Source organism: Schistocerca americana, chromosome 3, assembly GCF_021461395.2.
Source record: "Schistocerca americana isolate TAMUIC-IGC-003095 chromosome 3, iqSchAmer2.1, whole genome shotgun sequence".
NCBI lineage: Eukaryota > Metazoa > Arthropoda > Insecta > Orthoptera > Acrididae > Schistocerca > Schistocerca americana.
Genome location: NC_060121.1, coordinates 882491044 through 882635222, shown reverse-complemented (window position 1 = coordinate 882635222; position 144179 = coordinate 882491044). Strand labels below are relative to the sequence as shown.

General features: G+C 42.7%; 1 protein-coding gene and 1 non-coding gene across 2 annotated transcripts; both read left to right on the top strand.

The window, feature by feature from the left end:
• The first annotated feature begins 26023 nt into the window (after window positions 1-26023).
• Trnas-gcu lies at window positions 26024-26105 on the top strand. Its single transcript has one exon. It is a non-coding gene; the product is annotated as a tRNA-Ser (tRNA).
• Window positions 26106-53871: 27766 nt separating this feature from the next.
• Window positions 53872-131579, top strand: LOC124605615 (purine nucleoside phosphorylase-like). The gene is made up of 6 exons (XM_047137422.1): window positions 53872-54061; window positions 101670-101764; window positions 114643-114821; window positions 116839-117014; window positions 119667-119857; window positions 129271-131579. Exons 1-6 carry the CDS (start codon window positions 53919-53921, stop codon window positions 129486-129488), a joined length of 1002 nt encoding a protein of 333 aa, XP_046993378.1. The 5' UTR covers window positions 53872-53918; the 3' UTR covers window positions 129489-131579.
• Window positions 131580-144179: the final 12600 nt, after the last annotated feature.

Sequence of the window (144179 nt, the reverse complement as noted above, 5' to 3'; positions counted from 1 at the left end):
AATTTCTTTCATAATTTCCGAAGTGCCCTGAGTTATTATTTTGTGGCTGTTCCGTACTTCTATGTCCCTCTTCCCGTGTTGGAGCGCGAGTGTCCTCTGAAATATGAAATCTTTGTATTACTTGTGCCAACTGATCTTGTACTTCCCGGATTTCTCTTTTGTATTGCGTATTAATTTGATTCTGATTTTGTTTCAATTTCTTAATTTGTTCATACTCTTCTGTGTCAGTGATGGCTACAGGTCTTGTGTCATTCAGATCATCATCTACCTTTGTAGATAAGTTAGTGACCTGATCCGAAAGTTCGGCTACTTTCTCCGATAGTGAACACATTTCCTCAGTGTGTTTTTCTGAACCAAGTTTCAGAGTGCCCATTTGTGTTGAAATCGAATCTACTGTGTCCTTCAAGTTTTCCTGAGTTTTTGCAAGTTACGTAACCGAATCGGTAGATGCAACTGAGTCAAATTTAGCTTGCAAGGTCTCATGATTTTCATGAACAATAGTTTGCAGTTCTTTTATGGCTGCTTCGTGATTCTGTAATGCATTTTCATGCCGCGAAAAAATAGGTTGAAAATGCTCACAAATTTGTGTTTTTACGTCATTACAGACTTTTTGACATTTCGATTCGATTTTATGTAACTCAGTAGTTAAATCTTCACGTGTTTGTTCAAGTGTGGTGTCTAACTTTTGAAGCTTTTGCTGTGTTTGTCTCTGATTTTGTTCCATTGTGTCTAACTTTTGAAGCTTTTGCTGTGTTTGTCTCTGATTTTGTTCCATTGTGTCTAACTGTTGCTGGGTTTGTCTCTGGTGTTGTTCCATTGTGTCTAACTTTTCAAGCTTTTGGCCCATTTGTTGCATTAATTGTAATAACAATGCACTGGTGTCTGAAACATGTTCCTCAGTGCTTTTCGGCAGTGAATTTGCACCGGCAACATTCACATTTTGACAAGCGGAAAATGTGTCTTGACTCATTTGAGAAAACGGTGAGGACGCAAAACCTGAATCTACAGTATTTGCAAAATTGTGTCCTGTCATTTCGGATTCCTGAGGCGAACTGTTGCTGACCGATCGATCGATAATGCTTCCCTGCTCACTAATTGTTTCACTGTCTACACCATTATTTGCCGCCCGCTCCATTTCCCTATGCACAATTACCAAATTACTACTTTGAACATTAGTTAATTCATTACTCGGTGGCGCTAACACACTGCTTTCGTCTTCACTGTCATTTCTCAGTTTACTTTGGAGCCTAGTATTACGTTTTTCACACGCCATTATTGTCACAATATTTCACGCGATAACACAGAAAAACACAATTTGAAGAGCAACAATAAGAGAACACATTAACATAGCACTGAAAATAATATCTCGTTAATTGCAAGCGCAGCAGCGAAATACTTGGTGCACATTAACATGCATGCCACAACAACAATGAAAGACTGCAACTACAAAGGAGATCCTCTCTACAATTACGTGCTAGCAATAAACAAAAGCTACACTAATTACACAAACTACAAGAAAAAATCAGAAGATTCCAGTGAGGTATCCTCGGCTAAGGGTCGACATATGAAACGTCCCCTTTGAAAAATTGTACAAGACTGTGCTTAACCTGACACACAATATTTTTAGCGCAACGCAATCTGACTTTCAAAATCCCTACAAAAGAATGGCCCTGACTAACATTAAACTATACCTTTCAGAAATCACTTACCTCACAAAAATCTTCAGTACTCGAACTACTGCAATAAAGCGAGCGTCACTACTACCAGCTAAATAAAAGATTCAAACTACAGAAGGCACTAGCAACTGATAGAGATAGTTAGCAAATGAAAGATATTAATAGAGAACAAACAATGTATTTACCTTAATAGTCATAATATATATAGCAGTTCATGACAAATTACAAAACTCCGCCATCTCTCTCCCCACATCCACCACTTCTGGCGGCTCACCTCCAACTGCGCAACGCTACGCGCTGTTCACAGCCAGCCGCCTAACACTACAATGGCGAGTATTACAACAATGCAAAGCAGCCACAGACTGCACACAGCACAGCCAGTGATTTTCATACAGAGGTGGCGTTACCAATAAAAAAACCTAAACAGCCTACTTACAAGTACAAGGAGGTGGAAATCACTTCTGAGTAGCACGTTACAAGGCATCCCAGATATACTCAACAATGTTCATGTCTGAGGAGTCTGGTGGCCAGCGGAGATGTTTAAACTCAGAAGAGTGTTCCTGGAGCCACTGTGTAGCAATTCTGGACGTCTGGGGTGTCGCATTGTCCCGCTGGAATTGCCGCTTTCCTTCGGAGTGCACAATGGACATGAATAGATGCAGGTGATCAGACAGGATGCTTACGTACGTGTTACCCGTCAGAGTCGTATCTAAACGTATCAGGGGTCCCATGTCACTCCAACTGCACACGCATCACACCATTACATAGCCTCCACTAGCTTCAAAAGTCCCTTGCTGACATGCATGGTCCATGGAGTCATGAGGTTGTCTCCACATCCGTACACGTCCATCCGCTCGATAAAATTTGAAACGAGACCTGTCCTACCAGGCAACATGTTTCCAGTCATCAACAGTCCATTGTCGGTGTTGAGGGCCCAGGCGAGGCGTAGTTTTGTGTCGTGCAGTCATCAAGGGTACACGAGTGGGCCTGCGACTCCGAAAGCCCATATCGATGACGTTTCGTTGAATGGTTCGCATGCTGACACTTGTTGATGACCCAGCATTGAAATCTGCAGCAATGTGCTGAAGAGTTGCGCTTCTGTCACGTCGAACGATTCTCTTCAGTCGACGTTGGTCGCTTTCTTGCAGGACTTTTTCCGGCCGTAACGATGTCGAAGATTTGATATTTTACCGGATTCCTGATATTCACGGTATACTCATGAAATGGTCGTACGGGAAAATCCCCACTGCATTGCTACTTCGGAGACCCTGTGTCCCATGCTCGTGCGCCGAGTGTAACATCACGTTCAAACTCACTTAAATCATGATAACCTGCCATTGTAGCAGCAGTAACCGACCAAACAACTGCGCCAGACACTTGTTGTCTTGTATGGGCGTTGCCGACCACAGTGCCGTATTCTGCCTGTTTACATATCTCCGTACTGAATACGCATGCCTATGCCAGTTTTCTTGGACTGTTCAGTGTAGTTTCCACATGGCATACTGTGTTCCCTCTGCGCACCTCTCGCCTGTCGTGGAATCCCTCTGCCGATGGACAGCACACAACACGACAGTCGCGTGGGGTGGCTATGTGGAAACGAGGTACTTGACGGCTATGCAAACTGAATAGGACGAGTTCAGTCGCGATCTCATGCTGCATGATACAGGTGGAGCACAGTCCGAACGGGGCACCCTCTGTGGAAACTGTCCCTTGCTACACTGTGACAGCGAATTCTATTGTCCTGATCATTTCAGTTGACGTGACCGTGGTTCGAATAACCGGGGTGATACCTGTTGTCCATTCCCACGTCTCCTTTTATGATTCGGAGAGCTGCTGCCGGCTGGGCCAGGCACTGACGTCGACGCCGCCTGCTGTGTCAACAAAGGCGGGACGCGCATCAGATGCTCCCCCCCCCCCCGCCCCCCCTTGATTATTACCGCTATACTGCGGCCGGGTGGGTGTAACCTGTCCTCCGCCCCCACCATTACGATGCCCATTCTGGTTATTGTTGTTATTACTAACCTTCATCTCCTCATTTATAAAGTCAACAGAATCGGGGACCGACAAAAAGTGTTCTAGATTAGCTTCTGGGAACTGTGCCAGTTTTTCTCTAATGTGAAAACGAACAGTTCCTTTCAAAATGTATAGAACATTGCTAAGATCTACGGGTTCACCCCACAAAGGGACTTATTTACGTACTTCTCGAAATATTTTCTTAACGTTCCCTGCCTGATGTTGTATGACTCTGGACTAAATACTTCCTTTCTTAATCTTTCCTACACACCGCGCCACCAATATCTCGCAAGAAATGCATTTTCAAATTGTGCTAATCTACATCTACATCCATACTCCGCAAGCCATCCGACGTTGTGTGGCGGAGGGTTCCTTCAGTACCTCTATCGGTTCTCCCTTCTATTCCAGTCTCGTATTGTTCGTGGAAAGAAGGATTGTCGGTATGCCTCTGTGTGGGCTCTAATCTCTCTGATTTTATCCTCATGGTCTCTTCACAAGATATACGTAGGAGTGAGCAATATACTGCTTGACTCCTCGGTGAAGGTATGTTCTCGAAACTTCAACAAAAGCCCGTACCGAGCTACTGAGCGTCTCTCCTGCAGAGTCTTCCACTGGAGTTTATCTATCATCACCGTTACGCTTTCGCGATTACTAAATGATCCTGTAACGAAGCACGCTGCTCTCCGTTGGATCTCCTCTATCAACCCTATCTGGTACGGATCCCACACTGGTGAGCAGTATTCAAGCAGTGGGCGAAGAAGTGTACTGTAACCTACTTCCTTTGTTTTCGGATTGCATTTCCTTAGGATTCTTCCAGTGAATCTCAGTGTGGCATCTGCTTTACCGACGATCTACTTAATATGATCATTCCATTTTAAATCACTGCTAATGCCTACTCCCCTCTCCTGCAGAGTCTTCCACTGGAGTTTATCTATCATCACCGTAACGCTTTCGCGATTACTAAATGATCCTGTAACGAAGCACGCTGCTCTCCGTTGGATCTCCTCTATCAACCCTATCTGGTACGGATCCCACACTGGTGAGCAGTATTCAAGCAGTGGGCGAAGAAGTGTACTGTAACCTAGTTCCTTTGTTTTCGGATTGCATTTCCTTAGGATTCTTCCAGTGAATCTCAGTGTGGCATCTGCTTTACCGACGATCTACTTAATATGATCATTCCATTTTAAATCACTCCTAATGCCTACTCCCAGATAATTTATGGAATTAACTGCTTCCAGTTGCTGACCTGCTATACTGTAGCTAATGTGACAGCACACTGCCGTCTCGGATGCACAAAGCGCGGCCTCATATTGTATAAAACCTAATACATACTAAATCTCTTGTTTTTCGGATCAAGCTGAAGGCGACGCGCTTATAAAAGCTTTTAATAAAATAAGTGCATAAATAGATTTCATTCTTGGGATGAACACCTGGAATTGTCGATTTTTAGAAGACTTTCTTCTAGTGTAACTGATGATAGTGTGGTATTTGCCTCACGGTGCAACTGCGTTTTGTGGTACTGTGTTTCTGCTAGCTACTGTTCCTTATGCACATACATTTGCATGAAAACTGGACTGTAACATTCATCATTACTGTTATCTGTATAGATATTATCAATTCTTGCTTGCACCTTAATATTATTACATTATTCCTCTATTTTCTCCAGTTGTGATCCTCTTTGTGTTTGCGCATGATCTTTTCACTTAGGTAGATCTTGTGTAAGTGTTCTTTGTATCCGACGTAACTCAGTTTGTACCTTTAATATTGACGTATTCTGCTGTGGGTACATATCGGTAATCGTTTGCTCAACAACCTTCTCTAGCTCTGTCTCTAAGCTGCTAGCAGTTAAAATCTCTTTCTCTCGTAAAAAATAATCTTTTTTTTCTTTTGTTGATATGTCATCTACTTGTTTTTGGCTACCTGTTGAACTGTGGACTGTAGTGTTGTGTGTTTTAACCCCATTGTATCAAAAATCATGTCAGTTTTTTAAATCTGTTCTGGCATGTCTTTTAATGTAGTTTTCAATGTTGAAATGTCATTATTCCTTCTAAGTCACCACGTATCACTTCAATGACGTGGTTCGCAATGTCTGTTTTCAAAGTGTTCTGCATCTGATTTAGCTTACCAACAACGTTAGTCATAGCCTTTAATCTTGCTGAAGTAGTGTCAGATCTCAGATTGTTTTCGTCAAATCGTTTATCAAGCTTTTGATTGTTTTCATCAAGTTTTTGATTGAGTAAAGCTTCTATCCTTTAATATAGTTGTGCAAAAGGGTCAGATGTAGGGTTTGCTACTTCAGACCTAGTACTGCTCACCGGCTGCGACACTGCGTCACTTGGAAGCGCGACAACGCTAGCGTTATGTTGAACATTTTCAACATTGGTCTTGGGTATAGTATCCGAAGTTTTCTCTTCCTTTGAACGTTCCATGCTCGTTGTTTGAAACTTACTTTTAACCATTACTACTTTCGCCTCGGTAGCTGAGTGGTCAGAGTGATGGAATGCCATGCTAAGCGGCCCGAGTTCGATGCCCGGCTGGGTCGGAGATTTTCTCCGCTGAGAGACTGGGTGTTGTGTTGTCTTCCTCATCGTGGAGATGACTCCATTGACGCGCAAGGCGCCGAAGTGGTGTCAACTAAAAAGATTGGCACCAGGCGACCGGTGTACCCAACGGGAGGGCCTAGCCACACGACATTTCATTTACCATTACAACGTGGATGAATTTCCGAAATTAAGTAACCTTCCCTTACTTATTCGCCTACTACATAAACAGTTCATATATGGCATTTAGCTGTAACTTACCTCTTCTACTGAAAAATAGATCTCTGCTGAGCAATTGCGCCACGCTAAGCGTGTTTGCGCGCTGCGGCAAGAATATTTCCGCAATCTTCTGAAACATTTACGCAATGAAAAATTATTGCAAAAATAATAGATTTGGATACTACTAAAAAAGAAAGCAAATTCCATGCGCAGCACACAGTGGGTCTCGTAAAAAATCAATTCTACTCCCACATTTAACCTTAACAAGCGCTACGAATGAGAACTGATGTTTTTTACCTGACCAGCTGTTTTGCTGCCGCCGAGAAATTCTTTTAGAATAGGCTTTTTTTCAGATTTCTCTGTTCTGATTTTTAATGTCTCAGAATACTGGAAAACATTTCCTTATTACTGTAGTCTGCTAAGCGTCATGAACTCACTTGTATAGAGCATGAAAAGTAAAAGGTACCATAGGACAGTAGTAATTTTGTACAGCAGTTTCTTCACTTGAATGTTTATTATTAAATAATGAATGGACATGCTCCCATCTGCCCAAGCTCCATTCAACGCCAAAAAATTAAAGACACGAGCATGTGACAAAACAAGATCAACCTTAACATATCTACTGTTTTTCTACAGAGATCATAATATTCCATCTGACACCGAAATTATGTATTGTAACATTGTAACGTCCACACATTTTCCGTATTGTCTGCTAAATGTGTCCAATTTTGTTTCTGCTTCAGTTTGGCGGTTGCGAACACATTTTCTATTTGTTTTGTTTTGGAGGGGTGTGCTGAAAACGAACATGTTGCTCTTCTCGTGGTATGATATGCTACTGAAGCAGGACCCTCTCATTTATGGTATCCCAGTGAATCGGAGTTCTACAGTTTTTTGTACGACTTTCGCATTAAAGACTCCACTGTGGTACTTGTCATTTGTCAGCGTCTGTAGCTCCTCGTAAATGCCTTCTGCCTCGTCGTCACATAGCGAGCGAGGTGGAGCAGAGGTAATTCAGTGGAATCGTATTCGGGAGGCAGGATGCAACACTCGGATATATTGGAGAATTCGCTTACAACGCCGCTGTCGAGCTGACGGTGGAATATTTTTCGTCGACCTGGGGCTTATCAAGTAGCATTAACCCAGGAGATTGAAAAGATTCAAGCATCATCTGCACGATCCGAGTTGAGTTCGCTTATCAGCGTAAGAGTCTCACACAAACGCTGGACAGTGTGCAATGGAGAAGCTTTCAGGGAAGACGTTGTGTATCGCGGGAAGCCCGCCCTACAAACTTCCGAAGGCCCAGGTCTCAAAACGAGTCCAGGTACATACTGCTTTCTCCGACATTTCTCGCGTAATGACCACGACATTGGAATCACCGAAATTCGTGCTGAAACAAAGACACTGTGTCAGGACGAAATTAAGAACAGGATTTGACGACAGTCAACGATGAGCCCGCTAATGAAGGGGGACGAGCGCGGATTGAGAAAGTATGCGGAACGAAGTCGGTCGCGTCCCGTTCAAGGTAAATGTCCCAGCTTTCACCGTAAGCGGTAGCGGAAAACCAAGGAAGACCTAAACTTACATGCCCTGCAGGAGATTTGAAAACAGGTCCTCCCGAATGCGATTTCATCGCCTACAGCAGAACGCCACGTGACTCGGTGTGTTTGAAACAAATCGTTCGTGGTCAGTATAGGATATTACGATCAGCACAATTCTTTACCTGTTCAGTTCACGACCTGGCAATAGGAAAATACTTAATCAGTTCCTGTGTGTTTGGAGAGCGATCCTGTTCTGCATCTGTGTACTGAACTGATGAACAGCCATTCGAGTTGCTACAAAGTTCTTTATTTTAATTACAAATGAAATGGGCTATATTGTACTTGTTCTACAGTACTAATTTATTTTCTCGAGTGGTTTTCTGGTTACAAGACCATCGTCCGAGTTTAACTGCATATCCTTGCCAAAGAGCGTGAATAACATTGATACACATCGATAGTCAGGTAAGAACCACGGAGCCAAAAAATAAAAAAAAAGGGAGATGGCACTGTAGACTTACGCTGAACTTAGTTTTGAAGCCAGAGTGGGAGAGGTCTGTCGCCATTTTAAGTAGCCCAAAACATTAGCAGAATACGGTTTACGATTGCTTCTTGCTCATTATTTCTGTCGTGAGCTTGAAACAACTGTTTTAAATACTAAAAATTACAGTGCTTGCTTCAATAACATAGTGTCAGGAGGGCAATTTCGAACGTTTTTCTGCTCTTGAATGCTTATTTGCTCTAATAATACGACACATTCGACCTCGTTAATGTAACTTCGTTTTCTTGCTGCATTTAGAACAACGAAAAAGAGAAGAATGCCATGTGAAAAGGATGCTTTCGTAATGCATTTTCTTCCACTTTTACTATATTTGTATCGATACCAAATGAAGGTGGAACTCCGAAACTAATGCTTGTTTGCTTACTGGCACTGCTTCTTGTTAGTTACATTTTCAGCTTTCGACTCGTACGCACAACATTTTTAATATTCACGTTTGCAAAAAACATACCTACGTGTGCTTTGTTAGCCCATTAACGTGTCCAGTGACGAAAGAAGAAAGTCATGCTGTCGTATGTTGTGCGTGCTAACAAAGTGAACGATTACTGAAATGTCAAAGAAACAGAACTGCATAGAGGTATACCTCCATGCGTAATAGAGTTCTGGTTTCATTAGATTTCAGTGCATTAGTTTCAGTGTAGTTTCCGCATCTTCTCACTTTCAAACCTTACCTACACTACTGGCCATTAAAATTGCTACACCATGAAGATGACGTCGTACAGACGCGAAATTTAACCGACAGGAAGAAGATACTGTGATCTGCAAATGATTAGCTTTTCAGAGCATTCACACAAGGTTGGCGCCGGTGGCGACACCTGTAACGTGCTGACATGAGGAAAGTTTCCAACCGATTTCTCATACACAAACAGCAGTTGACCGGCGTTGCCTGGTGAAACGTTGTTGTGATGCCTCGTGTAAGGAGGAGAAATGCGTACCATCACGTTTCCAACTTTGATAAAGGTCGGATTGTAGCCTTTCGTGATTGCGGTTTATCGTATCGCGACATTGTTGCTCGCGTTGGTCGAGATCCAATGACTGTTGGCAGAATATGGAAGCGGTGGGTTCAGGAGGCTAACACGGAACGCCGTGCTGGATCCCAACGGCCTCGTATCACTAGTAGTCGAGATGACAGGCGTCTTATCCGCATGGCTGTAACGGATCGTGCAGCCACGTCTTGATCCCTGAGTCAACAGATGGGGACGTTTGCAAGACAACAACCATCTGCACGAACCGTTCGACGTCGCTTGCAGGAGCAGGGGCTATCGGCTCTGAGACCATGGCTGCGATTACCCTTGACGCTGCATCACAGACAGGAGCGCTTGCGATGGTGTAGTCAACGACGAACCTGGATGCACAAATGGCAAAACGTCATTTATTCGGATGAATCCAGGTTCAGTTTACAGAATCATGATGGTTGCATCCGTGTTTGGCGACATCGCGGTGAACGCACATGGGAAGCGTGTATTCGTCATCGCCATACTGGCGTATCACCCGTCGTGATGGTATGGGGTGCCATTGGTTACATGTCTCGGTCACCTCTTGTTCGCATTGACGGCACTTCGAACAGTGGACGTTACATTTCAGATGTGTTACAACCCATGGCTCTACCCTTCATTCGATCCCTGCGAAACCCTAAATTTCAGCAGGATAATGCACGACCGCATGTTGCAGGTCCTGTACTGGCCTTTCTCGATACAGAAAATGTTCGACTGCTGGCCTGGCCAAACATTCTCCAGATCTCTCACCAATTGAAAAAGTCTGGTCAATGGTGGCCGAGCAACTGGCTCGTCACAATACGCCAGCCACTACTCTTGAAGAGCTGTGGTATCGGGTTGAAGCTGCATGGGCAGCTGTACCTGTACACGCCATCCAATCTCTGTTTGACTCAATGCCCAGGCGTTATTACGGCCAGAGGTAGTTGTTCTGGGTAGTGATTTCTCAGGATCTATGCACCCAAATTGCGTGAAAATGTAATCACATGTCAGTTCTAGTATAATACATTCGTCCAATGAATACCCGTTTATGATCTGCATTTTTCTTGGTGTAGCAATTTTAATGGCCAGTAGTGTAGTTCTAAGTTCTAGGGGACTGATGACCTCAGATGTTAAGTCCCATAGTGCTCACAGGCATTTGAGCCGTTGATGGTAACTTCGTCGATGGTCATTTCCATTATTCTATCTCGCGTCCAGTACTCTTGCTCCAGCTGCTGCACATTCCATGCCTTGCCAGTCCTGTGCAGTACCTGAAAGGAAGGTAACATTAACAAGATTTTGCAATCTTTCCTTCGACATTTCACCAGCGACATTGTTGTCCCTGAAATTGTGTTTTATTTTGGCCTATGCCAATTCTATCGGATTTCAGTTGTAGGGCAGTAAACGCACTAGTTTGTAGCCTATGCTCTCAAGCGCTTTTATCCACAACGTACACATCCAAGGCTGGTTTGTTTTCCTTTATTGTAGATAGCAGTTGAGGTTTACTCATAGAGTCGTTGTAGTTTATTTGCCCATCTTGCAACCACTCTAACGTCGTAATTTTGAAATCATATTTATTAGGCGTTCTGGCGAACTTCCTGCTGTGCTATGGGGCATTATCTATACAACAGAAACGGGTGGAATATTAGGAACGACCATATCTGCAACTCCCCCCCCCCTCCTCCCCTCCCATCAATGTCCGCTAGTTTCGTCAGCTTCAAGAAGTTCGCAAGTCAGTAGAAAAGCGTAAGTTAGTGCCAACAGTTTCTCGCATGAAACTTACTGACAAATTAAAATCGTGTGCCAGTTCGGGTTTCGAGCTTCGAGTCTCAGCTCGGCACACAGTTTTAAGTTGTAAGGAAGTTCCAAATCAGCGTACATTCCGCTGCAGGAAGAATATTTGTTCTACTTTCTTGCATCTTGATGCAGGTACTTACCGAATTTATATTTTCCTGGAAGTTCTTCTCGAACTTACAGAAAGTGTGTGTGTTCATCACCGGTGCGAAAGTACCAGCGTCGTAAAGCAGAGTGGCACAAAGACAGATGGGCTGAAACAAATGTACCGGTGGAATCCCTACACACACACACACATAATTGGGACCATCAGTCAAGGAACTGCGAAATGAGTTAAGCAATCAATTTGTTTCACCAGAAGCCAAAGTAGCACGGCAGTACAGACGTCTTTAAAATTTAACTGATTTTTTAATGTTACCGTGAACACAAATGCGTTACATTTCTGACGAAAGTAATAAATACTGTTTGCAAAAATTGAAAAGTAGTTAAGAGGCAGTCTCTTGGTGAGATGCCGTGCTGCACTTCACTTAAATAGTGTTTCTTGGTAACATCAATATGTACTTACCTATTTTTTTTATTTTTGTGTTTTATCATGATTTTTATTCATTAATAATAATGCAATAACAGAGGCGAATGCTCTGGGTATTAAGAGTAACTGCACTTCTGTAACACGTTCTGCGGCGAGTTCTTGAAGTAAACTTGCCCCAGTGACTCGATGAAATAAACTTGAGTAAGTTTTTGTTCTAATGTAAACACAATTGCTTACAGAAGTTATTTGTGAATGGACGCAAGCCTTTTGAATACTTCTCATCTAAGACCAACTTAACGTTGGCAGCCCTGGGAGGCAAATGAATATCTGTCAAGTAGTGCCTATTTCCTCCACTTCTGGCAGCACTCGCGAAATCGTCAAGTTATCGTGACCATATAGCATACAAGCCTATACCATTCTTTGTTCAAATGGTTCAAATGGCTCTGAGCACTATGGGAATTAACATCTGAGGTCATCAGTCCCCTAGAACTTAGAACTACTTAATCCTAACTAAACTAAGGACATCACACACATCCATGCCTGAGGCAGGATTCGAACCAGCGACCGTAGCAGCTGCGTGGTTCCGGACTGACACGCCTAGAACCGCTCGGCCACCGCGGCCGGCTACCGTTCTTTGTGATATACCAAAAGTTAGTTAGTTAGTTTCATGCTCCATGATACTTCATTTGCAAGATACATCGTAATGATGTGGAACAATTCATTATATATTGACTTTTTTTGTAAATACGTCTCCATGTTGATCATTTATTAGTTTTTTAATTAAAGACAGAGGGACGTTAGTCAGTGATTCCTACCCATCGCCATTCACACATTACAGTAGTAGATAATCTTCTGTGGAACAGGAGGAGTTGTCAAAGATAAACATTTCCAGCTTAGCTTCAAATTTTACTTTGCTGTCTGTCAGGCATTTTATATCAATGGATAAGTGATCAAAACTTTTGGTTGCAGCTTTGTGAATCCCTGTTTGTGCTACGGATAACCTTAATGTGGCGTATTTTTTTCTTCTGGTGCTGCAATTGAGTACAACATTGTTCCTGTTGAAGTGCAATGGATTATTTACAACAAGCTTCATGAGGGAATAACTAGACTGTGAAACGAAGACTGCTACTCGCTTGCCTGTTACAGAAGTTTTCAGCCAAAGCCTTCTTCAGAAAGGAAGCACAGCACACACACACACGCACATTCACATAATCATACACACAAAAGCTCACGCATGCATGACGGCTGTCTGCGGCTGTTGTAGCCATAATCTTTTTTCATGGAGGAGGAAATGTGAATAATGAATAATTATCGGCGGGAGGAATTTAGGCCATGAGATGCTGCCTCAACAATCAGCGCGGTTCCGTAGCCGTGTGTCGTGCGGGGACGGGACTGTTGGTATTATACAGTGTGGTTCGTGCGTCGGAGCGTTTATGGTTTGGAAGGCAATGAAAAACACAGGAAAGAAGAGAAAGAGCGGACATTGAGTAAAGTAAGGTAACTCTAAAGTCAAATGACAGAAATAAAACCACTACGATAAAAGTAAACAGTGCATCCATAATTCATGTATTCGTACAAAAGAAAATATTTCTTGAACGGCTCCACTTACGAATGAAATGTGGTACCTTTAAACTTTTGGACTACGATCGGACTGAGAAGTGCATCTGTGAACAACGCAAGCTGGCATTTTTGCTGAAACAACTACGTCTCCGCAAAATCGAAGCACCAGACACAATCGAAACTGGGCACGAGCTCGTCAGTGACGACACAGGGAAGTGTTATCGCGGTGAACCGTGCAGGTATGAATGCGGTGAACCTAATGTTCTGGGCTACTTAAGATGACGGACATTGGCTTCAAGTTTGTGTTGTAATAACATCTCCCCTCTTTATTTACCTCAATGGTAGGAACAGATGGTAATAATTCATCTTTGACAGTGCAGTGGTAACGCAATTAAAAACGTTGAAGTGAAGCAGTAGATCAGTACAAGGGGAACAAAACAGTCAAAGATTGAAACTGAACTCCAAAAACCAAAGCCTGTTTAATAGAAATTAACAATCGTAGTAAATAAAATCAGTACTTGGCAAGAGAACTGAAGAGCAGATTTTTTTAATTTACTGCATGACTGGTCTCAGCTTTTATATTGGAGCCATTTTCTAATGGAATCTGCAACTGAACGTTGTACACGAAGATATAACTAATATTTAAATACTTCAAGTAAAAGGAATGTACGAGTTTCAATATGAAAAACTGTTAGATTACACTTGTACAGTATAAGCACATAAGAAGGAAAAATTTTTAAAAATAAAGCATATTCATATGATTGTAGTTGTTGTGGTCTTCGGTCCAGAGACTGGTTTGTTGCAGGTCTCCATGCCATTCTATTCTGTGCAAGCTTCATCTCTGAGTAACTACTGCAACCCACATCCTTCTGAATCTGCTTAGTGTCTTCATCTCTTGGTCTCCCTCTTGTAATAAAACTTGTTTTGTGGTGAAGTTTGGGATGAGTATCGTAGTTAAAGACAAGAAAAGCAATGTTTAGTATACCACGTTTTACCACACATTACCAACATAAAGGAAAATTCATCTTCCACAGCTTTTATACGTATCTTCTGTAATCCGGGGTGCTGCTTCTTGATGCGGCCGTAGCTTCATTTTGATGTTTCTGCACCGTCACATAGAAATTATGTAATGGTGTAAATAAGTTTTTGTGCTTCTAGTTTACATATGATTTTATTTCGCACGCTGGATGTTGTAGTGGGACGCGAAATTGAAGCGTCACCCATCCACCAGTGTCAGCCCAGTTTGCAGGTGAATATAAGTTTAATTTAGTTTTGTTTATGTAATTTTTGTAATATTTGTGAATTGTCTAAAGTTTTGTATTTATTTTTTATGTTTCATGTACGGAGAGGGCGGCGCAACGAACGGAGACAGCATCTTCGCTGCCGGGACCAGAGAGAAAATTGCTGGCCACTATACGTCGCGGGCCGACAGCCAAAGAGCGACAGAAGATTCTGAAACCGATTTGTTGCGTCGTGCTTCTAAAAATTGAAAATGAATAATTTGTAATGTTTTGTACAACAATGACGTCGTGGAGAGTTTAATCTTATTGATAATGTTAGTTTTGTCTTGTCAAGGCTCAGGTTCACGTCTGTATGTAGGAAGATAATAAATTAGTGGATGCTACTAAAGTTGAAATACGTGTTCCGAGGATTTATTTATGAAGAATTATGTAAATGGATGAATAGTATATTTGACAAGATAATTGAATTTTGACAGCGTTCATCGCGACTTTGAATCACAAAAGTTTATTCAATGTGGTCCTAATATCTATTAAATCAGATAACGTGTATCAATATAATTTCTGAGGAGAAACAAACGACATCTAAATTGAAAAAGTTTACGCAAACCAATTGGCTCGAGTGACGTAATTCTGTGCGTACGACTCAAATGATGTTTTACAGTTTCGTTCAAGAACCATTCTGAGACAATTTAAAAAGAATATAAATAATTTTGAAGTGGGTTGTAACTGACGTAGGTGACGAAGTCTACACACGGTCATATGTCAAATGAAAATCATTTAAACAAATCTATACGTTGTTACACTACACCGTGGCGACCTTATAAACAGGACTTGTGTGCAACTAAGGCATACAGGTACGAAACAAAACATCAAGAGTCCTTCGGAAGTCAACGCGAGTCTTCGTGGAGCCTTCACCAGCCAGCGGCGACTTCGTGGGTGTGGGCAGCTGACGGAGCGCAGCCAAGCAGTACGGTCACACAGTTATTCCACGAGAAGGCGCATCTGTTGGGCAGCAGCTGAACGCTGCAAACCCCGACAACCTTTTCCTCCCTAAACCAACAGGCCCAGCTGGGGGGCCTTCCTCCGGCTGGTATTAGAGGTGTTGCTGAGGGCTTCGCCTGTCGACGGTGGGGCCGGGCGTGGTTGCAGCCAGTGACGTCTCCGGTGTTCGACTCGGCGTCCTGCCGGTTGCGGAAGCGGGGTCGCAGCATCTCAGCGGCTTCATCGACGGCTGTTACTTCTGCAGCCCATAGCAACACACCGACCATCGAGAACTACAAACTAAAATATTAGTGTCCGGTGAGTCTGTTTTAAGTTGGAAGTGGAGTGTTGTACATACGGAGTGTGCTTTTAATAGGATTGTTGATTACAAGTCTGCGTGTGTAACTAGTTAATTTCTTACAATAATGTCGGGAAGTGAAATGTCAGACGAAGAGCACTCTATGTCCGATAGGAGCATGAGATCCCTTTTTAGGGCGATCGCTAAATTGAAACAATCTAACGAAGAATGTAATGCCAGATTAAAAGAGGAATTAAAACAGTCTAACGAAGAATCTACTGCTAGATTAAAACAGGAACTAAAACAGGAATTAAAACAGTCTAACGAAGAATCTACTGCTAGATTAAAACAGGAATTAAAACAGTCTAAGGCCGGCCGGTGTGGCCGTGCGGTTAAAGGCGCTTCAGTCTGGAACCGCGTGACCGCTACGGTCGCAGGTTCGAATCCTGCCTCGGGCATGGATGTGTGTGATGTCCTTAGGTTAGTTAGGTTTAATTAGTTCTAAGTTCTAGGCGACTGATGACCTCAGAAGTTAAGTCGCATAGTGCTCAGAGCCATTTGAAAACAGTCTAACGAAGAATCTACTGCTAGATTAAAAGAGGAACTAAAACAGGAATTAAAACAGTCTAACGAGGAATCTACTGCTAGATTAAAAGGGGAGCTAAAAAAATCTACAGACAGGTTACAGGAATATCTTAATGAAACCAGTCGAGAATTAAGTGATAAAATAGAGGCTTCTAAAGTTGAAATGCAGGAAAAACTAGTAGGACTTAGTAATAAGATTGCTGATAATTGTAAAAGGTTAGAAGAACATATCCAGGAATCGCGTGAGGAAAAAGCTCGCATGCGAAATGATATTACTGACTTAACCAAGAGACTAGATAATGTCAATGTCTTAGTTGTAAATGAAATAGAGAAAAATAACGATAAGTTACGAGATGAATTTTCTATGCAAACAGAAACTGTTCGTAGAGAATTATTAGAATCTATTAAAGAGGTTTCTACCAAACCTGTAGAGATTTCTTCAATAGATAATGTAGAATTAGAGATACTAACTCATCGAGTAGAAAAAGATCATACTGAAATAGAAAACATGAAATATTTAATTACAGAAATATGCAGTAACCTCGAGACTTCCAAAGATAATAACATTGATGAAGGTACAGAGCGTTCACATCGTGAACACAGTGAAGAATCGATATTAGCTAATCGTGTATCCAATACAGAAATGCGAATACAGGAAATTACTAAACGGTTATCGGAATTAGATAATAATGAAAACATTTCAAGTAGTAGAAGCAATAACGTAATCAGACACAACAGTCGCGTCGAGTTTGCTAGCTCGGACGACAACAATACGAATAAAGAAATCACGGCAAGCCAATCTGATGCAACTCCGTCTCTGCAATCTAAACAAAATCCAACAATGTCTCTCGCAGAATGTTGGGATGAAATAACGACAAATTCAAATGTAGCAAGTCGATTTCCTGTATTCAAACCAGGAGGCGAACTTCACCCTATAATCTTTATAAAAGCTTTTGAAACTTCATTGTCTCCTAAATGGAGTAATGAAAAACGGATTCAATTTGTAATAGGACATTTAGAAGCAGAAGCTGCGGAATGGGCAGTACTGCATAGAACTGAATTTAGGGACTGGGATGATTTTGTTAAGCAGTTTAAACAAAATTATTGGTCAAGAGGAAAACAACAACACTTAACTTTAGAGTTGTTAGACCCTCCTCCGTATTCTAAACGGTGGAGAAGTTACAGGAATTATTTCGAATGGCATTTAAACCGTGCTAAATTAATTGAAGAACCAATTATTGAAAGTCATCTAATACGAGTCCTAATTAGTAGGTTACCGTATTACATAAAGGAAAAAAAAAGTGTTATTCTACGAATTGTCTATCCAGACGAAAAAGTTTGCGAACAGATTGTTAAAAATGCTGAACGGAGAATTAAAAGTTATAATCAACATGCTATAGAACCCTCATTTCAGGTAGAAGACCTTGTATTAGTACGATCTCATCCTAAAAGTTCGAAGATCAATAAGGAATGTAGAAAATTCTTCTTTATCTTTGAAGGTCCATATGTTGTACATAAGATTGTACATCCCAAAGCGTTACTTCTTATGGAACCTTCATCAGGTGTAATTAAAGGATTATATAGTGTTGATGAAATGAAATCCTTCATTCCTAAATAAGTTAATATTTAGTATATGTTACACATGGAAGAGCGTTCATAGTTTACTCATGTGAAGTTTTCGTGATAGTTACGTGTTATTTTAAAGAAATGACAGGAAGCTTAAACAAGTGTTCTACAATACTCTACCGGTACTCCAAAAAGAGAAAGATAACTAAAAGGGGATTTATATGGAAGAAATTTTGTTATTAGGTCAGAAGGAATTTTGTATATTTTATATTTACTCGGATAGTAGGAACCAAAGGGGATGGTTAATAATTTTAGGGACCATGGGCGTCCTGAGCTATATGGCTCACGAGAACATAGCAGAGTGCCTTTAATAGAGATTTGTAATAGTGTTAATATAGAACACACCAAACGGGGCTCTCTCGCTTGGTTCTCCTAAATAAATTGCCATTACCCAACAAGGTGTCCGAAGGTAAAGAAAGCCGTGCAGAGATTCTAAAAGAAAGTTTTGCTTGATTTCTTCTTGACCTCAGGCATAAATAGGGCACTAGGGAAAAGAATGACGTAAAGTAAATAGTACTATTAGTTATTGTGAGAAACTTATTAGTAATATACATTTTTGGAAAGAATAACTCTAGTAAATGAATAAAACTGAAACTAATCTATCACAATTTGAACGCTCTGTCGTAATGTAACAACGTTAAAGAACGTTCTAAATTAGTATTTACTAGCAACTATTAAATGAAAAGGAGTAATCTCCATATATTCGGTTATGAATTACCATAATAGCACAATTAAGAGTAAATGACAAATAGTCACAACAATATCGTAGTAAAAGGATTAAATCTATCTAAGAGCAAGAACTCTAGATTACGTAAAATGTGAGGAAAATGTATTAACAGTTAAATGTTGTACATAGAAAAAGTTTTATTTTCGGTTAAAACCTGACAAACTGAGCTTGTGGGTGGGGTATGTAGTGGGACGCGAAATTGAAGCGTCACCCATCCACCAGTGTCAGCCCAGTTTGCAAGTGAATATAAGTTTAATTTAGTTTTGTTTATGTAATTTTTGTAACATTTGTGAATTGTCTAAAGTTTTGTATTTATTTTTTATGTTTCATGTACGGAGAGGGCGGCGCAACGAACGGATACAACAAAGGATGGGGCCCCTCCACGCCCGCACCAACGTGGTGACCAACACAAAAGTTCTACTGTCACCTCCGTATGCATGTTAGTTTTGAATCAAGGCGTCACAGGATGCAGGCTGTGATGTTATCCATGCGTCTGGGTAAGACTACTCATTAACATGGTCCATCAGGAGATAGAAGTGGTCGAAAGCGACCGAAGGGTAGCGGTTGTAAGAGCAGAGGAAAAAAAGTGCCAAGGCCAGCGCCAAGGGAAAAAAACCTCTGCGACAGTAGGACGGGTAGTAAGGGCAGTAGCGGCTTGCTATCTGCGACAGTGCATGCAAGGTGTGGTTGTGTTAGTTCGAGGTATCGTGCATCGTTACCTTTGTCGGTGTTGGAGCTTGTTGCGGCGCTTGCTGCAGTTGCTGCGTCCCTGCAACAGTTCAAGGTCGTTGTGGATTAGTGGGCGATCGGTCATAGATCGGCTCACGGACTGTGTAGGGGGGTGTGTGTGGCTGGTTTGCGTGCTGTGTACAGTACGGTTTCCCTGCGGTTGCCTGTTTTTCGGCTAGTCGCACATCTGGGTTTCCAGTAATAACTGTGTTGCAGGGGCTCGCCAGTACTGTCGTGTTAGCGTTCTATAGACCATAGATGTTCAGTTCCTAGCCAGTAATGTCTTTGGTCTGTTATGCTTCCATCTATGGTTGTGGTCGTAGTTACCCAGAGAAAGGATAAACGGGTTGCGCGAGTGTCTCGTGTTATTGTACAGTCGTGTGGAGAGTTTTTGGAATACCTGCAAGATGGTATCTAGCCGGTATTCCCGGTGAAGGTCCGCGATGCGTGTGTAGCGCGGAGCGTTGCTTATGATTTTGAGTACTTTGTTCTGTATGAGCTGCAGACGGCGCAGGCGAGTTGGCGCAGCGTATCCCCAGACAGGGGCTGTGTACGTCATCAGGGGTCTAATAAGTGTCATGTACATGGACCTAGACACCCTCCTGTTTAGTGTGCTACGCCTGTTAAGCATAGGGTAGAGTTGTTTGAGCCTCGCGTTAGCTTTGTTGGTCACGTGTTGAATGTGGTCCCCCCAGAGTAGTTTCCTGTCCAGCCAGACACCGAGGTATTCGACCTTCTCGCGGAAACGTATTGGGCGTGTGTGTAGTGTTATTGGGTTGCAGTGCTGATGTTTGCGCAGTTGCTTCGGTCTTCTAGTGAACAGAACGGCCTCGCACTTGTCGACGTTTACTCTAACACGCCATTTCACCAGCCAAGGCTCCGCCGTTCTGAGTGCGGTCTGTAGTCGTGAGTTAATGTTAGACGGCTTCCAATCTTGCGCAAGGATGGCAGTGTCATCCGCGTAGATTGCTACCGTCGTGTTATGTGTAGCTGGGAGGTCGTTGATGTAGAGGTTAAACAGTAAGGGCCCTAGGATACTTCCTTGGGGTACTCCTGCCTGTATACCATGTCGTGTCGATTGTTTGCCCTGCACGTCAGTGTTGAAACTCCTGTCCGTGAGATATGAGTGTATGAGACGTACGAGCCCGTCGGGGAACTCTGCGTCACTGAGTTTGCGTATTAGGCCGTTGTGCCATAGACGATCGAAAGCCTTTTCGATGTCCAGGAACACCGCCCCAGTTGCCTTGCTTGTGTTGTATCCGTGGGTTATGTATTCAACGACGCGGAGGAGTTGTTGTGTTGTTGAGTGGTGATTCCTGAAACCGAATTGCTCCGGTCTCAGGGTGTCGTTTGTGATGCAGTGCCTGGTGAGTCGTTTTAATATTACCTTCTCAACGATCTTGCTGAGCGCGCTCAGCAGACTGATGGGTCGGTAATTTTGTGGGAGGGAGTGGTCTTTCCCCAGCTTCCTGAACATCAGGACCTTGGCCGTCTTCCAAAAGGCGGGGAAGTGTTGGTGTTTGAGTATGGCATTCGTAATGTGTGCTAGGTAGTCTACAGCTTTGTCCGTGAACTCCTGGAGGACACGGTTTTGAATGCCATCGTGACCAGGGGCCTTCCTAGCGGTGGTATGCATGATGGCCCATTTGATTTCTGCTGTACTAGCTTGTCGGATGTTGTTGCGCGCTGGTTGGGCCAAGATGCGTGTGACCCATCCACCAGTGTCAGCCCAGTTTGCAGGTGAATATAAGTTTAATTTACTTTTGTTTATGTAATTTTTGTAATATTTGTGAATTGTCTAAAGTTTTGTATTTATTTTTTATGTTTCATGTACGGAGAGGGCGGCGCAACGAACGGAGACAGCATCTTCGCTGCCGGGACCAGAGGGAAAATTGCTGGCCACTATACGTCGCGGGCGGACAGCCAAAGAGCGACAGAAGATTCTGAAACCGATTTGTTGCGTCGTGCTTCTAAAAATTGAAAATGAATAATTTGTAATGTTTTGTACAACAATGACGTCGTAGAGAGTTTAATCTTATTGATAATGTTAGTTTTGTCTTGTCAAGGCTCAGGTTCACGTCTGTATGTAGGAAGATAATAAATTAGTGGATGCTACTAAAGTTGAAATACGTGTTCCGAGGATTTATTTATGAAGAATTATGTGAATGGATTAATAGTATATTTGACAAGATTTTTGAATTTTGACAGCGTTCATCGCGACTTTGAATCTCAAAAGTTTATTCAATGTGGTCCTAATATCGATTAAATCAGATAACGTGTATCAATATAATTTCTGAGGAGAAACAAACGACATCTAAATTGAAAAAGTTTACGCAAACCAATTGGCCCGAGTGACGTAATTCTGTCCATACGACTCAAATGATGTTTTACAGTTTCGTTCAAGAACCATTCTGAGACAATTTAAAAAGAATATAAATAATTTTGAAGTGGGTTGTAACTGACGTAGGTGACGAAGTCTACACACGGTCATATGTCAAATGAAAATCATTTAAACAAATCTATACGTCATTACACTACAATGTTCGACGGCGAACGTACATCGTGGAACTTACGAAGTCTGACTTCGTGCTGTTGATACAAAATTCGGTCTAAGACAGAAAGATGGCAGCGTACAAATCGCCTCTATTTATATGCATTTAAACAACTGCTGTCATTATTACATACTGAATTTTGCATTTATACAATTAAAATTTTTACGTATATATTCCCAAATTACATTCAAATGTACATGGAATAAAAGTGAATAATTTCATACAAAGAGAGGAAAGAATCTGTTTCTATTAAGACCATAAATTACATGTTTTATCATTGCACAATATATTTCCTTAATTTGCATATAGTATTTAACTGACTTAGAGAAAAACCATGCTATCATTTACAGGTGAACAGAGTGGTTAGTTTTATTGAACGAAAGGCCTAGATGCAACTAATTAATTTTTGTACGAGTAAAATTTTACGTTTCTATATGGTCGTAATTACAGTTGTATTAACTAACACCAATTAAAACATGAGTATGCTTGATTCTGATTGAAAAATCATCGTGTCATATTTCAAAACAAAAAATTGCTGTCTCTCTATGACTTGGAAATATCGGAACTTTAATCTTTAATTACTCCATATTTACAACAGCAAAATCAATCCTACCATGTGCTTGTAGGTAGTACTGTGTGTAAATTATGATGGTACATTTGTTTTTAATCCAACATGTTTCCTTCATTCCATATACTGATGAGACGCAATGTAAACAATGTCAAAGCAATGCCCTCTTCGGGAGGGTGGAGATGAGGCTGGAATAGGATACTGGATCCCAAGGGGCTGTGGTATTACACTCTAAGATTTTAACCATCCACGCTTCCCTCCGATACTAAATTGGTGATCCCAATGAATGTGACCTACCAACCGATCCCTTCTTTTAGTCAGATTGTGCCACAAATTCCTCTTCTTCCCAATTCTATTCAGTATCTCCTCATGAGTTACGTGATCTACCCATCTAATCTTCAGAATTCTTCTGTAGCACCACATTTCGAAGGCTTCTATTCTCTTTCTGTCCAAACTATTTATCGCCCATGTTTCACTTCCACACATGGCTACACTCCATACAAACACTATCAGAAAAGGCTTCCTGACATTTAAATCTATACTCGATGTTAACAAATTTCTCTTCTTCAGAAATGCTTTCCTTGCCATAGCGAGTGTTCATTTTATATCCTCTCTACTTCGACCATCATCAATTGTTTCGCTCCCCAAATAGCAAAACTCATCTACTACTTTAAGTGTCTCATTTCCTAATCTAATTACCTCAGCATCACATGATTTAATTCGACTACATTCCATTATCTTGGTTTTGCTTTTGTTGACGTTCATCTTATATCCTCCTTTCAAGATACTGTCCATTCCGTTCCACTGCTCTTCCAGGTCAAATGATTACTAAATTAGAAATCAGGTATATTTAAAAGTGACGTGTTTAATAATATCGTAGGAAAAAGGTGCTTGTCAGATTACAAAAACTGTACATTTTGACACGAGTACATTAAAACTATTAGCATGCTTTAGCATGGAAAAGTATTATAATTTGGATATGTTCGAAATTTTAAATAGCATACTTTATCAACGAAAAGCCTAAGGCAGTAATTTAGATTAAATGAAATTCTAAAATAGTTACAGAGGACGGTTCGTCTAGGTCACGTATAAAGTTACGTCCTCTAGCGTGGGGGGTAAAAGTTACAACACAGTGAGTGTAGAGCCCGCTTGACGTAACGTGGGCTGCTTGCAAGATGGGGATGTGTTTACTAACATCTTAACGTAGCTACGAAATTGCTGAGTTCCTTTAAATGAAACTATCCGTAACGGGGTAGCATATGTCCAAGGAAATGGCGTAAATTTGTATGCAGTGGTCGTTAAGTGTCTTTTTCCTGCATTTTTTCGCGTCGGTATAAATTTTTATATCTTCATATAATGACATAAAGTTCCTCTTCTTCATTGTATGAATTATTATGAGGCTGTTATCTATACATTTTATGTAACCTGAATTTTTCTGTGCCGGTATTTTACATGTGTAACCTGAAAGCATTTTCGTGTCGAAACTCGTACATTAGCATTATGAAAGGTATCCGTTGTGTCTTTATGTTCAGCGTTTGGCTGCATTAACATTTTTTCAGGTTCCATTAAGTCTTCAATATTGTAGTCTGTATTTTTCTAAAACAAAAATTTGATTTTGTTTTTCATTTTTTATTTTAACGTGAGTACTAATTTTTCCAGATCGAGGTTCGAAATCGTATTATATTACAAAAAATAAATCGGCAAGTACAGGATTACATACCCGTATTACTGTTGTTTAGACTGTAGGTTGCTTGGAGATGAAGAAGCTTGCGCAGGATAGAGTAGCATGGAGGGCTGCATGAAACCAATCTCTGGACCGATGACCACAACACAACACAGACTATTATGAAATTTACTGTCAAGATTACTTACTTGATATTCAAAGGACGCTTATACCATTTCAATATAAGTTTCAAAGAATTCTTCACAGCGATTTCTCTCAAGCATTGTGTTTTTGAGATGTGTCACTGTTCTTACCGGGGTGCAGTGTGATCTGACACATTTGTAGCAGTTCGAACAAGAGATCAAAAATGAAGAGATGATGTCAAGGCATGTTTTAAATACATCGTCGAAATAAGTGAAAGTGTAACATTCCAGAAAATGATACTAGGCAAATACGTTGTCGCTTACTGTACAGTCCAGTTTGTTTGAAAACGGGGGTCAGCGCACTTACCCGGTAACGTCATTTACATTCAGTTGGTTCGACAATACATTTAAAACATAAATGTCCTCTTAATTTTTCGCGACATGTGCGATCTGCCAACAGCGTAAGCTATATTCAGCGATCTGCCAACAGCGTAAGTTATATTCAGAGGGTAGATATGAAATTTTTATTATCACCGCGGAAAAATAAAGTCACGTAATTAATTTTTTGTCTGCTTGCGGGTACATGCTCGTTGCTGGCGCACAATGAAGTCTTTGTACCGCAGTAGCGGACCCAAAATAGAATGCGGCAGCCCGTCTTCTGATCCGCTTTATTTCGGCTTCTTTAGCAGCTTGCCGCAGTTCTTGTAGCGCGGGGATTTAAATGTGTGCCAGGACCGAAGACATGTACCCGCAAGCAGACAAAAAAATTCATTCGAAGCTTTATTTTGACCAGGTGGTAAAAAAAAGCAATTTGATTTCTACTGTTCGTATGGTCGGAAGTACATAAACCTGAAATGTTCGTTAGGTTGGAACTGGCCAAGGACGGCATTTCATGCCGAATGATGTACCGCCTCAACAGAACTATGACTTCCTTTAATACTGGGTGAACGCAAGTAAGAACGAACTATTAAGAACAGGTCTAACAGAGCTTTGTTTCAAGTTTCGGTGAAGCCACAGCACGCGTAGGAATGTCGTTCCAGAGCCGTGGAGGGCAAGCCGTCAACGAACGCGCGGCTGACCTTGGTGCGTGCGTTCGCGCTTCCGCCTGACGCATCCTGCGTGCTGCGGACCGCGGCCCACGGCCGGCGCGCTCTGATTGGCTGCGGACGCGTGGTCGGCCCCCTCCCGCCAAAGCGCCGTCAGCTGACGGTCAGGGCTGCCAACCTGCGCACGCGCAAGGCCGACTGTCCCGTGTCCTTCCTAACAGCAAATTCAGTCCGTCAGCAATAGACCGATAACCGTCTTCTTCTGGGGCATCCAGCAAAACACGTGGCCAAACTCTAGAAGTGCTTAAGAGACACAGCATCGCTTTTAATGACGAGAGACGTGTATGATTAGACAAGGAAAGAGTTCAAGAACGGTACGTAACAGACCAGTTACTACGTACATGGTTTATTCACGTAACAGAAGAGACGTTCTGATGATAATTCTTAGCAAAGACCAGTGGACATAACGACGAGGTGGCCGAGTGGTTAAGGCGTTGGACTGCTAATCCAATGTGCTCTGCACGCGTGGGTTCGAATCCCATCCTCGTCGAACATTTTAAATCATTCGGATGCTAAATTAAATACTACTGAATTGCAAACAAATGTGTAATTACATTAGAAATGTATGAGGCAGTGTGGAAACATAATGGTACCTATGAAAAGTTTTTCTGTTGTTACTGTAACTATGGACATAATGAATTTTCGTGTTCTGCGTTTCTGCTCAAAGTCACTCAAATGATATGATTACGTGTCTCAACATATCAAGTCATCAAATGATCTGAATCAATTACGTGGTAGCTCGTACGATTGTATTGATCCGGGGAGAAGCCGCTTCAGTTACGAGTTTACCTTGGGAAACAATGCTCAGCATCTTACACATGGCAACCACCACAATGAAGTCGTCATAATGTAATATCGATCGAAATAATAAATCCCGGCAGCAACAGAAAAATTATCCACCTTGTGGCAAACATCGGAGAAAGATGGTTAACTTGTCTGTCTCAAGGTGAAATATCAGGACACGTGCCACAAGACTGTGCCGTACACGACACTTGGCTAAAAAACTTTCCCCCCTTATAAATCAGGGTCATTTGGTTTACATATGTAACACACACTAGCGCTGTTTCCTGTGCAAACGAAAACAAACGTGTTGGATCCGACACCGCCTTGTGGTGGGGAGGTTATAATTTTTTTCGATAAGTACACAGACTCTCAACAACAAGAATGACGGCAAAAAGGAAAGACTGAAAACGATGCCCTGGATTCAGCAAGTGTAGCAACAACCTGGAAGCTCCGGGAGACGGTTCTGTTGTCCGTAGAGAAGTTACAGTGCCAGATGAGTACAGGAAGCGCTGAAGAGGGTCTAGCAGTGGTACAATGACTACAAGTTGACCCGCAACTTTAACACATGTAACATATTGCTGTGCATAAACAGGCGAAAAGACCCAACACTGTTCGACTACACTACTGCACTGGAAACGGAGCCACCTGTAGAAGTACTAGACGTATCTGTCCGGAACAACCTAAATTGGAATGAACAAATAAAACAAGTTGTGGAAAAAAACAGACGCTGCAATCCTATTCATTGTTGGAATCATCCGGAAATGAAATTCATTCGCGAAAGCAGTGGCTTACAGTACACTAGATCAACAGCGTCTTGAGTATTCCTTGTTGTTATAGGGATTTTACCGAGTAGATTCGCTACAGAAGATGCAGACGATACGAAGAAAAGTCATGCAATTCGTCACGTGTTCATTTACAGAGATGGTTATCAATCTCCAGTGGCAGACCCTACGAACGAGCTGTTGACCATTACGGCAAATGAAAGAGAGAGATAACGATAGAAATTTTTGTGTCTATGATAAATCCCTTCCTTCGAAAATTCCTCGCTTCATACCTCCTCTGAGTTACCACAGATGACGTGTGACGTTTCTCCTTGGTCCTAAGATTGCAATGCACGCGAGGTGCCTAGTTGCTTCCACCGCCCTGAGTGGAATGAACGAGTTCTGGATAATGTTTACTAAGCTGCACTCGTCTACAGTTGTCCTCTGAGCAGAAAATAGCACGTGGGTCGTGAATCCGTTATCTTGAGGCTGTAATGAATTGTTAGCGAAGGACTCGTATTGTTTAAATAATAAAATTTTTGAACTGATTTGTTTAAACGGGATGTTACTCGCTTTCATTAGCAGTATACGAGATCTGCACACGAGAACTGAGCAAGCCTCTTCATCTCCGAGTAACTGCTGCAACGTACATCCTTCTGAATCTGCTTAGTGTATCCATCTCTTGGACTTTCTGTACGATTTTTACCCCCCCACCTTCCCTCCAATAATAAACTGGTGATCCCTTGAGGCCCCAGAACGTGTCCTGCCAACCGATCCCTTCTTCTAGTCAAGTGTGTTCCTCTTCTCCCCAGTTCTGTTCAATACTCTCTCATTAGTTACGTGATCTACCCATGTAATCTTCAGCATTCGTCTGTACATGTTGAAAGCTTCTGTTCTCTTCTTGTCTACACTGTTTATCGCCCATGCTTCACTTCCATACATGACTACACTCCACACAAATACCTTCAGAAAAGATGGAGTGTGTGTGTAGTCGTGTATGGAAGCAAAACATGACGATAAACAGCGTAGACAAGAAGAGAACAACTGCTTTCGACATGTGGTGGTACAGAAGAATGTTGAAGATTACATGGGTAGATCACGTAACTAATGAGGGGGTACTGAACAGAATTGGGGAGAAGAGGAATTTGTGGCACAACTTGACTAGAAGAAGGGATCGGTTGGTAGGACACGTTCTGAGGCATCAAGGGATCACCAATTTAGTATTGGAGGGAAGCTGGGGGGGGGGGGGGAGGTAAAAATCGTACAGCAAGTCCAGGAGATGGACACACTAAGCAGATTAAAAAACAATGTGTGTGAAATCTTATGGGACTTAACTGCTGAGGTCATCAGTCCCCAAGCTTACACACTACTTAACGTAAATTATCCTAAGGACAAAACACACACACACCCATGCCCGAGGGAGTACTCTAAACTCCGCTGGGATCAGCTAAGCAGATTCAGAAGGACGTACGTTGCAGTAGTTACTCGGAGATGAAGAGGCTTGCACAGTTCTCGTGTGCAGATCTCGTATTCTGCCAATAAAAGCGAGTGGCATTCCGTTTAAACAAATCAGTTCAAAAATTTTATTATTTACACATTACTAGTCCTTCGCTAATACTTCATTACAGGCCCAAGATAACGGATTCACGACCCACGTGCTATTTTCTGCGCAGAGGACAACTACTGTAGACGAGTGCAGCTTGGTAAACATTATCCAGAACTCGTGCATTCCACTCAGGGCGGTGGAAGCAACTAGGCACGTCGCGTAAACTGCAATCTTAGGACCAAGGAGAACCGTGACACGTCATCCGTGGTAACACAGAGGAGGTATGAAGCGAGGAAATTTTTGAAGGAAGGGATTTATCATAGACACAAAAATCGCTGTCGTTATCTCTTTCTTTCACTTGCCGTAATGTTCAACAGCTCGATCGTAGAGTCTGCCACTGGAGATTGATAACCATCTCTGTAAAAGAACACGTGACGGATTTCATGACTTTTCTTCGGGTCGTCTGTATCTCTTGTACTGGTTCTACCTGGTAAAGGTCCTAGAACAACAAGGAATACTCAAGAGCTGGTTGAACTAGTGTACTGTAAGCCACTGCTTTCGCGAATGGATTACGTTTCCGTGTGATTCCTGCAATGAATACGATTGCGGCGTCTGTTTTTTTTTCCCCCACAACAGGGACGCATCTCGAGAAATCTCATGCACGTGGATGAGCGAGGACTCGGAAAGCTCCATTCATTCTCGGGACGTGGAGTGTAGCGGTCTCCTTCTGGACAGTTGCAGATTAATTCGGTAACGGTCCTGCATGGCATGTTGGTAAATGACAGTGTGAGGAGGGACTTTTACCCTAAGACAGCGAGAATGCTCTGTGACTCCCATACGCATAGAGATAGATCGTAAATTAATCTCTATGCTCGAGGTGTTAGAAATATGTGGACCGCTGTTGGGTATACTTCAGTGACTTATGTGTTCGAGAATGAACACTGAACGGATGTACTGCACAGTCATATATCCACGTTCGCAATGATACTCGCAAAGTGGAGAAGCGGTGGCTTAGCTATGATACTGAAATAGGGGAAACATGCCGTCACATCATTGGCCGGTGTTGAAGTTAATGTATAATTGCTAAAATTGATCGCGCTATCAACTGTGATGCTTATTATTACAGTACATCGGCGGTGTCTTTTCCATCCCATCCCTGCATTGGCGCGCTATTGGTTACCACATAATGATTGACTGACAGCGCTTGTTTGCGTTGGGAAATGAGTTTTGTGGATGGGTGACACCTTCTGGGGGTTGCTAGCACCGAAACAGTGCTCGTGTGCATGACTGCAATATGAGGAATCAGTCGAAACGGAACATAGAGTTATCAGCTATTCCGTCAGTGTGAGAGACGAATCTAAATGTAGAGCTCGCGAATCACCTTCGGACTGTAGTTTGGAGACTCTGCACAACGCTACCAAACTCTTCCGGTTTCCTTACGTTGTAACTGTCTTTTATTTAAAATCAGCCGATGTGTGGCGTGTTATGGTATCCGCCATAAGAACATGATTTACACCGTGCAACGTCTAGTTTCCTGCGAAAGGCTGTGGATTAGAACTTTTTAATGTCAGTTTAGAACCTGGCACAGGTCTCGAAGACGTAGCAGAAAAACGAAATGTTTGGTCTTGTACAAAGCGTGTTAGAATAAAGTGTTTCAAACAACTAAACAGGACCAGAGGGAGCGTCTTTTGCGACTTAGTGTAGTCTGTGGGATACCATCATTCGCGTAGAGTATAGGTTATCAAACTTTAAAGTGGTCTCTGCAGTGCCTGTATATTTAATACGATCGTGCCGCACATACAGCAGTATCAGCGGCAGTTTGAGGTGCAAATTCGGTGAGGGATGAGGTATACCTTTTAGGAATGCTTGGAGGGTTGCACGTTGCGCTATTCTGGGGAAGCATTGCGAAATCTCCCTCTCCGCGATGGAGCCGCATCGCAGCTTTGCGGCGTCCCGCGAGCAATGGTGCCTAGGTGAGTTCTATATCGGATGAAGTTAGTGGAACTTCTATAGTTCTTAATTTTTCTCTGTTGGGGGGTAGAGAATAACGATGATAGCATGTTGGGGTGATAGATTTAATTGGACGCGGATCTGTAGTACTTGTATGTACTCATAGTTTGGGGATGCACCACAATGCGCGCATTGTCATCGAATGGTCAAAACATGCTCCTGTCGCACTAATTCATTTCGATCTGTTTCTACACGGGTTGCAGAAGGTTGTGGGTATGGTTATCTCTGACTTCTGCTCAGTTCCGACTTAAAATGGAACAATCACATGCCCGAAGCTGTAGAAATGGGCGCAGCTGCAAGATGCGTACGGACTGGCTAAAACGAGGTAGTAATTTTACTGTAGCAGACAGGTTCGAGGAAGGTGACTCGTCGCGAGATATGACAGTGCCAGAAATATGATTCACTTGTGGGTGTGAAACGATGCAGGTATGTGCCTGAATGGAAAGACCTGTTTCCAAATCCCAGACATCAGTTCTAGAGGATAGCGTAACACTAGAGATCTGAGAAGCTAGTGTACATTTTCTTGCGACCTCAATCAACACATCATCTACCACCACTGTTTGTGTTTCTTATGAATCAGTCATCGCCTATATCAAAGAACCTCTGATATGGTATCGAGACAGAATGCGCTACAAATACTATAGAATTATCTAGCTGGGGCGGTGTCAGGGAATCGCAAAAACCGCTTACATTCCACGTTCCTTAGCCGAATCACTTTCAAAATGCAGTAATTTTATCACGAGTTTGCATTGTGGGAAACGTGTTGGTCTGATAATACACATTCCTACAATCATTGTCATGGTATTTGTCTGGAAAAAACCGCCTCATTCAGAGGTAATGTCGTACCTCGATTCGTAAAGCGGGTATAGCTTTTAACATGGATACTTGTGTGCACCATGATAGCTTGTGACAGTAACATACAGTAATTGTTGCTATCGGTTTTTTTTTAACATCTGGCCGATTACGTCTCTCTTTCTAAGGCACAGTGGTAGCACTTGCAAACAAAAACCTAAGAGACACGCTCACCAATCGTTAGTTTTCGGACAGTATTATTTTGCATCGTGTGGAATCATTTGTTGGTCAAGTATGAGGGTCACTCCAAAAGAAACGCACCCTATTTTTGTAAAAATACAGTTTTCATTCTGCATGTGTGAAAGTATTACAGTGTGTAGATACATCCTTCCCGCTTGTTTTCAAACTTAGTTCAACCTGTTCCCGTGAGTGGCGCCGTCACAGCATGTCTTCAAGATGGCTGCTACACTTGACGTTCGTCAGAAGCAACATGCTGTCATAGAATTCCTGTACTGTGAAAACGAGACAGTAGGAAACATCCACAATAGGTTGAAAAAGGTGTATGGAGATGCTGCTGTCTATCGCAGTACAGTTAGTCGGTGGGCAAGCAGGTTACGTGATGAAAGCGGGCACGGCAATATTGGGGATTGTCCTCGCAGCGGCAGGCCCCGTACTGCACACACTCCAGACAATGTGCAGAGAGTTAACGAATTGGTGACTGCTGACAGACGCATCACAGTGAACGAATTGTCACACTACGTTGAGACAGGGGAAGGAAGTGTTTGCAGAATAGTGAAAGTGTTGGCGTTAAAAAAGGTTTGGGTTCCCAGGATGTTGACAGTGGCTAACAAAGAAACAATAAAAACGGTATGCAACAAACTTCTGGAATTGTACGAGAATGGTGGAGATGCATTTCTTGGAAGAATTGTGACAGGTGATGAAACTTGGCTCCATCATTTTTCACCAGAGACAAAGAGGCAATCAATGGAGTGGCATCATGCAAATTCACCCAAGAAAAAAGAATTCAAAACCACACCTTCTATTGTAAAAGTTATGGCTAAGGTGTTTTTCGATTCCGAAGTACTCTTGCCTGTGGACATCATGCCAAGTGGAACCACCATAAATTCTGATGCATATGTGATGACACTGAAGAAACTTCTAGCTCGACTGAGTCATGTTCGACCACATCGGAAAAAGCAGGAAGTTTTGCTTTTGCACGACAATGCACGGCTACATGTCAGTCAAAAAACCATGGAAGCGATCACAAAACTCGGATGGACAACACTAAAATACCCGCTTTACAGTCCTGACCTGGCTGCATGTGACAATCATCTCTTTGGGAACTGAAAGACTCTCTTTGTGGAACAAGGTTTGAAGATGATGACTCCCTTGTGCACGTTGCCAAACAGTGGCTCCAACAGGTTGGTCCAGAATTTTACTGTGCGGGTGTGTCCTTTATTTCACGCCATTTTCTTAGCTTAGGAGAGATACGCGAATTGACCTTTCTTTACTACCAAAATTCAAGCTTGGTGCTAGTTCCTAGGAAGAGGTGGCAGTCGGATGACTTAGGTTAGTGAGGGTAGCCCAAGTGACATATTTTCCCTCGATTTTCTTAGGTTAGTAGAGATAACTGTTGTGTAATGCATTATCCTGTTGGAATTTGAACTTCCCATCGTTTTGTTGGGGAAGGGGAGGGGAGGGGGTTAGGCTAGTGGAGGTAGCCCAATTGACCTGTCTTGCTGCCAAAATTCAAACTTGCCGCCTGGGGAGGATGGCACTTGCGTCATCAACTGCCGTCACGGCCGCCATCTTGGACGACGACCTGTGCTATGCACGTTAGTACACGCTAGTGCACGTTAGCCCGCCAATATGTGTTGGTAAGGAGATGTGGCCTTTGGTTGAGAATCGTGGTGGAGACTTTAGCTATTTCCTTGAAAGTCCAGGTGGGCGTGGCACTCGCGAAAATCTGACAAAATTTGAATTTCCCACCTGGGAGGGGGGCATGACACTTTTTGAATTTCTCTCCGCCGCCATCTTGGATTTGGGGTGGGATGTCTGTGACATCACAGGTCTAATGGTACTTGCGTCATCACCTGATGTCGTGGCTGCCATCTTGGACGACAGCACCCTCCATTGGTGGCACTGTGTACTAGTTAGTTTGAGTCTGGACCTTGTGGTGAACACACTGTTTCCCGCCATTTTGGATTGTGTTACAGATGAGAGTGCCCTCTGTTGGTGGTACTGTGTACTAAGTCAGTTGGAGTCCGGACCTCATGGTGAAAACACTGGATGGCCATACTTCATGAAATTGTTTAAATAAAGACTTACAGCCAGCACTGGTTGAGTCCTTTTCCCATGAATCCTTAGGAGGAGGTGGCGGTCGGGTGAGTTGGGTTAGTGGAGGTAGCCCAAGTGACCTATCTTCCTTCGGTTTTTCTTAAGTTAGTAGAGGTGTGATGCATTATTCTGTTGTAATTTGAGCTTTGTGCCATTTTTCTGGGGGAGAGGAGGGGAGGCACTTTCCACCACAAGCCGTCATCTTGGATAACGGTACTTCCGTCCTTAGCTGACGTCATGGCCGCCATCTTTGATGACGTCATGCGCTGTTGCCAAGTCTACATGTCGCCATCTTGCATGACATCGCCACCATCTTCGATACATCTGCCAACAATGGAAAGTTGGGCAGAACCTGCCGTGCCCCAATACTTGTGGTGCAGTCTGCACAAAGCCATGTACCCAGACTGTCACTAAGGCACTGTGCAAGCTGGTGTGGGCTGCATTTACTTGGAATGGAGAGGAGCCTCTGGTTCAGTTTAATCGATCATTGACTGGAAATCGTAATTCATGGACTTAATGTTCCCAAACAACGGTGGAATTTTTGTGGATGAAAATACGCCACATCATCAGGCAACAGTTGTTCGCGATTGGTTTCAAGAACATTCTGGACAATTCGAGCGAATGATTTGGCCACACAAATCGCCCAATATGAATCGCATCGAACATTTATGAGACAAAATCGTGAGGTTAGTTCGCGCACGAAATCCTGCACCGACAATCCTTTAGCAGTCATGGACGGTTGTGGAGACAGCGTGGCTCAATATTTCTACACAGGAATTTCAACGACCTATTGAGTCCATGCAACGTCGAGTTGCTGCACCGTCCGACACCCAGTTATTTTGGCCACCTCATTGTAAACCACATATATCCTTCAGCCCGATATGTATCTATCCTGTAGAGACTGCGCAGACAATATTACGGAAATATAGCTCGTAGAGAAGCGTACAAGCAGACATTCTTCCCACTCTCCGTCTGTGAATGCAACCGATTGGAATCTTAATATATGGCAGAATAAAAAGTAACTTCCGCCATGCATCTCACGGTGTAGAGATGCAGATACTGTACTGACGCAAACCCTAAGAGTGGACGGAATTGTATGGGCGTTCGTAGAAATTTATCCAAGAGGGGAAAGAACTCTAGAGCTGCCATTCTTGATATAATTGATTCAGAGCGTCTAAAAACGTGTCATGCCGCTCTAACTAAATTTGACAAGGAGTACATAAAACTTATTGTGTCCCAAATGATTGATACTTACCACTTTAGAATTTGTAAGATGTGTTATTTGCTACGTACATGTTAAACAAATTCCAACATTATAGGCAAAGTACAGCTCTGTATGTTACTAATAAGAAGCAGGATGCTAAGTTTTTAATTCAACGATTTAAAATTACATCCTACTATGATTAAATTCAGAGTATCCAACAAATTAAGAAATATTGCTTGAAAATTTTCGCAAAAGAAACCTACTCATAGCCCAATTGCGTTAGGTTGAAACTGATAATTAAAAATATTACACAGAAGAAAGAATCAAGCGATTGAGAAAATTCTGTTGAGTATGAAGAAAAAAATGCCACGTTAGTACTAGCCTAAGTGGAGAAACAGAGAACAAACTTAAAAGAAAGCTTATTTAGCTTTGATGCGAACAGTTTGTTTGTCTGAAGAACTTCGCATCTGATCATGCTAATGCATTTATTGGATTGATTTCAGACTTTCTATTGTTTAATATTGACTGGCATTACTAATATACAACAAAACGTGTTTAGAAAGCTGCATGATGTGTAAGCCAAGACCAGTATGCGATTAGATGAAGGTAGAAAATCTTCCAGACCCACCCTAAAATTCGCCAGGTACACTTGACTGTTAACATCCTTGGGATGTAGTTAGCACAGCATTTACCGTAGCGCTCGACAGCATTATAGTATTTGCGGTTCAGCACATTCGCAGAGAATCATTAATAAAGGTGCGTGATTATTTCGTGACGAGTCCCCTGATTCAAGAAGGGGTAAGCCCCCCCCATTTCCTCCCCCCCCCCCCCTCCCACCCTTGTGGACGTCTATGCAGATTTGTGACACATATGCTAATGGATTAGCTTGTCTCTGGCAAAAGCGTTGGAGGGGAAAAATGAGATGGGAAACGAAAATTGTCGAAATGAACAAACGAAAAGATTGAGCTAAAAGATAATTTCTATTTGGCATGGAATAAATTGTTTCCTTCACAAACTTAGCAGGTATCTTTCTGCGGTCAGAGACATTATCGCTAGTTTTGTAAGGGAGACTGGTATTTATATTTTATTGTGGAAGCGGTATAATAATACGATAGTAAAGAGTATTCTAGCAAGCAAGATAGGTGTCGTTTGAGCAGGTGTTTCGCGGAGTGATCAGAACACAGTGGAGGCGCCGATCGGTAATAAGGCACAACTTACTCCGCAATTTATGAGGGCATACTGCCAGGAAAGGCTGCCAACCTGACAACCCGGAAGAAGGTGCTGGATATGATGTACGACACTCACAGTTACTGACCTAGATGACGAGGAAGCCCGAAAGAAAAGACAGAAACGTGTAGTTACGAAACTCAACATGCTGTTGACATCGACGATGGCGTAACAGTGAACTGTTGTGGAGCAACCAATGTAAACTACACATCAAACGGCTGTTGTTTGGATCCCCCGTCGATGGCACTCGGTACTGTGTTTCACAACAACGACCTTTTCTGAATTCATGCAGATTATGTAAATGTATCGTTTTTTCTGAGATATTTCATGATTTTCGAACACAGTGTATGTTCCAGAAACCTAATGCTGACTGAAGTCAGTGATATGAATATGTAATTCAGCAGATTACTTCTATTTCCTTTCTTGTATATCGATGTAACCTGTGCTACTTTCCAGTCTCTAGAAACAGACCTTCCGTCGTGCTAGGGGAAGTATTGTATATGTTTATTAAAACTTGAGCTACTTTATCAGCATACTCCGAAAGGAAAGTGATTGCTATATAGTCTAGACAGCAACTGAAATGATCGTATGGCATTTATTGGCCGGGATATCCCGTTTCGGGGTTCGGCCGATGTATTGCAAGTCTTTTTAGTTGACGCCACTTCGGCGACTTGCGTGTCAATGATAATGATGATGAAGGACACACAGCACCGTGTCCCCTGCCGGGAATCGAACTCGGGATCCATTGCGTGGTAGGCGGTAACGCTACAGCTGCGCTACCGAGGCGGACGTTTAGACAGAAAGACTTGCCTTTATTGAGTGACGTAAGCCGCTTCGGTACAACAAGAGTATCTACTTCTAAGTGACTCAGGGGCAGCTGTTCTGAATACGAATTCTGCAGTATTTACTGCATCTAGTTTGTTGAAGGAATTTCGGTAATACGTGTTTAGTAACTCCGCTTTACCGGCTCCATCATCAGTAACATTACCATTGCTGTTGTGCAGTTGTATTCATTGCGTCTCGCCACTGGTATACTTTATTTGCGAACAGACTCTCTTTTGATTTTCTACCACATTTCGAGACAGAGTTTTATTCTGGAAACTTAAGAGGATCTCGTAATGAAGTCCGCGCTAAATTTCGAGGTTCTGTAAAACTTCGTCAATCTCGGAGATTCTGCGTTTTTTTAAATCTGGCATGCTACTTCGTTGATTCTGTTACAGGGTAGTGAGCTGTTTTGAGTATCATGGGGGCATCTGTTCGTGCCTACCATGGGGGATCTGTTCCGTCTCTTACGAATTTACTTGATATGAGTCTGTCAATTTCCACCAACAGTATTTCTCTGAACTCCCTTTCATAGTTTGCAAATAATGGAGATTGTCCCTCGTGGAGACGTCAAGCAAATTTTGTATCTGATATTTTAGTAGATACATTTTGCGTTCATTTTCATGGATTTGGATGTTACAGTGTTTAGCCTCTCTGCAACGACCTTGTGATCACTAATCCCTGTACAAGCGATGACGCTCTCTGTTTGCTCAGAATTGTTTCTTGCTAATAGATCTAGTACGTTAACGCGACCTTCCTCACTTCGTGTGTGCTCCTGAACTAACTGCTGAAAATAGTTTACGGAAAAAACATTTAGTACAGCTTTGGACGATGGTTTATGTGTACCACCAACTTGAACCACGTATTTTCGCTAACATAGCGAGGGCAGATTGAAGACACCTCCGACTACAGTTGTATAAGTCACGTGCACTACGCCGCGCAGGATTAGCCGAGCGGTGCCGGCACGGTAGCTCAGCGTGTTCGGTCAGAGAGTTGGTTGGCCTCTGTAATAAAAAAACTGAGTGGAAGGATCAACATACGAACTTGACCAGATGTCATGTGGCGTCCACAACGATCAACAACGAACAAAACGCAAAAAAAAAAGGTGTCTAAGGCGCTGCAGTCGCGGACTGTGCGACTGGTCCTGGCGGAGGTTCGAGTCCTCCCTCGGGCATGGGTGTGTGTATTTGTTTTTAGGATAATTTAGGTTAAGTGGTGTTAAGCTTAGGGACTGATGACCTTAGCAGTTAAGTCCCATTAGATTTCACACACATTTGAGCATTTTTGAACAGGTGCACTACCTGTACGAAATGAAACTCAAATTTTTCGTGAATCTTTCAGCAATTCTATCATCTGAGTCGGGGGTGGGGAAAAGGAACCAACAGTTAATTTATTCCGGTTGTCGAGTATAACCCTCTACACTGGCTCTGTACAAACTATCAACAATCGTTACTGTCAACGGTGCTACAGATGTTGATCTCCGCCTTCACCTTGCTACCACTTCAGGTAGCCGCCGGAAACCACATGGAAACTCTTTTGATAAAAATCGACACACATCGCTGGTACCGACATGAGCCAATGCTCGCAGCTGGTTTTATGCAGGTGGTCAGAATTTTCTGTCTATTTGGTGTGGATTATATGCTCTCATATGATCTCCGACCAAAGATAGCAACAATTCCTGTATAACAAGCAAGATGGATTCCGCAAACAGAGATCCTGCGAAACTCAACTCGCTCTGATCCTCCATCAGATCCATAGCGCTGTAAACAACGGCGCTGAAGTTGGTGCCGTGTTCCTTGACACCGTCCCGCACTGTCGTGTAGTGAAAAAAAGAAATACGACCTTATCGATCATCGAAGCAGATTTGTGACTGGATTCCACTTCCTTGCAGATAGAACTCAACATGGTCGCTCTTAACGGAACAACATTGGCAGATGTAGAAGTAATTTCCGGAGTACCAAAGGAAGTGCAATAGGATGATATAGCAGTAGGTGTCAGAAGCTCTTTATTATGTGATTGTCTGTAACAAAGTAACAACACCAGAAGACAGTATCGATTTGCAGAATGACCTACAGAAAACTGACGAATGGTGCAGGCTCTGACAGTTGACCCTGAAAGTACTAAACGTAACACATTGAGCCTAGACAGGAAAATACACTGAAGCGCAAAAGATACTGTTACAGGCATGCGCATTCAAATACAAAAATATGTAAAGAGGTAGAATACGGCGCTGCGGCAAGCAACACCTACAGTATATAAGACAAGAATTTTCTGGCGCAGTTGTTAGATCGGTTTACTGCTGCTACAATGCCACGTTATCAAGATTTAACTGAGTTTGAACGCGTTGTTATAGTCGGCGCAACGAGCGATGGGACACAGTATCGGCGAGGTAGCGATGAAGTTGGGATTTTCCTGTACTACCATTTCACGAGTGTGCCGTGAATATCAGGAATCCGGAAAAACGTCGAATCTCCGACATCGCTGCGGCCGGAAAAAGACTTTCCAACAACGGGACCAACGACGACTGAAGAGAATCGTCACAACGTGACAGAAGTGCAACCCTTCCGCAAATTGCTGCAGATTTCAATGCAAGGCCATCAACAAGTGTCAGCGTACTAAGCATTCAACGAAACATCATCGATATGGGCTTTCGGAGCCGAAGGCTCACTCGTGTGCCCTCGGTGACTGCACGACACAATGCTTTACGCTTCGCCTGGACCCGTCAACACCGACATTGGACTGTTGATGACTGGAAACATGTTGCCTGGTCGGACGAGTCTCGTTTCAAATTGAATCGAGTGGATGGACGTGTACGGGTATGGAGACGGCCTCATGAATCCATGGACCCTGCATGTCAGCAGGGGATTGTTCAAGCTGGTGAAGGCTCTGTAATGGTACGGGACGTGTGCAGTTGGAGTGATATGAAGACCACTTCATGAATCAATGGACCCTGCATTTCAGAAGGGACTGTTCATGCTGGTGGAGGTTGTGTAATTGAGTGGGGCGTGTACGGTTGGAATGATATGGGACCACTGATACATATAGATACGACTCTGACAGGTGAGACGTACGTAAGCATCCTGTGTGATCACCTGCATCCATTCATGTCCATTGTGGACTTCGACGGGCTTGGAGAATTTCAGCAGGACTATGCGACACCCCACACGTCCAGAATTGTTACAGAATGGTCCAGAAACATTCTTCTGAGTTTAAACACTTCCGTTGGCCACCAAACTCCCCATACATGAACATTATTGAGCACATCTGGGATGCCTTGCAACGTGCTGTTCAGAAGTTGAGAGGTGGCATGAGCCCCCTCTCGTATTTCTATCTTACGATTTGATTTTCCTCTCTAATTGCATGCAGTGAAAAGTAGCTATTCCTTCACACGCGGACTTCCCACGCAGCGTCTCTCGTCACCCGGGTGGTCCGGTGACAGGCGGGCTCTGCTGATCGGGAAAGGGTTTAGCCGACGGGTGTGAGGAAGTCGAGTGAATGCTTTGCAGACGCCGACATTGTCAAAAGACACGCCAGGAGGGGTCTGAAGTAGCGGCTGGGCTAGAGGTTCCGTTACTTCGCAGAATCTTAGCGAAAACACTTTCTGGCGGGCTACCAGCGAGGCGTGGGAATGACTTGTGTACCCAGGCAGTTGTGGCGGGAAAATTCCCGCGCTTTCTGCAAAACAGTAACTGTGATTGGCTTGCTCAGGGCACAGCTCCGTGACGTAGCAAAAATCAGCGCAGAAATTGGCGCCAAGAATCTCCATTGGTGGAATGGTAGTGCTCCGGCAATGGAGTGGTATTTTCCGCCGGTTTTCGAGTTGCTGATTGGAACGTTTAACCACGGCCACTGTCGTGGGGGCGGGAATGTTGTGTGTTCGGCCTGTATGGGTGCTCTAAGTAGTCGGCTCTCGCCTTTCGGTCGAGGACGTCGAAGCAACCAGCCATCGCCTCCGGTACGCCAGATCGTGTTCTGGCAGTTAAGAAGACAGTTTGGTAATGTATGTCCGCAGCACCGGCAGATAGGGATTTTCCTAGGTGATAATCAGAGCTCAGCAGAGCGCGCCTGTTCGTCTTTTTCTAACTTTGTTCCGTCTTAAGTAGCAGCAATTAATGTTGGGTTAGCTGTGTGTCTCCCTTAAGATTTGAGTGGCAAGGAATTGGCTCCATGTACCACTTCGTCATAAACCTCACAATCTAGTTTAGGGACAACTTCACCTTCACAGCGTTTGTTTGAGTATTCAATTTGAGCCAATTTGATGTATTATAAATGTTTCATGTGTTTTTGTTTATTATTTTGTGTTTAGTCTTAATAAATCATATTGTTATTTTGGACAGAACTTTCATTCTGTTAATCGGTAGAGCAACCCATCATTTCTCACTATGTTAATGAAACCTTCCTTTATTTAACTTATTTATCAAATTAAATTATTGCAGGTGCCAAACTCTTTTCTACTCCACTTGCAGGGTTGATTACAGTCAGTTCGCGTATATTTTTTAATCCTTGTGCAACAGCAAAAATCGGAGTTAGAATAGGGGGCGCTTAGAGCATCATTTACATATGTAGATTCTAGAATTTAGTGTTAAATACACCGCTAGCCCCGGCACCTCGCAAAGTGTTCTCCACTCCCTCGTTTTGTTACGGATTTATGGACAGCCCTGCAGAATTCATGGTGTCAGTTCCCTCCAGCAATACATCAGACGTTAGTCGAGTCCATGGCACGTCGTGTTGCAACACTTCTGCGTGCTCGCGGGTGCCCCACACAATATTAGGCAGGTATACCAGCTTCTTTGGCTCTTCATTGTAAATTCGCTGCTGCACGACTACACGATGGATGACAAATTGCTGAAAATGGTATCTACCCTAAAATATTTAGGATTGATTGTCCAGAGCGATGTTAAACGGACTGACCACACAAAGAAAATAGCAGGAAAAGCAGATGCCAGACAGATTCATAGGAAGAATATTAAGGACATGTAACTCGTCCACAAAGGAAGTGGCTTACCAAGGGCGCTTGGTTGTCCGATTTTGAGTATCGTTCTTCTTTCTGGGATCCGTGCCAGGTAGGACTAACAGAAGAGATAGAGAAGATCCAACGAAGAGCAGCGCGTTTCGTTACAAGATCGTTTAGCTAGCGAAAGATCGTTATAAAAATGATCAACAAACTCCAGTGGCAGACGTTACAAAAGAGGCGTCGTGCATCATAGAGCCATTTACTAATGAAATTTCGAGAGAGCACTTCCCGGGAAAAGTTGGACAACATAATACACTACTGGCCATTAAAATTGCTACACCAAGAAGAAATGCAGATGATAAACGGGTATTCATTGGACAAATATATTATATTAGAACTGACATGTGGTTACATTTTCGCGCAATTTGGGTGCATAGATCCTGAGAAATCAGTACCCAGAACAACCACCTCTGGCCGTAATAACGGCCTTGATACGCCTGGGCATTGAGTCAAACAGAGCCTGGATGCCGTGTACGTACAGCTGCCCATGCAGCTTCAACACTATACCACAGTTCATCAACGGTACTGTCTGCCGTATTGTGACGAGCCAGTTGCTCGACCACCATTGATCAGACGTTTTCAATTGGTGAGAGATGTGAAGAATGTGCTGGCCGGGGCAGCAGTCGAACATTTTCTGTATCCAGAAAGGCCCGCACAGGTCGTGCAACATGCGGTCGTGCATTATCCTGCTGCAATGTAGGGTTTCGCAGAGATCTATTAAAGGGTAGACCCACGTGTCGTAACACATCTGAAATGTAACGTCCACTGTTGAAAGTGATGTCAATGTGAACAATAAGTGACCGAGACGTGTAACCAATGGCACCCCATACCATCACGCCGGGTGATACGCCAGTATGGCAATGACGAATACTCGCTTCCAATGTGCGTTCACCGCGATGTCGCCAAAGACGGATGCGACCATCTTGATGCTATAAACAAAACCTGCATTCATCCGAAAAAATGACGTTCGTCGTCGAGTACACCATCGCAGACGCTCCTGTCTGTGATGGAGCGTCAAGGGTAAGCGCAGCTATGGTCTCCGAGCTGATAGTCCATGCTGCTGCAAACGTCGTCGAACTGTTCGTGCAGTTGGTTGTTGTCTTGCAAACGTCCCCATCTGTTGACTCAGGGATCGAGACGTGCCTGCACGATTCGTTACAGCCATGCGGATAAGATGCCTGTCATCTCGACTGCTAGTGATACGAAGCTGTTGGGATCCAGCACAGCGTTCCGTATTACCCTCCTGAACCCACCAATTCCATATTCTGCTAACAGTCATTGGATCTCGACCAACGCAAGCACCAATGTCGTGATACCATAAACAGCTATCGCGATAGGCTACATTCCGACCTTGTGTGAATGCTCTGAAAAGCTAATCATTTGCATATCACAGCATCTTCTTCCTGTCGGTTAAATTTCGCGTCTGTAGCACGCCATCTTCGTGGTGTAGCAATTTTAATGGCCAGTAGTGTTCTTTCCCCCACTTACGTCTCGCGTAATGACCACGAGGAGAAAATTCGAGAAATCAGAACCAATACAAAGGCTTACCGACTATCATTCTTCCCACGTGCCATTCGCGAGCGGAACAGCATGGGAATTAGGGGGGGGGGGGGGGTGAGTGGAATCTGTTAGTTGTACATAAAGCACCCTCTGCCACACACCGTTAAGTGGCTTGCGGAGTATAAGGCAGATGTAGATGTTTTCGTAATACGAGCAGCCAAACTAAAAAATGTGAATTACAGACAGTACGATTTCGGTATTCACGAATGGAACCTCGATCTGAGTGATTTGGATGAAACACTTTTACAAATTTCCGTCTTATTGAAGACGTAAGTGATGGTTAACGCTTGTTTTGAGAGTAGGTAATTTCCGGCACCATTACACACAAGAAATTACCGCTTTCGGCCGTCATCTGCTCTTACAACAGAGATACAGCCAAAATGCTGGGTGCATCTGACTTTTATTGTGTTTTGGAAACTATGGCAGGTACTTCAGTTGCGATTAAAGATACTGAATACACCAGTGAGTGAGAAGCTGGTGAGGTAAACAGAGTGTGTGAAAATCACGTTGACTGTCCAGTCACTTCCACTCTTACTAGAGCGCAACAGCTGGCGTGGTCGAACAACGAAGCGTTACCCGCAAGTCTTACGGTAGGGTTCACAGCTACCTCGATTCATGTGGAGTTTTCACTAGCTATATCATTTTGAACTACATCCCATCAGTGAACAATCGGCAGTACTAAAAACTAGACTAGTTTTTAATACCATGCAGGCAACAGACAGATCTCCTGCATGCTGTGGCAGTTTGTTCGTTCCCGTTTTGGTGTTCATGGAACGTTATTAACATTTTTTTTCTTGATTGGGTTACTAGATACCATAAAGAGTTATACAGAGTGTGTCAGAACTATACCGACCAACTTTCAGAGGTGCTGTAACGGACCAAAACAGGAAAAAAGTGTAGTAAACACGGACTCTAAAATGCTCATCTTGAGAGCTATACTATCAGCACTTGTTCATTTTTGCTACTCTGAGAGACATCATATTTTGGGACATGGTACTATGGGACAAAAAAAGGTAAACGTCGGCTCTAAACTGCATGTCCTTAGTGCTATGAACCGGTTGTACGTCTTTGCCATTGTGAAACGCATGTCTTATTCTGAAGAAGTGCTCATTCATTTTAGAGCTTGGTGTTACTGAGCATATTTTTTTCAGGTTTTGGTCCATACTACCACTTCTGGACGCTTATCGGTGGAGTTTTGGTTCTTCCTACACAAGTAAATGTTTCACAAAACTGTTCGCTGATCAACGTTCGGTGTTGTATCAGGATAACCTGCGAATTCTTACGGCTATGTCTACCACACAAGTTTTGAGCCAGTCATGATACTGAACAGAGTTCGTCATTCATACCTGTACCGCCGAGGCAATGTCCTTAGGCCTGGAACTGCAGCTAAATGCCTTCAGAATATAAATGATAGTTATCGTCGCTGTGGTCTTCAATCCAAGACTGTTCTGATGCAGCTCTCCAAGTTACTCCATCCTCTCCATCTCCGAATAACTATTACAACCTACACCTTTCCAAACCCGCTTACTGTATTCATCTCTTGATCTACAATTTTTACGTCCACACACCTCTCTCCACCACTAAGTTGATGATCCCTTGACGTCTCTGAACGTGTCTTGTCAACCACTGCCCCCTTTTAGTCAAGTTATACCACAAACTTCTTTTCTTCCCAATTCTATTCAGTACTTCTTGGTTTGTTACGCAATCTATCCCTCTAATCTTCAGCATTCCTCTACAGCACCATATTGTATTTCAAAGCCTTGTAGCCGGCCGCAGTGGCCGAGCGGTTCTAGGCGCTTCAAACCACGCGCCCGCTACGGTCGCAGGTTCGAATCCTGCTTCGGGCATGGATGTGTGTGATGCCCTTAGGTTAGTTAGGTTTAAATAGTTCTAAGTTCTAGGGGACTAATAACCTGAGATGTAAAGTCCCATAGTGCTCAGGGCCATTTGAACCACTTAAAAGCCTTGTATTCTCTTATTGTGTGAACTGCTTATCATCCACATTCCACTTCAGTACACCGCTACACTTCGGAAAAATACCTTCTGAAAAGACTTCCTAGCACTTAAATCTGTATTCGATGCTGACAGATTTCTCTTCTCCAGCAACGCTTTTCTTGTCGTTGCCAGTCTACATTTTACATTCTCTCCACTTTGGCCATCATCATTTATTTTACTAGCCAAAGAGCAAAATTCGTCTACTACTTTTAGTGTCTCGTTTCCTAATCTAATTTCCTCAGCATCACCTGATTTAATTAGACCACGTAACGTTACAATTGTTTTGCTTGTGTTGATGTTCATCTTACGTCCTCTTTCTAGACGCTGTTAATTCCGTTCAACACCTCACCCAAATCCTTTGCTGTCTCTGACAGAATTACAATGTCATCGACAAGTTCGTATTTTTTTCTCCCTGAGCTTTAATTTCTTCACCAAATTTTTGTTTAGTTTGGCTTCCCTTTTATGCTCCTCGACTTTGTAACTGCCAACTGGTTTCTCTGCAAGTTGTAAATGGTCTTTTGCTCCCTGTACTTTACCCCTGCTACCTTCAGAATTTGAAAGTGATAGTTATGGGAACGCAATATAGAGGAAATATACTGAGGTGACAGAGGTCATGCGATAGCGATATGCACATATACAGATGGCGGCAGTATCGCGTACACAAGTTATAAAAGGGCGGTGCGTTGGTGGAAATGTCATTTGTATTCAGGTGACTCACGTGAATAGGTTTCCGACGTGATTAAGGCCGCACGACGGGAATTAAGACTCTGAATGCGGAGTGGTAGTTGCAGCTAGACGCATGGGACATTCCACTTCGGAGATCGTTAGGGAATTCAATATTCCGAGATGCACTATGTCAAGATTGTGCAGAGAACACCGAATTTCAGTTATTACTCCCGCCACGGACTATGCAGTGGCCAACGGCCTTCACTTAACGACCGACGCAGCTGCGTTTGCTTAGAGTTGTCAGTGCTAACAGACAAGGAACACTGCGTGAAATAACCACACGTCGACGAATGTATCCGTTAGGACGGTGCGGCGAAATTTGGAATTAATGGACTATGGCAGCAGACGACCGATGCTAGTGCCTTTGCTAAGAGGAGGACATCGCCTGCAGCGCCTGGCCAGGGCTCTTGACCATATCGGTTGGACCCTTGACTACTGGAAAACTGTGGCCTGGTCAGACACGTCCCCATTTCAGTTGGTAAGATGGAAGGGTGGCGCATACCCCCCTCCCCGAAGCGAAGTTGTCAACAAGGCACTGTACAAGCTGGTGACGCTTCCATAGTGGAGAGGGCTGTGTTTACATGAAATGGACTGGGTCCTCTGGTCCAACAGTGCCGACAATTGACTGGAAATGGTTATGTTCGGGTACTTTGAGACGATTTGCAGGCAGCCATTCATGGACTCAATGTTTCCATGACAATGCACCATGTCACCGGCCCAGATTTGTTTGCAATTGGTCTGAAGAACATACTGGAAAATTCGAACAAATGACTTGGCCACGCAGATCGCTCGACATGAATCCCATCGAACATTTATTGGACATAATCGAGAGGTCAGTTCGTGCAAAAATCCTTCACCGACAACACTTTCGCAGTTATTGACGGCTACAGAGACAGAATGGCCCACTATTTCTGCAGGGAATTTCACTTTTGTCACCGATCCACAGACAATGCATTGATATCTGTTTTCAAGGTAGCTACCTATTGACGGCATTGTACTGTCTGACAAATTCTACTTGTTCCTTCCTCGTAAGCGATATATTGAAAACTTCAGTATCGAAAAAGCAAAATCAGAATTGTCATTTAATTCTGTCAATATTTTTTTTACCAGCGTCTCAGGAACTTTGGTTAATAATTTTGTATAACATTGTTGGAGAACAGCTATCTTATTGTGATAAAATTATTTAAAGAAGTCTTGATCGCGACCGATGTTAACGTCTGACCGGTTTCCGCCTATTAATTACGGACTACCATCAGAGTATGCACTTTCATATTAGAAGTAACAGTGCTAAACTATATAGAGAAGCCAATTATGTGAAAGTATGCTCTAAAACAATGCATCATTACCTATCTGGATGACGGCGATGGCGCCTGACCGCTGTGGATGCCTAAGTCACTGTGACTGATGCTAATGGCTTACCAGCCGCGAGTTATGTATAGGGTAGAGAGAGGGCGCTCTAGAGCATAAGGCATCGCCGTCAGCCGATGCGGAACGACTTACATATCGTTTTGAGTTTTAATTCTTAAATATTTATTTTTTAATTTAACTAATCAAGAAACTAGTTTATATTCATTTGTGGTTCATAAACTATATTACAACCAGCCTCATAAAATGCATGACAATCTGGTGTAAATCGTTAACTGGGGTCCAGAGCGTCGTTTACATGAAGTTTACATGAGAAATTAGAGCAAATACGGAGACTTACAAGCAGTCGTTCTTCCCACGCACAATTCGTGAATGGAACAGGGAAGGGGGGATCAGATAGTGGTACAATAAGTACCCTCCGCCACACACCGTAAGGTGGCTCGCGGAGTATAGATGTAGATGTAGATGTAGAAGTGGCACTATAAGATCTTTAGTTCTATAGCTGCTGCCATTTATTCGTAATGAAACAAAATGTATGCCATATTAATATCAAAATTATACATATTGACTTCTTTGTATTAGTAGTCAGTTATTTAAAGTCTTAAAAGACACTAGAAAAAACTAAACGCATCGTTGTTTATGTGAGCCATCTCTTCGTTCCTGTAATAACGTATTAGGACGCCGTTTCCATGGAGACATACAGGTTGATATGTCTGTCAGTTATCAAAGATATACTTGACGCTTGTATAACTCTGGAGGCCGGTGGTCTATCACTCACCAAAGATAAAAGGGGCGTTGTTTAAGGAAGTGGCGCCAGTTTAGCCACATAATGTTATTGTGGATAATCTGCGATACATCACTGTTGACAAGAGGAAACGATTTGTTACAAGTAATTTAGAAACACTTGGAGCTTAGAATAAAAATATGTCTTAAGAAGAGCAGTAAAAATGTGGAAATTATGTACACATTTCATTTGCGAAATCGTTGACGTGACTGGTATTATAAATTAATATTTCTGCGACTGTCCCGTGTTTTATACAAGGAGATATTCACAACTATTAAAATAACAAGGTAAATTTGTAAGATTTGTTGTCTGTTTGATGCCACATATAGGGAAAGTACAGCCAACTTGCCAATGGCCGCCATGTTGGGGCCCTGCGCCGCTGGTGATACGCTGACTTCTGCAGCATTATTAAAGAAGTGCACTCAACCGTCTAATGCGCTGCTAAAACTGATCAGTGGCTTCAAACGGAACATGTCGGGTACTTAGCAACAAAAAAACTCAACAAATTTAAGGTAAATGAGTTGAAAAACACTTGTTGCGGTGAGCATGAAACACAGTTTCTTAGGATAGGTTAGGTTAGGTTAGCCCTGCTATCCTTTATCAATAGCGAAAGCAGATTTCGCAGTTCTTGTTGCGGTATCGAGTTTTAACACCTGTTGTTGTAATTAACGTTGAACTGGATTGTTCAATTTTCAGCAGGACAGGAGGGAACCAATATTAGTTAACAAGTGCAAGGAAAAATACATCACTAATTTAAAGCTCTATATCGACTTACTTCTTGTTCCTGCTACTCGGTATTACGAAAATTAGCCCAATGGCTCTTTTGTTATTCGAAATAAAGCATTGTAATCAAATATATATGGGCGGTACCTTAGTAAACAGAATTTATAAAAGTGCGTATATGGTTACACATGCTTTATCTTTTTGTCAGATTTATTCCATAGCCGTGCGGTCTAAGGCATTGCAGTCACGGACTGTGCGGCTGGTCCCGGCGAAGGTTCGAGTCCTCTCTCGGGCATGGGTGTGTGTGTTTGTCCTTAGGATAATTTAGGTTAAGTAGTGTGTAAGTTTAGGGACTGATGACCTTAGCAGTTAAGTCCCATAAGATTTCAAACACATTTGAACATTTTTTTTTCTATCCCATAAAATTTTGTCTGCAAATTGTTCTATGACATTAGAAGAATGATTACGAAAGTACAAAAGAATACAATATTTTTGAAATGTGTTCGAATAAAACTAGGCCTACGATCAAATGTAGGCCGTAGGAAACAGTAACAACTGTACTGATATTACTATACTGTAGGTAAGCGGACAGGTTGAAACAGTAATAATAGTTTGCTGGTAACATTTATGGTTACTGAATGAAAGGTCGTAGATTCGGTACTTTAATAGTGTAATTTTTTTCTTTTTGTACATTATATTGTGTGGAACAAAGTACAATTTATTATTGTGAGCATCCTAAATATAAGTTTAAACCATACTGTACAGTTAAGCTGTACCGTCTTCCTCCCTTTTCGCCTCGAAACGAACAGCCAAAAATACAGCATTGAGGCATTATTCTACTTAAAACTTCTAAAATTTACAACAGTTCGTATGCTTCACACGTAGCGCTTGGGCCCACAATGGCTGCTAATGTTACGTGACGCGGTTACAGCCACTCCTGAACTGAGGACGGCGGCAAACGCAGGGGACTAGGATGGCCATACTTTCCTTTTGTACAGAGCTTTAATGCCTTAGGCTCTGGAGCGCCCTCTCTCTACCCAATATATATGCCGTGGCTGCTTAGCCATCACAGCCGATGCGGATCATGGGAGGCCCCATTACATGGACTCTCACCGCGAAGTACCTCGGGGTCCCCCTGCACAGCACCTCACGTGGGTGCCACACATAACGGATATTAGGGGTAAAGCCTATGGCAGATTGAGAGCACTGTACCCAACCTTGAACCCGAAAACAACCCTACCCACACGTTGCGGTATTGCGCTGTTTCTCGCCCTTATAAGGCCGGTAATGGAATATGCGGCAGTAGTGTGGGGCAGCGCGGCAGACTGCCACATCCGAAAACTTGCACAACCTAGAGATAGCCAGGCACTGTCCAATTAAGTAAAGAGCGAGCCATGAGCATCAGTTAACAGTGGCTGAGGCATCCACAGGGGGTCAGGCGTCATCGCCCTCATCCAATGGGTAGTGGTACATCGTTTTAGAGTGTACTTTTACATCGTTAGCTTCTCTATGTAGTATAGCACTGTTACTTTTGTTAGTACACTCAGATGATGGCACGTAATTGAAAGGCCGAAGCCTGTCAGAAGTTAACGTCGGCTGCTTTCTAGACTGCTTTTAAATAACTTTGGTTAATGTGGTCGGCGAGCTATGGTCTACGGTAGTACCTGAATACGATGAGCACGCCATTAAGGGTGGTAGGACGTCAAACGGGCCGATTTGGAGCAGGGAGGCACCACAGGACATTTTAATTTCCACTGTTTATACTTTTAAAAAAAAAATCCATAAAACTTTGTCAGCACGATGAGGAAGGATTCAGGATTCATACTCATAGCAATGGAAGTACAAAAACATATTAAATTTTTTTTTACATGTGAAATTCCATCATTTTTTCACTTACTATTGGCTGTGTTGTTTGCTATAGATACACTTTTCTTCATAACTAAGAGAGATTCTTCGATGAATTTTGGACAGCATACAAGCCATACTTACAAGTGTATGAAACTCTAGAATTTATTTAATTTATGAAAAAATGAATGAGCTGTTACATTTTAAACTTCATGTTTAGAAAAAAACTCAAATTTTACAGTTAATTATTTCAATTTTCACCACAGTTTATGATAGATTTGGAAAATTCTAGAGTTTTGCATTAAGGAGTTTGTGTTTGATAAGCATACCAAGTTTAAAAGTAATAGGATATTTTCTTTGGGTGTTACATGTAACTAAGTACAGAAATTTGTGTTTTGCAGAAAATGGCCGTTAAAGTTTCTGCTTGCATTTGGGATGCTCTTAGAACTCTCCAGCACCATAAGTGGGTTCTTTTTCATTTTCTAAATCAGTTTTCTTCTTTTCACATTCCCATGATGCACTCTCCTTGATTTTATCACCTCCAAAAATGATTTATCTGCTTTCTCTATACGCTCTGTCTATCACATATAAAGCTTTGATGCGGTTCATTCTGAGCTTAATTCCCATTTTGTCTAAAACATATTTCCTGCGTTGCACACCATCATTAAAACATGAAACTGCGTCATAAAGGCCAATAGCAAGTGCATTTCTTCTTACAAAAATGGTTTTTGGCAATCTTTCCCATATACACTGCTGGCCACCGTAAATGCAACACCCTGAAGGAAGCATCCGAATCAAGTGAAATTTGCACCATGGGTTTGCAGCGATGAGATATGCAACTGATTAGAATTTCAGCGCAGACGCAAATCACGCGCGCCTGTGGCGCCACCTCATAGCGCCATTTAAGGCTTGGCGATTTCGACGAGTGTACGTTCGGCACGTGTGTTTACCTTGTGATTGTTTCACAAGACGATCAGTTATGCCTCGTAGACAACAGCGAACATCGTTTGATCAAGTATCCGAGTTCGACAGAGGAAGGATAGTGGCTTACCGAGATTGTGGATTATCATACAGAGAAATCGCTAGTCGTGTTGGACGAAACCAATCAACTGTAATGCGGATATGTGACCGTTGGGTGCAGGAGGGTACGACGGACCGACGTGGTCGATCGCATTCACCTCGGTCCACCACTGCACGTGCTGACAGGCAAATTGTGCGCATGGCAGTGACGGATCGCTCAGTGACATCCCGAACCATAGCACAGCACATTGCGTCTGTAACGCATCATCCAGTGTCTGCGCGTACCATTCGACGCCGTTTACAGCAGAGTGGTCTGTCCGCAAGACGTCCATTGCTTCGTCTACCATTGACGCAGAACCACAGACGTCTCCGTCGCCAATGGTGTGATGACAGACGGATGTGGACGGCAGAATGGAATGACGTTGTCTTTACTGACGAGGCACGCTTCTGTCTGCAGCACCACGATGGTCGGATTCGAGTGTGAAGACACCGTGGAGAGAGGATGCTGGACAGCTGCATTATGCACCGCCACACTGGTCTTGCACCGTGTATTATGGTATGGGGCGGTATTGGATATTACTCTCGCACGCCTCTAGTACGCATTGCCGGTACTTTAAATAGCCGGCGCTACATATCCGAGGTGCTGGAGCCAGTTGTCCTTCCTTACCTTCAGGGGTCGGCCACAGCCATATTTCAACAGGATAATGCGCGACCACACGTGGCACGCATTGTCCAAAGGTTCTTCGTCAATAACCAGATTGAATTGCTTCCCTGGCCGGCTCGCTCTCCGGATCTTTCGCCGATAGAAAACATGTGGTCCATGGTTGCTCAACGAGTGACACAGATTACATCCCCAGCTGCCACACCAGATGATCTTTGGCAATGTGTGGAAGCTGCTTGGGCTGCTGTACCCCAGGAACACATCCAACGTCTCTTTGACTCAATGCCGAGACGTGTGGCAGCGGTGATCTCCAACAATGGCGGCTACTCTGGCTACTGATTCTGGCAGGAACCACATGTCGCAGACGTCTGTAAACGTAATCATTTGATACTTGGTCAACATGTTATCTACAAAATAAATTTTGTTGTGCTACCTCTTGTCTTTCTTGGTGTTGCATTTACGGTGGCCAGCAGTGTACATTGGTTAAAACTTTCATTTGGGTTTTCGTCGATAGCAGCAGATAAATTATTGACATCAGCAGTCCTTTGTTTCACGTATGACAATCTCTGGCGCAAATATAAACATTCGAATTCTACAGAGCGAAACGCACTTACTAATGACAGAAGAATGTTGTGCAGAGTGGTGTGGCGCTGCATCTTGGTGCGAATCTCTCAAATATTTATGTTTTATACATCAAACTATTCCGGATGATATGCGCTACAAAATAGGCATATTTTTGAAAAAACGAATTTTTTTAAATTTTTCACGTCCTGCCCCCCTTAATTGAGACGATAACCGATGGTTATATTAGGCCGTTTACGTGGGACGCTCGTAAAATTCGTGCCATCTGCCCGGTGACGAGAGTAGACAGCAGAGTTCAGGGACTGCACAGCCGCCCGATGGGAGGGAGGCCAGGTCGTATCTCCCGTCCAGCTGAGACCGATTACGTAACAGCCCGCACTTATCAGGCAGATAGGCAGGCAGCCGCTGGGGACTTCGCGCTTCCGTAGTTGGCAGCGCTGCGGCGCGGTCAGCCCGAGTTTATATATAAACGCCGGCTGGCCCTCCATGTGGCCAGTTGGCTCTGCGATCAGCACGCTAGTACCACTTCAGCAAAAGGAGACAGACATGAGCGGCGCGGTGAGCAACGGCGTGGTCGCCAACGGCTGCGACACGTGCAAGGCGAGCAAAGCCCGGACCCAGCTGCAGAACGGACACGGCAAGCACGACGCCATCAACGGCGGGCCCTACAACACGGACGAGAGGGAGAGGTGAGCAGCGTAGCGTAGTACCCGTCCACCCCATAACCTCTCTGCTTCGAGGAAACACGTGCACAATTACCGAAGAAATACCGCAATTTTCTGTACACTGACGTGTTTTAGAGGACTCGTCCGTAATACTGATTCGCGCAAAAGCCAGGAAAGTTAACATCTTTTAAATTTACTTCCTAAACGAATATAATACAGCGAAATGCCACAGTGCTTCGTCACGCAAGTTAGTTAGATGTTTCGTACAACAATTAAGCGATTTTTTTTTCGACATACGTGAAACAAGTCAGCTTACAGAATATGTACACGTGATAAATGTCAACATCAGTCTACTTATTTTTTAGCCCTAATCTTGTAACTACCCTTAAAAATTATTTTCCTTTTTTACGGGCTAAAAGTTTTTAAATAAAAATTCTTCCGTGGTATAGGAGTTGTCTGAGAGAAATGATCTTGCGTTGGAGTCAACACTTGCTTTGCTACCTGTCATTTTGTGGTACTGGGCAAAACATGATAAATTTTTGTTGCTCCCTGTTGAACTCCTTTCTGAACCACTGACAACTGTAACAATGTGTACTAAAGGTCAATTTCTTTTCCCTTTAGTGTTATAGCTAGACGCCTATCAATTAGGGGTGGATTATTTGTGACGAACTTCATTAGCGAATATGTCAATTGTGATGGTGCAGTTAAAATGCCTAACTTCTTGAAGAGGTTCCTATATATTACCCTTACTGCTCGCCTTCTTTCAATCAATATTTCCTTTATAAATGGTGAGTTATCCCATAAAATCATTCCATAGATCTGTGGGGATACGCAGAACATGTGAGGAGGTTGTCTGTCTACAGACTCATGTTCGTGTAGTGCGTCAGCTGTTTGTAAGACTGTTCGTTGTGCAGAACTGAATATAGGCTGTTCTCTCAAAATTTAGTGAGAGTACATTTTCAGAAAGACACTTAATACCTATTTTCAAAAAAAATCGTTAAGAATCGTCTCTCATTTTCTGTAATAGGATTTATTATAACTCTAACAGCGTGTACAAAGAAGTACCAATACTTCTTGATCCATGTTAAGTGGAAGGTCATTCACGTATTAGGGAATAGGAGTGGGCCCGTAACTGAACCTTCTGGGACCGCTGATTTCTCGCGAGTTACTAAAATTTTCTCCTCACATTCTTTTCAAATATTCAAGACAGCTTTTTTTTCTTTAAGTACGTTTCAAACCTGTCCATTGCAAATACGAGAACCAGAAAACAAGTTTTTCTCTAAAAGTAATATGGTGTACGCAATGAAACGCCTTAGGAAAATCAAATACCAATGCGCCGTACAAGGAACGCCATTGTATATTCTGTTTCCCTGTACTCGCTTTATGCCTGCTGTGAGACAAAAGTGTGCAACGATTTTCGGGTAGAGAGGCTCCGGCTAGAATGGCAAGTAGAGACGTACGCACACGCACGCTTACAGGCAGGAGAGAGCGCGACCACAGTGGGAAGACGCTGGAGTCGTACTCGAGAGGATTGGTGTCCAAATTCCCATCTGATTATACAGATAGAAATTCTGGGATTTCCTTTGATCACTTAAGGCAAATGCCGGGATGATTCCTTTTCGAAAAGACACGTTCGCTTTCTTTGACCATCCGTCCCCTATCGGGGTTAGTGCCCGGCCTCTTAATGTTCGCGTCGTCGACGTGACGTTAAAGCTTTACACTGCTTTCATCACAGCACGTTTCTGCAGGGGGGAAAAATTATTTGCAGAACTGGAGTGTACACGGTCTCGACACTTAGCTATAAGTTTGAAATTATACAAACCAGAAAGAGTAGTTGCGTGGTCATACATCTTAATAATGTGATATCACGATGATTTCAGCTTCATTTTTGTACACGGAAAGGGCCAACTAAACACTATGTCGGCAGTTACACCTAAAGTTGTGACTAGAGACAGCAAATAGTGTGGCGCTGCAGTAATTTTCTGTAGAGACGGCTGGTTTTGCCAGGTGTCGCAACCTCGCAAGAACACGCGCGACCGTTACTAAGGCGTTGAAATGTCTGGAGTGTTGTAGAGCCCTTATTAATATGTATTGAAACTTCCTGGCAGATTAAAAAGGTTTACAGGTCTGGGACTCAAACCCCGGGCTTTTGCCTTTTTGCGTCAACGTGTTTAACCGACTGACGTGTCCAAAGTAGACTCAGAAACAGACCTCGCAACTTTACTTTCTCCGGTACCTCTCCTCCTACCTTCCAACTCCACAGAAATCCTCTTGCACACCTTGAGGGACTAGCACTCTAGGTTGTGGATGAGTCGTTTCTGCACAATTTCGTTCCTTCTAGGAATGCTAGTCGCACAAGTATGTTGGAGCATTCCTGTGATGTTTGGAAGGTAGGAGACGAGGTACTGGCGGAAGTAAGGCTGTGAGATCGGGTCGTGAGTCGTGCTCGGATACCTCAGTCCGTACACCACTCAAAGGCAATAGGTCTCAGTCCTGCTCCGACACCCTATTCCAAATCGGCGCACACTCCATTGCAGTCCGCCCCGATAGCTGAGCGGTCAGCGTGACGAATTGCGGCCCTACTGGCCCGGGTTCGATTCCCGGCTGGGTCGGAGATTTTCTCTGCTCAGAGACTGGGTGTTGTGCTGTCTTCGTCATCATTTCATCCCCATCCGGCTCGCAGGTCGCCCAATGTGGCGTCGAATGTAATAAGACCTGCACCAAGGCAGCCTGCCCTGCCCTGCAAGGGGCTTCCCGCCAATGACCCCAAACGCTCATTTCCATTTTCACTCCATTGCAGAATGAAAAATTCATTCTGCCATACTGATATCATTTGAGACTGAGTTCTACATCAGTAGAAAGACGAGAGGGAAGAGACTGGGCCAAAGAACCGTCACAACATTTTCCGAAGCGATTTAGAGGAATCACACAACACTTGACGATAAGGATAATCAAGGGAGCGGAGAGGACTGGATCTCGCACTGCCGAAAGAGAGACCGATGCCTTAATCATTACGTCGTTTCGTCGAGTCGTCATCCTGAGATCTTCGGAACCATTCCTACGGAGGTAAATTAAAATTTACACGTTTGACTTCAGAATTGTGTGTTGTAACCTCCTTTATAATTTACAGCGCAAATGAAGCCCTTAGTTCCGAATTACGTGCCAACTAAAAAACTCTTACAATTAATTTCAAATCAGTTTTTGCATATATCCGTCTGGCAATTGTATACAGGCATTCCCCACCCATTTAAGGTTCTCCTGTTACGTCCTTAACCTGTTTGCGAAGGACATCATAAGATCTTCTCCCAGTGGGAACAAGTTACATAAGGAACAGGTATCTTGCGTAACTAGGGACAGGGGCCTGCACAGGAACCGTTACTGGTTAACCAACATTAGCTCCACTTATCGACATTATCCCCAATTCTCGCACAGTTATCGTCGTGTGTCCAGTATATACGTCTACTGCTCAGCAAAATAACTAAAGATTCTGCTGTTTGTCAAACAGCCTTTGTGTTACTGGAATACACGTAAAAGTTTTAGAAATCATATATTAGAAGGTTGCAGTTCTATTTGGAATACTGAAACGGAGAAAAGTTTTAGTTTAGAATGTATTTACTGATGTGTCACTTGTTCGTATTTTGTTCTGCGTGTTCCCATGCCTTACTGCGATCAGATATGTATTAGGTAACACTACCTTTGCGTCTCCGCTACAACTTATTCATTTTTCCCTTTAAATAATTTCATTGCTTCACAAGCTTCCGGGTATATACGTATTATGCAATTGCTCAGCCGTGAAAGACTTGTTCGGGGGCGTATGATATCAAAGACAGAAACGATAAAAGGAAAATTTCCGACTTGGGAGAGTAGACAGATCTCTATACTGCTCAGTCGTAACCATATAATTCTGCAGGTTTCCCTACGGGGCATTTTAAGATGTAGCAGATATCATAAACCTAGCTGTACGAAAGGGACATTCAAAACGAAAATTTGTTGGAGAAATCCTACAACAGTGTAATTCATACAGGTTCTTATCACGTTAGAGTGCATGCAAAAGATTCAGAGAAGAGCTGCAAGATTCATTAGTGTCTTGTTTAGTCGGTGTGGGAGCCTCACAGAAATGCCCAACAGTACTTAGTGGGGTTACACCCATCCCTAAATTAAATCTCGCGAAATAACCATAACGATAACAGAGATAGATTCATGCTTGAGGAAAGCGTCTCGGAATATGGGCCGAATAACAGACGATGACGAGTAGAAAATCGGTCTTTCCGAGCACCAGTCGCGAACGTAACAGAAAAAAGTGCGGAGGGGTAGAGAGGGAACTATACTGATACAGCGTAACCTCGTCGAGACACCAGTGCATAGGCGTTAAGGTTAATATATCGTCGGTTGCCGTCAGCCGTAACCACTGGCTGGCGAAGACTTGCCGTATCATTTCGCGAACTACATCCGTTTCTCCGAAAAGCGGTAACTTCCATATTTGGCGTGCAGTTTTCGCATTTTCTGCTCTGCACTTCACACAACATGACATCGCGCAGTTGACCGTTGACGCTTTAGAACTATTCAAGCATAGAAACCTTTAGGGTGTAGCCCATGTCGGCTAACTGACAAATTAGTTGTTCCCACATGAGTGACTGTGACAGGACAAAGTTGAGTAATCCAAGTTTGTATGATTGTCTGCTCAAAGGAATGAAGTTGAACAGAAAAAAAGTTATAAAATGAAGTAAGAAGTGGGTTTCATATTTATCTCTTACTGCTCATTTAACCAGTGGCCCAACTTAAATCCTTTCAAAGGGACCATCCCTCCGTTTGCCTGCAGCGATTAGGGGAAATCACGGACAACTTAAAGCTGGATGGTCGGACGAGGATTTGAACCGCTTTCCTCCAGAATGCGAGTCGAGTGTGTTAACCACCACCTTAGCCACCTCGTTCGATGCTGCCATTGTGGCAAACAGATTTAACGCCAGCTAGCTTCGTTACAACGTTTATTTCGAAGCAAAATGAAAGGTGCATTCCGACAGTAAAATATATTTAATTAGTAGGTTTCAACGACGTGCACGCATTTAGAGCCTGTGTCGTTTCCTTTAATTTGTTAGTTCCTTGATCGATCTTAAGCCATGTCACTTCTTATATACACTCCTGGAAATGGAAAAAAGAACACATTGACACCGGTGTGTCAGACCCACCATACTTGCTCCGGACACTGCGAGAGGGCTGTACAAGCAATGATCACACGCACGGCACAGCGGACACACCAGGAACCGCGGTGTTGGCCATCGAATGGCTCTAGCTGCGCAGCATTTGTGCACCGCCGCCGTCAGTGTCAGCCAGTTTGCTGTGGCATACGGAGCTCCATCGCAGTCTTTAACACTGGTAGCATGCCGCGACAGCGTGGACGTGAACCGTATGTGCAGTTGACGGACTTTGAGCATGCGGGAGGCCGGGTGGACGTACCGCCGAATTGCTCAACACGTGGGGCGTGAGGTCTCCACAGTACATCGATGTTGTCGCCAGTGGTCGGCGGAAGGTGCACGTGCCCGTCGACCTGGGACCAGACCGCAGCGACGCACGGATGCACGCCAAGACCGTAGGATCCTACGCAGTGCCGTAGGGGACCGCACCGCCACTTCCCAGCAAATTGGGGACACTGTTGCTCCTGGGGTATCGGCGAGGACCATTCGCAACCGTCTCCATGAAGCTGGGCTACGGTCCCGCACACCGTTAGGCCGTCTTCCGCTCACGCCCCAACATCGTGCAGCCCGCCTCCAGTGGTGTCGCGACAGGCGTGAATGGAGGGACGAATGGAGACGTGTCGTCTTCAGCGATGAGAGTCGCTTCTGCCTTGGTGCCAGTGATGGTCGTATGCGTGTTTGGCGCCGTGCAGGTGAGCGCCACAATCAGGACTGCATACGACCGAGGCACACAGGGCCAACACCCGGCATCATGGTGTGGGGAGCGATCTCCTACACTGGCCGTACACCACTGGTGATCGTCGAGGGGACACTGAATAGTGCACGGTACATCCAAACCGTCATCGAACCCATCGTTCTACCATTCCTAGATCGGCAAGGGAACTTGCTGTTCCAACAGGACAATGCACGTCCGCATGTATCCCGTGCCACCCAACATGCTCTAGAAGGTGTAAGTCAATTACCCTGGCCAGCAAAATCTCCGGATCTGTCCCCCATTGAGCATGTTTGGGACTGGATGAAGCGTCGTCTCACGCGGTCTGCACGTCCAGCACGAACGCTGGTCCAACTGAGGCGCCAGGTGGAAATGGCATGGCAAGCCGTTCCACAGGACTACATCCAGCATCTCTACGATCGTCTCCATGGGAGAATAGCAGCCTACATTGCTGCGAAAGGTGGATATACACTGTACTAGTGCTGACATTGTGCATGCTCTGTTGCCTGTGTCTATGTGCCTGTGGTTCTGTCAGTGTGATCATGTGATGTATCTGACCCCAGGAATGTGTCAATAAAGTTTCCCCTTCCTGGGACAATGAATTCACGGTGTTCTTATTTCAATTTCCAGGAGTGTATGTATGTAACATGTGGCCGTAGTAGCCAAAATGAAATCACACCTCCATTACAAGGGACAAATACAAAAGTGTCGTAACAGCTATACTTGGATTTCCTCATGGCACACGCTAGAAACTTTTCACTCATCAAACTTAAAAAGACAAGCTGCACTGGTTTTACAAATGACTTAAATATATGTGTCGGGTTTCTAAAAAAATTAGAAATGCTCATAGGGCACCACTCTCTTCTCGTAAACACATTGACATTTAGCACCTGGTGCACTGATCCACAACTATTGTTAACCCACCTGTCGGTTGGCTTGACGCCCTTTAGGCAAGAGCAAAGCTTTCATTTACAAGGAGATTCCGAATTACATAATTTTCCAAGCGTCGCTCAGTTGTTCGTGAGAACATCATAATGTGAAAGTTCTTCTGATTCTTAAGGTTATTTTAGGCTACCAAATTTTGAGACACAATCGCGTAATCAGAAATATTCTTAATTTTTTTCCCTTACAAACGTAAATACGAGACTAAAATTAAAGTAGTGTTTTGCTGTTACACACTGACCATCATGTCCGTCTGGAACAATGGCGCCTTGTTACTGAATGAGAAACTGTATGCTTGGAAATTTGATAACATTAAATGGAATGGCAATCGTATCAGTATGTTAACTGTTTTTTAAAGAAAATACGAACCACCTGAACGATCAACGTACTTTCCCGTCTCTCTATATCCACTTCTATAGGTGTACTCTGCAATCCACTGTGCAGAACATTATGGAGCGTACATCGTACCAGTCTTACCCCTTTTCTGTCCCATTCGTTTACTGAGCGAGCGAAAAATGCCTCCGTTCCGCTCTAATATCTGTTGTCTCATTCCCGTGATGCTTTTGCGAGGTATACGCTGGTGGCGACGGCATTGTCACGGAATCTTCCTAGAATACCGGTTGTCAGATTTCACGTAACAGGCATTCGGGAGAATTGCGACGCCTTTCTTCCAGCGATTACGATTCGAGTTCGCCGATCGTCTCTGTCACACTTTAATGTGGACTATACCTACCTGATACTGCAGCACGCCTCTGGTATACGTTCGATGTTACTCATCAGTCCCAGTCTGATAAGGCCTCCAATACTCGAGGACTAGCCATCTAGCGTCTTTCACCAGATTTCCTTTACAGCTTCACTCAAATTTTCCTGTATTACCACTAGTAGTCCATCAACAAAGGAGGTGGCTTACAAAACACTCGTTCGACCTATACTTGAGTATTGCTCATCAGAGTGGGATCCGTACCAGATCGGTCTGACGGAGGAGATAGAGAAGATCCAAAGAAGAGCGGCGCGTTTCGTCACAGGGTTATTTGGTAACCGTGATAGCGTTACGGAGATGTTTAATAAACTCAAGTGGCAGACTCTGCAAGAGAGGCGCTCTGCATCGCGGTGTAGCTTGCTCGCCAGGTTTCGAGAGGGTGCGTTTCTGGATGAGGTATCGAATATATTGCTTCCCCCTACTTATACCTCCCGAGGAGATCACGAATGTAAAATTAGAGAGATTAGACCGCGCACGGAGGCTTTCAGACAGTCGTTCTTCCCGCGAACCATACGCGACTGGAACAGGAAAGGGAGGTAATGACAGTGGCACGTAAAGTGCCCTCCGCCACACACCGTTGGGTGGCTTGCGGAGTATAAATGTAGATGTAGATGTAGAATATTTAAAGTGTTTGACGTGCTCAAGACGTTCGTGTTGCGTCTTATAATCGGGTATTATTTGGCTATTTCTCACTGTTACAGATATTATCTTGCATTTATCTATATTTAAACAGATCTATCATTCATTACACGAAGTACAAACTCTGTCCACATCTTTCTGAATTTTCTTACGATCGTCTTGGGACGATACTTCGAATAGGCAGTGGCAGCAGCAGCAGCATCGCCAACGAAACCTTCCTAATAAATAGTTTCCGTGCACGGGTACTATAAGAATTACAGAATCTATTGCGCTTTCTTGAGGACAGCTGATGAGACGTTGTTCTTGTTGAAAATTCGCCGTCATGTAGAACGTACTAGGTTCTTTTAGTGAAAATTCAGAGAGCCAATATCATACCTGCGAAGATACACTGTTTGGTCATATTTCGTTACATCGGAAGACTGAACCTACCATTTACGAGGTACCCAATGGAGGAACGTAAACGTGATCTCAATAAACCTTTTTGTGATTATGGATAAAGAGTTCGAAAGTAATTACGTTTAGACTGTGCTGTTCGGTACATACGATGTGGCAGTGTATTCGGACACATTTTTTTTTCATTACTAGAAATAGCAGCCGTAAACGGTTCTGGTAGCATGGAGTGGATGTTCTGCATTCCCTCTCCCCGCCCCCCCCCCCCCCCCCCAATAAGTTGCAAGTAGAATATTCGCAACCGGCCAGTGGTAAATGTTGGCCTCCTTGAGAGAAACCGCTCCTCACCCAATATATACTGCAAAGAGGCGGTCAGCTGCCGGTTTCCACACACCAGTTGACCTTCTCTGCAGGGAACGCAGGAATGGGCTTTTTGCTACGACGCTGCCTTCAGTCGCTTTGATAAAGTAATCTTAGTTGTGACAGTGGTGAGCACAGTGGAAGAAAACTCTAGATTTTTCTTTTATCTTCGGAAAAAAAGCATTCATTGTGTAAGAGTGGCTAATGCCTCCGCAAAAACTGCCATTTGGGCATTGCAAACTATCGCGAAATTTCTGTTTTCGTTTTGTTGTCATTCGACAACAGGTTTCGCGCAGAGGAAGAGTCCGGTAGTATCTAGTTACTAGTGATGAACAACAGCGAGATGCTACATCGTGTAAATACAGTGAAGAGCCAAAGAAACTGGTACACCTGTCTTATATCGTGTAGTGTCCCCGCGAGACTAATGTCTGAAGTAGTGCTGGAGGCAACTGACACTATGAATCCTGCAGGGCTGTCCATAAATCCGTAAGAATAAGAGGGGGTGGAGATCTCTTCTGAAGAGCACGTTGCAAGGCATCCCAGATATGATCAATAATGTTCATGTCTGGGGAGTCTGGTCGTTAGCAGAAGTATGTAAACTCAGAAGAATGTTCCTGGAGCCACTCTGTAGCAATTCTGGACGTGTGGGGTGTCGCATTGCCCAAGTCCGTCGGAATGCACAATGGACATGAGTAGATGCAGGTGATCAGACAGGATACTAACGTACGTGTCACAGTCCTATCTAGACGTATCAGGAGTTACATATCACTCCACACACCCCCCACCATTACAGAGCATCTACCGTCTTGAACAGTCCCGTGCTGACATGCAGGGTCCATGGATTCATGAGGTTGTCTCCATACCCGTACAAGTCCGTCCGCTCGATACGACTCGAAACAAGACTCGTCCAACCAGGCAACATGTTTCCAGTCATCAACAGTCCAATATCGGTATTCACGGGCTCTGGCGAGGCGTAAAGCTTTGTGTTGCGTAGTCATCAAGGGTACACGAGTGTTTAAAGAAGTGTTTTGCAACAGACTTTTTTTTCTGTTTGTTGTTCACTTGAAGGTGAACATTCGTAAGTGTGAGACGATGTTGACGAAACTTGATGGAAGTGTAGATACTGAAATACATTTTTGTGCCCAGTTTCACTTTTAAGGATGAAACACACCCCGAAAGGTAATTTGGCATATTAGGTTTGGAGGGAATATCTTCGAAACGATGAGATATAAAAAATGTTTCTCATATGAAGGTTGACATGTAAATAAAGTTCTTGGCAACAATGTAATCGAATTTTCTAATAATTTGAAATTTTGCAAAACATTCCACAACCATTAATTACTTTCGAAAAATGAAACTTTTGTTACTTTGAAGCTACATACATCCATGTGTAATAAAGCTGGTTTCTGAAATACCATTTTTGGAAAATAAGCTGTACACAGTCTACTGTCCGAGTATTTTCAACATACGTAATTGAAATTATCAACATTCATTATTAGTCTAATTATTTATTCTATTTATTTGTTTTATGCTTTAAATTATTTTGTGATTTACATTAGTCTGTTTTTCTTTTTGTTTTTTTTTTAGTTTAAAATTTATACGTGTATTTTGTTAATAGAAAAAAGTAACTAATTATTATGATAGAAAATAATTAAAATAATGATCATATGTAAACAAATGCATAAAACATAATGTTTTATTACAACATGGCCATAAAATAAACGGAATTTCTTCACACGGTATATACGAGAGAGCACACAAAACAAAATTCAGCAGGATTTCAAATTGTTGCGGGTGACCCTCGAAAAATTCTGATTTGTGTCAGGCATATTTGAGTACATTGGTAATCCTTGGTGAAGAGAATTGATTATGTACTAGTGACTGCAGTTTGATTATATTGTTTCCTAAGTGCTGATTGACATCCGTAATCATTCAACAGAACTAGATCTGAATATCTTCCCAGGAAGATTTTCCAACATCGAAAGCCGTGTACATCTCACACTACGGTACCTGCCCCATCCAGCCCTTTGGGACTTTGTCTCCGCACAGTATCCTGAGCATAATATCTCGAAACAGCTTTTCCACAGAATTCATCATGTTCACCTTCAATGATTATTTAAGGACCTTGTGGTAATAGTGTTTCCACATCAGAAACTGTATGCACTGTGTCTGTAGTCCACATGCTAATGTTTCCACTATCCCATTTCAACTCCATTTCACATATTTAACAACTACATTTATCATCTGCAAATGTCTTTTTCTTAATCACCATGGGTAGTATATATATATGGTTCTTATCTGAGCCTATATGTATTGTAGGCCCCCCCCCCTTCCCAAACACACACTTTATAGCACTCCATTCAGATTCAGGTTATGTTCCTTGTTAAATCGCTAATGGAGGAAAACTTTCTGTTGTCTATTTTCTGGTTATGGAATGAACCTTTGTCCAGATTTTCTAGTAAGACTGTAATGTTCCAACTTACATAAAAATGATAATAGCGGTATTTACGCTGCAAGTTATGTTGAGGCGCTCTCTGAAAACCTTTAACGTCACTCCTGGCCAGTCCAATGGATGCAGTTCAACTACAGATCACTAATTTAAACTTTATCGATCAGTTGTGTTTTGTAGCGTGGAATGTAGTCGCTAGCAGTGGCGTAGCTACACTAAGCGCTGCACATGTCAGTACCAGTGAACTGCCTCCAGCCGTGTGTTGCGTTTGGATGTTTCCGTTTCTCTGATAACACGTAGATTCCTATGTTTTGTAGCACTATACAGGCCGCCAGTATCTGGACATTTCGTGTAGGACCTGTCTGGGCCGCAGTTACCAAGGTTAGCAGGAAACGTCAATTTGAAGCACATCCGGCGGCAAAGGTTAGTCACGCAACATGTGACGTCACATGGACCGCATTGAGTTCTGCGTCCGTCGCGAAGATACTGCTGCCTCGTGTCAACAGATGGCAGGTGCGTTTAGTAGGAAGGAAATGGTGCTTTTGTACATAGGTTCTTTGGTAGGAAAGTGGCGCGCTGTGCCGAAGTCATGATCATTTTGACAATAAATGATTGCTCGGTGTTGGTTTGTAAGCAAAGCCACGTTAACTTTGCTTTTGATGCACGGTTTTTTAGAGCTCAGTGTGCCCTCCTCTGTTGCTTCCAGATACCGTACTTCGTTGTTGTGAAAGGTTTAAGACAGTCTCTTCTATTCGGGCAATTGTTGTGTAAGTGGAAGGCACGCATCTGCACCTTGCTCGGATTTAGTTTGAGACAGTTATTATCATAAGATGTAGATAGTTTTCAACCGTTTGGTAGCTTCTTGCATTAGAAACAGCTAAGTTCCTATCCGGTCTTCTCCAGTTTTAGTTGTTCCACGGTTTTCCTAAATCTCTTAAGACGAATCCAGGGAGGGTTTCTTTAGAAGGACAACGCCGATTTCCTTCCCCATTTCGAGCTTGTGACCCGTCTCTAATGATGTCATAGTTGTCGGGACGTTAAATTGTGATTTTACTTCCTTCTTTTTGTCTCGGGTACCTTCCCCTCAGTCACAATTTTTTTCCGTCAGGGAGGGGGATGCAAGATTCTAAAATTGGCATTTTCGATAGAGAGTTGCTCCAAGTTCGACACGTACCATGGTACAAGAAGTAGATTCTATAGGGAACACAAAGTTATTACGTAGTATAGAATTTAACGTTATCCACTCAATATTTATGGATAGATTCTGTAAGGTGGTGGTGTGACACGTCATTTTCGATGTGAATTCTGTCTTTAATTCTGGTCGTTCAAATGCTTAATGCATCTTGTGACGTACGTTCCCCAATAAGCTAAAAACAAAGTTTGTTTTGTTCCTATGCGTGAGGATGTAACTTAGACTTCTATTTTACGCAGATTTTTTACGATAATTTGGTATACCATAGGATTGGGGCTGTTAAATAACGCTTAGACTATATGATAAGGTTACCCTGTAAGTAAGGTGAATGTACTGACATGACAATACGTGGCTGTCTACACAATATGATTATCTTTAGCAGTCAGTGCTACTCATGATGGGTGTTAGCCCGATGTGGCTCGACAAGAAAATATGTGGTTGTGTACAGCAGCCATGGTAGATATTTTATTTAAAATGTCGTTCTACCAATCGTGGAGGCTGCGAAGCACTGCGTGTGTAAGGAGTAATTAACTTGACGCTGGAAGAATCAATACGGGAGAAATATTATTGATAGAGACGAAGACTAAATTATGTAGAACAGATGTTCCAGATTTGTGTCCCGGTGGGGTACTCTGTTTTAATCTGCCAGGAAGTTCCACATCAGCGAACACTCAACTGAAGAGTGAAATAGTTATACGAGTATATAATTTTGGGTGTTGCCCTTTATACAGATGAACAGATTAGCACACTACAGCTATGGATACACAGTAGCAACAGGGAAAACTGTTAAATATTAAGAAAGAGTATTTACAAAATTTTGAAGTCTTGATCGTATTGCGCTGAAAACCACGTCCTTGGCAGTAATTTTCCTGTCAAAATAAACCTCGCTTCCTGAACCCCGTCCACTGCCCCTCTGCCCACACACAGGAACAGCTTCTGCCTGCATGAGCACCGGAAAAATTCTCCGCCATCCCATTAATGTGCTAAGTGATGCAAATAACCTCACCTGTCGGCTGTTGTTGGATTCAAGACGCTCTTAAATTTTCTCCGCAACAACTCGCGATGGCGTACCTCCTGGGTTCAGACTAATTTTTATTCATCGGTATCATAATCGGTCATTTTTCATACACTGCTCAGTAAAGACCTGCCTTCTTATGCAAACGTCTTAACCTGGCTTCTGTGCCCGCCACGCTTCCGGAACGAATATTTCACATCTCTGCAACAGTGTGTACGCTGATTCGAAATTGCTGGCAGATCAAAATTCTGTGTCGGATTGCGACTCGAACCTGGCACCTTTTCCTTTCGCTGGCAACGCTCTTACCGACTGAGCTGATTTTTGTTAACTAAAATTCATCTATCGTGGTGAAATACAATGAACTAAAACGTTGTAGAAATGCTTATGCAAAGCGTACCCACTATCAACACATCCTTTAAATTATTTACGTTAAGCAAGGAATTAATTAAAAAAGAATACAGAAACTGAACAGAAGACACTATCAGAGTACGCCTACATTTTACATCCAACAAGAATGTAGTTTCATTCTCACGGCTTCACTTCCGGCAGTATATCTCGTATTTCCTGTACTTAACTGAAGTTCTCCTGCACGATATGATGGACTAGCACTCATGGAAGATCCCCTCGGCTGTGACTATGCCATGTCACCTAATATCCTTCCTTGGTAGAGAGCTTGCTAAGCAAGGTGTGCAAAACAGCTTTGGTGTAGAAAAACAACAGTGTAGGAAATAAGAAAGGAGGTTGTAAGGTTACGGCTGAACCATCGACACACTCCTGTGGATGTCACAGCGGTATATGGCAGGAGAACTTCAGTTAAGTACAGGAAATACCAGAGATACTGCCGAGGTGAAGCCGTGAGAACGAAATTATATTCTAGTGGATGTAAAAAGTAGGCTTACACTGATATTGTCTTCTGTTCTGTTTCCGTATTCTTTTTAAATTAATTCCTTGCTTAATGTAAATAATTTAAAGGATGTGTTGATAGTGGGTACGCTTTGCATAAGCATTTCTACAACTTTACCTGTAAACTGATCACTCCACATACGATCACAAGAATTTCACTACAGATGTGACGCAAATCGTAACTTAATAAAACAAGTTAAATAAACAGCGTTGGTCCTAACATGGGTGCTGTAACTCATAAAGATGACAAGGACACGGAATTCAACAAACTACTGAATAAAACAATATAGAGCTCTATTTATTAAAAGTCCCTGTAGACTTCAGATTAAACACAAATACACAGACAGGGAACCGTTACATTCATTAAATATTAACACAGGTAGCAATGGAATTAAAATATCGACACCTTAGCAAAGATGGGATAATAAGTCCGAGGTGAACACTCTGAGTCAAGACAGCATTAGGGGAACAGCTAAGTTCCGGAAGCTGCACAGTATTGCCGAATGTTAATCAAGGAGGAAAGGAGGAAGTACAGGAAGGAATACGTATGCACCTACTGTCTTGGTTGAGCACATATTGAGGTCGCGATTGCTAATAAACATGCTTGAATTAAAATATGAAAGACCTAACATCAGTCGGAAATCCTCGTGTACATCCCATAGCTCGGTCTGTGAACGCTGCGGTTGCTCGCCATACTTGAAGCTAGCAGTGGCAGCAAGCGGCTGTGACCCAGAGCCTGGAATCGAAGTCCCTCTCTCTCGCATCGTGGCACTGAAAATGCGTTCAGAGCGCTCCCACAAGACAGAGACAGACGCTAAGACTGAGACCGAAGTTTTGTTTTACTTCTGCAAGAGAGTGACTTATGCATGCCTCTGACCACCAACGACAGTGATTCTTCAGGGTGCCGCTCAATCAGATCCGGTCTAACAAAGCACCTATCTCCCTTCCATACTCTCAATTTTAATATAATATCTGACAGACTTAAATTTCCCTTGAAACACTTGACGCGGATAGAAACTGCGGTAATGCATTAAAATTTGTACAAAGGCCAGGACTTGTTCCTATATTCCGACATAACTGTCATAAGGAAATGGTTCAAATGGCTCTGAGCACTATGGGACTTAACTACTGTGGTCATCAGTCCCCTAGAACTTAGAACTACTTAAACCTAACTAACCTAAGGACATCACTTACATCACACACATCCAAGCCCGAGGCAGGATTCGAACCTGCGACCGTAGCAGTCGCGCGGTTGTCATAAGGAGTGTGACCAAAATATAACTTAAATGTTTATTTGGCACTACAGTAGTGAAACGAGTCACAGCAAATAAATTTTTTTCTTTAATGTGATAGAATGGGTTACCAGGCAAATGGAGCAATGTTATGTTAGCAAGTTAGTAGTGTGTCAGTCCTACATGAAAGTTCGGTGAGTTTCGAGATTCTTTTTTCGAAACACAGTAAAATTATGTGCTGCATTCTATATAGAAACTTGCTGTGCTTGATACGCTTAGGACTTGTGAATTTATATCAGCCATACGACCGTTATGTCATAGCAGAACACTTTGCAAGAATTCTTGGCAATTTTTACCCTGGTGTAGTTTTTATCTATTCTACATTAGGACATGGAATGAACATTTTGCAAGCATGGACATAACTTATAGTGACTTGGTTGTGCCACCATTGCCTCGGTTGCCTGGTCTCATTATTTGTCGTAATTTTTGTAAGATGTATGGTCATATTCCCATTATATATGCTCCAACTCATGGTTTACATTTGAAAATGACGACATAGTTCGTCGAAAGTAATGAAACCCACCTTTTTTTCTTTTTTTTGAGAACAATTTATGTACTGTGACTATGGCTTCACTATTGTAGTGTCAAATAAACATTTAAGCCAGGAATTGTGGTGGTTAGCACATGTGCCTCATAAGCGGACGACCTAGGTTCAACTCCTGGCCTGACACAAATTTTAATTCCTTGCTTCAGCTTCTATCCTTATCGAAGACAGTCGAGACTCATACGTCTCCAGGAAAACGTAATTCCCTGAGATCAGTAGATCACCTATGCCTGATGTACAGGCAGGATTTGCGCCTTACATTTAGGTGGGGTGCTATTTCAGTATAAGAGAGCCTCTGCAGTACTGAAGATTTAAGTCTGGGAAAACCGTCCGAAGGTGAAAACTGAAGTTTGTGTTAGGGAGGAAATTGGATTAGATCATCCGTGCAGGTTTCGTAACCAAAACGCCGCAGTGGTGAAGTGGTTAGCACATCAGACCAGTAACCAGGAGACCTGGGTTCAATTCCCAGACTCGGCACAGATTTTAATTCATTACTTTAATATAATTAACCAGCCGTGGGGATTTTTAGTGCTGGAGCTCAGAAACAGCCAGTTTCGCGTTTCAGCTAATAAGGCCTTCTCCGTGTAAACACGAGCGAGTTTTGCGCTCCCACTCCAGAATTTATTTATATCAGTCAACGATAGCTGCTCTTATTGTTTCTTAGCAGAGCCAACAACCTGACGGCTGTGAGTTCCATGCTGAAAAGCTCGAGAGCCGAATGGCCTCTACACACTGTCCCGTGGCCAGAGGTGGTCAGAATAGGGACTTCTTCAGCGGAGTGGTGCATTACAATAAGTCACGCACTGTCGGATCAATCTGGGACACAGTATCAGCGGTAGGTAAGCAAAGGGCAGCCTAAGATTCGTTGGTGGGATGCTGGTTATGAGCAGTTTATCCCCAAAAATGACTGTGTACAAAACACTTAGGTGACCAATTCTGAAATAAGACTCTTGTGTCTGGGATCTAGATTAAACCAGATTAAAAGGAAACGTCCGGAGTATACCTAGAATAGCGGCGTGAGTAATCATAGACTTGCTGGATGACAAAAACTCTGACAAATCTTAACTGGCAGAAAACCGAAAAATGAGAACTTCCTTGGAAAATTTTACGAACCTTAGTTCAAGGCGGCAAATGGAATATTCATACACATCGTTAGGATGAAACTGATCTGATATTAGCTCACTAGATGAGTACACGCAGCCCCCCCCCCCCCCCCCCCTGCACCCATGAAGAGAACAGCGAGTCGTTTCAGGCAAATGCCGGGATGGTTCCTTTGAAAGGGCACGGCCGATTTCCTTCCCAATCCTTCCCTAACCCGAGCTTGCGCTCCGTCTCTAATGACCTCGTTGTCGACGGGACGTTAAACACTAACCACCACCACCACCAGAACAGCGAGAAGTTTTAATTGTAGCTCAGGTAGCTCACTTGAGACTATCACAGAATAAAGATGTAAATGGAGGAGGATGGAAGGGGGAAGTGAGACAGTATTCGGTAATAATCAAGATATTTCAGGGAAATCACGGAAAACCTAAATCCGGATGGGCATTGGAGGATTTTAACCCATGTCCTTACGGATTCGAGTCCATATCAACCGCAGCACTACTATATTTCCTAAAATAAGTGTGAAATTTAGGATTCAAAATAAATTCCATTGTTGTTGAACCTTTGCAGAAAATCTGACAGTCATTCGTGCGTCTGCCTTGGCGACACGTCTTCGTCCATTTGACATGCGACATTCAGTGCGACTTATTGCGCTCATGCGTTATGGTAAACAGTTCAATCTCCGAGCCAGCGCGGCGGTATGAATGTGACACCAATCTATTCCCATCGACCCCGTCTGGCGGTTTCAAATTCTATTTGTCAGTCGCAAGAGCAATGGTGCATTGACGTCAGCGCGGGTCACATGTCTTCGCTCCATTGCTCGCAAACCCACTCGCAGCTGCGAGATATATTGCGCATTTGCACAACCCGACAACTCACTTCTAATTTAGAGGAAAAGAGTTGTCGTATAACTTTATACGAAGCCTGTTAAGCAAAGAAGCAATCTTTACGAGATGTTGAGCTACGCTCTCTTCGTACCGGTCACCAGGGCTCATCTACATACATACACGACAAGCCCCTGTACAGGAAACAAATTCGTGACAATGATTTTCCAATTTAATAACAGGCAGAGGTCGCCTGTAGATGAATACGTTATGAAACTACCTGGTTGACTGAAATTTCTGAGCCGGAAAGTCGGCCTTTACCGGCTGTGATTTTGGCAGCTTCATTTTTTGACAAACTTCTTTATTAATTCTAGTCTTAGAAAAAGGCACTTACGATTTTTATAGGCTGTTCTTATGAGTAATTGTTTGGATAATATTACATTAATATTTTTACAGAATACAATAACAAAAGGTACATGTTGGTTACAGTGGGAAGGCACGTACAAGGAATTTGATAATTACAGTCGGTACCTGCAGCAGTCATAGAACGACCTATTTACAATTTTCAAAAACATGGAATGAAATTTATAAGTACTTCTTCTGCTGTAACTGGCAGATATCTTCACTATCACTCTTTGAGTAGTAGCATTTCCGTATTCCGCATCGTAGTGACCTCCTTCGTGAGTACCCAGGAGCTAATGAAACAGTGTGCATTTGTTGGTGCTTTCCTCTGTGATCTGTCTGCAGTAATTGCCTCTAATGGCAATTTTCAGTCTTCTCTTTCTTACCCGCTTCAGCCTCTGTAGTCGCCTTCCCAATACACATATGAATCGGATTTCCCTCCCTGTTTTCAGTGGTATGTTTTATTTCTTTTTATTACATTAATATTTTTACAGAATACAATAACAAAAGGTACATGTTGGTTACAGTGGGAAGGCACGTACAAGGAATTTGATAATTACAGTCGGTAGCTGTACTTTCGTACTTCTGACACTGAAAAAATATGAGCTGAAATAAATTGTGAGCAGCGACTGAAGTCAACTGTTCTACGCAACGTAAACTTCAGCTGAAGTTGCTGTCTGAAGATGGCCAAGTATAATCCGAAACTGGCCATTTTAATAAAGTGCCAATCACGATCTAGGCTGTTTTTTCACTGATTTTAACGCTGATTCGCGAAGATAATAGTACATATTTAAGAGCGGAATGATAAATAAAGCAGAACGCCATGGAATCTAACTTTTTTCGCTCATGTTTTACAATTTTTTGCTCGTTTTCCGGTAAGAAATTAATGAACAAAAACCAGCTCTTAATTAAGGATTTAATTATGAAATAAGTGTTTGTAATTAAGTACATACCTTCTGGAATAACTTCCATTTAAAAACAAATTCGGCCTAATTTCGATGAGCAAAAATATTTCATCCGAACGAAATTCGTGCTTAGGAAGAAACAGCTGACCGATTCCAAGACCGGGATTCAAGAGTCGCATCATTACTCTAGCCAATCTATTAAACGAGAATTCTTCACCCTCGACTTTTTATATGTTTATGGCCACTTTTTTCGGGATTCTGACCCAATGTGGGCTGTACTTGTTGTGACGCAGAGAATTCTGCTGGATATATCCAACTGCCGCCCAAGGAGTACCTAAAACAAATGTTTACACTTCCACGTAATATAATTAGGTAGAAAAATGCGTAACTCAAGTGTATATTATTTAAAATGCGTATACAGTAATGTAACGTTAATTAACAACTCGTTTACTCATTTACAGACGACGAGGGTAAAGAAAACTTCGCACCGCTAACTTCTTAGGGAAAAATCCCGAATGTAATTCCGCAAAAATTCTGTACTATCACTCTACAAAAATGCTAGGACATACGAGTATTCAAAACCTATGTCCCACTTGGAACAGAAAAACCTTCTCCACGGAAATTAGTACTGGTCTCAAAAATACCAGTTATGCGAAACTGAACTCCCGCTGATCACAAATGATTTCTTCTTGACGCTGCATCACAGACAGGAGCGCCTGCGATGGTGTACTCAACGACGAACCTGGGTGCACGAATGGCAAAACGTCATTGTTTCGGATGTATCTAGCTTCTGTTTACAGCATCATGATGGTCGCATCCGTGTTTGGCGACATCGCGGTGAACGCACATTGGAAGCGTGTATTCGTCATCGCCATACTGGTTACACACCTCGGTCACCTCTTGTTCGCATTGACGGCACTTTGAACAGTGGACGTTACATTTCAGATGTGTTACGACCTGGCTACGTCCAGGTTGATTCGGCGTTGCTGGACTTCCAAAAAGCTTTTGATCCAATAATACATCGACGATTTCTAAAAGAAACACGTTCCTACTTAATGTTTACTCAGGTCTGCGAGTGGATCAAAACTACTCTTACAGGCAGGACGAACATGTTATCTTGTGTAGTGTCATTTTCAGTGTGATCTGGTGATAACTAACGTGCGGTCCCAGGCGCCTGTAATAGGATCGTCCTGTTCACATTATACAGACATGACTTGGCTAGTGACATTAGTTGCGCAATCTCTGGCCTTTCACAGATACTGCACTTATTTACAAGGAAATTCTACAGGCGAGAATTGCAGTAATTCCCGGTGAGACCTTGTTAAAATGTGTGCTTTTCACAAAGAATGACAACATCCGAATGCAGAGAAAGGCAGACTTGTATAGTACGCAAAGCGTAACACCACGGTATCTGCGGGCTACCGAACTTGACTAAAAATGGTCAGAACACAACACATCGTGGGATTGACGGTGTATAGAGGAACGATGTGGAGCCAGCACAAGGACTCTGTCGTCGTTTTCGTCGTCTTTGCTGCCGCCTTTAGAACAAAGACCGATTTGATGCAGATGATCACGGTGCCCTATCCTGTGTACGCCTCTTCATCTCTGCATAACTGCAACCTCCACCGATTTGAATTTGCATACTGTATCCAAGCCTTGTCTCAGTGGCGGTTGTGAGTAGCAGAAATGTTCAGAAACTTTCCCTTTTGGCCACATATCGCCAGAAGCTTGTTACAAAACATCAAGCGCTGTTTTTCGGGGTAGAAACTACGAATATTTTCGGGAAACAAACTACGTAATTACTCAGAAGAGATCGTGCAGATAAAATCAGGTAAATATCAGCGCAGAGGCGTAACTGGCGTTTCGCCAGCAGTGTCTCATGTCCGACACCATGAAGTCGCAATGGAGACGTAAGGTGTCAGGTGTCCTCCAGAACTCGGTATGTCAATGACGTGTCTTTAGTTTTGTTGTAAATACACGTGTCCTGAGGACATCCAGTTGTATCTAAGCGCAAAACTGATAAATATGGAGACAGTTAACGAGAATCTCAGTTCCGACGTACGTGGACTATTAAAATGGGCGCCGGATATAGTGTTAAAGCTCAACCCATCCAAAACCCAAGCGGTACTCGTTGGTCGTAGTAGGCCCCTTAGCGAGAAATACTGCGAGTCGTTGCCATCTTTAATCCTAAATGGGACAAATATCAATTTTTCTCGGTCAGCAAAGAGTCTGATTGTAAAGGCTGTGAGCACTATGGGACTTAACATCTATGGTCATCAGTCCCCTAGAACTTAGAACTACTTAAACCTAACTAACCTAAGGACAGCACACAACACCCAGCCATAACGAGGCAGAGAAAATCCCTGACCCCGCCGGGAATCGAACCCGGGAACCCGGGCGTGGGAAGCGAGAACGCTACCGCACGACCACGAGATGCGGGCGTGATTGTAATAACACATGACAATCTAACCTGGGCTCCGTGCACAGATGCAATGTGCAACAAGGTAGCAGCATCTCGCCATGGCCTATAAAAATATAAAAAGCTCTTCCTTTTCGATCTGAAAAAGGAACTTGTGCAAACGCTTATACTTCCAACAGTTGAGTTCAACGATGTTATCCTGCAAGACCTTTCTCAGCTCACGGCGCATAGGACTGGTTGTGAATGCCTGTGTTAGTCATATCTCTGATCGACTCTTGGACCATATGCACAGCTATCCTGGCTGCGTGCAGACTACCACAGAGATTTCCATAGCCTCTGTCTTCTTTATTGTCTTATCAACACATACTGTCCCCCATATGTCTCCTCTCCCATAACACTCTTTCTGGACAACACGGCAGAAACACCTGGTCTCATTAGAGCAACAGCCTGCCTGTCCCTCATATGTGAACTCAATAACATCTCTAGCATCGAAAGACAGTTAATGACGTATTTGCTGAAACAACAATAATTTTAAATTTGTCCCTGTGCGCACTCGTTGCCGCAATGCATTCTTCTTTCCAACCAGATCCCCCTCTTTTTCCCAGTGGTCTTACGTGGTGCAGTCTACCTAATTTTTCCTCCATCACAACTCGCTTTATCAGAAAGTATCACTTATTATTATTATTATTGGCAGCAACACCAGTAACAACAGAAATACTGTTCGTAAGGCTGTTAACTTCGTACGTTTTAGTTAGTATCGTTATTTCTTAAATAACTGATGTAAAGAAAGTACTTATGTGCCAGAAACTGCTCCGATGTAAGAGAAGGCCTAGAGGGTCCAATCTGATCAGGATAAATAAATGATTGTTCCAACGCTCCATTCGCAAAGGGAACGGAAATCAGCTTTAACGTACGATACAGTAAAAATACACTACTGGCCATTAAAATTGCTACACCAAGAAGAAATGCAGATGATAAACGAGTATTCATTGGACAAATATATTATACTAGAACTGACATATGATTACATTATCGCGCAGTTTGGGTGCATAGATCCTGAGAAAGCAGTACCCAGAACAACCGCTTCTGGCCGTAAAAACGGCATTGATACGCCTGGGCATTGAGTCAGACAGAGCTTGTATGGCGTGTACAGGTACAGCTGCCCATGCAGCTTCAACACGATACCACAATTCATCAAGAGTAGTGACTGGCGTATTGTGACGAACCAGTTGCTCGGCCACCATTGACCAGACGTTTTCAGTTGGTGAGAGATCTGGAGAATGTGCTGGCCAGGGCAGCAGTCGAACATTTTCTGTATCCAGAAAGGCCCGTACAGGACCTGCAACATGCGGTCGTGCATTATTCTGCTGAAATGTATGGTTTCGCAGGGATCGAATGAAGGGTAGAGCCTCGGGTCGTAACACATCTGAAATGTAACGCCCACTGTTCAAAGTGCCGTCTATGCGAACAAGAGGTGACCGAGGTGCGTAACCAATGGCACCCCATACCATCACGCCGGATGATACACGAGTACGGCGATGACGAATACATGCTTCCAATGTGCGTTCACCACGATGTCGCCAAACACGGATGCGACCATCATGATGCTGTAAACAGAAGCTGGATTCATCCGAAACAATGACATTTTGCCATTCGTGCACCCAGGTTCGTCGTTGAGTACACCATCGCAGGCGCTCCTGTCCGTGATGCAGCGTCAAGGGTAACCGCAGCCATGGTCTCCGAGCTGATAGGCCATGCTGCTGCAAACGTCGCCGAACTGTTCGTGCAGATGGTTGTTGTCTTGCAAACGTCCCCATCTGTTGGCTCAGGGATCGAGACGTGGCTGCACGATCCGTTACAGCCATGCGGATAAGATGCCTGTCATCTCGACTGCCAGTGATACGAGACCGTTGGGATCCAGCATGGCGTTCCGTATTACCCTCCTGAACCCTCCGATTCCATATTCTGCTAACAGTCATTGGATCTCGACCAACGCGAGCAGCATTGTCGCGATACGATAAACCGCAATCGCGATAGGCTACAATCCGACCTTTATCAAAGTCGGAAACGCGATGGTACGCATTTCTCCTCCTTACACGAGGCATCACAACGTTTCACCAGGCAACGCCGGTCAACTGTTGTTTGTGTATGAGAAATCGGCTTGAAACTTTCCTCATGTCAGCAAGTTGTAGGTGTCGCCACCGGTGCCAACTTTGTGTGAATGCTTTGGAAAGTTACTCATTTACATACCACAGCATCTTCTTCCTCTCGGTTAAATTTCGCGTCTGTACCACGTCATATTCGTGGTGTAGCAATTTTAATGGCCACTAGTGTACCATAAATTCTGCACGGGGTGGCAGTGGGTGCGAAGCGTTTCGGAGAGGCTACCCAGTGTCCACTTTCTGGAGAGAGGATCTTGTTGCATTCACATGCAGCAAAAACGTTTACCACAGACGTTGAACATACCGCCTTCTAAACAATTCAGTGAACCGTAGTCGGTGGATGCAGATTTTGTAATTGTGTCCGCTACGGAATGATGTTAGAGGTCTCGGAAGATACTAGTTAGTTACTGTCCACACATCTTCGAATGCCACACTGTGTTGTATTGCGAGTAAGCTGTTTAGTCTTCGCTACGAAAGTAACAACAGAAGTTGAGAGTTATCTGTTTCAGGATTACATGTAAGTACTTTCCTAGAGAAAACAGGGAACAATTATCTCGCTACAGCTGTTTAAACACGACAACGCTGAGTATACGAGAGTTTGGCAGCTGTGGCGGGCGAATCGGTGGAAAAGTTGTGGTATTCTCCTGTATTCTCCTGCTCTGCTTTCTTCCCTCCTCGTCCCGTCGTTAACTGCTGACCGACTGTCTCCAAGCCGCGCGCACGCACGCAATGCTCTGGCGCTACGCCATTGCCGACATATTTGTCGGCGAGAGAGGCGCATCAGCTATGTGATATTAAAATTGTTCATTATTTCGCACCGTCTCAGATGCACAAAATTTAATGGTGATTGCTAATTTCGGTCTATCGTCACCATCTCCACATATACAATTTTGGACTGGCTGCATAGGTAACTAGACCGCTAAATGTTGTAATTATATCTACACTATTTGCTGCCTATTGTCAGCGTATGTAATGGTGTTCACACACCAAAATTAGTAATCATAATAAAAAATGTGCAACTGCGAAGGGAGAAAACCAAAGGGTAATTTTAATGATTCTTTTACGTTTACACTCGAGGAGTGTGATGACGTGATGTCACTTGCACATCCACATTTTTTCAACATCTACAAACGGAAAAACAAGACGTAAAACCTGTAAACTAAGCACCAGAAATCCTCGGTATTACTTAGAAGGGAGCATTCGTGAACGTTCTTGAGGAAATAGAGATATGTTCCCGTGCGTACAGCAACACTACAAATTTACTGAACGAACAAACGGACCTAAAGCACAAAAACTACATAGAAACCTTTATTCACATTATAAATCAAGAGAACGGGTGAAGTGATAAATCAGGACGCTAAATAAGACATCCACAGTAAGAGCGATGACAACTTGAAGACGATAAAACAGACATAACACCAACCTAAATCATAGGCATTAACAAAATTATTACGAAAAAATAAATAAAATATATTTAGAAACCTAACAAAATTAGAACCAAACCTATGCAAATAATGAAAAACAACTGAATTTCCACAAATTCATTTATTTATAATGGTAACTATGTAAACATGTAACATCGCTGATCCACTGTGATCCAAGCTGTCAAGAGAAAAATTGCATAAGTAAAAGCGAACTAAAACCAGATACACATCTCCATTGTACATCTAAGGAGAAGCTAATAATTCTAAAGAAGACAGGAAATGGCAGCAACGATATTACATGTAAGGTACGAACACCTAACGATGTATTATAACTTTTCTGATGATAGTTAACAGATCATTATATTAAGACCACGGCTTTATTGCGTATTTACAGAGCACCTGACGGTGGCAATATGCCGAAATGGGATCATCGTGAATAATTTATGAAATAAAAACCATTTAAAGAGCAGTGTAGCTATCTGCTATTCGTAAGAAAGGCCGTAAGACAGATCCACGCAATTATAGACCTTCGTTGACGTCAATCTGTTGTAGAATTATGGAACATGTTTTATGCTCAAGAATTATGACGTTTTAGGAAAATGAACATCTCCTCTATAAAAATCAACATGGATTCCGCAAACAGAGGTCCTGCGAAACTCAGTTCGATCTGTTCCTCGATGAGATCCACAGCGCATTGGACAACGGCGCTCAGCTTGATGCCGTGTTCCTTCATTTCAGTAAGGCATTTGACACCGCATTGCCGTTTAATAAAAAAAAAATACGAGTTTACAGAGTATCGGAGTAGACCTGCTATTGGATTCAAGACTTTCTTGCGGACAGAACTCAACACGTCGCTCTTAACGGAACTAAATCGACAAATGTAAAGGTAATATCCGGAGTACCACAGGGAAGTATGATAGGACCGTTGCTGTTTACAGTATATACAAACGATATAGTAGAAACCGTCGGCTGCTCTTAAAAGCTATTCGCAGATGATGCAGTTGTCTATACCAAAGTAGCAACGCCAGAAGATAGTAAGAATTTGCAGAACGACCTGCAGAGATTTAATGAATGGTGCAGTCTCTGGCAGTTGACCCTGAACGTAAATAAATGCAACATATTGCGCATGCATAGAAAAAGAAATCCATTACTGTGCAGCTACACTATTGATGACAAACAGCTGGAGACAGCGTCTGCGTAAATATCTAGGCGTAACTATCCAGAGCAGCCTTAAGTGGAATGACCATATAAAACCGATAGTGTTAAAAGCAGACGCAAGACCCAGATTCATCGGAAGAATCTTATGGAAATGTAACTCATCCACGAAGGAAGTGGCTTATAAGGCGCTTGTTCGCCCGATTCTTGAGTATTGTTCATATATGTGGGATCCCCATCAGGTAGGACTTGCAGAGGAGATAGAGAAGATACAACGAAGAGCGGCGCGTTTCGTCACAGGATCGTTTAGTTGGTGAGAAATCGTTACGGAGATGCTAAACAAACTTAACTGGCAGACGTTGCAAGAGAGGCGTTGTGCATCACAGAGATATATAATATTGAAATTTAGGGACAAAACTTTTCAGGAGGAGTCGAACAACATATTACTTCCCCCCTTGCCCTACCACATACATCTCACGTATTGACCACGAGGAGAAAATTCGAGAAATTAGTGCCAATACAGAGGCTTACCAACAATCATTGTTCCCACGCACTATTGACGAGTGGAACAGGGATGGAGGGACCAGATAGTGGTACCGAGAGTCCCCCTCCACCAAACACCATTAGGTGGCTTGCGGAGTATGATGTACGAGGGTCGGTCAAAAAGTAATGCCTCCCATTTTTTTTCTACTTAAAGAAATTAAGTTAAGTGAAAAATTTGAATTTGGCGCCATTCCTCAAACCTTCTTCTGCAATCCACTGCAGTAGTAACTTTCTGTGTCAACAGGTGGCAGCACAGCAGAAGTTTGTAAGATGGCCGACATCGATGTTCGTTTGAGACAGCGTTGTGTGATTGAATTCTTGAATGCAGAAGGTGAAACGCCCATACGCATTCATGAAAGACTGAAGAAGGTGTATGGTGTTGTGACAGTGGATGTCAGCACTGTTAGACGATGGGTTCGTCGTTGTAAGGAAGCTGAAGGGCAAACACCGTTGACTGACGAAAAGCGGAGCGGCAGGCCGGTGAGTGCAGTGACTCCACACAACATTCAGCAAGTTGATGACATCATTCGTGGTGACCGTCGGGTGACTGCAGATGAAGTGTGTCGCATTATTTCTCTTAGTAAAGGCAGTGTGATCACGATTATTAAACAATTAGGGTACTCAAAAGTTTGTGCACGGTGGGTTCCAAGAATGTTAACCGATCAGAATAAAGAGGCAAGGAAAACAATAGCCTCCCAACACTTGCAGCGCTTCCGTTTGGAGGGAGATGAGTTTCTGAAAAAAATTGTGACCGGGGACGAAACATGGGTGCATTTTTTTGAACCCGAATCAAAGAGGCAGTCAATGGAGTGGCGTCACACAAGCTCGCCGAGGAAGAAAAAATTCAAAACTGTGCGATCGGCAGGGAAAGTTATGGCAACAGTTTTCTGGGATACAGAGGGTGTGATTCTGGTTAATTTTTTGGAGCAGGGATGCACAATAAATTCTGTTCAATACGTCACAACCCTCAACAAACTTAAAGCACGTCTTCAGCGAGTTCGCCCAACAAAATCAATGGCAGATGTTCTTCTTTTGCATGACAATGCAAGACCACACACCAGTCGTCACACCTCTGACGAGATTGTCAAAATTGGATGGGAAGTTTTGCCTCATCCCCCATACAGCCCTGACCTGGCACCATCAGACTTCCATCTGTTCGGGCCACTAAAAGAAGCTCATCGTGGGATTCATTTTGAAGATGAGGAGGCCGTCAAAACATCCGTGCGTCAATGGCTTAGGAAGCAGAGCTGTGATTTTTACCGTGCTGGGATACATGCCCTTGTTCAAAGATGGACCAAAACTGTAGTGATGGGCGGAGATTACATTGAAAAATGACAAAATGATCCTCAATGTTGTGGTTTTCAACCTATGTAATTGCATTTAAATTTCCTGACAATTAAACGTAGAAAAAAAATTAGGAGGCATTACTTTTTGACTGACCCTCGTAGATGTAGATGTGGATGCAGATGAATCATGTCATGAGGTGAGTATTTTGTCGTAATAAAAACGAAACAGTGTTCCGATTTGGTGCTGTGTGAGTGGATTGGTTATCTGCGTAGATGCATTCCAGCGCCGGTGTTTCGCACGCTTCAACAGGATTTAGTTGGATCAAACCAACAGATACAACGGACGCTACACCGAAGCGGCAGTAAAGCAAGCTCAATAACACTGCGCCCTCTTTTATTTACTCTAAACAACCGTGGTCGAGGAAAATGTAAAACGAAAGAAAGGCAGCAAGATCTGTTTAGCAATAACGACAAGACAGATTTCAGATTACCTGACTGGTCACGACGAAAACTTCATCTCCAGTGTTGACAATGTTGAGCATCAATGGACAGAGTTCAAGTGCATCGTACAATATGCTTCAGACAGGTATGTACCGAGAAAAATTGTTAGTTATGAAGACCCGCCATGGTCCGGCAACCGTGTTAGAGAGCTGCTACGAAAGCAGATAGTTTGGCTGCAAATATAACCGTCGTCAAAGCTTCACAGACAAACGAAAACTGACCGAAACCAAAATTACGGCAAGGAGATCCATGTGTGAAGCGTTCAGCTAATACGAAAGTGTAATTCTGTCTACCGACTTAACAGAATGTCCTAATAACCCTAGGTTCGGTGTGGGGCGGCGGAGGGGTGAAGTGGACTGCGGTAGTCGTCGTGGAGTTGTGGACCACTGCGGCTGTGCCGGGGACGGAGCCTCTCCGTCGTTTCTAGGCCCCCGGTTAACATACAACATACAACATTCAACAACATAACAGAATGTCCTAAGAAATTCTCGTGTTATGTTAAGTCAGTAAACGGATCGAAGCCCATGCCGTGACCATAGTGGAATCGAAACGGAGAATGATAGAGAAAAGGCCGAAATACTGAATGCCTTTTCCAGACCTGTATTGGCTCCTTTAAATCGTCGCACGAATGACATAATGACGGATGTGGAAATAGTGACCATGGCTGAAATCTCCCGACAGAGGGAAGACCACTGAACGTACAGGAGACGAATACGATTGAGCATGGAATATGCGAAAGTACTTTTCCCTCTTCTAGCAACAGTGTACTGTAGATGTTTTTGAGGAGTGAACTGTTCCTTATGATTGGAGAAAAGATCGTCATTCCTGTTTTCAAGAAGGGTCGTCGAACAGACGCACAGAACTATAGGTCTGTATCTCTGACTTCGCTCAGTTGTAGAATTTTGGAACATGTTTTATATTCTGGAGGTCGAAAATGCCCTCTGTAGGAACCATCGCGGGTTCCGAAAACAAGGATCATGAGAAACACAGCTCTTTCTGTTCCTCCGCGAGACGAAGAAATCAGTAGCTATAGGTGCCCAGGTAGAGGCCGTGTACCTTGACTTACGGAAGACATTCGACACAGTTCTGCACTGCCATCTAATGAACGAAATATGAGCATACGGAATGACCAGACCAGATGCGTGTTGGGACTGAAGAGTTCCTAGCAAACATGGCTGACCGGAGAGAAGTCTTCAGATGTAGGAGCCCATATACACTATGTGGTCAAACGTATCCGGACACCACCAAAAACATACGTTTTTTATAGTAGATGCACTGTGCTGCCACCTACTGCCAGGTACTCCATATCAGCGACCTCAGTGGCCATTAGACATCTTGAGAGAGCAGAATGAGGCGTTTTGCGGAATTCACGGACTTGGAACGGTGTCAGGTAATTGGATGTCACTTGTGTCATACGACTGTACGCGAGATTTCCACACTCCTAAACATCCGTAAGTCCACGGTTTCGGATGTTTCAGTGAAGTGGAAACGTAAAGGGACACGTACAGCGTATAGGCCTACCTCGTTTGTTGACTGACAGAGACCGCCGACAGATGAAGAGGGTCGTAATTTGTAATAAGCAGCATCTATCCAGACCATCAAACAGGAATTTCAAACTGCATCACGATCCACTGCAAGTACTATGACATTTAGGCGGGAGGTGAGAAAAATTGGATTTCATGGTCCAGCGGCTGCTCATAAGCCACACATCACACCGGTAAATGCCAAACGACGCCTCGCTTGGTATAAGGAGCGTAAACATTGGACGACTGAGCAGTGGCAAAATGTTGTGTGGAGTGGCGAATGACGGTACACAATGCTGCTATCCGATGGCAGGGTGTGGGTATGGCGAATGCCCGGTGAACATCATCTGCCAACGTGTGTAGTGCCAACAGTAAAATTCGGAGGCGGTGGTGCTATGGTGTGGTCGTGTTTTTCATGGAGAGGGCTTGCACCACTTGTTGTTTTGCGTGGCACTATCACTGCACAGGCCTACATAGATGTTTTAAGCACCTACTTGTTTCCCACTGTTGAAGAGCAATTCGGTGATGGCGATTGCATCTTTCAACACGATCGAACACTTGTTCACAATGCACGGCCTGTGGCGGAGTGGTTATATGACAATAACATTCTTGTAATGGACTGGTCTGCACAGAGTCCTGACGTGAATCCTATAGAACACCTTTGGGATGTTTTGCAACGCCGTCTTCGCGCCAGGCCTCACCGACCGCCATCGATACCTCTCCTCAGTGCAACACTCCGTGAAGAATGGGCTGCCATTCCCCACGAAACCTTCCAGCACCTGATTGAACTCATGCCTGCGAGAGTAGCTGCTGTCATCAAGGCGAAGGGTGGGCCAACACCATATTGAATTCCAGCATTACCGATGGAGGTCGCCACGAACTTGCAAGTCATTTTCAACCAGGTGTCCGGATACTTTTGATCACATAGTATATATCACCTGGTAGATAAGGTCGAAGGTTCCATGATGCTTTTCGTGGATGATACCGTTGTGCACCCAGAAATAGTGTCTCTAGAAAATTTCAGCAAAATGCGGAAAGACCTGCAGACGATCGACGGCTGGCGCAGGAAGTGGTAATTGACCGCCAACATAAACAAATGTAACATACTGCGAACACGTAGACAGAAAGAGCCCTTACTGTACGATTACAAAATTGCACAGCAATGACTGAAAGCAGCTGCTTCCGTAAAATATTTGTGTGCGTGAGGAGCGATTTGAAGTGGAATGACCCCATAAAATTAATCACGAGTAACGCAATGCCAGACTGATATTCAGTGGAAGAACCCTGATTAAATGAACTCCGCCAACAAAGGAAATATATAACAAAACCCTCTTTTGACCATTATTTAAATATTACTCGTCAGTATGGGATCCGTACCAGATTTCACTGACACAGGAAATAGGGAATATCCAAAGAAGAGCAGCCCGTTTCGTTACAGGTTCATTTAGTAAGCGCGAAAGCGTCAGAGATAATCAACCAACTCCAGTGGCAGACGGTATGAGAGAGACGTTGTGCATCACCGAGCGGATTATTGTTAAAGTTTCGAGATTGTACGTGCCTAGAAGAGACAACCAATAAACTTATTTCCGCCTGCGTATCCCTCGCGAACATAAAACTAGAGCCGGCCGGAGTGGCCGAGCGATTATAGGCGCTACAGTCTGGAACCGCGCGACCGCTACGGTCGCAGGTTCGAATCCTGCCTCGGGCATGGATGTGTGTGATGTCCTTAGGTTGGTTAGGTTTAAGTAGTTCTAAGTTCTAGGGGACTGATGACCTCAGATGTTAAGTCCCATAGTGCTCAGAGCCATTTGAACCAATTTTTTTGATAAAACTAGAGAGTTTCGGACGCACAGTAGGACTTATCGGGAATCTTTCTTCCCGCGAACCGTTCGCGACTGGAACAGGCAAAGAAGTTACAGTGGTACAGAAATTACCCTCCGCCACACACCGCAAAGTGGCTTGCGAATTATAGATATAAACGTAGATTCTTAAGGATGGAAACCAGAAGCGAAATTACCACTGTTTACAGTGGACAAACACTTCCTAATTCCCTGTCTTTTAACACTTCGGTTACACGATAAATCAGTCAAATCTAAAGGCCGTAAATTCAACTAAATGCCTTACATCTACATCTACATCCATACTCCGCAAGCCACCTGACGGTGTGTGGCGGAGGGTACCTTGAGTACCTCTATCGGTTCTCCCTTCTATTCCAATGTCGTATTGTTCGTGGAAAGAAGGATTGTCGGTATGCCTCTGTGTGGGCTCTAATCTCTCTGCTTTTATCCTCATGGTCTCTTCGCGAGATATACGTGGGAGGGAGCAATATACTGCTTGACTCTTCGGTGAAGGTATGTTCTCGAAACTTTAACAAAAGCCCATACCGAGCGTCTCTCCTGCAGACTCTTCCACTGGAGTTTATCTATCATCTCCGTAACGCTTTCGCGATTACTAAATGATCCTGTAACGAAGCGCGCTGCTCTCCGTTGGATCTTCTCTATATCTTCTATCAACCCTATCTGGTACGGATCCCACACTGCTGAGCAGTATTCAAGCAGTGGGCGAACAAGCGTACTGTAACCTACTTCCTTTGTTTTCGGATTGCATTTCCTTAGGATTCACCGAGCGAGGTGGCGTAGTGGTTAAACACTGGACTCGCATTCGGGAGGACGACGGTTCAATCCCGCGTCCGGCCATCCTGATTTAGGTTTTCCGTGATTTCCCTAAATCGCTCCAGGCAAATGCCGGGATGGTTCCTTTGAAAGGGCACGGCCGACTTCCTTCCCAGTCCTTCCCTAATCCGATGAGACCGATGACCTCGCTGTCTGGTCTCCTTCACAAAAAAAAACACCCAACCCCCCCCCCCCCCCCCCCTTAGGATTCTTCCAATGAATCTCAGTCTGGCATCTGCTTTACCGACGATCAACATTATATGCTCATTCCATTTTAAATCACTCCTAATGCGTACTCCCAGATAATTTATGGTATTAACTGCTTCCAGTTGCTGACCTGCTATTTTGTAGCTAAATGATAAAGGATCTATCTTTCTGTGTATTCGCAGCACATTACACTTGTCTACATTGAGATTCAATTGCCATTCCCTGCACCATGCGTCAATTTGCTGCAGATCCTCCTGCATTTCAGTACAATTTTCCATTGTTACAACCTCTCGATACACCACAGCATCATCCGCAAAAAGCCTCAGTGAACTTCCGATGTCATCCACAAGGTCATTTATGTATATTGTGAATAGCAACGGTCCTATGACACTCCCCTGCGGCACACCTGAAATCACTCTTACTTCGGAAGACTTCACTCCATTGAGAATGACATGCTGCGTCCTGTTATCTAGGAACTCTTCAATCCAGTCACACAATTGGTCTGATAGTCCATATGCTCTTACTTTGTTCCTTAAACGACTGTGGGGAACTGTATCAAACGCCTTGCGGAAGTCAAGAAACACGGCATCTACCTGTGAACCCGTATCTATGGCCCTCTGAGTCTCGTGGACGAATAGCGCGAGCTGGGTTTCACATGACCGTCTTTTTCGAAACCCGTGCTGATTCCTACAGAGTAGATTTCTAGTCTCCAGAAAAGTCATTATACTCGAACACAATACGTGTTCCAAAATTCTACATTGACAAACAACTTAAATTGGAAGGAACACACAGAAAATGTTGTGGGGAAGGTTGACCAAAGACTGCGTTTTATTGGTAGGACACTTAGAAAATGTAACCGATCTATTAAGGAGACTGCCTACACTACGCTTGTCCGTCCTCTTGTACTGCGCGGTGTGAGATCCTTATCAGATGGGACTGACGGAGTACATCGAAAAAGTTCAAAGAAGGGCAGCATGCTTTGTATTATCGCGAAATAAAACAAAGGTGTTTTTCGTTGCGGAGGAATCTTCTCATGAAATTCCAATCACCAACTTCCTCCTCCGATTGCGAAAATATTTTGTTAACGTCGACCTACGTAGAGAGAAACGATCACCATGACAAAATAAGGGAAATCAGAGCTCTCACGGAAAAATATAGGTGTTCGTTGTTTACGCGCATTATCCTAGACTGGAATGGTTCAAATGGCTCTGAGCACTATGGGACTTAACATCTATGGTTATCAGTCCCCTAGAACTTAGAACTATTTAAACCTAACTAACCTAAGGACAGCACACAACACCCAGCCATCACGAGGCAGAGAAAATCCCCGACCCCGCCGGGAATCGAACCCGGGAACCCGGGCGTGGGAAGCGAGAACGCTACCGCACGACCACGAGATGCGGGCTAGACTGGAATAATACAGAACTGTGACTGTAGGTCGATGAATCCTCTTCCAGGCACTTAAGTCTGATTTGCAGAGTATCGATGTGGATGTGGACTTACAAGGAGAGGTACCTAGCGGTGCGATCGACTTTTGGAAACTATCTATACAGTGTTGTAGGTTAAGGTCCCAGGTATAGCACATTGCAGCCATTCACCCTGGTGGGTCCCCGTTTGCGAGTAATTGACGAAAGAAAAATTGGGAATTTCGCGAGTGGCGCGTAATAGCGTTAAAAAAGGGCTATTGAGTAGTCTGGTTGCGTGGAGTAATGGGAGACATGCAAGAGATTGTCAGTTCGAATGTTGTCAGGAACTCAATGTTTTTATTTTTAAATCGTTATCGCTTTTACTTCGATCATCATTTTTATTCAATTAATTGGTTTGAATGTAATTTTTTAACTCACTTCCTTGGTCACATAATTTTAATCATAATATCAACTTCCTCATTTGTTCTCATTTTTCTTTCTAACATTCTTTCTCCGCTTGAAACCTTGGTTCCTGTGTTTTTAATTAGTTTTATGTATTAGTTTCGATTTAATTTACTTTCTCACCCTGTGCTTTCGTTCACATTATTGCGTTCATTATATCTATTCCTCATTTTGCTTGAATTTCGTTTTACTTATAAACCCGTCTTTCATTTAAATTTTCATCTGCTTTATTTTGTCCATAGTGCAATAGGTTAGGTTTTACATGTTTGTATGAAGATTACAATGCAAAAAAAATTACACATTGGTAACAAAAATACATTTTTCGCACCATTGCTCAAATATAGATAGATTATTTCGTCTTTTGTTTTCAACTGATAGATCGGAATTTGCAAGTAATTGAATATTATTGTAGATCATTATAATTCTAGTCACAAAAATTCCTATTAAAAAAAGAATGATATAAAGGAAAATGGAACAAAGGGAAAAGTTCATACGGTGATTAAAATGTTACAAAAGAACGGATATAAAAAGTTACATTAAACTAATTAATTGAATAAGAATAATGTCCGAAGTAATTTCGATAAAGATTTAAAAATAAAAAACACGCCCCTGACAAGTTTCGAACTGATAACTTCCAGAACAAGAAGCTGTTATCCTATGCATTACACCACGCAACCCCAATACATTATAATAATTGTTTTAAGATTATCAAGTGTCACAAAATTCCGAAATCTTTTAGTCAGTTTCTCGCAAACGGGGACCCACCGGGAATAACGGCTGCATCACTGTATAGATAGATATACATACATTACTGTAGAGATGCTTTCAAAAAGTCGATCGCACTGCTGAGGACCTCTCCTTATTAGCGTAACATAAAATTGTATTCATATATTGTAATCCAGAAGGATTTTTTGTGTAGCATTCAAAAGAAGCCTGGAGAATTTGTCTGTTTTAGCACAGACGGTTATTTTAAATCGTTGACGAATTTGGAATGTTGTTCTCGCTCTTGATTACTACAACAGCGATTACGCGTTACAGGGACAGATGTGCACTTGTATGCACCATCAAAGGGTGATGGTGTAAAAATTACAATTGTAAGAGTACGCAACTGAAAATGGCAACCGGCCCAAATCAGCTGATAGTAGCGTAAATGGCAGTGATTTTATAACAGTAGGGGTGGATAATGGAGTTGTCCTTTTGTGGTCTAGCGTGTAACGATAGTCCATCTCTTTGGATCAAACTATCAAGAGTTGCTTGGCAGGGGAGTGTCTCTATAATTATGGGGAACGGACGACAGTCGATGACTGCTGCGGTGAATTGTTCAAAATGGTTCAAATGGCTCTGAGCTCTATGGGACTTCACAACTGAGGTCATCAGTCCCCTAGAACTTAGATCTACTTAAACCTAACTAACCTAAGGACATCACTCACATTCATGCCCGAGGCAGGATTCGAACCTACGACCGTAGCGGTCACGCGGTTCCAGACTGAAGCGCCTAGAACCACACGGCCACACCAGCCGGCGTGAATTGTTACGCAACCGTTATCTGTCGCGCGGCGCCTTTAGGAAATGTTTGTTGTGCAAAGTGCGTCATGGCCGCGTTTCGTCAGCAACAGCACCTCCGCAGGGGGCGCCTCCGATAAGATACGCCAGCAGGAGAGGCACAAGTCAGCGCCCTGCCCAGGGGTCGGGCCCTCTGCTCCAGAGATTGCGTCAGCCCACACACACGCCCATCATCCGAGCGCTTGCCGATTCGCTCTCAGCGAATTCCGAGATACCGAGTCTCGGCGTTATCCAACACCTCCCGACGGCGCTTCGATTAATTAGAAGTGACAGTTGCGATATAACAGCCCATCGATACCGAAGTCATTATGTTTACTCCTATATGCCTCAACGAATTTTACGGCGTGTGGCGGAGGGTAGCACAGGTCCCACAATTACTTCTCCCGAGTTTTTGGCGTGACTGATTAACCGTGTGCTCCCGAGCGTTCATCCGTGTTGCTCTTTTCAACTCCCGAAAGCACACTATTAATTGTTCCCCCCTTTTCCTTTTCCATTCGGAAACAAGTCTGTCTGTAAGGCTCTGTACGAACTCCAATATCTCTGATTGTCCCGTCGTGGTCTTCCCGCAAGACGAATGTGGCACAAAGTAATATGATGTACGCTCGCAGAATGAAAACAGCAAATCTCTCCAAGAAGCACAACGCCTCTCTTCGTTGGATCTAATTTGTCTCCTCTATTTGTATAACCTGTAAGGTTGCTGTCGCAGTGCTACCGACATAGTTTCTTTTTTCTTTTCTTTTTTTTTTTTCGCCGGCGACCGACATAGATCGTAGGCGACCGATCTTCTCAAATCAGTACTCCGATGCGTGCATGGTTTCGGTGCAACCGATCTCAACGGTCTAACATACATGCTTCAAAAGACGGTCGTCGAATTCAAATCAGTTTTTCTGCGGTCAAAGTTCTCACACGCCAAACACACATTGTGAGGGATTTTTAAAGTCAGTACTACAAAGAAGGGGTTTGCAGCGTCGTGATGATGATAAATATAACATGGACTTAGGCATCTATGGTTTCAAATTCTTACTTTATTGGAAACAAAATTTCACAGAATTTAAAAATTTAATAATTATTAACTGATTGTTACTTTATTACTGCGGGCCGGCCAGAGTGGCCGAGCGGTTCTAGGTGCTTCAGTCCGGAACCGCGCTGCTGCTACGGTCGCAGGTTCTAATCCTGCCTCGGGAATGGATGGGTGTGCTGTCCTTAGGTTTAAGTAGTTCTAAGCCTAGGGGACTGATGACCTCAGAAGTTAAGTCCCATAGTGCTCAGAGCCATATGAACCATTTTTGAAGAAACAAGTCAATAACTTGAGCAGATCTACACAAGTATTCGAAAACTTGCCATCACATTTTGACGTCTTGGAGAAGAGTAGCGGAAATTAAAAATGAAATACAGAAGGCTGTTTTAATGGTCTTTTCGACTCCGTTGATGAAAACCTGTACAGAAATTATTGGAAACGAGAAAGAAGCGCTTTTGCTTCGATGTCCTTATTTCCATTGTCCTTCACATAAGCAGTTTTATATTTCATAACTTTGTCTTTCATTGTGGTTACATTTACAGAAAATATACTTTTTGGTTTCCTTTCCACAACAGCCACTCAACGCTGTGGGACGTACGGGACGCAAAAGAACTTTATAACTTCATTTTGGATCCAGTAAGCTTTCGTTTATCCCGAAATCAATCGGAGAAACCTCACTCCAGCTACTTGGATCCTTCGTTCGCGTTTTCCTTTCGATTACTGTTCAGCACTGGGACATAAAAGGATTGTAGAAAATGCCAAAGTCCTATAAAATTAAAGACGACTCAATCCTGGATTTGTCCCCTAAGCGCATTTTAGTTATGCCACGTAAGTTACATAAAAATTTAATTTTGGAATCAGTATGTCCGGAATTGCGTAAAATTAAACTATAACATAGGTATTTAAAAGATTAAATCTATTAAGCAAATGTATAATACATCGATAATTTAGCTCTTTTCAAGCCTTAACGCATATTTTGCGCCCAAATATTTTGGAACTAGATGGCTCTGTTCTTAGTGTAGTTTGTGGATTGCTTTTTGTAAATCTTCTGATTCACAAGTTGCAGCAGTCTCCCCCCCCCCCCCTCCCCCCCCAAAAAAAAAAAACCACAGTGATCCACGAATGGTTATTTTGTATTTGTTGCAGTTACGGATCATAATATTTTGGATCAAATGTTCTGACCCGTAACTGGAATAAACATACAATAAGATACCTTCTCTCCCAAGGCTATCAGTAGGTCTGGCGTAATGTCGTCTACTCCGTGTTTCGACGTAAGTCTCTCAAGCTCTGTCAAATTATTCGCGCAGTATCATGTCTCCCATCACAACTTCATCCAGGTCGTCTTTCATTTCCGTAATATTACCTGCAAGTTTATCTCCCTTGTGTAGATCTCTGTATACTCCTCCAACATTTCAACTTTCCCTTTTTTCCTTAGGACTGGTTTCCCGTATGAGCTTTTTATATTCATACAGCTATTTCTCTTCTTTTCCAAAGACCTCTTTAATTTTCATGTAGGCAATATCTATCTTCCCCCTAGTGATATATGGTTCTAAATTCTTACTTTTGTCCTCTAGACATTCCTGCTTAGCAGTTTTGCAGTTCCCGTCGATCTAATTTTTTTGAACGTTTGCATTCCCTTTCGCCTGCTTCATTTGCTGCATTTTTATATTTTCTCCTTCATCAGTTAAATTCAATATCTCTTGTGTTATCCATGGATTTCTACTAGGTCTTGTCTTTTTACCTATTTGATCTACTGCTGCCTTCACTGTTTTATCCCTCAAAGCTACCCATTCTTCTTCTACTGTATTTGTAGTGAATCATTTCCTAATGCATAATTTCTTTGAACTTATGCAGGTCCCATCTCCTTAATTTCCTACCTTTTTGTAATTTATACAGTTTTAATCTACAGTTCATAACCAATAAATTGTGGCCAGAGTTCACATAATTTAAAGTCTTGTTCCCAAATCTCTGTCTTACCATTATATAGTCATTCAGAAACCTTCCGGTGTCGCCATGTGTCCAACCTTCCTTTATGATTCTTAAACCTAGTGTTAGCAATGATTAAACTACGTTCTATGCAAAATTCTACTGGGCCGCTTCCTCTTTCATTTCTTTCCCCCAGTACATATTCACCTACTATTTTTCCTTCTCTTCCTTTTCCTACTATTGAATTATAGTCCCCATCACAATTAAATTTTCTTCTCCTGTAACTAACTGAATAATTTTTTATCTTATCATACATATCTTCGCCGGCCAGAGTGGCCGTGCGGTTCTAGGCGCTACAGTCTGGAGCCGAGCGACCGGTACGGTCGCAGGTTCGAATCCTGCCTCGGGAATGGATGTGTGTGATGTCCTTAGGTTAGTTAGGTTTAATTAGTTCTAAGCTTTAAGCGACTGATGACCTCAGAAATTAAGTCGCATAGTGCTCAGAACCAGCCTAGTTAGTCCACGTCCGGAGATCCGAATAGGGTACTATTTTATTTCCACAATAAATTACTCAAGAGGATGCCATCATCATTCAACCATACTGTAGAGCTGCATGGCATCGGTTAAAAAAAAAAAAAGTACAGTTTCCCCTTGATTTCAGCCGCTCCGCGTACCAGCACAGCAAGCCCATTTTGATTGATTTTAAAAGGCCAGATCTGTCAATCATACAGACCGTCGCCCCTGCAACTGCTGAAAAGGCTTCAGGAACAACACATTGGTCTGACCTCTCTACAGATTCCCCTGCACCTACGGTACTGCTACCTGTATCGCTGAGGCATGCAAGCCACCCCGCCAATGGCAAGGTCCATGGTATATTGGGGGGCTGATTTCACTATTATCTAATAATGAAATAGGGTTCATTTCAAATTTAAAATAGAAAGCAGCTTCTTACAGGAAAGTATATTCACTTAAAAATATTTTGATTCTGATATGATTAATCAGTCATCTGGGAATAGTACGTTCGTCTTTTGTAGCTCAATCTATTATTTCAGAAGCTAAGTTTTTTTAAAGTAACGAACGGCTTGACTTACATGTGAAAGTTACATAATGACAGTGACAGAGGAAACACCCTTGTGTGACACGGTGTACAGTTAATGAGGGCGCAGAATTTCCAGTGGCCCGGGGGCGCACAGTGAGGATACGCATGCCTGAGCAGGAAGGGGTAGAGGGCGATGTGAACGAGATTCATCCGCAGAGCTCCGCCTGCCTCTAATTGACCAGCTCGCGGTTTGGCGGCGCTGCAGTCACCCCGCCGCCTGCCCCGTCTAATTGCGCGAGAGCGCGCTCCGCTCCCTCCACCTCCCCCCCCCCCCAGCCCCACCCCCTCACCCATCCCAGCCATCACTCGGCGCCGGCGGCTGTGGAGGCGCCTGGCTCCGTATAAGCCGACTCACTGCCATTCCGTCAGACGCACAACTCTCGTATTTTTTCCGCCCCTTCAAATTACCGTACCTACCTCGCAGCGGCGCGGATTCCCGCAGTTTGGTACACTGCGCGGCTGTTTCCATTAACGCTCTTTAAAACGCGGCGTCATCAGGTAGACCAGCTAGCGTCCCTGTCGCTCCCAGTAGACAGGCTCATCAGCTGCTCTGTGTGTGTGTGTGTGTGTGTGTGTGTGTGTGTGCGTGTGCGTGTGTTCGCCGCCTGCCGTTTCCTGACTCCTAATGCTCCTAGCCTATCCAGACTCATTTCGCCCGAGGCCGCAAAACCATAAGAACCGCCGCGGCATTGTTCTCAAGCTGTGCAGTGACGCGGCTTGTTCGTCCCTCTCGCATCGACGTTCAAGTGTTCTGATAAGCCAGCTAGCTGTCAACTGCGATCGCCGACTGACGCGGACTAGCGCCGTGCAGAGGCGGGTGACAACTTACTAGTCGGGGTCAGCTGATCGCTGTAGGTTTGTAACCCCGTCCCCTTACCTTTCTCCCCTAACCCAACGTATTTTCCTGCGGGAAAAATATTAATTCTAAACTATCCGTAGTCCGTGTGACTATAGTGAGGTATAACAGTGATCCGTCCTAATCTCAGAATGCTGCTCAAGGATGTGGGACCCATACCCGATAGGAATAACAGAGGATACTGAATCTATAATAACAAGGGCAGCACGTATGATAATAGGTTTGTGTCATTAATGTTTGATTGTATGATTAACGGAATTACACAATGGAAGAAACTTCAAAATGGTTCAAATGGCTCTAAACACTATGGGACTTAACATCTGAGGTCATCAGTCCCCTAGAACTTAGAACTACTTAAACCTAACTAACCTAAGGACATCAGACACATCCATTCCCGAGGCAAGATTCGAACCTGCGACAGTAGCAGCAGCGCGGTTCCGGACTGAAGCGCCTAGAGTCACTCGGCCACAACGACCAGCGAAGAAACTTCATTCACAGTAGAAATAAAAATGTATGTTTTGGAACCAGTGGAAATAACAAAGCAAGAAAAGGAGAAAATCTCAATATGCAGGTTTTATCAAAAAGAATCATCCGATTAAAAAAATCATAACTATCATGTTATTTGAGATATACGCGTCAACACCGTACTGTTGGAAAGAGCAAACTCCCTAGTTTTAAATGGTTCCCGCTAGGTAGCAGCAGTGTGCGCCCACTTGAGTTCTAGTAAAAATAGTGTCGGGACAATGGTAAGCGTTATGTGTTCTACGTTTTGCGCAGTGCTGGTCAGTAATAACTGTTCGGCGTGACTTTCGTACTGTAATGGTGTAGATCCTCCTCCTACAGTGGATAGGGGATGAAAGGCTTTGTTAAAATTTATATCTATTAGGGCAATTTTGAAGCTAGAATTACGAAAATTGGTATTTGGTTTCTCAGTCAGAAATAAAGATATAAGGTTCTCATTATTTTTGGAAATTTCATCCCTACTGGGGTGAAACAGAGGGTGAAAGTTTTTTGAAAATAAATCATTATTAAAGAACAACCAAAATATTTTTAAAGCTATATCTATGAAAACGGGTATTTCACTTCTCGTTACATATAAAGTAGACTTGGCCACTGTTTCTATGTTTCGATACAGTGTATCGATACGTGGAACTGTTTCAGTGTTTCGGAACGGCTGTGGTTCACTGTTTCGAAACAGTGGTGTTTCATTCCGCCCCTGTCTCGGATATCCGGACCAGATTCGATCTCGAGCCAGACACAGAAACTGTATCGTTGTTTCAAAATAAAGCTGTTTCAGTCCACCTGTGCTTGGAACGGACTGATTGTATCGAAACAGTGATGTTTCATTCCGCTCTGTGTCGGACGAGATTCGGGCTCGGCACAGATACTGAAACACAACATACCACTTCGTGAAACACTTTAAAGAGTGTCGAAATCGTTTTGACAAGCAGTAGCATGAAGCTTAAGATATCCGAAAATAAAGCTTCGTTTCTAGATGACTGTCCTATTCCGAAATGGCGTAACATTTGCTTTATAAACATTAACCAAACAATAAAACAACGCATACTATTCACATTCAAAATCATAAATATGTGAAAATCATTCAGTTAAATTACACTTTTTTTTATAACATACGTTTCTCTGTTCAAGTACAGTAATCATATTAAGAAACGCAAGTAAGCCTAGAACATTTTGAATAAAAAAAAAAGGCGTAGAGTGACAGTTATTATACATATACATAAATTTAATGTAGGTATAATTGCAAGCAATCTGTTTGACATATCACTGATAGTGAAATGGTGAACGGGAAGGGCTGGGAAGCATGGTGAATTTATAGTTACGGTTCGAAACACCGTGAAAGACAAAAATTTTTCTGTTATATTTTGTTATTTATTCGAATTATTTGGCATTATTTGTGAGTCTATAGTCACTGTGCCTATTATCCACAATGATTCCCTTTGTGTGCATGGGAATTAGCAGGATGGGTATATTACCCATACTAACGGAATGTGGGAATCCCAGTAGCATATCCGTTGTTTCTGCAGTTCGCTTCCACCTCCAGTTCCGTTCGTGGTGGTTCTTCTGTCTTCAGCTATGGCTGTCCTCAGCCAATTGAAAAGTATGAAAGTCACACGACACGAAAGCAGCGCATTTGCTGCATGAAATACGAAACTGCCAAGACGCCTAAGTGATAGTTTCATACTTTCTGCGATATGATTAGCGCTCTGGCACCTCATTTGTGTTTATATGGACATACCTATACAGTAGACATTCAAGATGATAAAATGTCTAGGTTTATTAGATTACAAAACACAAACTGTTTCACTGTTTCGAAACAGCGTATCGAAACATTACATTGTACTGTTTCATTTGTTTCGAAACAGTTACGTGTTTCAGTTTGCCCATCTCTAATATAAAGAATTATGTGTTAGTGGATGAAAGTTTCTAAGGAAATATCACTACAAGATCCCAAAAGCCGTGATTAACACAAACGTTGGACTGAAGCTACTAGAATCGCTTTTTGGTCAGAAGCAGAGTCGGAAAAGACAATGCTCGTACGGCTTTAAGTAGCGCGAAAAGTTTAGTAAGTGTTGCAATTTGTGAATAACATAAAAATTCGATTAAAGTCGGTATAGGTCTGCACGAGCGACGCAGCGGGCGCTAAGCTAATTAACTACAGTCATCGATGTTTACAATTTAAGATTCCATTGCGTATTTCGTGTCTCAACAGAATATTACACGCGGGTATTTGTATATTAGTCTCATTGTCTTCAAAAGATACCATTGTTATGTATTTTGTAAAGCGAACAATTTTAAAATTCTCATCATTCGAAGTAAGGCAACATTAAATTCTGGTTCTTCTGAAAGTTTGGTTTCTTCCACTAAATCAGAGTTTCACCAACAGAAATAGTTCGTGAACGATGCGAAGCATACTGTGATTATGTCGCCCCTCTCCTCCCCAATAGCCTAACGAACACGCCATTTCTAGAGTGTTCAAATCAACGTTCAAGATGGTACAAATATACTTTTTATTTAAGAAAATTATTAAATTCATACGATTATGTCATAATATGGAGTAGGCTCCACATGCAACATGTTTGACTAGCATGCGAGACAATGTATCATGTACAAATGTCAGCCAGGTAACACTTTCAGCGACCGCCGATATAACACCCCGCCATTTTCAAGGAACTGCAACAGACAGGCGATGTACATGCAAATTTAAAACCTCGGTTTTCGGACTGATGCAGGGAAGATAACAAACACACACACACACACACACACACACACACACACACACACACACACACTGAACACTAGTGCCACCAAAGATGACCAAAGTCATAGCTATCGATAGTGAGACTACGAATTCGCAGGTGAGGTAGGGAGAGAGCCGGATTCCAAACAGAGTTTAAACAAATACCTCCATCCCTGTTAACGAGGTTGCTTGCTAATTTAATCTCAACTGCCTCCTTAATAACGCTGTCCCAATAGCTGGACGTGCATGCCAATATATCGGTGTTATAATATAATATGGGGTGACCAGTATCCAGGCAATCTTCCGCAATAACAGATCTACTTGGCTGCTATAGTCGTGTGTGCCGTTTATGCTCAGCACATCGGTCCTCCACGGTCCTGATAGTTTGACCAATATATGCCGTACCGCAGCTACAAGGAATGCGATATACACCCGCCTTACGCAAACGAAGATCATCCTGAACAGAACTCGAACTCTAATTTTAGCTGGAGGTCAAAAACACATTTCACATCGTATTTCCGTAAAATACGACCGATCTTGTTGGAAGTAAGGCAAAAATGCAGTAGACTTAGGTGTCGACTCAGAATTATCATCAATCACCCGATGTACAGCTGGTCGATAGCGCAACGCACGTTCAGTCTGTCTATCGCTATAACCGTTTTGACGAAACGTAACTTCCAGATGGGACAGCTCAGCTGGCAAAGTCGCAACGTCGGAGATTTTGCCAGAGATATACCTATCACAGACATGTGATCCCTTTTCGCATTAGGGTAAAAGGCTTTTGTTTTGATATTTCAAATCAAGGCGACTTTCATAAGAGCGAATATAACTTTCGCCAGTTGGCGCTTGATGTGTTTGTAGGGCCCCACGAGCGACTTATCATTTGCAATTGGTCGCTCGCTTGGACTTCTGGACACACGAGCGGTTTACCGAGTACTTTTAACGTCACTTTGTCGAAGGTTTGTTATGGAAAGTGAATTACTGTGTTCGGTAGCACTGGAAATTCATTTCCGTACGTTTACCAATAGTTGGGAAAAAATCTAAAACAATTGTAATTAAAATTTATTAAAATACTTTCAAAGCGCTTTTCTTGGAAACAGTAGGCTTTGTTACAGAATACACTATATTTTTCATTGACACTAAATGTGTTGTGTGCATCATTGTAGTGTGTATTTCGCAAATAAAACTTAGTTGTCAAATGGTTCAAATGGCTCTGAGCACTATGGGACTCAACATCTGAGGTCATCAGTCCCCTAGAACTTAGAACTACTTAAACCTAACTAACCTAAGGACATCATACACATCCATGCCCGAGGCAGGATTCGAACCTGCGACCGTAGCGGTCGCGCGGTTCCAGACTGAAGCGCCTAGAACCGCTCGGCCACACCGGCCGGCAAAAAACTTAGTTGTCAATTCCTTTTTCATTTATTAGTCTTGCAGTTTATCCGCAAGAATTTATGCAATGTTTTCGTGATTTCGATGTGTGTATAGAGATACAGTAGCATAGAGAGCTGCATCAAACTAGTCTTAGCTCTAAGACCACAACAACGACAATTGGGATGTTATCAGGATCAGCAGTGGCTTTCATAATTCTTGTAAATTGTTTGAGGGAGAATTAGGTTATATTATATGGCAAGAGACTTGTGCTGCAGAATAGGTATACACTAAACATTTCAATTAAAATGCCCACTTATTATACCTCATTCTGTTAAGAAGTTTAAAAAACGTGTAATTTCATCAATGACGAAAAAGTCAGCAGATGGAAGAATGTTTCTTGACTTGGTAAGAAGTTCCCGAGAATATGTGCTTCCGCAGGACAAGCTTCAACATGCTAATCACTGCAAAATCTGGGGGTGTCGATGTTTTGTATTTTTTAGTTTCAGTATTAATTTAAGCGGCAACTCGGGGTTCAACTTCAATTCTCAGAGTGCTTTCTGGCCCCTGATCAACCATAATTTCTAACTTGAAGTTCTTACCCCCCACGTGTGCATAGCGATACGAAACAAAGCCACGCAACTACGCTCAATAACATGAGAAGCGAAGCGCAGCTAGTTAGCCATACTATCGCACATCGCATGCGATTTATCAGATTGGTTGGGAATGCAGAAGTGGTCGTTGCGATCTGCGATTTGGTCACACATGTGCAATCTATAAACATTGTGCGAGCTGGCGACGGATAGCTGATATCCGTTCCTGTTTGGAGCCCGTAAGACAGGGCGCCATGATTGGTGCGAAGACCATTTGACAACTGACGATTGCTTAATAAGCTTGTACATTGTTGATGCACTCGGTCATGGCTGGGAGCCTTATGCAAGTTTGCATAATTGAAAACTTGCCAACCAAAATGATAATTCAGACGCTCAAGCGCACTTGCACACATTGCTTGGTCGTGCACGCTTGTCAAGCGTGTAGTTTCGTGTACCGCCGCTTTTCCAAAAGGTCTGCTTTGCTATATAGGAGTGTAGATTAGTCACGTACGAGCTCTTTCCTTCTGAATTGTTCGTAACCTGTGATTTTTCTGTTTTTCAGTTACACCTATGAATCCGTTATGGAGATAGCGCAGTTCCTGCTCAACAGAACGACAATCCGGCCGAAGATTGGCATCATCTGCGGTTCGGGACTTGGTAAGTCGGTGATGGCACCCTCTTTCTGATAACTTATTCAAACAAATATTATAACGTTTCTGCCTGTATTCACTGGAAATATCATAATCATTTTCGATAATCAGAGGTTTGTGCTGTTAAAAGTACCGTTGTGAAATACGCATCCCCAGGTCTTTCTCATCCGCATTAACGGATAATGGAACTTTATAAGCGATTAGCTTTTTGTCCGGGTACGGAAATGTCACTTATATTTTACACACACAGAAGTATGTATTTCACATGCATTTAACGTATTTCACACATATTTCATCTGTATCGTTAGCTAATTTCAAGCTGCAATTTCATTTGCATTCTGAAGAAACTTAAAATTCGACCGCAGTTGATAGGCGTATCGGCAGTTGACAGGCGTATAGAGAAAAAAAGACTATCGCTGGGAACAGTATGATTGTCCGCTGTGATACCCACAATCTAACATAACAAATGCGACTGTCTTTTATTACGCACTGCGATTGCAGCGCGCCAAGCTGTCAGTAATCGACACTTCTGAATGCAATATGGCGTGAGTGCGAATACTATCGTTTATATCGATTTGTAAGGTAGTGTATACAGTAGGAAACGTATGCAATGCAACAAATATCGACAATAGCTAAAAAAATGAGCACGTTTGTATTTCTTTAGCTTCCTAGGAATCCTGGTAAGTATGAAATGGCATATACAGGACAGTTTATTTCCGACTATCTTTTAACGTACAGATATTTAATGAAGAATGTCGTTCTCCTTTAATAACAAAAAATTGCCAATAAACAGCAGAAGACCTGACCTTTTGCGGAAAGACGTCATATATCTACCCAATGACGCGAAGGTTTGTTCGCTACACTTTCATCCAAAGCAGTGAATGTGGAACGTAGGAAACTTGTACGGAATGTAATACCTACATTACGTAACGTACAAAATAAGCCACCACGCATGTAGCTGGAGGGAACGCCACACAGACGTGGCAATAAACGTCAAAGGAAATAAAACGGTTTCCCAATAAAGAAAACAAAATTCCACAATGTAAATGTGTACGTTCTTTCGAACGTGTCTGAAACAACAGACGCCATATGTATATAACTAAGGCGAGGACGGCCAATGATCTTTTCAGTGCAGATGCACACCAGGCTCGAAGTCTTCTGGAATCGGTGGAATGTCATGAGTAATAAGGACTGTAGATAGCATGAGAATTTTGGTCTGACAGGAGGCGTCCTAGGATAGCCCGTGCAGTTGCAATGACCACTGTGTCCAGCCAGTGCAGTCGTCAGTGAATCTGGTTACTAAGGTGCAGACTGGGTTCGAATCCCCAGTGATTTCAGTCACTACTCACTCGCAGCTAATGTCTGTAATCCCTATATGTCTTAATTCCTCAATAGTTGCTACATCAGAACCACAAATGACCAGAATCTTAAGCATATTAGCTTTTGAAGCAAAATTATTTACATTTACTGGAATATTCATCTACCGTATTAGAAAGCAGAAGGAAGTGTATGAATGGGCGAATCATTAGACTTCATAAAACATTTTTTATGTGTCAAGGAAAGTCCCTATCGTAATAAGAACAGAGAAAATAAAAATATATATTGCTTAAGCATGAAATATGTGTTTATATTATCTTGCTTACAGTGGAGTAAGCTGCAATTGTAGAGAGATTAGAAAGTATCTCCTCATGAATAAGTTGTGTTTGTCATTGAGTTAGTGATATTTGGCGGTTTTACATTTGTTTCACAATAATTTGTGTCTTGGTGATTTATTAATGTATGGAACGCAAAAGTATAACAACTATTTCATTAACTAAATAGAGAAATAATTAACAAGACACACTGCCCTAACGGCTCAGGTAACTGTCTGTTCTCTCTCTCCTTGAAGCGCTAGTGTCACTCCAGTTGTCAAACGAGAACAACTTTCGCACCAGAATATTTCGGGACTGTATGTATTAGACTTTGGTTATACCTTGCGACTCTGGAGGAGACGTTTAATGTATGCGCAGGACGTATACGCTCCGGGACAACCGGGAAATCCGAGAAAAACGCGGGGATTTTTTAGAATTCTGGTAGTTTTTCATCGTTTTAGTTTTCATTTAAATTTTTGTAATTTTGACTGGTAAGAACTGATACTCTGACAAAGAATGTTACTGTGTCCCACCACACTGCAGAAAAATACTGCGGCCATAAAACATAAACGAGACAAAAAAATCAAAATAAAACTTAAACGAGAGAAAAAAACCAAAATAAAACTTAAGTTGCAAAGGAAATGTCCATTTACAACAGCGAAACACAGTGCTCACACAAGCGTCTGCCAAAAGCAAAACGGGTCAAAGGTTTTAGGGCGAAGACTAAGCAATTCTTCATAACAACGAACTGCTTCCGATGAGCGTGACGTCACAACTGTTCAAATTAGGTTCGTTTCAACAGTTGCCAACGGGCTCTTGCACATGCACAGTTGAGTCGTGTGTGAGCAGTATCTTCTTCCGTTTCTGGCTACTTGAAGTGTGGTTGTTAGCTGTATCCGCAGTGACAACAAGCAGCTAGATGCTATCTGGAAAAATTTTTCTGGCGCGCCGAAGCTGCGAGATTCACACATGCGCAGAGCAGTTCTTGAGTTCTAGTAGATGAGATGAGATTAGATTAGATTAGTGTTTCGTTCCATAGATCCGTGCTGAGGAGATCCTCATGGATGTGGAACATGTCAATATTTTTTTTAAAGCTGAAATAACAATACTAATAGTATGAATATATACAATACATCGTTTGTTTCTATTAAAAAATTCGTCAATGGAGTAGAAGGAGTTGGCCACTAGTAAGTCTTTCAGGCTCCTTTTAAACTGATCTTTATTTGTAACTAAATTTTTTATGTTTGCTGGCAAATTATTGAAGATGAGTGTTCCTGAGTAGTGGACCCCTTTTTGAACTAAAGTAAGTGCTTTTAAGTCCTTTTGCAGATCATTTTTGTTCCTTGTATGGTATGTGTGAACTGAGCTGTTTGTTGGAAAAAGAGATACATTATTTAGGACAAATTTCATTAAGGAGTAAATATACTGAGAGGCAGTAGTTAGTTTACCCAGTTCTTTGAAGAGGTTTCTACAGGACGTCCGTAAATTTACTCCACAAATAATACGTATTACACGCTTTTGGACCCTGAAAACTTTTGTTTGACTTGAAGAGTTACCCCAAAATATTGTGCCATATGACATTATGGAATGAAAGTAGGCAAAGTATGCAAGCTTTTTCATTTTTATGTCCCCTATGTCCGCTGACACTCGAATTGCAAATACATATTGTTAAGGCGTTTCTGCAGTTCTGTGGTGTGCTCCTCCCAACTGAGTTTATTATCAAGTTGTAATCCCAGGAATTTAAGACGGTCAACCTCTTATATCTGCTCTTCTCCATACTTTATGCATATGCTAGGTGGAAACCTCTTACAGGTTCTGAATTGCATATAATGCAGTCTTTTCGAAGTGGGGAGGGAGAGTAGTTTCCACGTGACCAGTTTTTACTTTTAGTGATTTTACTGTTTCTTCATCGTTTACAACTCCCACGTCAAATCAAAACAAAATAGAAACCTGTGACCGGGAACTATCAAGTGAATTGAAATACATTCACGTAATTACAGAAGGCTAAAATATGTTGTTAGTTTCAGTTTTCTAATTTTATTTTATTTTCACGTTTTTGGCAATCAAGCATTAATCGCCTTGCGGAACAATGAATTTATTTCTGTCGATTTGCTAAAGAAATTTGCCTTTTATTAGTCTTTTCCGCAGAGGCAGTTAATTTATTAGAAACTAAGTGTTTCATTCCACTCTATTGACTAGTTTCAACTGTTTGCTGAATCTCAAATGCACATTTGCATCTCCCGGCACGTATGGCGTTATGCCATAATAAGGAACCAAACATGAGATAATACAGTACTGGTACTCCAGGAAAGTTTGCATCCCAAAAACCACACCGAAAAGCTTAATGTCAGGTTGGGGCATACATCTTCGTGAATCTGGACATGCAAATGTGCACTTTGAGCCGCATTAAGTGTTTTAGTATGATTTACGAAATTCCGATCTTCTCTGATGTCCTCCTCCGTTTATGACGTAGGGTAAAATCTCTTAATGCTATGTAAGATCTCCTAATGCTATAAAAGAACGAACATACGGGCTTCGTACGTCATCGCAGTTGTGCTCGCGCAGTACCGCCTGTTTTCTGGTGCTCTGACAGATGGTGAAATTAATTCTAACAGGTCGCGCGAAAATATTGCGAATGTGGTATGAAAAGCATTATTTTCAAAGTAAATTTAATTTTACGTGAGATGAATTATGTTACGTGCGAGAAAGTCCTTTGAATTTCTTAAAACACAGAGCGTTTGACTCTCATTTAAAGCTTAACACTTTGAAGGCCAGCCACTTAGAAGAATTTCAAGCCCAGAAGACCAGACATTTACGTCATTATTTAAAATTTTACTGGCACATTTGCGTGATGTATCATAATGTGTAACTCACGGAAAAAAGACCAACATTATATGTGAAAGCTTAGCTTTTCTTGTAGCTACACTATATTAATTTTAACATGAACTTTCCTTTTTTGTGTGTTCACGCTTCTTAACAGTGATGTTGCTATTGGTTGATTACATCACGTGTCCTATGCTCTGAAGATCTGCTATAATCGCCTGGCGAGAGCACGTGACATGAGCTATGACTGGCTTATTAAAACCGCATCGCAATCTCGATTTCGGTGTTTCGGAAACTAACGTGCTGTGTTTGATGGTACTCGAATATATACTTTCGTAGTACGAAAATACGCAGCGTAAATGTTGCTGCACGTCGAAGATCTTTCCAAAACGCGTTTTTTTTTTTTTTTTTTTTTTTTTTCGCGAAGCGGGGTACGTTCGTTTTCTAAAGTGCCTGGAAGTTTCACATAAGAACGGAAAAAGTGCATTTTAACGCGGAAAAAAAATTTTAACCTTAAAAAATCCAGGTTTTTGTTCGCGTATATACACCCTGTGCAAGTTACTAAGCCGTGTGACGTGATCTTTGGCCCCGAAACACGCTGACAAAATTATTGGCTGCTGCGGTGCTCATTGTCACGATATGATTGATTGCACTGACAACGCAAATAAGAGATAGATAGCGCTCCATGCTTTTAAACAATTTAAGGTGAATTAATCACTGGAAAAAATATCAGTAGGTGATTTTGGACGTTTCTACATGTCACCCCTTCCCATTCTCAACCTCACTCAAAGCGGTAGTAAGGCTATCTTATTCTCACAGAATCTTTTATACAAATAATTGCTCCAGGCATTCCTGAGTCATGATTTTATGTCAAGTCTTTCCATCTCAAAACGCTAAGCCATGTAAGGGTGTCTTAGTGTCTCAGTAATTTGTTCAGATTTTATGTGATACGTGTATTAGTTATGGTACATATTCGATCAGTTATTTCAGAGATATACACTGATATGTCGTTGTCGTTGCGTGACAAATAATGTATATACGGAATTTGCTTGAAATTTCACCAGATATTACGGAGTTAAGATTCTATTTGCCTCCCCCCTCCCCCCTTTCACCATCACGCTACTGGTGTTAGGTGGCCCTTACCCCTGCAGGAACTTTGGCGGACGTGCGCACAACTTACTAAAGTTTCATCGTCATCGGATGACTGCTGTAGGAACGCATAGAAGACGAACAAACGAATACTCACTTCAATATTTTACACTACAATTAATTGGGAATACTGATGCTTTGACGATGGGATTGCCCTTGCTCTAAATTTTCGTCTGCTGTAGCCGAATCTTGGCATTTAATTCCATTGACTAAGAATTTAGAGGACGATCATGACCATATTATAGCACATGATAGCCTGAATTTTCTTGATACGTTTCGCAACTTACAACATTCTATCCTTATCAGTGACACAGATTTTGTGATATTATTTTGCAGAATATTTTCGAAACATTGGGAAGTCAAATGGAGCCTTGTTAAAAGTTGTCACATATTCCATGCTGTTAGTTATACAGTCCATTTATCAAATATTCGTTAATTGACCATAAAGTTATATAATGTTAAATTCCTACAGTTCTCAGTGCACTAAGCGTTACTTTGTGTACGTGTAAATATACACACACACCAAAAAATGTTTTGCATCGCCTCTGTTTCGACAGTTCCGGAACCTGTACAGAAAGCTGGAATAGAGATCAACGTTAACATCATTTCCGCATTCATTATTGCTCATGAAAACCACACATTGCATGTTGTACTACACTACAGCGAGATCTTCAGAGGTGGTGGTCCACATTGCTGTTCACACCGTTACCTCTAATACCCAGTAGCACGTGCTCTTTCATTGATGCATGCCTGTATTCGTCGTGGTATACTACCAACAAATTCATCAAGGCACTGTTGGCCCAGATTGCCCTCACTCGTCAACGGCGATTGGGCGTAGATCCCTCACGGTGGTTGGTGGGTCACGTCGTCCATAAACAGCCCTTTTCAATCTATCCCAGGCATGTTCGATAAGGTTCATGTCTGGAGAACGTGCTGGCCACTCTAGTCGAGCGATGTCATTACCCTGAAGGAAGTCATTCACAAGATGTGCACGATGGGGGCACGAATTGTCGTTCATGAAGGCGAATACCTCGCCAGTATGCTGCCGATATGGTTGCACTATCGGTCGGAGGATTGCATTCACGCATCGTACAGCCGTTACGGCGCCTTGCAAGACCACCAGCGGCGTACGTCGGCCCCACATAATGCCACCCCAAAACAGGAGGGGTGCACTCGCTGGACAGTGTGTCTAAGGCGTTCAGCCTGACCGGGTTGCCTCCAAACACGTCTCCAACGATTGTCTGGTTGAAAGAATATGCGACACTCGTAGGTGAAGGGATCGTGATGCCAGTCTTGAGCAGTCCATTCGGCATGTTGTTGGGCCTATCTGTGCCGCGCTGCGTGGTGCCGTGGTTGCAAGATGGACCTCGCCATGGACGGCGGGAGTGAAGTTGCGCATCATGCAACTTATTGCGCACAATTTGAGTCGTAACACGACGTCCTGTGGCTGCACGAAAAGCATTATTCAACATGGTGGCGTCGCTGTCAGGGTTCCTCCGAGCCATAAACCGTAGGTAGCGGTCATCCAATGCAGTAGTAGCTCTTGGGCGGCCTGAGCGAGGCATTTCATCGACAGTTCCTGTGTCTCTGTATCTCCTCCATGTCTGAAGAACATTGCTTTGGTTCACTCCGAGACGCCTGGACACTTCCCTTATTGAGAACCCTTCCTGACACAAAGTAACAATGCGGACGCGGTCGAACCGCGGTATTGACCATTTAGGCATGGTTGTACTACACACAACACTAGCCATGTACCTCCTTCCTGGTGGAATGACTGGAACTGATCGGCTGTCGGAGCCCCTCCGTCTAATAGGCGCTGCTCATGCATGGTTGTTTCATCTTTGGGCGGGTTTAGTGACATCTCAGAAAAGTCAATGGGACTGTGTCTTTGATACAATATCCGCAGTCAACGTCTATCTTCAGGAGTTCTGGGAATTGGGGTGATTAAAAACTTTTTTTTGATCTGTGTATTTAAGAGGAACGTTGGTAAATTCACCAATATCATACCGAACATTATATGTGACTTGTTTGATACACAAATACACTCCTGGAAATTGAAATAAGAACACCGTGAATTCATTGTCCCAGGAAGGGGAAACTTTATTGACACATTCCTGGGGTCAGATACATCACATGATCACACTGACAGAACCACAGGCACATAGACACAGGCAACAGAGCATGCACAACGTCGGCACTAGTACAGTGTATATCCACCTTTCGCAGCAATGCAGGCTGCTATTCTTCCATGGAGACGATCGTAGAGATGCTGGATGTAGTCCTGTGGAACGGCTTGCCATGCCATTTCCACCTGGCGCCTCAGTTGGACCGGCGTTCGTGCTGGACGTGCAGACCGCGTGAAACGACGCTTCATCCAGTCCCAAACATGCTCAATGGGGGACAGATCCGGAGATCTTGCTGGCCAGGGTAGTTGACTTACACCTTCTAGAGCACGTTGGGTGGCACGGGATACATGCGGACGTGCATTGTCCTGTTGGAACAGCAAGTTCCCTTGCCGGTCTAGGAATGGTAGAACGATGGGTTCGATGACGGTTTGGATGTACCGTGCACTATTCAGTGTCCCCTCGACGATCACCAGTGGTGTACGGCCAGTGTAGGAGATCGCTCCCCACACCATGATGCCGGGTGTTGGCCCTGTGTGCTTCGGTCGTATGCAGTCCTGATTGTGGCGCTCACCTGCACGGCGCCAAACACGCATACGACCATCATTGGCACCAAGGCAGAAGCGACTCTCATCGCTGAAGACGACACGTCTCCATTCGTCCCTCCATTCACGCCTGTCGCGACACCACTGGAGGCGGGCTGCACGATGTTGGGGCGTGAGCGGAAGACGGCCTAACGGTGTGCGGGACCGTAGCCCAGCTTCATGGAGACGGTTGCGAATGGTCCTCGCCGATACCCCAGGAGCAACAGTGTCCCTAATTTGCTGGGAAGTGGCGGTGCGGTCCCCTACGGCACTGCGTAGGATCCTACGGTCTTGGCGTGCATCCGTGCGTCGCTGCGGTCCGGTCCTAGGTCGACGGGCACGTGCACCTTCCGCCGACCACTGGCGACAACATCGACGTACTGTGGAGACCTCACGCCCCACGTGTTGAGCAATTCGGCGGTACGTCCTCCCGGCCTCCCGCATGTCCACTATATGCCCTCGCTCAAAGTCCGTCAACTGCACATACGGTTCACGTCCACGCTGTCGCGGCATGCTACCAGTGTTAAAGACTGCGATGGAGCTCCGTATGCCACGGCAAACTGGCTGACACTGACGGCGGCGGTGCACAAATGCTGCGCAGCTAGCGCCATTCGACGGCCAACACCGCGGTTCCTGGTGTGTCTGCTGTGCCGTGCGTGTGATCATTGCTTGTACAGCCCTCTCGCAGTGTTCGGAGCAAGTATGGTGGGTCTGACACACCGGTGTCAATGTGTTCTTTTTTCCATTTCCAGGAGTGTAGTAATCGGATCATGAAGTGAAATGTTGAGAATCGACAGTGCGCTAGGAGAGTTTCATGTAGCTTGGTGACAGCGCTCGGTAATACTCAGAATTGACCTCCGTTACTGCAAACCAGACTTGAGGAAGCGATTTGTTTGTGCGGCCACAACCAGGAAGGAGGATCTTGCAGTTGTCAACAATGCATCTACGCTTTTCAGGACACTGCGCATTTAAGCTAATATAGTGGCACCGCGTTGCAAATGATTGATAAAACTGCGTACTGCCTTCAAACAACAATTGTCACCCCTCTGGTGGGGCAAATAGACGAAAATATCGACACTGTCAGTAAACTTTTAATCACAAAGTAATTATAAAGCCGATATCTGCAGATACAAACCCATCAGCGTAGACCTCTACGCATAGTACAAAAAGTTAAGTTACCTGGCGTGGCCAACTTGGTAGAAACTTTAGTTACCTGCGTCTACAACCCATACATACTCCGCTTGCCACTGTGAAGTGCGAAGAACACGTGTGTTATACGAAAGGAGGTAAATGGGTTGGAATGTGAAGGGGGGGGGGGGGGTAACGCTTATTGAGCTGGTCTCTTTGCCAAGTACGATATGGGTCACGAGGACGATGTAGGAGATGGTGATAAATAAAGAAGTGATTGCCCGTTCACTGACCTTCGACGCGCCCAATGGTAATTCGCCGATTTATCACTCCTTACTGAGCTGCTGTTTTACTAGGACTGGCAGACTTCTCTATTTTCGAGAAGTGCACATGAAAATTGCAGCCGGAGGAGGTGAAAATTACGCATGATATTTTCTGTTAACAATGGCATCGTATGACATACATAACAAGGTGACTCCATATATTCATCGTAAAAACTAAATTACATTAATCTGCCGAAGCACCAGAACGGATCTTAGGAGTCAGCACTAACAATAACTGCCCATCTTGTGTCATATAATCCCATTGTCAACAGGTAACGTTGGTCTGTTTGTTGTTACAAACGAGATGACTTCTTCAAGTGTAATTTTACGTGCTCTTTCCATAGTGTAAAGCGAAATTGTTCTAGTGCAATGCTTGGTGTAACGATTTATGTTAATAGGAGCTACAAAACACGAAAAAAAGGCAGTAATCACATAACGATTGAGTGATGTTGCCGCAGGCAATAGAATGTCCTCTTCCATGCCAGCCAGCGTCGACTTTGAAAACGTCTATCAGTGTGAAACACACTTTTCTCGCATGACGTCCCAAAAACCATGGGGCAAGGCACTCAGGTAGATTACCGAAAAGCATTTTACTCGGTACCACATCAATGCTTATTAACTAAATTACGACAGTATGCGGTATCAAGCGAAATCTGTTACTGGAGTTTGTTTGGGTTGTTCTGCGGGAAGAGACCAAACTGCGAGATCATTTGTCTCATCGTATTTGCGAAGAATGGGGAAGGAAGTCAGTCGTGTCCTTTCAAAGGGCATTTGCCTGGAGCAATTTAGGGAAATCACGGAAAACCTAAATCAGGATTGAACCGTCGTTCTCCCAAATGCGAGTCCAGTGTGCTAACCACTGCGCCACCTCACTCGTTTATTGTCACTATTAGTGGTAACCTCAGACTGTGTGGAGATGATGCAGTTATCTATAAATGAAATTAAATGATCGTATGGCATTTATTGGCTGGGATATCTCCTTCGGGGTTCAGCCGGTGTATTGCAAGTCTTTTTAGTTGATGCCACTTCGGCGACTTGTGTGTCAATGATGATGGACACACAACACGCAGTCCCCTGCCGGGAATTGAACCCAGCCCCCCATGCGTGGTAGGCGGTAACGCTACCACTATGCTACGGAGGCGGACTAGTTATCTATAATAAAGTACTGTCTGAAAGAAGCGACACAAATGATAAGATTTCAAAGTAGTGTGAAGACAGGCAAGTTGCTTTGAATGATCAGAAATTCTTGTCTAAATCTGTATATTTCACAAGAGGATGAAACATTGTATCCTAAGACTATAATATCAGCGGGTCATAGTTGGAATCAGGTGTGCCTGTGCAAATACCTAGGTCTAACAATTTGGAGGTATATGAAATGGAATTATGATGTAACCACAGTCGTGGGTGAAGCAGGTAGCAGACTTAGGTTTATTGGTAGAATGCTAGGGAAAGCAATCAGCCTACAAAGGAGACAGTGTACAAAACACTTGAGTGGCCTATCATGGAGTATTGCTAAGGTATATGGGAACTGTGCAAAACAGGACTAACACGGGATATTGAAAGGATACGGAGAAGAGCAGCATGAATGGTCACAGGTTTGTCAGCTCATGGAAGAGTGTCACAGAGATACTGGAAAACCTGAACTGGCAGACACTTGAAGATAAAAGCAAACTGTCCCATGAAAACCTACTTTGCAAGTTTTCTAAAACCAACACACTGCCAGTAAACTTTTAACCACAAAGTAAATATAAAGCAGATATATGCAGATACAAACCGATGAGCGTAAGTAATGAATCTAAGAATAGGTTACAACCTCCTATGTGTCATTCCCATAGAGACTGTAGAGACAGTCTTAGTCTAATTGCAATGTGCACAGAGGCATTTAAGCAGTCATTGTTCCCGTGCTCCGTACCTGAACAGAATGGACAAAAATCCCTACAGTAGGATGCACCCCGTGCCATGCACTTGACAGTATTTTCAGAGTGTGGATGTAGATGTGGATGAGATGGGGCAAGTGGGTGAAACGCCAGGCCATTCCATGAAAAGTTACTGAAAGTAGTACTGTTCTAAGATGTATTTATACAGTGTGTACGTAGTTCATTCTCAATCAGTCAATAAGAAAAGATCAGTAACAGTTTGTTTGCTAAGTCTTACTTCTCCTTGTCATCTGTACTGTGCTGTCTCCTTCTGCCATCCAGCAATGCGTCTCTGTGGTCTTCCCATTTTTCTGCCCTTTTAGCACAAATTGTGAAACAAAGATCATACAAGAGTAATGTGGGATTGCTCAGACGACTGGATACATATTATTTCACAACAGTAAACTAAAATTGCACTTCTTAATGCTGTTCATCATTATGCTACTTAAATTTGATAAAGTAAATTAGAAGGCAAGCTGCTAATGTGGAAAAAACTGTCGCATCAGTTATGTTAAATAGCTACTGTTTTTCTCCTGATGGTAGTTAATATTTATGTGTTTGCAATGGTACTTTTTGAAGATTTTTTTATCAGCATTGGAAGAAACTTGTCGCATTTATACTACTTACTACTTTCCATGCAGCTTTTCATGTTTCATTTCACATAAATCATTTTATATATATTTACTCAATCAGCTGCAAACTTACTATTAAAATTTTCACTTTTGGTGTCCTTTTTCTAATCTTTGATAGTGAGAAGTGCCTTTTATTCATAGTAAGATTATCAGTTTTTTGGCTGGACAGCTTCCATGGGCTAATCTGATTATAAACCCTGCAGCACCACATGGTTTTAGATACTTCATGGAAACAATAAGTCTGAAAACATAACCTAAGTTTGTGGGAGTGTTAAACTCTATTAGAATGGAGGCGACTAATTTATCGGTAAATGAGCTTATCGACATAGAGCAGTTTATTCAAAAGAAAGTTTTGGTGTTGACTTTACCTCCAGACAAGAATAATTAAGGCAGAGTGAGTATCTTTAATGACAACCAAACCCACGTTTCTTATAATATGAGATCACGTCATTTCATCACAGCATGATCCAAAATGTTAGATACAGTTCTTTTGCTGGATCAGACTCACCTGTGAAGCAGTATTTCACTGTAACAAGATTTTGTGTACATCTGTAATATTGGTGTTATTTTCTCCAGGTGAACTGGCAAACACACTTACAAAGCGGCAGGCGTTTCCTTACTCGGACATCCCCGGCTTTCCCCACTCGACAGTTGCTGGCCATGCTGGCCAACTTGTATTTGGATTTCTTGAAGGTGTCGAAGTCATGTGCATGCAGGGGCGTTTCCATGCCTATGAGGGATACCCAATTTGGAAGGTAATTGATAATAAAATATATGTAAAGAATATCTTCCTTAACTTTAGACTAAAAGTTTTCACTATAATGAAACAAGTGTCTGAGGTGTTACCAATTGTTTTAATGTGGTTTTTAGTGACCAAGACTCTTGTATATGAATCCAGGATGACATGCTGCCCAGATGTTCACTGCACAGCTGTAGCCAGTTAAATCACTATGTAATGTTTATGCAAGTCGTGATGGATACAAAAGTAAACTTCCTGGCAGCACATCATTCAAATGGCCACAATAATAGCAAAAAGTTCCCATATTCATTGTATTTTTACTTCCTGATTTCTTGTCAGACCTAGAAGAGAGTTATATCACTCAGTTTCTCATTGATATATTCTAGTCTGGCACAAAAAAAAAGTTCTACTTGAATAAAGTTTATACCTGTATCACAGAGATGTCTGAAGTTATATGAAAATGCATTGGTCTTCATTATGGTCCCTAGGTGAAATGATAACAAACATCTTTGAGTGAAAAATTATTTGAGATGAAAAAGTTAGATGCCTCATCCTATCTGTTATCAGCAAAGATTAGTTCCACCAGTGGTCTTGTTGATTTGTTTGACATCTGGTGAACATAAACAGGTTCCAAACAAGTTAAAATTGTATTGTGGAATGTGGCTGAGGCCATAGCCTATTTATTTTGTTTGTGGCATCTTATCAGCTGAAGTATTGGGAAATATGTTGTAAAACCTGTAGTGGATGAAGCAGTGTGGCTTGTGCAGAAAATGCTTATATTCATAAATACCCACAAAGGTCATTGTCCTTCTGTTGCAGTCCAGAATGGATTAAGTAATAAAGCATTCAGAAGATTGGCCTGTAAAAGACCAGTTACAAAACTCAGTTTCACAAAATGGAAACAGCCTGTACACTTAAAAAAATTAACAAGAAAAAACTTCAAAAAACACAAAATTGAGACAGGACACCACAGCCATCAAACCAGTGTGTCCTTGTGCAGATGAATCTTCTTTCTAAACAGAGGTACAGTGAAGAGAAATCCAGAAGAAGAATGAAAAATAACAAGGAAAATTTTAGGTTCAAATTATATTGAAGAAAGACTAAGAATAATTAAGGAATTAAAGTATACCAACATCTGCCTTGGTAGCTATACGGTAAGCATGGGGGGTTGCTCGGAGACTTTTCCTCTGCTCAGGGACTGGGTGTTGTGTTTCTCTTGCTTTCATATCACCTTAACTAACATTACTATTCAGATGGCTGAGTGGGCACGGCCTTAAAGCCTATAAACTGAAGGAAAAAGTGTACAAGCATTATTCAGGTATTACAAAATGTAGGCTATAATCTATAACCATACAAAAGAATGGAACCAACCAAATCAACTAGACAGATTGTGGAATTCTATCGTAATAGCAGTAAGAATAAAACTGAAATAATTAAATGTGATAGTGTAGCAAACGACGACCTGCAGTGTGCAGGAATAACACAACTCGGTATGCAAAACAGAAAAATGTTTAGCCATAAAATTGATGACTTGGGTGCTAGCCTGGCAGAAAAACCCCTTAAAACCAGAGCCTTGGGTGGATGAGTTGAAAAGGGCTGATTCTGGAGGATGAAATTAATATGTACACTGAGAAAGGCTGATACCATGTTGCATCCTTTGAATAAAAGCCATGGCATTTTGTTTAAATATAAGATTAATATTTCTGGAAAAAATTACATTTTATCAGTGGAGAAGAGCGACATGTTATACACTCCCTTTTTTTTTAGAAACTATTTCAAACTGATTACTATCATAACCATCTTCAGCCATTCATTAGCTGTTTCAGAATCTACAATAGGAAAAGGAATCATAGGCTAAATCAAAATCTTGAAATTTAATATTGTAGATTCTGAAGATGGCCAAAACTAATAACAGTTGCAATGCTCTGTTATTGTATATAAACTAGAGAGGTTGCTGATCTTTATTCCATGTGTGTAACTGCTGATATTGATGACTCAAATGGTAGCTTAAAGACAGATTTTGATCTGCGCAGTGTGCCATGCCTGTGAGGGTCATGAAGCTGATAGGAGTGACCCATCTGATTGCCACCAATGCTGCTGGAGGCATCAATGATGACCTGTATGTTGGTGACATCATGCTAATCAAGGACCACATCAGTCTGATGGGATTTGCTGGAAATGGCCCTCTTATTGGTCCAAATGATGAAAGGTGAGTGCTATCAAGGAGAGTGATTTCCTTTTGCCTATTTGTTTCTTATGGAATATACTTTAGAGACATACATGCAGTTTGGCTTGTGTGCAATACCTGCAACAGTTATTCCTTGGTGAGTTCGACAGGTACAGATTGACCTTTGCTTTCCTCTGTCTGTTGCCCCTTCCTGAATCTGCAACTAATATTGTGCATTTTTAATGTCATCCAGGATTCCTCTCCCTCTCCTGCTCCCTCTTCTTTGGAATCTTTCTTCCAGTACCTCTTTGTTGTGTGCAATTTCTTTGGAATATGAACCAGACATTGTTTTCCCTATTCTTTTCCTGTAGTTTTCTTCCCTCTTTGGTTCTAAGATGACTACTTTCCTCACTCACTTTCCATTTCACCTAAAGCATTTTGTCCAAAACGACATTTCAGAACTATAAAAGTATTTTCCCTTTATCTTTTTGATTGCAAATTGTACATTGCCATATAATACCATACTCCAGACAAAGCACTTTATGTATCTTTCTTAGTTCTACAATGTAGGAAAAGATAGGTTGCTAATTACCATAAAGAAGACACATTAAGCTGCAGACAGGCATAATTAAGACACTTACGTTAAGCTTTCGGCCACAGCCCTTATCAGCAAAAGAGAAACACACACAATTCATACATATAAGTATGCACACTTCACTCATGCGTGACCGCCAACTCTGGCAGTTCTGTCAGAATTCTTTCTGTTGTTAACAGATCTCCCAGCTTCTCAAAAGATCTTTCACCTATAGCTACACTATTTCTTATTTTCTCCACAGTTTCCATTTTCTACCACTCACCTTCCTAAGTATTTTAAAGATTTTATTTGTTCAACATTCTTGCCTTCAAATGCCTTTTTGTTTTCAGATTCTGTTCAATTTTGTCCTTCTTGTATTTATCCTCATCCCGTATTCTTTCCCACTTTTACAAGTTTCTCGACCATAAATTTTAATTCATTTGATTCTTTCAACTATGTCCGTATGTTTGTTTACACGTAATTGTTTTTCTCCTTTTTGCTCATTGTCAGTCCTCAATACCATTTCCTTTCTCAATCATTTGTCCTTTAGTAGTGTCAAGCAGTTATATCCTTACATTTAATACACAATGAGGCAAACTTAGTTGGTAACAGCAGTATTTTAACTAATCACAATAGATGCACAGCTATAAGAGAACAAATACTAACCACAATTTTGAAGACATAATTGAATAGTATCCTACTAGTGGATACTCTTCTCAAAAAGGCATGTTTTGTGTTCTTATGAAGAGTGATAAATTTGTTACATTGCTAAGAGTAAGTTATGTACATTATCCAGGCACATACATGTGGCCACCGCCTTGACATAAATATGCAATAACTAGTCAGATGGCAAATAGCAGCACTAGCAGTGAAGGGTATTGAAGTGTTTTGCAGGTGTGGAAAACAGAGCAGTCATTCTTGTAAAGTGGAACCAGAGTAATTTATCTGAAAGGGCATTGTCATTGGCTTTTGGCCAAGGGTGGAAGCATTTCCAAAAGTTTGCTAACTGTTAGCATGCTGCTGTGGGTAAAGTATACAGTGTGTGGCAAAATGGCACTGTCCAAAACTGCACTGAGCCAGTTGTGCATCATGGGCCATAGATAATAGGGGGTGAATGACAGCTGTGGAGATGTGTACAAGCAAATAGATGTGCAACTGATGAGTCACTAACCATTCAGATGAACCTGTGGCTACCAATACTGTCTCCTTAATGACTGTTCAGTGAATGTTGTTGTGCATTGGCCCCCACAGCAGGCACCTAGCTCATGCACCTGTGCTGACTGCTGTTCACTGGCAACAGAGGCTGGAATTTGATCATCATTACTACAGTTGGATGTCTACTAAGGGCAACAGTTAACCTTTTCATATGAATCACATTTCATTCTCCACTGACATGGAATGCCTGAAAGTAAAAATCCTGCAACAAACATCGGAAGTGTCCAGGCCAGAGGAGGGAATGTTGCGATCTGGGGAATGTTTTTGTGGCATTTCCTAGGTGATCTTGTCATTCTGGAAGGCACTGTGGATCAATACAAGTATATGCTTATCCTTGCAAACCATGTCCAACCCTGCATGTAGTTTATTTTCCCGGGCAGGATGGCATGCAATGTGTCACACAAGGCGCAGTGTACATGTGTGGTTTGAAGAGCACCGGATAAGTTAATCATGCTCCCCTGGCCATCAAACTCCCCAGATTTAATCCCACTCGAGAATCTGTGGGTACATCTCAGTCAGGCTGTTTGCACCATGGATCCACAGTAGAGAAACTTAGCATTGCTGGGCATGGCACTGGAATCGGCAGGGCTCCACATCCCTGTCAGTACCTTCAGAACATGACTGTCTCCCTGCACATCTCAGAGCAGTGCTGCAGGTGGTTATTCAGGCTTCTGACAGGTGGTTACATTAATGTTACTGGACAGTGTAGTACTTTGAAAATCATTGGATATACATATTTGTGAAGAGGCTATAATGTTCATCTTCCTAAGAAAGCTGTGCTCAATTTTTTTGTGAACTGCATAGATCTTGTTTCTGTTTTTGTAGGGAGGGCAAATGGGATGACAAGTCCAGAAAACAAAAAGTTATGAATCCTTAATAAAGCAATATCCATTTAATGTTCACAGGTTTGGACCACGCTTTGTGTCAATGAACAAAGCATATAATGTAAATCTCCGCAAGAAAGCCCATGAAGTGGCCAAAGAGATGGGTATTTCAGATGTTGTGAAGGAAGGCATTTACTGCTGCATAGGTGGACCAAACTATGAAACTGTTGCAGAAAACAGATGCCTCAAATTGATGGGAGTGGATGCTATTGGTAAGAAATATTATTCAGCTTACAGAAACTTGACTTTCTCAGTTTTATTCTGTGAATTTCTGGACTGTATGACAGTGAGTGATGAAATGTAAATAGTAGAAATCATAGAATGTGAAACTACATCATAAAGAGATGCTTGAAAAGGATTTGTTGTTTCCAGAATAAGATTTTCACTCTGCAGCGAGTGTGCGCTGATATGAAAGTTCCTGGCAGATTAAAACTGCGTGCCAGACCGAGACTCGAACTCGGGACCTTTGCCTTTTGTGGGCAAGTGCTCTACCATCTGAGCTACCCAAGCATGACTTGCACCCTGTCTTCACAGCTTCAGGTACTGGCGGAAGTGAAGCTGTGAGGATAGGCCACGAGTCATGCTTGGGTAGCTCACATGATAGAGGACTTGCCTGCAAAAGGCAAAGGTCCTGAGTTAGAGTATTGGTGCGGCACACAGTTTCAATCTGCCAGGAAGTTTCAGGATTTGTTGTTATCTAAAGCTGCTATGAACAGCAAATGTCAGGTCATTCTTGCTAATGATCAGTTTGTAAAGTCAGGGCTTCCTTATGACATGATATGCTTCTGCTTATGTCAGCAACGGATTGCACACTGATTTGACACTGATCACTGGAACATATTGTGACATAACATTAAGATGTTCAGAAAATTTTTGTGGGTTTCTTGTTGTGTGGCATACATGCCTTCCATCTTCTGGCCAGAAGATGAAAAACTGAGAATATTTTGTTACATTGATAGGCCATGAAAACAATAATTTATATGTTCTTAAAATGTTCACCATTTTCTGCATCTGTAAGCATCAGTCATTTCATCAAACTAACACTACATTTTAAATAGACAGATAAAAAAATCTACTCACTAAGTGGCAGCAGGGCAACATGCATGCAAAAGGATTGAACTTTCACAAGGTTTTGTAGCCAGTGGCTCTTCTTCTGGTGGAAGAGTTGAGGGGAAGGAAGAGGGTTAAAGGAAAAGGACTGGAGAGGTTTAGGGAAAGGCTGCAGTTTAGAAAAGTCACCCAGAACCCCGGGTCAGAGGAGGCGGATGGGATGAGAAGGTCTTTCTTTCTCATACCATCCAGTTAGTCTTCCTGGCAGATTAAAACTGTGTGACAGAATGAGACGAACTTGGAACTTTTGCCTTTCATGGGCAAGTGCTCTGCTGACTGAGCTATCCAAGCATGACTCATGACCCGTCCTCACAGCCTCAGTTCTGCCAGTACCTCATCTCCTACCTTCCAAACTTCGAAGAAGCTCCTCTGTGAACCTTGCAGAACTAGCACTCCTGGACGAAAGGACATTGTGGAGACATGGCTCAGGCCACAGCCTGGGGGGATGTTTCCAAAATGAGATTTTCACTCTGCAGTGGAGTGGTGCTAGGTCTGTAAGGTTCGCAGAAGAGCTTCTGTGAAGTTTGGATGGTAGGAGACGAGGCACTGGCAAAACTGAAGCTGTGAGGAGAGGTTGTGTGTTGTGCTTTGGTAGCTCAGTTGGTAGAGCACTTGGCCTGCGAAAGGCAAAGGTCCCGGTCCGGCACACAGTTTTAATCTGCCAGGAAGTTTCATATGTAATTGTACTTCAAATATATTTTTACAGATGCAGTTATCTATAATGATTTATTATCTGAATGAAATAAAATAAAATAAATAAAAAACACCTCTACAGATATCAGTCAGATCCTGAGTAGATTTGAAAGTGGTGTGAAGAGTGGCGACTTGCTTAAAATGTTCAGAAATGTAAACCTGTGCAGTTCACTTAACAAAATGCGAAAATTTAGTGTACTGTGAACTACAGTAACAATGAGTAACAGTTAGAAACAGACAACTCATACAAATACCTGGGTGTAACAGTTTGTGGAGAAAATGGCACTGTTGCACAGGTTATGTCATGGGGAAGGCTAGGGTTAGATGTCAGTTCCTTGGTAGAATACTGGGAGAATGCAGTCTACAAAGTACACTGCACACAAATGACTTGTGTATTTGATCTTAGAATATTGATGAAATGTGTGAGAACCATACCAAGTAGGGCTAACAGGGGATTTTGAAAATATTGGATGAAGGTCACCACAAATGATCACAAGTTTAACTAACAGGAGTGCCATAAGAATTTTGAAAAATTAGTACTGGCAGACACACAAGGATAGATGCAAATTATCCTGCAAAAGTCTACTTGAAGTATCAAGAACCAGTATCAAATGAAGAACTTAGGAATATACTGCACCTGCTATAAATCACTGCTTCAGGGTCCATGATGACAATGTTGGACTAATTACAGTGAGCACTGAGGCATTTAAGCAGCTATACTTCATCCACTCCATGCACAATTAGAACGAGAAAAACCATAACATGTGGTGCAATGCTAAGAACACACAGTTATGCCACTTAACAGTGGTTTACCGAGTACTTATAAGCATGCAGAAAGAGAACAAACTTTACACAGGCTGCAGTAAACCCTGGTGCTGCTTCTGGGCCTGTCAGTGTAAAGAAGTTGCTCTCTCATTCCACAGCAGTGGCTGTAAGGCTACCTGACTAACACTAGAGTGCTGCAGCTATAGTCAGAACAGTGTTGGACCCGAGTGCTGAACTGGGCACACTGCACAAGGCACCACTGACACTGCATAAGGTGGCACTGTGCACAGCCCTCATGAGATAGGTACACGTTTTGTTTGATGTCCATAACATGAAGATCAGAAACACTGCAGTGTCTTCCAGCACATAGGGGACATAGCACATTTTGTGGTCTGTGTGCATTAGAAACTAGCATATGGGTAGTTTGTTGCTAGGAGTATCACAGAGTTCATTTTTCTACAGGATGAAGTGAATTCACACTGCTGTATGGTAGTCTGCACCAGTTTCAGAGGTTATCTCAATACCTTAGGTGTATCAGTCAAACCAGCTTGGTTCCTGCAAGGTGGTGCAAGGATTCATTGGTCAGGAGGAGGCTAATTTTCTTTAAGGAAAATTCCCATGAGCTTGTAACAAAAGGAGGTGGATTTTTCACCCTATTCCAGCAATTTTAATGCAAACTGTATCATAACAACGAAAATAATCAATAATTGATAATATAATGTAAATGATATCAATATAATGGAAGGAAACATTCCACGTGGGAAAAATTATATATAAAAACAAAGATGAGGTGACTTACCGAACAAAAGCGCTGGCAGGTCGATAGACACACAAACAAACACAAACATACACACAAAATTCAAGCTTTCGCAACAAACTGTTGCCTCATCAGGAAAGAGGGAAGGAGAGGGGAAGACGAAAGGAAGTGGGTTTTAAAGGAGAGGGTAAGGAGTCATTCCAATCCCGGGAGCGGAAAGACTTACCTTAGGGGGAAAAAAGGACAGGTATACACTCGCACACACGCACATATCCATCCACACATACAGACACAAGCAGACATATTTAAAGACCAATATATGTCTGCTTGTGTCTGTATGTGTGGATGGATATGTGCGTGTGTGCGAGTGTATACCTGTCCTTTTTTCCCCCTAAGGTAAGTCTTTCCGCTCCCGGGATTGGAATGACTCCTTACCCTCTCCTTTAAAACCCACTTCCTTTCGTCTTCCCCTCTCCTTCCCTCTTTCCTGATGAGGCAACAGTTTGTTGCGAAAGCTTGAATTTTGTGTGTATGTTTGTGTTTGTTTGTGTGTCTATCGACCTGCCAGCGCTTTTGTTCGGTAAGTCACCTCATATAATGTAAATGGACGGATAAAAAAATCTACCCACCAAGCGGCAGCAAGGGAACACACATGCAAAAGGATTGAACTTTCACAAGGTTCCGGAGCCAGTGGCTGCTCCTCCTGGTGGAAGAGTTGAATGGGAAGCACACACTCTGCTGCAGAGTGAAAATCTCATTCTGGATATAATTACATAACTGCATACTGGAGAATATAACTTGTATTTCAACAGTGATGACATGTATCTGTATATGCCATGTCCATCATACCATCAAATCCTTAAACCAGTCAAAAATTTTGTTTCAAACTCCTTATGATCATATTAATTAGTGTTAGTATGGTACTGAGTCAAATGCATTCTGGGAGTCAAGAAATACTGAATCTAATCATTTGCCTTGCCAACGGTCTTGCCGCAGTGGTAACACAGGTTCCCGTACATAGCCCAAGTTAAGTGCTGTTGGGCTGGTATGGATGGATGGCCATCCGCTCTGCCAAGTGCTGTTGGCAAGCGGGGTGCACTCAGCATTTGTGAGGCAAACTGATGAGCTACTTGATTGAGAAGTAGTGACTCCAGTCTTGTAAACTGACATATGGCCGGGAGAGTCGTGTGCTGACCACATGCCCCTCCATATCTGCGTCCAGTGAAGCCTGTGTGCTGAGGATCACACAGTGGCCAGTCAGTACCATTGGGCCTTCCAAGTCCTGTTCGGATGGAGTTAAGTTTAGTTTTTAATCATTTGTCTTGATCCATGGGTTTCAGAACGCCATGTGAGAACAGCGGAAGTTGGGGTTCCCACAACCAAAGTTTTCAGAATCCTTGCTGGGTGGTTATTTTGTTAGAGATATCTCATTATGTCTGACCTCAGAATATGTCCTGGGATTCTACAACAGATGGACATTAGGATGTGACTTGTGCTTTATTCCATATATAAAGAGGGAAACATTCCACATGGGAAAATATATCTAAAAATAAAGCATATATCTAAAAATAAAGATGCTGTTACTTACCAAACGAAAGCGTTGGTCTGTTGATAGAAGACAATAAAAAAAAAAAAAAAAAAAACACACACACACACACACACACACACACATTTCAAGCTTTCACAACCCAAGGTTGCTTCGTCAGGAAAGAGGGAAGAAGAGGGAAAGACGAAAGGATGTGGGTTTTAAAGGAGAGGGTAAGGAGTCATTCCAATCCTGGGAGCGGAAAGACTTACCTTAGGGATTGGAATGACTCCCCACCCTCTCCCCCAAAACCCACATCCCCCCATCCCTCCCCCCCCCCCCCCCCCCAACGAAGCAACCGTTGGCTGCGAAAGCCAGAACCCCGTGTGCATGCATGTGTCCGTCCGTGCCCCCATCGACCCGCCAGCACCCCCGCACGGCAAGTCACATCATCCTTGCTCCCAAATACATTTTTCCCGCGTGGAATGTTTTCCCAATATAGATATATAGATATATATATATATAGAGGGAACATTCCACGTGGGAAAAATATATCTAAAAACATCTTTGTTTATATATATATATAAAATAGAGGGAAACATTCCAGGCGGGAAAAATACATCCAAAAACAAAGATATTGTGACTCACCACACGAAAGCGCTGGCAGGCCGATAGAAACACAGGCACACAGACACACACACACACACACACACACACACACACACACACACACACACACACACACACACACACACACACACACACACACAAATTCAAGCTCTCGCAACAAACCGCCGCCCCATCAGGAAAGAGGGAAAGACGAAAGGAAGCGGGCCTCAAGGGAGAGGGCAAGGAGTCATTCCAATCCCGGGAGCGGAAAGACTTACCTTAGGGGGAAAAAAGGACGGGTATACACTCGCGCAGACACACACATATATCCATCCACACATATACAGACACAAGCAGACACATTTAAAGACAAAGAGTTTGGGCAGAGATGTCAGTCGAGGCGGAAGTGCAGAGGCAAAGATGATGTTGAATGACAGGTGAGGTATGAGTGGCGGCAACTTGAAATTAGCGGAGATTGAGGCCTGGTGGGTAACGGGAAGAGAGGGTATATTGAAGAGCAAGGTCCCATCTCTGGAGTTCGGATAGGTTGGTGTTGGTGGGAAGTATCCAGATAACCCGGACGGTGTAACACTGTGCCAAGATGTGCTGGCCGTGCACCAAGGCATGTTTGGCCACAGGGTGATCCTCATTACCAACAAACACTGTCTGCCTGTGTCCATTCATGTGAATGGACAGTTTGTTGCTGGTCATTCCCACATAGAATGCATCACAGTGTAGGCAGGTCAGTTGGTAAATCACGTGGGTGCTTTCACATGTGGCTCTGCCTTTGATCGTGTACACCTTCAGGGTTACAGGACTGGAGTAGGTGGTGGTGGGAGGGTGCATGGGACAGGTTTTACACCGGGGGGCGGTTACAAGGGTAGGGGCCAGAGGGTAGGGAAGGTGGTTTAGGGATTTCATAGGGATGAACTAACAGGTTACGAAGGTTAGGTGGACGGCGGAAAGACACTCTTGGTGGAGTGGGGAGGATTTCATGTAGGATGGATCTCATTTCAGGGCAGGATTTGAGGCAGTCGTATCCCTGCTGGAGAGCCACATTCAGAGTCTGGTCCAGTCCCGGAAAGTATCCTGTCACAAGTGGGGCACTTTTGTGGTTCTTCTGTGGGGGATTCTGGGTTTGAGGGGATGAGGAAGTGGCTCTGGTTATTTGCTTCTGTACCAGGTCGGGAGGGTAGTTGCGGGATGCGAAAGCTGTTGTCAGAATTCAATAGAGGCCCTCTTAATTGTTTGTCTCACTTCAGGTGGTATTAGGGAACAGTTGTAGGTCAGATAAAAGGCACTCACTGTAGAAATTACAAGATTTTTACTGTTACAGGTAGATGTGTTCTTTCATAACATCATGAAAGATCGTCTCCCTAGTACTACTGATGTTGGTGTGCTTTACCGAATGGGTAGCACCATGAAGCACTGAAGAGATATATTTGCTAACATTTGCAGCATGTCATGATCCCAAAACATACACCTCATGTCTTTATCACAAAGAGGGTTCACAGGTTTCCGTATTTGGTGCTCTGCTTCCTTATTTAAACTCTTCTGCAGAATATGGGGGAAAGTGACGAGATGCCGGACTTGATTCACCTAGACAGTGGCTCAAAACCCTGTCTGTCCAATGAGGTGTAGAATTACTAATAAAACCATCATAATTGAAGAATTGCCACTTACAGATGTAAACTGAGAATCTTACATTAAAGACGAGAATCAGCAGAGGCAATCACCACCCATGTTTCTAAAAGAGTAGTGAGCTGGCCGTATCGTGACAGGTGAGGGTACATCTTGGGCACTGCAAGGCAACTTCTGTACCTCAGGTGCTAGCCGACTTGGCTTGGTACTCATGAGTGTTTTAGTGCTAAAGACAACATAGTTTTTTGGTGTTGTCAGATAGACCTCTTAGCATTACGTTTCCTCTGGTTAACTGTAAAATGCATTCATATCTAACTCGATAATGTGACCACGTGGTCCTGGTTTTCCAGCATGACTTGCAGCATGTGATACTGGCTCTGGCTTTCACATAATGGACACTGAGCAAGCTTGACAAGTACTGGTACTGTGAGCCCTTTCTAGAAACCTGGCAATGCAAAATAAATGTTCCCTTCACATGGCTATCTCCAAGTAACCACATAAAATTGCGTATGTGTGCACAATAACTCACCTCTCAAAATAAGATATTTAATCAATATCAGCATCTCTTTAAATTTCGAAAAGGTTTCTCCTCAGAACATGCCATTTTTCAATCTACGAATCAAATTATACAGAACTTAAATGAAATATTGGTAACTGTTTTTCTCTATGACTTGTCAAAATCGCTTCGTTTTGTAGTTCACAGTATTCTCTTAGAGAAACACTAATATTGTGGTATCAGAGATATTAACAGAACTGGTTTTCATCTTGCCTGTCTAAAAGGCCGTAGGGTATTGCATTAAGGAAGCCAGGGAGTGTACACAATGAAACACACCTTCACCATGGGAAACAATCACTAAGTGGATGTGACAGATCAATATTGGGTCTGCATTTGTATATAAATAATATGCCTTCATATATCCAAGAGTCAGAAATAGTGCTGTTTGCTTATGGTACAAGCTTTATAAGCAAGCCTAATGGAGTAACATCAACATGTGAAAATGTAAATTTGTCTTGAAAATTAATAACTGGTTCTCTGAAAATGGACAGTCACTGAATTGAGATAAAACACAATACATAAAATTCAGCAGGCCTACAGTGCAAGTTCTCGCCACACCATTAGAAGTAATGCAGGGGGATAAATAAATTAATGAACCAGAATACTCTCAATTGTTAGGTGTTTACGGAACTGGAAGTCATAATGTTACAGACCTTCTTAAATGTCTAAGCTCTGCAGATTTTGTGTTAGAGACAGTATCAGACTTTGAAGCTGAAAATGTCAAATGTAGACTTGCTCTATTTGTTTTAATTCATCTTCTTGCGGCATCATGTTCTGGGAAATATGTTTCTCGCATGGAAGCAGGGTAATACAAGCTCTCCACTCTTACAACTTCTTGTAAACCTCTCACTGAAAAGCACACCTATGCCCGTATACGAAGACAGCTGGAAACAGTATGTCAGTTCTGCATTCTGGGAGGTGGACTAAGCCAGTGTGGGAGTTGTCAGGTGTCATTGTGTGGGTAGAGGGTGTGTGTGTGAGGTGGGAGGCAGGAAGAAGAGTGGAGGGGGTGGCAGCTCAGAGGGAGGCAGCAGGTTTGCTGGCTAGGAATGTGAGGGGGAGGTGAGGCAGGTGCACAGACTAGATATGTGACCCATGAGTATCAGAGCCAGTGGGGAGCAGCACATGCTGAATTGACATGGGGATGTTAATTGGGAGGGGGTGATCCTGTCACTCCCTCCCAATTCGTGTCCCCACATCACCTTTAGAGTGTGCCACTTTCCACCAATTAACACCTATATGCTTCTACTTTCCAGTGATTGGTCTCCTTTACTCGTGAAATATTTATATTCTACCAGAAATTTCCTACAAAATCTTTAAGCAGTTGGGCATACTGAGAACAGCCTCACAATAAAATTATTCTGTTGTGAAGTTTGTTGATGTTGCTTTCAAACTGCGACTGATTGGCAACATTAATGAATTTAATACTAGAAGCAGAAATGATTTGCGTAATTAATGACTCAGCCTTTGTGTTGTACATAAAGGAGTGAAGTAATGAACTGTAAAAATCTTTGACCACCAACCCAGTGATGGAAAAAGTCTAGGTTTCAAATTGGTACTAAATACATTGGTACTAACTGAAGTGTGTGGCAACTCATAACCAAACATTCACGGTTACGTCACAAACAGCTCATCCACAAACTCTTGATCACTGGAGGATTTTTCCTTCCTTTTATTGTATACTTTCATCCACAGTTTTTGCTGTTAATTATCAACATGCATGATGTTTTGTGCACCATGAGAGCTGTCTACAGACTAATAAAAACAAAACAAAACAAAATAAAATAAAGAAAACAAAATGAAATAAACAAATGCTGATCACCTCCAAGATTGATTTTAATGACTGTCACCATTTACTTGCTTTTGCGTTGTGAAAACTTCATATTCATTTTAATACAACCTGTTATTAATATTCTGTAGCTTCATTGTGTAATAATATGAATTTAACAAAATACTCTTGTTTTGTTAGGAATGAGCACAGTCCATGAAGTTATTGTGGCACGCCACTGCGGGATGGAGGTGTTTGCCCTCAGCCTGATCACCAACAAGTGTGCCCTCAACTACGACGGTGACCAGGAGGTGTGCCACGAGGAGGTCATCGAGGTCGGCAGGGTGAGGGCCAAGGTCCTACAGCAGCTTGTCTCTAACCTGGTCCCACTCATGATTGCAGCGACAGCCTCAAAATGAAGTTGTGAATCTAAACTGAGAAAATGCTTTACTCTGCAGAGTGCTACTGTTGTAAATGGTGCCTTGTAGTATGGCACTTCCTGATAGGAAAGGAGGACTAGTTTTTCAGTGTCTGGGAGTTTCATCCAATACATATTATATTCTGACCAATCCACAGAGAATATATAGTGATAAAGCGTATGAAATGAGGCTGTTCATGAGAAGGAATAAACATAGCATGTGAGCTACACAAAATTTGAAATTTTGTATGGAACAGAGTATTGCTTTCGGTTTGTGAACATATGGAAGCTCAGGGTGCAAGACATGTTTTATATATTTGTTTGTTATGAATAAACTGTGAGTTGTTAGTGCCCGCTAGATCAGGATTCAGTTCCTGTTGTGCACCATTGATATGGTTTTCCAGCTTTAATGTAAATATGTCTTCCCCTTATTTTGAATTTTGTACTAAATTGCTAATAGTGTTTTTACAATGTTATCACTTCTGCTTTAAAGCATGTGAAAAATTATAAGAGTTTTATGCATGAGACCAATATTGTAAAGATATGTAATGGTTCATTTAATTGGATTCAGTGCTCTTTCTTAGACAACTGCTCAGCAGAAAAAGAGATAAATGCTTGTAACTGTTTCAGTAACTGATATTCCTCTTTTTATACACTTCAAACTTGTATCCACACTTACGCTACAGAAGACAAAACATGGCTTGTTTTATTTTGTCTGCTATATTTTACATTGTAGTAAAGTTTCTTAACATGTTCTGTAATACTCTGAAATTTAGATTACCTCTGTGGCATGAGAAAATCTTACTACACATTTTTGGGGATAAAATTAATATGTACCTGAGTCAGTATGACTTTTTACATCATTCCTTTGTTCTTTTCTTCTTAGCAGTATCAATAATTTGTACATGTATTAAAGTAATCTTATCTTTGTTTTGTATTTCCTTCACAAATTTGCATAAGACTGAATGATCTGGTTTGCAGCTATAAATATGGAGAAAGAAGGAAAAGTAACTTGTATTTATTTTATAATATTGTACAGTACTACGTTATAGGAAAATTGTTGATTGTGGCAATGGCAGCAATATCGGTCTTCCTACAGAATTTGCAGCCATTCTTGAAACTGCATTGACACAGTGGCCTTTCAGATAATTTGGTGAGCAAAAAGCAGACCATACAACTGCAATTTGACTTGTGTTCATAGGTGATAAAGTGGACTGATATCACTGGCTGTTTAATCTCCAGAAAATGAACAAGACCACCAACAATCTTGTGTGTGCCACAATCAATGGTTGCTGTTTTATCATGGACAGTGTTACTGTTTTCAAGAATTGAAAGGCTATTGTAAGCATTGCTAAAAATACTAGAAACAGAGACAGTTTGTTTTAAAAATTCCGAACTGTATGTTTTTCGATAGGTTAAGATATTTATGCTGTGTATCTAAGGCAACATTTTAAATGTTTCTTTTATACAATGTGTTGTTTAAGACTAGGTAGAAAACTATACTGTTATTTCATTATATGAAGATAATGTACTATGTTTGAAATGCTGAAACATTAGTGATAGAGTACAAATTATGCTAAAAATTACAATGTGCATTAAAATTATTCAGTATTTCAAATACAGAAAAGTGTTATCATCTTTGCCCAATTTTTATAACATCGCAAATTTCCAGAAATAAAATGTTCTTAAACTGTAATGGATTAATTTAATGTATTTTATGTGTTCATCTCTGTTTAAGAATATTATCACGAGTAATTTAAAACAGATTTTACATTTTCCCTGACATGTTGAAAAGTGTGGTTACATTTTGTGTAGTAGCCTACGACAACACATTGTTAACTAAAATACAAGCAATCAAATAACAGAAGCAGGTTGTTTCTAAACAATTTCATGATGTGCCTGTGAAAATAATGAACAAAACAGCTTTATACGTAGGATATATTTGCTTGCTGTTTTCTTAAGCTTTGTTGTTGTCACATTTTTATTGCTACCAATCACAAATCCTTCCCATTTGTGTGACAGATTTCATACATTTAAATATTATTCCATAGAGTGAAAGCAGTGTTGCTCCAAATATTATTGTTCAAAAGTTTTGACATTAGTATCTGCTATTGTTTTCACGAAGATTGTTATAAAGATTAACTGAAAAGTACATTCCTGACACAGAAGTAATGATCTGTGTGAAAATTAAGTTTTCATTTTGTCTGGTATAGGGGTCATGAATATAAGGAGGTTCTTTCCCCTTCGCTGTACTGTCTTTAACTATTACATTTTTAAATGATTATAAGTTTTCATCATGCTCAACATGTAAATATGTGATAGAGGTGGAGTATCACAGATCTTAAACAGTGTTTTACATGAGTCTCTAGGTTTGCATCCAGTCATGATTATAATGACATTTTTCGTAGTTCGAATGTGATGATGGCTGCTTTGGAGTTTTTGAAAATGTGACCCCATATTTAAGATGAGAACAAAAATAGGCATGACAGACACTACTTACTGTTTTCTCACTGCAGAAGAATTTTAGTGAGCAAAGAGGTAGTAATACAAATACTCAATTTTAAATTGCTTCACAACCATAAGGATTTGGTTGCTGTCTGTTCACAATTTGTTTATTATTGACAGACAAATGGGATGTACGGATCTTTGTTGAGAAAACTGTACCAATCCCATGCTATCGGTGATGCGGGTCATGGCCTGTTGCTTCTACCTGCTGGGTTGTTTGCTCCATGGCGTTGTGAGGGAAAGATGTGGAGTGCACATGACCTTCATGATGATAAAGAAATCATCGCAGCATTGATATACTGTTTTTATTCTACTACTGTTCCGAGTCTCATGTGAGGTCAATGCATGAAAACATCTGGCTGGAATGTAATGCGTGTGTAGTTGATTCACTAAGTGAAGTTCAAGAGTTGTACATTGTAGGAAATACATTGAGTTCAGCTTCTCTGTGTGTTACTCCACTGGAACAAATTTCTCTTTCAGCATCTTCGACACAATGGATCAAAGACCATGGAGGGATAAGCTGTCTAGGTTCAAGGGTACTGAATAGCATGAACCTTGTAGCATTGGTACTGTATGGCTACAATGAAAAAAAAGCAAGAAAAAAACAAAGCCTAGCAACAGACAGAATTTATGGATCGACAACTGGACTGTTTCAGTGGTGTACTCCTAATACCACCGTTAGGGAAATCAAGATAAAGGAAACATTCCATTAGATGGTCTCAAAATCATAAAGTGCAAAAATTTTGTGATGTGCTATAAAAACTCTTCTTGACTAGAAACAACACACACACACACACACACACACACACACACACCCCTTGATTCCTTGTGTTGTTGCATCATCTCATTTGGGGCTTACATTGCACATTTTGCTGTACTTTCGTTACTGATTATGTTATGAACTTGTCGAACTCTTGCTACGACTGTTTTTGCTAAATGGTCAACTGAAACACATCAGATCTTCATGAATAACATCAGGTGTTGACACTTCAACTGGCCAGTCCAGACACTGCTTGTCAGTCACAGAGGTTCGACCTTTCTGAACTGTTCTACCCATTTATAAAAACTTCCGTGGTTCATACAAGTTTCACCATGCTGTAAAATCAAAATATTTTAGCTGGTCTTTCGCCTTCAGAAAGAAAAACATGCATCACTACAAGTTGTTCAACTAATCTGGAAACTTCAGGTGGTCAGAATAATAGCTGGAGCCCACCCAAGATCACCTTGCAGACATTTATTTAAGGAACTCGGGATATTCACAGTAGCTTTGCAATACATACATGCACTTAATTTTGTCAATAATAACCCATCCCAATTCAAGAATAACAGTGAGGTGCATAACTACAACACTAGAAGAAAGGATGATATCCGCTATTCTGGATTAAATCTCACTTTGGCACAGAAAGGGGTGAATTATGCTGCCACAAAAGTCTTTGGTCATTTACCAAATAGTATTAAAAGTCTGACAGAGAGCCAACCAACATTTAAAAGCAAATTAAAAGAATTTCTGAATGACAACTACTCCTACTCAATAGATGAATTCTTAGATATGAAGTAGTAACTGTAAAAAAAAATTAATTAATTAGTTATTTTGTATAAAGAAAACTTAAGTTAAAGTGACACATTCCAAATCATTACGAAATGTCATATTCATGATCTATGGAACAAAGATTAATGTATGTAATTATGTCATGTCATTGTTAAATGCAATGCTGAGGATATACACTGGTGTCCAAAATTAAAGCAACAAGCCACTGTTTCCCCGCCCTGTCTCTAATGCACGATATAATCATTCAAACCGTCCATACGATCGCGTTCTGCACGGAATATATCATTACGGTCAACGAACGACCACGCCAATGATGACGTCAGGGCACCTATCAAACGGGGTGGTATTTGCCGGGTAATGCAAATCCACAGTCGCTATGTACACTGTCACAGTCGGTGCAGTGCGGCATAGAGAAAATGCCTACAGACTCTCTGTGGAGGAGGGCCATAGCAAGAATGGAAGCAGGACGGTCGCAAACATGTGGCCCCATGGCTTAATGTGAATATTTCTGTTGCTTCTCAGATGTGGCGACAGTTTATAGAGACCGGAACTGTAGCCTGAAGACCAGGACGGGGCCGACCACGTGTGACACCAGAAAGAGAGGACCGTTATTTGGCTGTAAAGGAACGATGCTACCGCCTTAGTACTGCTTGGCAACTGGCACATGACCTCGCAGCATCCACCGGACCTGTTTTCTTGAGGCAAACGGTGTACAGAAGGCTTCTGCAGATTGGCCTTTATTGCCGAAGACTTGCTGTATGTGTACTTCTGATGCGTCTTCACAGAAGGTAACGTCTGGAGCGGAGTTGTCAACATGCCATCTGGACGGTCGAATGGTGGGCCAATGTTCTTTCCACAGATGAGTCCCGATTTGGTCTGGAGAGTGATTATTGGCGGATTCGCATCTGGAGGGAACGTGAAACCCGATTTCAGGACCCAAACACTGAGGAAACAGACCGACAGCGAGGAGGGTCCCTAATGATGTGAATAGGGATTATATTGACCACTCGAACACTTCTTCATGAACTTATAAGGTTGAATCAGCAAGGTTTAACAGTTTTCAAGTATCGAGACCGGATCTTGAGACCTCATGTGGGGTTTTTGCGAGGTGCTGTGGGCCCAGATTTCCCACTGATGGACGATAATGCTCGACCTCATAGAGCACAGGTGGTTGATATTTTCTTGGAAACGGTAGAATTTGCATGCATGGCTTTGCCTGCTCGCTCTCACGCTTTGAATCCCATAGAGCATGTCTGATATACACTAGGGATACGGGTTGCATCACGTTAGCATGCACCAACCACTCTCCAAGAATTACGAGCAGCTCTGGAAGTAGAATGGGCGTTATTGGCTCAACATGAGATTGATGACATCATTTAAAGAATGCCCCATCGTTGTCAGGCCTGTACTGATGGCAGAGCTGGTCACACCCATACTGAGCACATTAACCAGTTGTCAAAATGTGTTTTGCATCATCCCAGTTCCCAGAATTCCTCAAGACAGACGTTGTCTCTGGATATTGTATCACAGACACAGTCCCTTTGACTGTTCAGAGATGTCACTAACCCGCCCAAAGATGTAAACAACCATGCATGAGGAGCGCCTATTAGACGGTGCGGGTCTGACAGCCGATCAGTTCCAGTCATTCCACCAGGAAGGAGGTACATGCCTAGAGTTGTCTGTAGTTCAACCGTGCCTAGACGGGCCAATACCGCGGTTCAAAAGCGTCCGCATTGTTACTTTGTGGCAGGAAGGGCTCTCAACAAGGGAAGTGTCCTGGTGTCTCGGAGTCAACCAAAGCGATAGTGTTCGGAAATGGAGGAGATACAGAGAGACAGGAACTCTCAATGACATGCCTCACTCAGGCCGCCCAAGGGGCACTATTGCAATGGATGACCGCTACCTACGGATTACGGCTCGGAGGAACCCTGAAAGAAACGCCACCATGTTGAATAATGCTTTTCGTGCAGCCACAGGACGACGTTTACGACTCAAGTTGTCTGCAATAGGCTGCATTATGCGCAACTTCACTCCCGACGTCCATGATGAGGTCCATCTTTGCAATCACGACACCATGCAGCCCGGTACAGATGGACCCAACAACATGCCGAATGGACCGCTAAGGATTAGCGTCACGTTCTCTTCACCTATGAGTGTCGCATATGCCTTCAACCACGGAGACGTGTTTGGAGGCAATCCGGTCAGGCTGAACGTCTTAGACACACTGTCCAGCGAGTGCAGCAAGGTGGAGGTTCCCTGCTGTTTCGGGGTGGCATTAAGTGGGGCCGAAGTTCGCCGCTGGTGATCATGGAAGGCGCCGTAACGGCTGTACGATACGTTAATGCCATTCTCTGACCGATAGTGCAACAATATCGGCAGCATATTGGTGAGGCATTCGTCTTCATAGACAACAATTCGCGCCCCCATCATGCAGATCTTGTGAATGACTTCCTTCAGGATAACAACATCGCTCGACTAGAGTGGCCAGCATGTTCTCCAGACATGAACCCTATCGAACATACCTGGGATAGATTGAAAAGGGCTGTTTATGGACGACGTGAACCCCCAAACTCTGTGAAGGATCTACGCTCAATCGCCGTTGAGGAGTGGGACAAAGTTGTGGATAGTATGCCACGACGAATACAGACATGCATCAATACAAGAGGACGTGCTACTTGGAATTAGAGATACCGGTGTGTACAGAAATCTGGACCACCTCCTCTGAAGGTCTCGCTGTACGGTGGTACAACATGCAATGTGAGCAATAAAAGGGGCGGAAATGATGTTCTCTATTCCAATTTTCTGTACAGCTTCCGGAACTCTCGGAACCGAGGTGATGCAAGACTTTCTTTGATGTGCGTATTTTGTGGCAAAATAAACGGAACTTTGCAAAATATCCGTTTGTTGCTTTAATTGTGGATACCAGTGTCAACAAAACAAGTTTTATTCGTCAGCCTTCACACCTCATCTCAGTTATGCCAACCCTAAGTCACATGAAAGTACAAAACGCCTGCTGTAAATGTTTCTTTTCTTCATTAATTTGTCTTTTTAATGATCAAAGACTGTCTCATTTCTATATTAATTTGTCTCTTTAATTATTAAAGAGACAGATTAAAGTAGAAATGGAACAATTTGCAAGAGGCGCCAATTTTAGTTACACCAGTGGGTGAGCCGAGACGCTAACCATCTGCATATGCAAGCTTGTGATACACTTCACACAAATTTCAGGTTTGTTGTATAGGATCTTCATAGACGTCCAGTTTTAATAATCAGCAGTATAGACAATTCATATCCGATTAATAAAGAAAAAGTGACTTATGTAAGGGATAAAATCAATCTTAGAGGCGCCAATATAGCCGACCACTTGCTAATTTTTCATCATTTGTGCCTACTCCCACTACAGATTTTTAAGCAAAAACGTAGAATCATCATGTCGTGTCTACAGGAGCTCGGTGATGATATCCCATACATACAGTTATATAGTTAACAGAGGAAATTGTCTTCTTTATACTTGACTCCATGGGCGGTCTTATTTGAATAAAATATTTTATTTGTCACTATGGGTGAATTTCAACCACATGGTCGTTAACATCTGTCATGTGCATCTGGTTATACACTACTGGCCATTCAAATTGCTACACCACGAAGATGACGTGCTACAGACGGGAAATTTAACCGACAGGAAGAAGATGCTGTGATATGCAAATGATTAGCTTTTCAGAGCATCGACACATGGTTGGCGCCGGTGGTGACACCTGCAACGTGCTGACATGAGGAAAGTTTCCAACCGATTTATCATACACAAACAGCAGTTGACCGGCGTTGCCTAGAGAAACGTTGTTGTGATGCCTCGTGTAAGGAGGAGAAATGCGTGCCATCACGTTTCCGACTTTGATAAAGGTCGGATTGTAGCCTATCGCGATTGCGGTTTATCGTATCGCGACATTGCTGCTCGCATTGGTCGAGATCCAATGACAGTTAGCAGAATATGGAATCGGTGGGTTCAGGAGGGTAATACGGAATGCCGTGCTGGATCCCAACGGCCTCGTATCACTCGCTGTCGAGATGAGAGGCATCTTATCCGCATGGTTGTAACGGATCGTGCAGCCACGTGTCGATCCCTGAGTCAACCGATGGGGACGTTTGCAAGACAACAACCATTTGTACGAACAGTTCGACGACGTTTGCAGCAGCACGGACTATCAGCTCGTAGACTACGGCTGCGGTTACCCTCGACGCTGCATCACAGACAGGGGCACTTGCGATGGTGTACTCAACGACGAACCTGGGTGCACGGATGGCAAAACGTCATTTTTTCGGATGAATCCAGGTTCTGTTTACAGTATCATGATGGTCGCATCCGTGTTTGGCGACATCGCGGTGAACGCACATTGGAAGTGTGTATTCGTCATCGCCATACTGGCGTATCACCCGGCGTGATGGTATGGGGTGCCATTGGTTACACGCCTCAGTCACCTCTTGTTCACATTAACGGCACGTTGAACAGTGGACGTTACATTTCAGATGTGCTACGACCGGTGGCTCTACCCTTCATTCGATCCCTGCGAAACCCTACATTTCAGCAGGATAATGCACGACCGCATGTTGCAGGTCCTGTACGGGCCTTTCTGGATACAGAAAATGTTCGACTGCTGCAGTTTCAGCAATTGAAAACGTCTGGTCAATGGTGGCTGAGCAACTGGCTCGTCACAATACGCCAGTCACTACTCTTGATGAACTGTGGTATCGTGTTGAAGCTGCATAGGCAGCTGTACCTGCACACGGCATCCAAGCTCTGTTTGACTCAATGCCCAGGCGCATTAAGGCCGTTATTACGGCCAGAGATGGTTGTTCTGGGTACTGATTTCTCACGATCTATGCACCCAAATTGCGTGAAAATGTAATCGTATGTCAGTTCTAGTATAATATATTTGTTTAACGAATACCCGTTTATCATCTGCATTTTTTCTTGGTGTAGCAATTTTAATGGCCAGTGGTGTATATACACGATCTACCTGAAATTTCTGTAGAAAATAAGAGGGCTGGTTGAGTGGGTGATGAGAAGCATATTTCACACAGCAACCCATGTCCGCATCCCTTAGCGCTAGACGTTGTTGGACAGCGTCGCGCACCGCCAAGACGGTAGACACACAATGTGCCATCCGAGCCGTCATGTTGGCAGGCCTGCAGGGCAACGATTTCAGTGTATTTGTGACATCAAGGTAAATGAGACGTCGGGTTGAAGTTTCGTGACCTCTATTTGCAAACGCTGTAGTCGACATAGTTGCGGATATACCAGGTGGGACAACACTTCCTATTTTCCACCTCTTGCTGGGACGTGGACGTGTCGATTTTGGCTGCGCAAATGCCTGTTCCTTACGTGTTGCACAGAGGGCAGCACCTGTTCACGCTGCGGAGTCTTGCTCGCCCTGCGTCAGTTTGTCATCAAACGGGGAAACTCTTGTGTTTGTTACTATGTGGGCCGGACAGGAAATGGAGTGTTATTCTTGGGAGGAAAGGGCTTACGGGGAGGCGGATATAAATGCTCTTTTTGCCCAACGTTTGTACGTTCGGCGATTTCCGAATTGTTGAGTGCCAGAACCACGCACATTTACTGCCATCCACAGGCTCCTACTAGAGACCGGTTCGCCTGAGGTACGTTTTCCACTGGTACGTTCTCGTAATGGCGCATGTGTGTTTGAGGCCTAGTTTGCAACCGGTGTGTTCATTTTGTGTTATAGATGCGAAGTCCTGACGGACGCGGTCGCCAACGCACAGTGCGGACTCCAGGGCTTGAAGAGGTGTTAGCACTGCTGGAAAACACACGCTCAGCAAGTCAGGGGCGTGTTTCACGAAAAATGGGTGTGAGCCATTCCACAGCTTGGCGTGTGTGGCATGAAGAAGATTTGCACGCCTACCGCCTTCGGAAGGTTCAGGCTCTTAACCCAGACGATTTTCCACATCTAACTGAATGCTGTTCTTTGCAGAGGTGTTCCATTCAACAGGACTTTCCGAACCGTGTACTTTTCACGGGTGAGGTATCCTTTACACGAGAGATATGTTCAACAGTCACTACCAACAAGTGTGGTCACGGAAAATGAACACGCCGCCTTTGTTCGTCGTCGCCAAGGTTCTTCGCTGTGAACATTTGGGCCGGCTTGGCAGACGATAATTCTGTCGGTCCATGTTTCCCCGGCGAATGAACGCAAACAGATGCTCAATCTCTTTACGAGAAACTCTGCTGGAGGTGTCTACACGTGCGACAGCGAATATGGTACCAACACGATGGTGCAGCTGTGCATTTCGCACATGCATTGCGACTGTATCTGGATGAAACCTTCACTGAGAACTGTATAGGGCGCGGGGGTCGGTGACGTGGCCTGCACGTTCCTCTGACTTGGCTGCTCACTGATTTTTTCTTCTGGGGCCACCTGAAGTCTGTTGTCTATCAAACACCTACTGTGGTGTGCGTACTGTAAGACCTTTGGTATACACACCATCAGATTATTTGACTTGTCGCTCTAGTGAAGAAGGCGAGTGTCAGCAATATGTCTCGTGGTCTTATCGTGGCGCGTTTATCTTCTGCCGTTAGGTCAGACAATAGAAATGCCACTTGCACGCTTAGAGTAGCAGATTGGTGGTGACCAACTTTAAACAGAACTTGATTAATTTTCACACACATTTATTAAAATAATAAAAATCATAGACATTACGTAACTTGATTCTGGATGCTGTTTACAATTGACAATCTGAAGTTCCTTTGGTCTTGGTACGTTAATCTTATTCTAACATATCTCTGATACTTGACAAAGTGTCTAGTCATTTATCTTCATGGCTATGTACAGGAATATGGTAATCTTATTAGGCGCAAACTGAAACTTGACTATAGACTAAAGCAGTCTAATGCAGACTGACTAATGGGAGGTCTGTACACTCTTTATAATACCTCGAGTGTTCAGGTATCACTGCGCGAGTGTGATCCGCGAGGAGAAAAGGTTCTACGTTAGCAGCAATCTCATTGGCTGCGTGACATATTAATACACGGGTCAGCGGAAGCAGAATTTGGTCCGTCTCTAAGACAACGCCATCTCGTAGTGCGGAGACGGACGTGCGCTGCGCCTGTGCTGTTGTGCTTAGCGGGGCGCACTCTAGAGGGAAAGTTGTGTACGCGCTGGCTACGCGGAACTATGTACACAACACCTACTGAGACTGATGAAGAGCTGAAACAGCCTCCAATGCAATTTCCACCGTGCCAGGAGCGTTTGAAAGAATGTGACAGTCTCTCCAGGGTCGTTGTACGGCGTGGATTGAAGCAGAAGGGTGTAATTTCAAGTGCTTTTTGCAACTGTTTTCATATAAAGGTTATAAAACTTCACTCCGACTTCTCATTTATTTTAATGCCACGAATACATTGACATTGTTGCCCTGCAGACCTGCTAGCATCACGGCTCAGATGGCACGTTAAGTGCCCATCCTCATGGTTGCGATCGGCACTGTTCAAGAACGCCCAGCGCCGTACGCTAAGGGACGCGGACATGGGTTGCCGTGTGAAATATGTTCGTGAAGACCCACTCTACCAGTCAGCCCTCTCATTTTCTACGTTCATTTCAGATACATATGCTAACAGTAGACCCTATAGGCAGTCACAAAGAAATAAACAAGAAGTAATGTTGAGGTTTCATTTGTGACTGCTCATATATTTTTCTTTCTATTTATCAAAGCAATTTAAACGTCCTGTTATGCGCAATTTATATATACTGCAAGGTTTCCGGCCGAATAAAAAGACACAAACTGTGGCAAATATTAGAAAATTATCAAGTTTCAAGTAATTTAGTCAATGCAATAAAGAGGTTACACCAACGTAAACACATCAAAATTAAATTTGGTGGTATGAATTACACCAAAACCATAGTAGTAAATCAGAGTCCCAGGGGCGCATGTGACCAATCAGCACTGTTATTTATTAGCTATATGGACTAAATAACACAAGAATGGAAACAAACAAAACCATCTGGCGTAAAAATTGATCAAAACGCATTGCTCCGAACATAATTATAAGTTAAATGGAATGTGGGTCGAAACTTTGACAAACAAATGAGCCAACAACCACAAACCAGATTTCACAGTGCGATATAAAAACGGGCGCTTCTATATAGGACTGAATGTTGAGCTCTTCGCCAAAATGATAAAGGCAGAACGGACGGCACAAAAGTGAGATTCTTACGTTCCCTAAGCGGTTTAGCTTTGACATACAAGGTGGGAGTCAAAAGTATAAGAAAAAAATTGCGTGTACAAAAAATGGGAAATGATGTGAAGAATGGCACCACTAGGTTATAGTTTGGATCCTGACAATGAGGTTAGACGTAAAGCGCTCCAACATAAACCTCGAGGTAGGAGATACCTTGCAGGGGCATAACTTATATTTTGTTGTGCCCTACGGTGTGTTTACTTTTTCTGAGAAAATTTATTTCAGAAAGGAACATGATGTTTGAAATATCACAACACCATATACTCAAAAAATTTTGAGCACGCTAATAAACTTTCACTAGGACACTGACCTGGATTCATTTAAAGTACCAAGCTTTCTGATTTTTGACGTATGTTTGATATTATGTAACATGCAGTACTTTGGAAGTATTTTTAGTTTAAAGGTATCATTGCTTACATAAAACATAACAATGAGCACTGTTTAAATGTCACCTCAAAAAAAGTAGAATCTGTTTAATTAATATTTAAAAGGTCGTGTAAATTATTTTGAGGTCCTAGCAAATCCTTCTTAATAATTTCAAGATTTTAAACATGGCTGAAACAGCAACTGTTGAAATTCTTCACGGCAGATTATGACAGCCAAAACAGTTGCAAGATAAAGATTTATTAAAATACTTGACCAAGGTTTCGGTATATATAAATATACCTTCATCAGAAGTAAAAAATCCTGAACAGGAAGACACTTTCATTAGCAAAAACTTAGCATAGCAAATGAGAAAGAAAAAATTTATACACTAATGTTCCAGTGGATAACGCTCTTAAGATTATTGAAGATAACATTCGACAACATAGAACTTTAAGTGAGTTGCAAATGTCGGAACTTATGTCACTACTGCAGGTCGTACTAGATTACAATTACTTTCAGTTTAATGCAAAATGTATGAACAACCATTCGGTTTAGACATGGGTTGCCCGTTAGCTGGTATCTTAGCTGACATCTTTGTGAATGCGTTAGAAGAAAATTTTTTCAAAAATAATCCTGTGTTGGGTAATATGATTTCTTTCTATGCTCGTTATGTAGATGATATACTCATAATATTTCAAGGGAGTGACCAAGATCTACAACAACTGTTTCATGTTTTTAACAGTTTACACGAGAAAATGAATTTCACAAAAGAGATACAAAACAATGAGAGAGAACTCCATTTTCTTGACTTGGAACTTAAGTTATCTGATAACACTATTAGCTTCGACATTTTTCGTAAAGAAACTATTTCTGATAATATTATCCCAGTAGATTCTTGTCATTTTAAACTCACAAAATCGCCTTCTTTCATTCTGCAGTTAATCGTGCTGTGAGCACACTTTTAGAACAGAATTGTTTAGAAAAATAAATATCTTTATTAAAATCAATAGCTACTAACAATGGATACGACCCTAAATTAATTGACCAAATTGTTAAGAAACAAACAGCTGTAAAATATCCAACCTTAGGAGATAACAGGGCGAAAAAGAATGAGGGTAATAACTTTATTTCTATTCCATTTTTGGGGAACGTATCTTATAAGATAAGAAGACTTCTACAGAAACAATAGGGTTACAGAGTTGCCAGCCTGAAACAAAGAGTGATTCATACTATTGGAGCACGGGAAGAACTTTACACTAAATCCGGAGTTTACAAAATTACTTATAACGATTGCCCAAACTATTACATTGGACAGACAGGTAGACCCATTAAAGTAAGGTATAAAGAACACATGCTAGGTAAAAATGGGGAAAACTACATAATTTCACGTTTGCCGAACATCTATGGCTCTTACAGCATACGCCACGTAAACTGGATGACGTGGAATTGCTTCATGAAGCGAGTAAGGGTTACAAACTGGACCTGCTCGAAGAATTAGAGATTTTCAAGCATCTGTCTCTAAAAGATGGTTTTGTTCTTAATGAACAGGTGCAGCTTAGAAACAAAAATTTTTTAGACAGTTGCAAACCCCTCCTTGCCTTAATGTAATATAGTCTGGCTGACTAGAAGTTAGTTTTTTTGCCTGTTTCGCCGGTGAAATGCGCTGTTCCTGTATTGTTGGGATTTTACGTATTTCTTATGTTTGCTGTTTGTGATTTTCGCTGTGTATGTGTGGTTGATTGACTAGTACGTTTTTATCCACAACGACAGATGGTTTCGTTTTACTGTAACATTTTGGTTGTTTTCGCTAGTATGTATTTTACCGCTTACGTTACGCGAGATTCTCGCGCATTACACTAGTGCCCTCTCTCGTTAGGTGTGTTCCATAGCGCAAGCTTCATCTGTTTGACACTAGGACACAGGTAAATCGGATCCATATTTTCAATTTTAGATAGATGTTTTTAAATGGTCTGATATATTTTATTTATTAAGAGAGAAGGTTTGAATTAGCACAACTTTTAATA

Excerpts from the sequence above, each read along its gene's own strand:
- LOC124605615 (XM_047137422.1), top strand. The coding sequence starts at position 53,919 with ATGAGCGGCGCGGTGAGCAACGGCGTGGTCGCCAACGGCTGCGACACG. Across the intron at positions 101,765-114,642 it reads CATCTGCGGTTCGGGACTTG|GTGAACTGGCAAACACACTT; the intron begins GTAAGTCGGTGA and ends TATTTTCTCCAG. Across the intron at positions 119,858-129,270 it reads GATGGGAGTGGATGCTATTG|GAATGAGCACAGTCCATGAA; the intron begins GTAAGAAATATT and ends TTGTTTTGTTAG.